The 126645-nt window shown below is 57.6% G+C and overlaps 4 protein-coding genes across 7 annotated transcripts; 2 read left to right on the top strand and 2 right to left on the bottom strand.

The window, feature by feature from the left end:
• Positions 1 to 12908: 12908 nt before the first annotated feature.
• On the bottom strand, positions 12909 to 56795 carry ILDR2 (immunoglobulin like domain containing receptor 2). The gene is made up of 11 exons (XM_036235174.1): positions 56619 to 56795; positions 48803 to 49135; positions 47911 to 48030; positions 30668 to 30814; positions 29245 to 29421; positions 21594 to 21707; positions 17680 to 17896; positions 16854 to 17166; positions 16560 to 16802; positions 13154 to 13625; positions 12909 to 13066 (listed from the first exon to the last, which is right to left on the bottom strand). Exons 1-11 carry the CDS (start codon positions 56731 to 56733, stop codon positions 12909 to 12911), a joined length of 2409 nt encoding a protein of 802 aa, XP_036091067.1. The 5' UTR covers positions 56734 to 56795.
• Positions 56796 to 57376: 581 nt separating this feature from the next.
• On the top strand, positions 57377 to 86818 carry MAEL (maelstrom spermatogenic transposon silencer). Of its 4 annotated transcripts, none has more exons than XM_016148561.2 (13): positions 60524 to 60878; positions 68800 to 68883; positions 69127 to 69219; positions 70421 to 70520; positions 71428 to 71583; positions 72788 to 72829; positions 76293 to 76417; positions 77169 to 77223; positions 77335 to 77476; positions 82018 to 82080; positions 82845 to 82977; positions 83628 to 83703; positions 84217 to 84404. In XM_016148561.2, exons 3-13 carry the CDS (start codon positions 69163 to 69165, stop codon positions 84402 to 84404), a joined length of 1137 nt encoding a protein of 378 aa, XP_016004047.1. In that variant the 5' UTR covers positions 60524 to 60878; positions 68800 to 68883; positions 69127 to 69162. The 4 variants fall into 4 exon arrangements, 3 of the variants coding, with proteins under 3 accessions (XP_016004047.1, XP_016004044.1, XP_016004048.1); XM_016148562.2 differs by lacking the exon at positions 60524 to 60878 and adding an exon at positions 68711 to 68721; XM_016148558.2 differs by lacking the exon at positions 60524 to 60878 and having other exon boundaries at positions 68680 to 68883; positions 84217 to 86818.
• Positions 86819 to 89658: 2840 nt separating this feature from the next.
• On the bottom strand, positions 89659 to 105201 carry GPA33 (glycoprotein A33). Its single transcript, XM_016148567.2, has 7 exons — positions 104933 to 105201; positions 99990 to 100144; positions 99335 to 99551; positions 95688 to 95840; positions 91950 to 92069; positions 91569 to 91698; positions 89659 to 91133 (listed from the first exon to the last, which is right to left on the bottom strand). Exons 1-7 carry the CDS (start codon positions 104961 to 104963, stop codon positions 91025 to 91027), a joined length of 915 nt encoding a protein of 304 aa, XP_016004053.2. The 5' UTR covers positions 104964 to 105201; the 3' UTR covers positions 89659 to 91024.
• Positions 105202 to 107629: 2428 nt separating this feature from the next.
• Positions 107630 to 119308, top strand: STYXL2 (serine/threonine/tyrosine interacting like 2). The gene is made up of 8 exons (XM_036234703.1): positions 107630 to 107794; positions 108001 to 108228; positions 108834 to 108959; positions 113985 to 114079; positions 114884 to 115115; positions 115410 to 115627; positions 116628 to 118629; positions 118678 to 119308. Exons 3-8 carry the CDS (start codon positions 108850 to 108852, stop codon positions 119306 to 119308), a joined length of 3288 nt encoding a protein of 1095 aa, XP_036090596.1. The 5' UTR covers positions 107630 to 107794; positions 108001 to 108228; positions 108834 to 108849.
• Positions 119309 to 126645: the final 7337 nt, after the last annotated feature.

Raw genomic sequence — 126645 nt, 5'->3', positions numbered from 1 at the left:
TCTCCTTCGGGCTAGGGCACAGCCACTTCGGTGCGCACGTGGCCTTCCCTCCGCGCCGGCGTGGCGGGGGGCGCCCCCTGGTGTCCTTGCCTGGGGGAACACTAACCCTGTCCGGTCAGGATTTAAGACGCATTTAATCTTCCTTACTGCGTCTCCAAATACACTCCGCAGGGAGAGGAGTAGGTATAAGTGTTGCTACAAGTAAGAGAAGGTTTAGGATTAGGGCGGTGCGCCGAGAACCAGTGCAGAGGGTTTACCGTTCCGCTAAGAGGGAAGGCTCTGGGGCGGAGCCGGACCACTGATGAGCATCTCCTGAGGCGAAGAGGCAGCCACCTGTGGGCGCGGCCCCTTAGGTCCCTCGGGGTGTTCCTGTGCCTTCAGGGGACTCTCAGAAGCAGCTCTTCTCATTCTGCCTCTTTCCACTCTAGGGGCCTGCGAGCGAAGACCACCCCCCTTGGTCCTATGACCGTGTACGGGCTTCTCCAAGGTGCTGAAAACATTTGGGGACCAAATGGTTTTTGGTGGGAATTCGAAACTGACCCGCTGTCACTGGAGTTGCTAATGGGAGAGAGAGACCATGCTGGATGGAGACGGGGCTACCCCCCCCCTGCCCCCCGCCCCAAGGAAGGAAGGAAGGCCGCAGGTGCTCATCCAGAAACAGCTGCTCTCACTGCCGTCCGGAAACGCCTGACTGCAGAGCAGGAACTTGACAAGAGAATTTTAGGAGATTTGACTGGGACTCACAGTTGGAAACCCAGGAGCTGATTCACTACCTGGGGGTCATTGCTGTGACTGTACCAAACAGAGCGCCTGCCGCCTGCTGGGCTCCCCATCCGCTGGGGTCCCCGTCCACTCCACCCCAGACAGCAGCAGCAGGCCCGCGGGGCGGCCACGGCTTCCCAAGGTAAGGAGCTCAGTCTGGCATATTTTCTGTTTGCTTTGGCCTGAAGGACACCTTTTCCTGTCTGTCCCCGTCCCCCCTGCCATGTTAATTTGTTTTGAGGGTGCCCCGGAATGCAGCGGAGGCCGAGCGCGGAGTGCTAAAATGCCAAGCTCTGCAGCTGGTCTGCCTGGCATTTGAATCCCAGCGCTCCCTGTTCTGGCTCATGGCTCTGGGTGGGTTCCTTCGCCCCTCGGCCTCAGTTTCCATGTCGGCAAGGTGGAGATACGAGTACCACCTGAGGGTCGTTGTGAGAGTGGTACCAGCGACAGCGCGTGGAGCCCTTGGCGCCGTGCCGGGCATGCGAAGGCCCGTGTGATCGCCGCTGTGACTGCGGCGGTCTCGCGTGCAGCGCTGCGCTCTGCTGCCCGTTTGCAGATTCTCTTCGGCAGTCTACGTGGATAATCCTATTGTCCAAGGGTGGGGAAGACGGTTTCTTTTCAGTCCTTAGGCCCCTGATTTCATTTTCTTATCGTTCTTTTCTGTTTTATGGAGGCTGGACTTGCACTATCTGATGGAACTTTCTAAAATGATGGAAATGTTCTGTGGCTGGGTTGTCGATTAGGGTAGACACGGATGGCTGTTTAGCGCTTGAAAAATACGGCTGGTGAGACTCAAAGTGAATTTGGAATTAAATTTAAATTTGAAAATATGCCCTGTGGCTAGTGGCAAACAGATGGAACAGCTCGAGGCCAGACTCTGCAGTACAGGGTGGGGCACCTTAGCCTTGCCCTTGACTTTCATGGCATTGCTCACGGGTCACCAGTAGGTACCATGATGGGTGTATACTTGGAAAGATATCCTTTACTCCTCGTTTGCTGCAACTTTTGCCACAAGTTGTCATCAGATGCTTCACTTTTTTGGTGTGGCAAATTACACTGGTAGATTATTTTTTCCTGACGTTAAACCACTCTTGTATTTCTGAGATAAATCCTCCTTGATTGCGATGCATTTTAAAAATATGCTGCTGCATTTGGTTTGATAATATTGCATTTAGGAATTTTGCATTTATGGTCATAAGTAATATTAATCTAAAACTTTTGAGTATTGTCCTTGTCTGAGTGTAGGCACTGCGTAAGGGGAGCTGTTTGTATTCTCTGAAACTGTTTAAAAGGGCGGGGGGAGCTTCTCTGTCCTGGCGGAGAAGAGGACATGTTTTTTAAAATTTCCAATTCAATTCCCTGGTTGTTTGAGTGTCTTATTTTTTTCTTGAGTTATTTTTTTTTGTGTGTGTGTGTGTGTGTGTGTGTGTGTGTGTGTGTGTGTGTTTGGGAGTATACTTTTCTATTTCCTGTAAATTTTCAAAGGAGCTCCGTGTTGATGCGTGCTTATTTTGCTGGGGTTGGGGTGGGCTCCTGTAGGTGGGTTGGTGTGCCCAGGATTTACGGTCACCACTCTTCATAGCCCATCTGTGGACACAAGACACACTGTTACTATTTTCCTGACACCTCAAAGGATGCCCCCCTCCACTGCTGGCCTGATCTGCAGCGACTTTATTCTGAAGAAGATTCTGGAGGGTCATGTGAAGGAAAGGCTGGATTGTGGAGTCTCCAGTTTGGGGTCCCAGCTTTCCACCTCTTATTTTCAAAGAGGCAGTTTAGATTGTTAAATATGCGAAGCAGCGTGGAGCCCTGGCCTCCTCTGCAGGGCAGCTGGGACTGTCCCCGGCCTGGGGAGATTAGGTCCACCCCCCTGTCCCACAAAAGGTGCCCGCGGAGATGCTCCAGAGCAGCCTCAAGTGAACTCTGCCCCGAGACAGCAGATCCCCCATCCCAGCCGGCCGGGGACGGGCGGCGACCTCGCGCAGGTGCTGGGGACCCTTCACCCAGGCCGCCCGCGCACTGGTTTTGGTCCCGTCGCCCTTGGCCCACGTGGCATCTCGTGCACGGGTCCCGGGCTCCCTCGAGTTTAGGAGCCCAGCGGCTCTGGTCCCGCGGGAAGGACCTTGGTGCGGGTGCCCGGCTACCGGGGCGACTCCGGGGAGATCCGGGTCCCCGAGCCGCGCGCCCCGGGATTGCAGATCGCGCCTCCTGCAGGAAACAGGGGCGCGTAGGCAGTTTGGGGGAGGAAGCTTTCTGTGGGTCCGGGCGGCACTGCGCACAGCACCAGAGCAGCGGGCTCTGAAACGCAAAGCAAAGATGCGGAGCAGATCCCCGCCGGCACCGAGACGTCCCCGCAGCACCTGGGCGAAGAGGCCCCAGGGCCGCGCAGCTCCGCCTCTCCGCTGCCGCCTGCAGATCGCCACCAGGGGGCGCTGCGCCCTCGTCCCGCGGGGACGCGCTGTGTCTCAGCGTGCCGCGCGGACCGGGATGCGCAGGTGGCCACTGACCCGTGCGCGTCCCCCCGGCGGGTTGGAAGGGGCCCCTGGGAAGTCCCAGCCTTCGCATGCACGCCGCTTGGCCTCCCGGGGGTGGGAGGGCTGAGACCCGCCGCAAATGTCGGCAGGCGGTGCCCACCGGAGTGTTCGCGCAGTGGTCACTGACCGTGGCGTTGGGCTCAAAGCATTGGCAGATACCAGACAAGGTTGTCATCCACAGGAAGGAATTGATGAGTTGCCACATTTGGGAACAGTCTGGGAGCTGGGGCGGCGGAGGCGAGGGCTGGAGGGGGGACGCGGGCGCCCACGGACGTGCCCGCCCTGGGGCCCCAGGAGACGGGGAGGGTGGGAAGCCCTCTGCGAGGTCTCTTTCTTGGCAGGCCCCATCAGTAGTGACGCCCGTCATGGGCGGCCTGCGTGCTGGGAGCCCCCGGAGCTCCCGCCCACCTGCCCCCCTCCCGGTGCCTCTAACCCAGGTCTGCGCGGGGTGGGAACCAGTTCAGCTGGTTGCAGTGGGGCACCCCGGGCCTGTGGAAGGCATGAGGGGTGTCTGCTCTCTGTTTCTGGAACCTGACCCGGCCACAAATGGCTGGATTTTGCTTGCACTAACAGGATAGTTTTGGTTTAATATGTCCTCGTAACTTTGACAAGAGCATTTTCCTAACTTTGGTGTTAGAATCAGAATCACCTGGGGTCATTTTAAGTCACTCCATGCCCTGGCCACACCCCAGACTGATTACAGCAGATTGTGGGGGCCAGGGCCCGGGTGTCAGTGTTGGGCGCTGCCAGGTGGTTCCAGGGTGCAGCCCGTGGCGGGGAGGGGCTGGGCCTGGGCCTTGTCCTCAGCGCGGTCTCCTGCTGAGCCTTCCCGTCCCGTCCCGCGACGGTCCCTGTGGTTCTCCTCGAGCTTTACGACACTTCACATCCAAAGTGTAAACCTGGCTCGAGCTGTGCTGTGGGGCTCAGGGGAGAGCCTCGGGGTGCACGGTAAGGGGGGGCAGTAGCTTGTTTAGGCGGACCTGGTGGCTGGGCACTGCACGAGCGAGTCACTGGTGGCCTGAGCAGTGACCACGGGCAGAGCCAGGGAGTGGCTGACATACAGTGGCGTCACAGACTGACTTGGAACCCCTGGGAACCCCTGGGAACCCCTGTGCCCCCAGGACTGTCCGAGGCCCTGGCACCCCCGAAAGTGGAGCTGGGGGTTCCGTGTGGAGGGGCCGCGGGGAGGGGCTCAGAGGCGTTAGCATTTGGACGTTGCGGTCACTGGGACCTCACGTGGCTGGTGAGCAGGCGAGCCCGCCACGGCCTGGCCAGTCGCCCACAGCCCCTCCTCACGGACCGCCGTCAGGAGGTTCTCGGAACTGCGGAGAGATGCTGTGTCCCGAAACCAGCCTTACTGGAGGCTGCATGCGGCGCACAAGAGCCAGGCCCGGGTGACACCTCCTCAAGGTGACACCTCCTCAAGGTGACAGCAGAACGGCGTCGGCCGAGACGTTCTCCATGCGCCCGCCGAGGCTCCCACTCTGGCGGAGTGTCCCAGGGACACCCCACTGCCAGCCGTGCGGAAGGCTCTCCTGGCCTGAAGTGTCACTCAGGGAAGGGGGTGTCCGGAGCATCTCCCCAACAGCCAGGCGGCCCGGGGCACCAGGACACTCTGTTGTGCGTGTCATGTTGGGCAATAGCTTCTCCGAGTAAAAGGCTCTTCCCTGCTGGTGCGTCTTAGTGGCAATGGCCTAGTCAGGCCGTGCTGGTCATCGCCTGGGTCATCCCCAGCCTGGGTTGCTCTGGCCTCCCTGAGAACTCTGGGGCGAAGCGAGGCCGTGGCCTCAGCTGGGCGAGAACCAGTCTTTCGGAAGCATCCGTAGCACACCTGTTTACCTTTCCCCAGATCCTCACCACCAGAGCCACCCTGTCCTTCCAGCCATAATTTCAAGCACTGCGTCTCCATAGCGATGAGTCAGGCTGCTGTTGCCGTGGTGATTGTTCTACGAGCGGAAACACTTCCATCAATCCTTCCCCTCCATCTGATGCAGAAATTGAATGAATGTGTAATATGTGATCATATATAGAGAAAGACCCATATTCATAAACTCCCATAGCACGTACAAATATTCTCTGATTAACGAATGTCCTGTCAAGCATTAGGGGTTCAAGGGGTACAGTCCTGTTCTGCCATGACTCATCCCGCACGCGTGATTGCAATTCACGTGAGGGCTCCGAGGACCAACTAACTCCCGCATGCGGGGTTTCTGGGAGCCGGGCGAGAGCGTGCAGTCGAGAGGCATGGAGACGGCACCGCCCGAGTGTGCCCGAGTGTGCCCTCCTGGGAGAGAAGGAAGCCCTGAGATCCGGCCCCCGCCGAGGACAGGAAGTGACAGGGGAGAGAGGCGTGCGGCGCGGGAGCGCCCACGCGTCCTCTGTGACGTGCGGCACGACGAGCTTGACTTGTGACTCTACCGAGTTCTCCCGCCTTGCGGTGCAGAAAGGAAGGAGGAGGCGGACAGGGAAGCAGGAAGTCCCCAGGTCCGCGCCACTCAGGGAAGGAGAAGACGCCGTGCCCAACCTCAAGTCTTTTTTCCTGTAACTGTCCAGAACTTTGGGCAGCAGAGTAGTCGGGGAATGGTTAGGGACCACACCGGAGGTGTGAGGACAAGGCAGGAAGGCGATCAGAGCCCTAGCTAAGGCGGCGGCAGAGACGGGTCCCTAAATGCAGGGCCAGGTGACTATAGCCCAGGAGATGCTCTGGTTCGTGGAAACCCCTGGTGGGTTTTTCGTGGGATCGCCGTGAAAACAGCCTCCCTGGTGCCCAGGGCTCTGTGACTGTAGGGAGCAGCTTTTGGGGTGCTGTAGTCGGTACCTGGTGCTGTTACTGTGTTTCGTCTGCCAGCACCCCTTTTTCCCACGTTAGTTGATAACACCGTCCTCTCTCCTTGGGAGATATGTGGGAATCCGCAACCCAGTCCACCACAGAATGTCATCCTCCTGGCCGTAAGTGGACTTGCCATCTCTCTGGCCATGATGATTAGCTCAGAGAAGGGCACGTGACCCAATGTGGGTCCACCACAGCCTTTCCCAGGGTCGTTCCCGTGAGGAAGGCCTTTCACGTGTCTGGTCACACAAGCTGGAATATTGTGACTCTTGGACTACTAGTGGCTATATTCCCGCTTTGCAGAGAAGGTCTGTCCTCTCTGGGGGGAAAGGTAGACATAAAAAGACAGGTGGATGTGGGCGGTGGACAGAGAGCGTCCGAGCGCATCAAGACCAAGGGCCTCCTGGGTTCCCGTGACTCTCCTTTCCTCCCCCGGCTCTCTCTAGCACACCACCTCCATCCCCACCTTTTTCTTCCCTTAAGCTAGTCCAAGCCGGCTTTCTGTCATTTGCAGTCAAAAGTTTTTTTTACTAACGCCACTGCAGGAGGAACGGAACGGCAGTGACTGTCCCCTGGCGCGAAGGCATGAGGAAAACCAGCTGCCTGGACCGCAGCGGCGACACCGAGCAGCTTTGGGGGCGGGCGGGGGGTCACGATGCTCGTTCTGCATAAATTCCATTCAGTCGCACAAAAGGCCTTCACGAGAACAGTGCTAGACAGAAGCTGGTGGACGTCGTCCGGCTTTTCTCTGCTGGACACTGAACATCACAGGAAGAGACAACATGAGCCAGGAAGAGTCTATTGGTGCTGAAAGGGAGAGGGATAGAAGGGAGAAAGAGAGAGACGGGGAGGGAGAGAGAAATCGGTTCATCTTTTTATAGGCAAAGGCCAGGGCCTGGACTATTTATGTCCCTTGGCTGCACCGTCTGTGACATAGGTTTCGCTTGCTGATGAGAAGCCGCTTCTGTGTAATTCTGTCCTGGCCTCAGAAGCTCTTTGTATCTCAGTGGTGTTAAAAATACACTTTAAAACAGCTTTAGATCAAAGGAGGCATGTCGCTTGTTCCCACCTGTCCCCAAGCAAGAAACCGGAGGTTTTCTCCACGTGGTACCCACAGAAAACTGCCCTGAAAACGCAACATAGCAAGGTCTAAAGCTTCAAAACATACAGAAAAAAATCGCCACTTCTAAATAAAGAACTAATGCACTTCGATTTGTCAAAAGTGAATTCATACAAGGCCTTTTAAGAAAAACCTCAAACAATTAAACTCAGCACCTTTCAGTCTTGGAAAGTTGCAGCAGGCGTGTGCCTGTCGATGCCCGCCACTAGGTGGCATGTCAGGCTAACTCTCTCCTGTCTCTGAGCCGCTGGCTGGCTACCCACCTACCTCCGCACCCCCAGCCGGCCGTGTTTGGTGAGTCATGGCAGGCCACCTAATGAACACTCAGGAGGCGCTTCAAACCAGTGCAGCAGAAAATGTAACTGCACATAAATGGAGTGATGAGTATTATTAGAGCGACTCTGCCAAGATTTTTCAGAACCTGAAATCAGCCTACGTCTTTATTTCTTGAATTGGACATATATAAAAATATTACTTTTACATTAAACAAATGGGAATTAGCAGGGTATAAACATAAAGTTATTTTTCTCCACCATTGCCTAATTCTACTCCATCTTATGGATCTGGTCCTTCCTCGCTTCCTGAATGAAATCTAGATCCCCAATTTCTTTGGTCACTCTTGAATAATAAATGGTCTTCTCCCTTTTAACGCCCCCCCCATTGTCTTATTTCTGTAATTAGAATAACGATCAAACCCTGAGCGATATGTACAGTCCAGGCTCCTTGCTCTCCCCTGTCTCGGGCTCACTCCAGTTCAGAGGCTTGCGTTAGAGAGACCTGCACGCACCGTCCAGATCTCTCCCTCGTAGCACCTCTGTTCTTCCTCCAATCACTCGTTCCTCTCGGACCCTCCAGGACTGACACGTACATGTGGAGTTATTATGGAGAGACAGAGGACAGCGGAGGAGCCGAAAGGTCTTTCTCGATTGGCGCCAATATAACATGGCATTCTACCCAACGAGTTCACAATCGAAAACTATAAAACATACAGGGAAGCAAGAAACCATGAGCGAGAGTTAACAGAAGTAACAAACTTCAAAATTAAGCCCACGAAGACCGCCGGTATTGGAACTCCTGGGATAAAATGAGCATACTTAATATTTTCAAAGAAATAAGAGAATTTTACACAAGAATAAGGAATAAGACACTATCAACAATATGCAGATTTGGAAAAGAACTAAATTAAACTTTAAAAGTGAAAAACATATTAGAATTAAAACTCAAAGGAAGGAGATTAGAACCAACTGAAGAGAAAAGTAGTGAACTGAAGATAAACTTGAAGAAATTACCCAGAATACAGCACAGATAGACCAAGAGATGAGCATAGAAAAGGTAGATTAAGCAGTATGTAGCATAGAATGAAAAGGTCTGACATACATTTAACTGGAATTCTCAAAAGAGAGTTTAAAGAGAACTATGTGATATAGTAGCTGAGCATTTTCTGTAATCGATGGAAAATACAATCCAAAGTATCAGGAAGCACCACTAATCCCAATCTGAGTAAGTTACAAAAAAAAAAATTCTACACCTGGTCACATGCTAAACCAAAGAACTAAAGAACACTGGAGACAAAAAGAAAATCTTTAACACGGCCCGAGAGACAAGACAGATGACTTACAAAGGAAGGATGATTGGAATGATAACTGACATTTCGAAAGCAACAAGAAAAGCCAGAAGGAAGTGGAATGGTATCTTCAGTGTGCTGACAGAATATAACTATTAACCTAAAATGGCATCACAGCGAAATTATCTTTTAAGAACAAGATTGACATAAAGAATTTGTTGACGCAAACAAGAACTAATAGAATATCCTATCAATAGAGCATCACGAAATAAAACTTTCTTCAGAAAGGAGGGAAAGGATTCAAAAAGAAGATCTGACATGCAGGGAGAAAAGATGTGTAGGAAAAACACATAGGTGATTCTAAACAAATATTTTGTAAATCAAACACAGTGTTTTATCAAGCTGAAATTCAAGGTAAGATGGAATTTTTTAAAGAGTGGACAGAATAGCAGAAAGTCCAGAGAAACCATCATAGTTAAACACTGTAGAGCCTACCTTTAAGTTAAAGCTACATGTGAACATTTTTAGGTGAACATTTTTAGGTTAACATTTTTAGGTGAATAGAGAGGAAGTGAATCCAGATGCTTCAAGCCAGGATAGGTTTTCCATTTACCCAAGACCCTAAAATCTAGAACTCCCATGAGAGGGCCTGGCCAGTAAGTAAATCAGTAATTCTCTGAGGTTCTAATCACTCCTTTGCTAACAAAGGTTTGAAGTTGCCTTCTCTTAATTATGATGCTGTGGAATTTTAAAAACCTCTTTGGAAGATAAGATGTCCTCCCACGAATAGCTTCCTTCCCCCCTCCCTCCCTCCCTTCCTCCCTTCTTTCCTTCCCCAAGAGCCATTTCTAGCAGCCGGCTTTCCTCCTCGGCTCCTGCATGCGAGGCGGTCTGTGCAGGGCAGCGAGCGTTAGCACGGAATTCATCCAGGCCATAGTTTATTAAAATCTGGAAAAACGTACGTCATACGCTGTCACCCCCACAGTGGTTATTTATTCCTCTATTACAGGACTTTAACCAATCTGAGGCAGTCATGTATTGTATGATTTTTTTTTTTTCCTGCTGGAGCCATTGAATGTCCGGTCGTGGTTAAACGTAGTTGTGTTATTTATGATTTCTTGACAACATACGTAGGTGGAAATGCTTTATTTAGTTTTAAACATCACAACAAAATTCACTTTGCATGTTTGACACTGAAAAAGACCGTGGGCAACAGCGACACAAACCTTTCGGCTTCGCTGCCGGAGACGCACAGAAACGGGGCGGCGGCTCCCACGGAGCAGCTTCCGAGCCCTCTGTGCCCCTGTTCCTTTCTCCTCTCGTGGCGAGTTCTCGCAGGGTAACGTCTAATGCTTTTGTTGACCAAGTGGCTTTTCCTTAAAGCTACGGCGAGAGAGACGCAGTATCTCTCTCAGCCCTCCCAGAAGGCGATCCAACGCCACCCACCAGCGCTGGCGAACTTCCGAGTAAACGGCGCCTTGTCTCTCTCTAGATCCGACCCCCCTGGTTCTGCCTAAAACCCAAACGCGGTGAGGGTGCCAGGTGCTGTGCTCCTAAGCGGGTCGCCCCAAGGCCTGGAATCCCGGGCCCAGATGAATCGTACTCAGCTCAGCAGTTCCTCTTCTAGGGGGCCTTGCACACCTGAAGCACGTGTTTACCGAAGCCGTTCTGCCTCAGAGCGCAGCCAAGGAAAGAGGAACGCTCCTCCGGCGAAGCTGACACCTGTCATGGGCAGGTGACGATGGCGCTGGGCTGGGTGGCCCGCGGCCCGTCACGGCGGCAGGTGACCTGGGCTTTGTCATCCTCTGTTTTACATTCTGTTTGACGGGACCACACAGGCACCGTGCCTCTGTCCCCCACCCATGGAGCCGATGCGCGTGAAAGCGGTGTGTACACAGTGATACGCCATGGAAATCCTACAAACAGCGTGGACCTCGGCAGCTTTGGGCAGTGCTGATGCTCAGGCCGCCGCCTGTAGCAGCTCAGCATTACCCTTGCTGCACGCTGATGCTAAAAGCCTCTGAATTCCAGCTTCATTGATCAGCTTCTCAGGTGACAAGGAGCCAGGGTCCTCCTGGCGGGGCCCTGAGCCTCCATATTGGTGAATTTGGATCTCTGCACCCTATAAATCAATTTCAAAGTCTTGTAAGATTCCGGCAGCATTTAAATCTGGTGTTGGAAGGCTATGTAATGTGGAATTTATTATTTTTGCCCGCCCTACTTTGGATCTTAAGGAGGAAGTGGGTGTGTTGACCAGACAGATTGATCATTTGAATGCTTGAAAAATGATTTATTTCTGCCATTTCCCCAATGGTGTCTTTCTATCCACCATCTAAGTTTTGCTCAGAATGATATCAAGGGAATGAGAAAATTACCTGTAATTCTTGTTGTCAGATCTGAGGTTGTCACAACAGACCACTGTTCTAGAATCGGAAACATCCGGCAGAGCCTCGTGGGGCTCCGAGCCTTCCCTTCTCTCTGCCTCAGACAGTTCTCCTGCCCTTGGACTCTGGTGAGCCAGTCACCACGGGCACAGCCAGACGGCCCGGGCGCTTTGCCACTGCCAGCCCCAAGGGGGTAAGAGGGACCTCACCAGGACGTTTGAGGAAAAAATTTCAAAGCCCAGGGATGCCTCAGAACCAGCCGTTTGGGCTGCAGCAGGGCGGCTCTGATCTGGTGTAGCGTTTCCCAGAGGCGTCTGATCCCAGGACTCCTGAGACACGCGTCAAGCCCCGGCTCCCGGCTCCAGACCCGTCGGCCAACCTCCGGGGCAGGGCCCAATGACGCACATTGGAGAGTGATTAATAATCGCACGTTTAGGCAACTTGAGGAAACACTGATCCAGCAGGAAAGACCTGAGGCTTGGCGTCTGAAGACCTAATTAGGTTTGCGACCTCAGTGACAGTGGCACTGCTTTGCTTGTCCATCTGTAAAGAAAGTGGGGGGCGGGGTGGATTACAGCGCTATTAGGGGTAGTCACAACGGCATCTGTGCCTTCAGCCTCTCTCAAAGGCCGCCTCAGGTCTGATCGGATCGCCGGCCTAAAAATGCCGCCAGGCGTGGCTGGGCGTTGGACCGTGGAGAGGCAGCCCCTCGCCCACCCACCCAGTGCCACGTGCAGAGTGAGGGCCCTGAGAAGCCAGACGGAGGGCCCGTCATCTCCGCAAGACTCTCTCCGCTTTGGGAGGGTGGCCGGCGACACCTGAGGCCGCAGCGCGGAGTCCTGGGGCCGCGGGCACGGAGTTCCCTGTTAAGCCTGCCGGCAGGGACAGCTCACATGCCACCAGGCCTGTGGCAGGTGTCCCGGCTTTCTAGTGAGCATGTGCATGGCCGAGAGAAGCGGCTCGTTGGCCAGGGGACAGCTCGCGCCGCCGGCCTCCGTGCCCCGCCCCCTTCCACGCGTCCCTGACTCGCCGCGGCTCCCGGTGCCCCCGGCAGCGGGCGCGCGGTCCCAGCGGGCCCCAGCTCCCGCACTCTGTCCTCGGTCACCTCTCTCAGTTCAGAGTTTCTAGTGCTGGCTCTTCAGGCCGCTGGGCACATCTTTAAATAAGATGGATGGACAAACGCACACGACACTAACATATCAAAATACACCCATTTAAATAAAAAAATGTGATCCTCTGGGTTTGTCATACTGTTGCCATAGCAACGTTTCATGTGCGTAACACCCCCCCAGGTCCGTCTTCGGCATGTCTCGTTTCCCCTCTGCACGTGCAGGTCCCAAGGACAGAGACCAGGTCTTACCCAGGACTTATTTTGCGCCCCCAAAGAAACCTGGGAAGGCAGCGATCGTGTCCAGGAAGCTCCTACGGGGACTTGGGGACTCGGGGACTCGCTGTTCATGGGACACATGGCGTGGCGCCGGGGGCGGGGCGGGGCCGGGCAGCCCTGCCTCCTCCTGCCTCGACAGCCCCACCTCCTGTCCGCAGACCCTGGAGCGACGCTTTCTCTCTCGACAAGGCCAGGAAGCCTGAGCGACCTGAGCAGAGGACCCAGTCCGCCCCCTGCCCCCGGTCACTGCGTCGTTCCTTGTCCGTACTCTCGTCGTCTCTGGAACTGCAGGGCTCCAGCTTTCACAGTACTTTCCCATGACGCCCCTCAACCTTCACCCACACCGCGCGCGCCCCCTGCTGATGACAGCTTGCTCCGTCTCTGCCGCTGGCGCTCGGGGCTCTTTGGTGGTGAGAAGCCTGACTCGGGCAGGGCTCGGTGTGGAGATCCTGGCGACCGCAACAACCCAGTATCGCCAGCATCGCCTGGGCAAGTTCAAAGCCAAAGCTGGTGACTAAGAAGCCATGTTGTAATCACCTTTTCCATCTGAACTGGGGCCCGAACAGACCGACCGACTAGACCTTGGCTTTCAGAGGCGCGGGTCACCAGCCGCCTGAAACTCAGCCCCAGGGTTATGGCTTGTGTGTTCCAGCCCTTGGAAGTGCCAGCACTGGGCCAGGCTGTCGTCCTGGCTCCTCCTGGGTAGGCCAGAGCCACCGTAAAGCCCTTTGGTAGTTCTCCAAGCAGTGCTACCAACTCGCCCAACCGGCCGTCCCCCGGCCCCTTCTTCGCGACGGCACGCTCGCAGGACTGCTCCTGGAATGCCGTGATGTGCATGGGCGCCAGGGAATGGCACTCTGAGAATGGGCCCAGCTCCCGCCGGGTGGCCCTGGGGAAGACCGAGGAGATGCTGAAGAGAAACTGTGAGAGGCTGTCCGTGGACCCCAGACGGACAGTGGACCAGCGCGTGGCGTCGGGGGTGGCGAGGCCAGACGTCATCGTTCTCCAGTGAGACGATGCGAGGTGACAGGCTTTGACGACAGTCTATCAAAGAAAGTGGAGACTCAGAGACACCTGAAATTGGATGGCGTGAGGGGTTCAGGGCCGAACAGTTGGACGAGGAGAACAAGTCCATTTTTCCTTGACGAGAACAGTGCACCAACTTCTCAGGCCTCGAGCAGGAGTCTGAGTCGCAGGCTGGGCTCAGCCAGGCCGTCCTCTGCCGGCCTGGGCCAGGATCCCTCGTGTGTTTGCAGTCAGCTGGGAGTTCAAGGCTGCCCGAGAGGGTGACCAAGGTAGCCGGTCCCTTCTCCCTCATCACGCAGCAGGACGGCCCAGGCTTGTTCACCCTGAAGGTGACTGCAGGGTTCCCAAGAGAAGCAAGAGCGGACAAACCCCATGCACAAGAACTTTCCAAGAGTCTGCGCTTGCCACATTTGTTACTGGGTCATTGGCCAAATCAAATTACGTGGCCAATCCCAGACGGAGAAACAGACTGGGCTTCTTGATGAGAAGGGAAAAGTGTGTGGCCCTCTTCTTCAATCTATATAAATTACAAAATCCAGAGAGATCTAGCTTCGGGAGTTAGGCAAAGCCTGTCAGCCGGGCAGCGGTGGGAACAGGACGCGCTCCTTCCTGAGAAGGCAGCGTCCCTCTCTCCCGGCAGCATCCAGCGAGGCCCAGACCCGTGCGTAGACCCGCGGCGCCCTGGAGCGGCGGGGCTCGGCGGCAGAAGCGACGCCGTCCGTAGTAAATGAGGCACAAAACCAGGGAAGATGCGGGGGGCGGAGCTTGTGGGGAGAACGGTCCACGTTCCAGATGTAGTGAGAACACACGTTCTTTTCAGTCCTCTCTCTCCTGTTCGGCTGCTGCTGCTGCTGCTGCTGCTGCTGCTGCTGTGTGCGCGCGTGTGTGTGCGTGTGTGTGTGCGCGCGCGTGCACTTCAAGTGTTTATCAGAAGGCACCAGATGACACGCTACTCAGAGTGCAGGGGGAGGCGGGGCTCCGAGTGTGGCACCGGCCTGTGGGACGTCCAGGACAGGGGAGGACGGGGCAGCCCTTAGTGTCTGACTCAGATGTCGCCGCACACAGCGGAAGACAAAAAGCAGTTTACGTCCTCAGAATGGAAAACGAAAAACCGCTTAGCGAGCTTCCCAAATAGGCACCCTCTCCCTCACTGCGGTCCAGCCTCTCGAGAACTGTCCTTCAGAACAGAAAATCGAAGTAAGTTCTGTGACAGTCCAGCAGGCCACTGTCACTGGGCTCACCAGAGGCCTTCTGATTTTAGTGATTTCATTGACGAGTGGCTGGGAGGTGATGGGGATAAAGGCATATTTGGCCGGAAACTATCTTCTGTCCTCAGGAGAAGGCTGTCTTCTGAGAGCAGTGACAAATTCTGTCTCGAAGCCCCGCACGGGAGGTATGGAGATGATGCTGTAGGCGGAGCATCGCCTGGAGATTTGCAGTTCAGGCTCACTCGCTTTCAGGATCGGAAAAAGAATCCTGGTTTGGCTAAGGAGGCGGAGGAGCAGTGTGAGTTCTGCAGGTGAGAAACTGCAGCGTGCAAATGTCCGCACACGCGGTCATGGTCGTGATGTTCCTCAAACAAGTTAGATGGCCACCGAGGTTTGGAATCAGCCTCCGTCACGCTGTCCCCTGTCCCTTGCCAAAGCAAAGATCAGCAAACCTTCCAAGGTGGTGGCCGGAGAAGGTCCCGGGCCTGCTGGCTCTTGGATTTGTGTCTTGTCCCCGTCGTCCGCTTCTGATTTCTAGTCATCCAGAGAGACATCTTGAAACGAACATCAGACCACAAGGGACATCCTGGTCGGGAAGTCACTCTGGGGACGAGCAGGGAGAACCCAACATTAAACCACACGCTAGTTAAAGAAGCCCAACCCAACACGACAGGGGGGTCTGTGAGCAGAGCCCACACCTGTCAGGACGTTTCCTCAGGCCTGTGACTACTGTCCCTAAGCCTCAGTTGGCGCCGAAGCCAGCGTACATCTGGGGAACTTAGTTCCGTGGCCACAGAGTAACTTCTTGCCCCTTCCGGGATAACTGTGGTGTTACAGCCCCACAGCAGCCCGTGAATGGGGTGCCACGAGCCCGACGCCACGTGAAAGTCCCGTCCCTACTACAGGACTCTGGTCATCGCATTGTTCTACTTAAAGAACAATAAAAACACTTAATTGTTGTGGAGAGATGGGTGATCGTGTCAGAGCCTTCTTCCAGTCATGTCCCCCCCCCCCCATACTGCTCACTGAAGAAAACGTGCAGCTTGGAATCATGAAAACAAAAACCGGGGGGGCCAGGCAGGGTGACGAGGGGACAGAGCGCTGGGCCGGGAGTGGCCCCCGGGGCACGGAGGCGCCCTGCAACCCACGGTGCACATCTGCGACTGTCCCCCGGTGTGTCCGAGGCCCGGGGCTCACGTGGGAAGGCGGAGGGGTGGAGTGGGCTGCCCTTGGCATTTAGAGAGAAAGCCGTAAAGCCTGCATAAGGCCACTTACGCAAGAGACAACTAACTGTGCGCGACCGAGAGACTTCCTTTATGTGTGCAGGGCACGGTCGGCAGCCGCCACGCAGTAAAATGTCAGAGGAGGGAAGTAGGGAGCTGTCCTTGTAACGGGGTGTGGATTCTTTGGGGACCGTGATGCGTGTGTCCCCCTGGGGCTATGCGCATATAGGGGCACGCGCGGAACGTTCTGCACCTGCACGCAGGCCTCTGCGCCCCGCCCCCCAAGGTCTGCGGTGGAGATGGCCTAGGACCCCGGATGCTACACGTTTCTTAAAGCTCGTCCGTGGCGCAACGCTCTCCACCTGCACACCTGCGACGTCTGCCTCGTCTGCCTTGTCTGGCTGTCGGGGCCCCTGCGTACTGACCCCGCTTGTCCGCGGATAGAGGGAGGAGGGAAGCCAGCCCGACACCCGCGGTCCCCGAAGTGCGCCGCCGGCCCCCTGCACGTGCCGCCGCCTCACCGGCTTCTTGGCGGGCTCCTTCTTTCTCCTCTTCTCCGAGGTGCCGTGGGCGGACAGGTCACGGCCGCGGTAGGACGGGCCGCGGCTCAGCTCGAGCTCGCTGTAGGGCGGCAGCGCGTCCTCGGGCTCGTCCGCGTCGTCGGCCCGCGGCGCGCGCGCCCGGTAGGTGGCCGGCGGTGACCAGGCGTAGTAGGAGGTGCCGCGCCGCGCCGGGGTATAAAGGAGGACGACGCCGGGGGGGAGCTAGCGGGGCGCGGGGGTGGGGGCTCAAGAAGAGAAGCACGGGAGCGGCGCGTCCTCGGCGGCCCAGGCGCGCTCGGCGTCGGCCGGGGACTCGCGGCTGCGGCTCCGCGCCCCGAAGTAGCGCTCGGGCGAGTAGCCCTCGGGCGGGTAGCCCTCGGGGGGCCCGTCGGCGAAGAGGCCCCCGCGCGCCCGCGGCTCCGCGCGCTCGAAGCGGCCCCCGGCCCGGGTGTCCAGGCTGCCGTCCGCCCGCCGGGCCCGCGGGCCGTACGAGTCCGCGAAGGCCGCCAGCTCGTCCATGGACACGGCCGGCACGCCCGTGGCGAAGCTCTTCCGCGCCAGCATCTCGGACTTGGAGCGCTGCTGGCTGCGGGACAGGGGACACGGGTCAGGCGGCGGCGGGGCTGCGAGGGCCGGAGACCTGGCCGGAGCGGGCTCTGCGCTTGGCGCTTGCCCCGGCAGCGTGGCCCACAGGGAAGGGAAGGCTACGGTGCCCTCCTGGGTGGAGTGCCACTCACCTTGGGCGGCGGGCCGTCGCCTTGGGCATCCTGCCTTTCACACACAACTGATCAGAAGTGACAGATGATGGGTGGGATATTTTAGAGGCTACGGGATGAAGTACGTGCAAAAGGCAGGGGAAGCTACGAGGCCCGTTCAGGGGTCCGGAGTCCCCGACCCGGGGCCTTGTTGATGACCGCTGCACATGGTGCCACGGTAACGTGGGAAGGGACGTCCAGTAGCCGTAGGAAGAGGGCCAGGGCGTGGCAGGAGAATGGCAGAGAGACGCGGCCTGAGAGCACAGCCTCGGGTCCGCCCTGCCTCCCACGCCCGGCCCCGCCCAGCGCCCCGCCCAGAGCTGCGCCAGCCCGGCCACCCTCACCTGAGCCTGAGGCTCTCCCGGTCCTCTCTGCTGTACTCCAGGGCCGAGGGCCCCCGGCTCGGCCCGCTGCTGCCTCCCATGGCGCCCGGCCAGTAGTCGGCGTGGCCCTCCAGGTCCCCGGACACGGGGAACTGACGGCTTCGCATCTGGTGGTGAGCCTGGCGGAAGCTGCCGCCCTCCTCATGCAGCGAGCTCAGTTCCGAGATGGTGGTGTTATCTGCGGGGACGAAACCAGGCACGACAGCGCTTTCTCCGTGTTCGACGGCGTGGGGACTCCGGCGATGGCGAGAGCCCAGGCCTGGCGCTTCTAGGAAGCCCCGCCCGAGGGCCGCGGTCCCGTGTGTGTGTGTGTGTGTGTGGGGGGGGGGGGCGCCTGAGCTGGTCATGCGTGTGTGTGCGCGCGCGCTTTGCTCAGCGGGGACTGGCCCTGGCCGGAAGTGCACTCGCCCACGGAAGGTGGCAGGCGTCCCGGACCTCGGCCTTTCTGTGGCTGTGTCCTCGTACATCAGCGTCCCTGTCCAAATGTCGCTCTTGTGTAATTCTGAGATGAGCCGTGGTGGTTCCAGGCACGTTAACCCAAAAGGGGGAAGGGGGAGAGAAGCGCAGGTACGGGCTCTCCCCACCGCCCGCAGGTCCCGGAGGGGGCCGTCGGTGCCACCCCACGCTGCAGAGGCGTGCCGGCCCGTTCCCAGAGCCCGGTGCCCCCGGGTCGGGGCTGTGTGCACACCCGGCGCCTGTCCCTCACCCCGCTTCTGGAAGCTCATCCAGGAACCTGGACCATCCTTCCCAAATGGCACCAAGTCCACTCTCAGGGCCCAGGTAGACCTCTTCCTCTCCCCAAAGAGCATCCGGGTGTATGTGGCCATGGTAACCAGGAAGCTGTTTGGAGGGGTGGGGAGAAAATGGGACTGGCTGCACTTGTGGCCTGTGGGCCTCCACTGCGGTAAAGGGGGGCCATAATGTAAAGGGGGGGGGCCTGGTCGCACCCAGCTCATTCCCTGAGGTGGGCTTGCTAGCTTTTAACAAAAACACTATGAACAGGGACCAGAATTACTATCTGGAAAGAGGAGGAAAAAACCTAAATATTTATAGAACTTTGAAACGGAATGGATTAAATTTCATTTTACTTTAAAAAATAAATCTAGCAAACCTATTTATAATGTAACTCAAGCCATTTGTTTTCTAAAATTCTTTGGTTCAAATTTTAAAATATTATCAGAATCAACATTTACAATGTGTAAGGTCTGGCCGTGGAGTGAGAGGTGAGCCAAACTGGGATGTGGGGGGGGGGGCGCGCATGTGGGCCTGGGGTCCCCTCCACTTCTCCCACCCCCCAGCAGCCCTCAGAGGGGCACAGCATTCTTACCGGGTGGGAGGTCCCCCTCGCGCCTGCCCCCCACGGCGTGAGCACAGCCTCCTGTCCCTTCTTACCAGGACACAGTGCTGACCAGAAATGCCGCTCGCTTTGGCCCTGCGATCACTCGGTTTTGAGTTATAACTTAATTTTAAAACCTTTCTTCCTCCTAAGGAGAACGGACTAGTTAGCACCTACGTTAGCTCAGCTCCTCTTGATTAATATAATCCAGAACCTTCTTGTTTTCGTGATCCCAGTGAATTCCAATCTCTTGGGGACCACACAGAAGAGAACTTTAAAGTGTGCCACGTGTGGCTGCTGTCACTAGCCCAGTGTGACCACCGAAAATCACGTCTTTGGCTCAGGACTTTCCTGAAACTTCAGAGGACAATGCAGATGTGTCATTTCCCCAGAGAGCGAGGGCCGTTTCTGCTCCCCCATTCACACGCTGGGTCGTCTGCGCTGTCTGCTGCTCCGAAATTTCTGCCGCATGTAACGTGAGCATCAACCTCCCCTGCTTCGAAGACGCTTAACACCGTAATTCCAGGACGGGGCAGGACGGGGCAGGACAGGGCAGGGCAGGCAAGCTCGGCCTGCAAGGGCCACGCAGGAAGCGCTTCAGGCTTGCAGGCCATGCTGTCATGCCCGTTCGCCCGTGAGCGCAGCGTGGGAGCAGTCACATGACGCACACTTGGCATGGCTGTGCGCTAGTGACATTTGCGTCCCCCCACGGGGAGTCCGGACTCCAAGCCCAGTCTCGAGGGGCAGGGCGAGGGAGGGCCACATGGGCCCGCCGGCTCACGGGCCTGGCTCAGTCCTTACAGGCTCTGCCACTCCCGTGCTGCGACCTGAAGCCGTGAGACCCACTCGCCTATGACAAGGTCTTCAAGACTGTCCCGCATCCCTGGTCCACCCCAGGGCTTGCTGTGCTCTTCAGCAGGAGACTGTCTCCAGGTCACGTGAACTACGTTCCCGCTTCAGCTCCGTGCCGTTGCCGTGACGTCCGCCAGCAGGCGCCAGGAGATCTGGGTTCCGGTTCTGGCGTCGGCACCGAGTCCGGGCTCTGGTGACTTCCCTGTCTGCCCCCCCCCCGCCCCCCAGTCCTCTGCGAAACGAGGGGTGGGGACTCAACGACCTCAGTGTCTCCAGCTCCAGCACCCGAGGTCCTGAGCGCTGGAGGCCGTGGTCTCGGAGCAGAAACCGCCCTGCGGCCACGGAGCCACCCACGGCTTGCTGGCTCGCTCAGAACTCTCCTGCGAAGAGCGCCGCACACGCAGCAGGAGCGGCGTCCTGGGCGGGGCCTGTCGCTTCGACCCTCTGGCCTCTGCACGCTCAGCCGGTCACTGCAGAGGTCGACACGCGCCGTCTCCACGCCCCCTGGGATGCTCAGGTTCCAGTGCCTCGTGACCAGCCAGCCCCCAGAGGCCACCCTGAGCCAGGTGGACAGGCGGCGTCACCTAACCCAGGACCATCCTCTGTGTTTAACCTCAGTTTTTACCTTTTTCTCTGAGCCGAGAGCTTCACAGATTCCCCCCAGAGGCCCCTTCTCCTCGGGCACCTACGGTCTCCGTCCCTGTCCCCTTCCAGAGATCCACGGCAACACTGTGACAAGAAGCCCGTCGAGTGCGCTGACATCTGCATTCCTCACACTCCCATCTGGAGCCCGTCTTTTTATAGTCGCCGCGGTGGGAGGACGATGTGGTGGATGCAGCCCAGACAGGATGGATTTAGAACTGCAGACCGGGGGGGCCGCGCTGGCCTTCGCCTGAGTCCCGGACGGCTTCCCCAACGATTCCGTCATGGGCAAGGAGGGGTCCAAGGGAGAAGCGTGGTGACCTCGCGACCACGCCCGCGGCACCCTCTGCTAGCGAGCCCGTCCACGTGGGACCTGCCCTGTGCTGCCTCTCCCAGGGGATGGCCATTTAGAATTCGCCCCAAAGAGCCAGCTGCAAAGTCTCCGAGGGCCGAGCAGCCCAGCCACCTGCAGACCCAGTAATTAAAAAGTTCTCTTGACGAGCAGGGCAGCCTCTCCGCTGGCAGTTTCTCTGCTGCTGGGCTTCTCAGAGGGATGGAGACCTCCCTTTTTTTTTTTTTTTAATGAGATTCCACTGGCAGACTTGTTCTTTCGCTTGCACGGAGGTCTCTGTGCAGCGGCACCAGCTGCACCGTCGTTCAATGCTAGGGACTTCCGTGTCTGAAAAGACTGATACCTAAACTTCCACGTGTTAAGTATGTTTTCAAGGGGGTAGCGAGGAAAGACTGTTCTAATAAAACATTCCCAAACCCGGGATCGCACGGCCCCAGCAACGCCGACGGCCCGTGGAGAGCCCCACCATCGACGAGGGCGGTCCGTGACTGCTCTGCTCCTCACGCCTCAAGCCCCTCTCCCGCCCTTCTGCACGCTGGAAACTACTTTCTTCAGGCGGTGCCACCAGGACCCCTGCTGGTTCTGACCCCGAACGCCAAGGGCTGCCCGAGTTTGGTCACCCTCAAGCTATGAACCGGAGCTATGAACTCCCGCGCGATGCACAGATCACATAAAAAGCCAACAGATGCTCACATCTGCCTCTCATTCTCCTGGCCGGGTCGAACTGAGCCAGCTCCTTCTCGACGTAGTACAGGACCTTCATGGAGTCTCTCTCTTTGTCAGCCTGGATCCGGTAACCTTTGCGAACTGTCAAAAGAAAGACAAAGTGATGAGCTAGGAGCGTGAGCAGAAGGAGGCCTCCATCCATTTTACCAGGGAGAAAACTGGTCCCCCCTTAAACAGCTCTTGTTGAGGTCGCCCGGAAACAGTCCTCCACGTTCACACGCGTGGAGCCACGCCTCTGTCAGGAGGAGGACTAGCGGGTCAGCCGCAGGGTCCTGTTTCAGTGCGTTTTCAGCCATTTTTAGCGTCTGCTTCCCATCCCCCCACCGTCCCCGGCCCCGCTTCAAGCTCATCCTCTCGAAGCTCAAGGCAGTGTATTCACACCGAAAAAAAAAGCCACCTGCAGCCTGAGGATCACACCTGCCCTTGGTGGGAGCACATGGGACTCTAAAACGCACACCTAAATGTCAGGGACCTTGACGAGGGCGGCCTGGAGGCCTCTGGTCGCCTGGGAGGTGGCGCGCAGACCCGCCTGAGGGCCAGCGGCAGATCGCAGGCTGGCTGTGCACCAGCGCGGAATCAGACGCGAAACACGTGGACTCCGCGCTACGGCCTCGTTTTCTTTAGCGTTTCAGCATTTTCCTTTTAGGAAAAGGAAAGGAAGTGCCGTGTTTTAGACACGAGTAATTCAACCCGCTGCCGTGCGGTCACGAGCAGGTGTTATTTTCAGGGCGTGATAAGAAAGGAAAGGGAAGCACGCGGGACGGGACCGTCTGCCACGTTCCCCTCCCCCGTATCGTCAGGGACAGCGGGTGTTGACGCCCCACGTCCCTTCAGCATCGGTGTGGGCCAGAGGCCGCTCCAAGGGTCGGTGCGATCGTCACGGACAAGACAAAGAGGAACGAGGAGAGAAGGGAGTGAGTGGGCGGGGGCAGCACGGTCATGGTGGCAGGCGACATTTATGGGGAGCTGAAAATGTGCGGGGTGCTGTGCGAGGTGCGCCACGCGGCCCTTTGTCCTCACGGCCACCAGCGGTGGTGCGATGGGCCGCATTTTCCAGTTGAGCAGACTTTGGCTCGGAGGGTGTCGGAACTTGCTCAGGGACACCCCAAGGGACCACGCAGCCTGACCCAAACCTAAGCATGCCGGGCGTCCTGCCGTCTAGGGGCACGGGCAGGACGCCAGACAGACGAGGGGGACTGGACGGACAGCCCGCAGGTGGCCGCGATGCTGCCGTCCCAGGCACGGTCCTTGCTTCAGGCCCGTCAGGACTGGGATGGGGCCGGACGGAAGCAAGCGGCCCAGGCGCAGCGCGCTCTGTCCCCGCAGTGGGGCCGAGACCACAGAGAAGCCACGCGGCTGCACCTGCCTCTCCTGCGTCACCCTGTGTCACCCTGTGTCACCCTGGCTGCGGACACAGCCCCCACGCAAACTACAGACGTGCAAGATTAAAATCCAGTATTCTGTAGGACCCTAATCAGCCCTGGCCCCGGAGGCTGGGGGTGCGCCCGCCGGCCACGTGCAGGCGCCCCGGTTTTCTGGATGGGAGCGCCCCAGGCAGTCCGCAGTCAGCTCACATTGCGGGGCACCTAAAAAAAGTCCGTGAGTCTCACAGCACGCTTTTCGGTGACGGCTCCTCCCAGGGGTTAGGTCCCTAACCCCCTGCGGAACCAGCTGGGAGCAGAAACAAGCGTATCCCGCTGCGCACTGTCCCGCCTCTGCGGCGGCGTTCAGAGTGGTACAGACGGTTCAGATAAAACGCAGCTACCCCGCGGAGCTGCCGGGTCTGCTCTGCGGCAGGTCTGCCCGCCCGACGGGTGAAGTGCAGGGCCGGGAAGTGGGGGACTGGGCCTCCCACAGGGGCGCCCCCAGGTTGTCGCGGGACCACAATTGGACGGCAGCCTCCCCAGGACTCTGTCTCCCGTCTGTGCAATGCCGCTGGTACCTCCCGCCCTTTAAACAATCTCTTAAAGATGCGCAGACGGCAGAGAGCAAACCAGGGGCGACCTCCGAGTCCTCTGTAGTTACCGGGGCAGCGTGAACGTCCCGTCATCTAAAAGGCCTCCTCGGATCCTCGCAGCTAGAGGAGTGTCATCTCTTTCTGTCTCGCTCCTAACTTACGCATCACTGAGTTTGAACTTCTGCTGCGGCCCTCAGCATCTTCCAGGCTGTTTACAGTTATCTCAAAGACTCTTGAGGGACGGGAATCCTTATCATTCTGGCGAAAAACCCAAGACCGTGCTTTCCTCATAGCAGGTGTCTAGTAAGTGTTGAGCCGAGTCGCTGCTGGCCCGGGGGGAGGGGGGCTAAGGATTTCTTTGGAAAGAGACGTTCAGTAGAGTCTCCCTCTCTAGACTATGCACTTCCTGAGGACGAAGACCAGTTCTCTCTGTTTATCTCTGTGCCCCAGCACCTAGCACAGAGCCCGGCACATTGCAGACGCTCAAAACATGCGTTTGTATGAGGGAGTAAATGAGTGAATGAATGAATGAATGAAAAGGAAATCAGGAATAGATATTAGATTATAAGGGATTACAGAGCAAGGCGGAAGAGGCCATGTGGGTGGCTTGCTGGAGAATCCTGACCGGCTTGAGTGCTCCCGTGAGGGAACCGTCAAACTCTACGCACGTTTTCCTATTACCATTGATGAGCACTTTTTAAGCAAAGAACATGAGCGCATTCTTAGGCTTTAGGGACGGGGCCCGCTCCACCTGCAGCCGAGACTTTATCTGGGCTTTCTGCACATGCGACGCGCCGTTGCGGGGGACGGTCATGAGGAAATACCGAGACGAGGGGGTGGGCGCTGCCGGACAGAGCAGCATCAGGGTGCCGGCTGCCCCTTGGTGGCAGGAGATGGCCGCCCCCACCAGCAGCAGCTGGGAACCTCTCGGTTAATTGCGACTGAAGCCGAGATTGCGTTCTACGTCATCATAACCAATTCTGCTCCTCATTATGAGACAGATTTCATCACGTACGCGTAGGCGATCGTGTCCTGAGAAGTTACAGTAACTACGGATCGTCTACGGTAACTACGGAAAGCCTCGGTGGGAGATGGTACTGTTGCCTTTCGACGCGGGCATCGTAAAGAGACTCCGCTGTGCCGGATGCGGTCGGCTTTGCCCTTCTCGTTCACACCAGCCCGTGACTTGAGTCCCTGTCATGAATCTAAGTCCCTGTCATGTGGCAGAGAGGACAGAGGGGGAGTACTGATCTCTAGACTTTAGCGGCATCGTCCATTTGGTTCTAGGAGCTAAAAAGCCAGGCCAGTCTCCCTTGAAAAGCCGTTGGGGCTTTCTTAATCACACGCTCTAAGTGTGACCGTGTGGCACCCTGCTAATCCTCCCGGCCTGGCAGGCTCCGGCCGGGGCCCCTACGTGCTCAGGGGCGTATGAAACACCAGAAAACCCTTGTCAGTCCCTCCAAGCAGACGAGACCATCCGTTCTCGAGCCTGCACCAGAGAACGGCCTTAGCAAATCCCGCCTTGCTGTCTTTACCCATTTCATCTCTGTTCACTACCCCCTAGCCAACCACTCTGCTAGACCATAGAGGCCTAGAGGGAAAATTAAGCAGCATTCATTAAATTTCTCTTGATTTGAAATTAAATAGAATGGCGTCTGGTTGATTTTTATCTGTGCTTAGTCTGAAGATCAGAAAGCTCTGATGTGCGGTGATATTTTAATAAGAAATGCCCTAGACCATCGGCCAAAGCCCAGCAATTTTTAGAAAATGACTTTTCCCCCCTCCATGACATTTTGATTTAGGGCAGATGGGTGGCTTATTTCTCTTTTCAAGTCCAGTCTAGTGCAGGTCCTTTGGTGGGCGTGGCTTTCCACACCTTCTCTTCTAATGTATGAGCCGGGCACGCTTCGGTTTTACTGGAGAGGGAATACTCGGATATTCATTTTGATGGCAGACGATGATCTAAAAAAACTCTTCTTGTTAAAAGATTTGAGCTCATACTTCTGACTCATTGAGGCTTGACTATTTTTTCAGTTAATTTCCCCTTTATAGCCAAATGCAACCTATAAAACTTGCAAAAGATGTGTCTACGGTAGATACCCATGAACATAGCCTCGTTCTCCATGTCCTCGCTTAATGAGCTAAGTCAGGCTGTTTATGGATGTGGGACATCTGCCAGAGTCCGCCCCCAGGGTGACAGCAGCTCAGCTGTGGGAGCAGTGACGCTCGAAATCTGCATATTCTCTGTGTGCATACAGTAGGCATATATATAGACACACATCCTTATTAGTTTTGAAAAGGATTTTTCAAAACACTGCTTGCCCACTCAATTCCTTTGCAAGGAGAATGAGCGGAGGCCAGGTAGACGTGACAGTGAAACGATGGGAGCAAGGGAGCCGCGGCTGCGCGAAGAGCAGGTCCAGGCGGGGGGCCGCGGCAGCGAGGACCGGGGTAGAGACGGAGGAGCGGGGCCTCATGCAAGGTTCTCTTGGGCTACAGCCCGCAGGGCTCGGGGAGCAATCGGACGAGGCCAGTGAGGGCGAGAGAGCGGAGGACGCAGCCCCGGCTTCTGGTCTGGCCGGCGGGCGCACGGTGGTGCCAGCCGCCGGACAGGAAGTGTGCGCGTGGGTTTGACGTCAACAGCAGATTGGGTCACCTTCCCAGAGGTGGGGTTCGCGGCGCCGGCAGGACGTCCCCGTGGAGATGTCCGGAGGCAGCTGGCCACGCGGGTGTGGGGAGCGGAGGGCGGGTCAGAGGCGCCGGCACAGGGGTGTGGCCGCGGCCTGGGAGCAGGTACGCGGCAGGAGCAGCCAGCGGGCCGCAAAAGGGGCAGGAAGACGACGGCGAGCAGGGCGGAGGCCGGCAAAGCAAGGCGAGCGTGGCGGGGGCGGCGCGGACCGCGAGGAGGCCTTCAGTACGGCCGTCTCGTCTCGGTGAGAGCGGCTTCTGCGCCGGGGACGGCAGCAGACGGAGCGGAGACGGGAAACGTTCACGGCGCTTTCCGGGAGTCTGGCTGGGAAGGGGCGAACGGGGAGACGGAATGTCACCAGGATGACGGGGGTTCTGCACGCCGTCGCCGCACCCCACGGGACAGGCCTGAGCAGGGTTTGAAAGCCGAGGGGGAGAGGCAGCAAGGGCACGGCCGGACACGCGGGTGCTCGGGGAAGGGCGGGCCTCAGCAGAGCTGCCGGGGCGCAGGGGGCCGTCTCGAGGTCTCAACCGGCTGCCGTGAAGAGGCGGGGAAGGCATCGGGGTGCCCCAGTCTCTCTCCCGTTTGTAACCAGCTGGCTGGATTCTGCGTGCACAGCTCATCGAAGGTGCCTTTCCGGCTGCCCGGGGTGTTCAGGGCGTTGTGTACAAACGCCGTCCGAGAACTTCCTGTCACTGGGGGACTGCCCCAGAGTGGAGTGGCACGTCGCGATGAGATAGCCTCGCCGAACGTCACGGCAAGGCGGCATTTCGTAACACTCCCACACGGCCAGACGTCGTCGCCGGTCCTGGCCCTTAGGATGACGGGTACCGAAAGGCGCCCGGAGGGGTCCCGAGGAGCCGTCTCCCGACGCGGGCCGGGCCGGCCATACCGGCTTCGGTTGTACTCCTTCCCCTTTTCCTTCTGACAGAACCCCGATTTCGCTCATTTCCAAGGTGACTGGGCGTTTGGGCCTACGAGATGGGTCTTGATTCGTCCAAGCCAGTGTGGCTTAGGGGCGGGCAGGGGACACCATTCCTGCCAATCAGCCTGTCAGGAGGAGTCTGCTGGACGGAGGCGGGGCTTGGGGACAAGCTCCCTCGCTCCGGGGAAAAGCGGGAACACCTGGAATGATGACGGTCGGCGTGGGATCCTGAGGAGAGCCAGCCCCGCACGCAGGCTTCGCTCGGGGGGACAGAGTAAGATGGAGAGGTCGCAGACCCTCGCGATGCCGCCTCCACTGTCCCGTCAGCCGGCCCCGGAGCCGCCCGACCTGGGGACTTCTCGCTCTGTGAGGAAACGCATTTTCCTGTTTGTCAAGCCGCTTCCGGCCACAGTCGGTCCCTGAGGCTGAACTGGAGCAGGCAGGGGCCGGACAGTGGTTGACAGGAGAGGACGCGTCTGCCACTCGAGGAATGTGAGTCATTTCGTCATGAGACTCGCTGAGTGTGAGGCGGAGGGCGAGGGCTCGACGGGGGGGGGGGGGGTGGGACGGGGAGGGAAGACTGGGCAACGGGGAGCTGCGCCCGGCGCGAGGCAGGTCCCGGGCCGTCCCTCCTGCCTGCTCCATCCCTCGGGGAGATGGACTGTGTCCTCTTCATCGCCCTAAGCCCCTGTGTCTCCTCGATCATGAATCCGTGCTTCTCGGCCTGTGACTCATCCCTGGTCTCAGACGGCAGAACTCTACTAAGAGTTCCAGAGGGAGAAAGGATGCAAAGCCCGGCCACCCACCGAGCAGGTCCGCGCCCGCGGATGAGCAGCCACGGGCAGGTGGCCCAGGTCCCCGTCCCCGCCACAGGCGGGCCAGAACCTCCAGGGGAGAGAGGTCTGTCTCGCCAGCACTGCCGGCTCGTCCCCATGCAGGGGTCCGACGTCACCTCCTGACACCACACTCATACACTTCTAACCTCACTATGTGACACTTGCCAATGCCTCCGGGAAAGCTAGATTTTAACACCCTCCTCCCCGGTTATAAACTCATCACACCCTAAATGGGGCTGATCTCATCCAGATAAGCTCTCCTTTCCAGGGGCTTCGCTCCTGTCTGTGCCACGCACCAAGGGACGACCTGGGGACACCCCGAGGCCCCCCGTCCCCGACGGTCTCATCGCTCCCTCTGTCAGAGCCTCTCCCTGGCTACCTGCTCACTTCGACGCCAGGGTCTCCACGCGGACACTCACCCGCCCGCCTGGACAACTGCGGTCCTGCCTCAGCTCAGGTGTCTGACTCCCCTCTCCCCAGCTTGCCGCCTCTCCACTCGGGACCCTGGCCGCGGTGGCTTTCACCGGCTGTGGCACCACGCCCCAGACCTTCTGGTGGGGGGCAGTTCGAGGCTCCACCACATTAGGGAGTCAGACAAGCTGACACCGTCAGACACACGTACCATGTGCTCTCGGCTCCGGCTCGCACCCTGCTGCCTTCCTGGGGGTGCTTGGCGCCCCCCACTCTGCCTTCCTGACCCTCTCATTCGTCAAGGCCCAGCTCAAATCTCGCCTCTTCCCTGAAGGTTCGGCGAGCGCCCCCGCAGCTTCAAGCCCCCGTGCCACACTCCGCAGCATCTGACTGTCCTCGTGCCGTCCGGCTCCTGTCCCTGGCCAGCCCACCCCACCCGTGACGCGAGCCGCGGCCCACGCTTCTCGGGGCTCCCGGAGTGCCGGCCGCAGCCCTAGCACCAGGCGGGGGTGAGAAAGCTGTTTGCTCGCTGCATGATCGACGTTCGAGGGGCACCTCGCCTCTCTTTCGAATCATTTTAGCTGTCGAGGAGCCTGGGAAGAGTGTGGGAGCAGCTCGTTCTGCACCCCGGGAAAGCCTGGCGTGCCTTGCAGGGGCGCCCCGCACGGCCACGGGGGTCCCCCCTTCCGGAGCAATTTTCCAAAGAAGCGTCACTGAGCTGATGGCCGTCACCGGCAAGGAGCCAGCGCAGGCGCCGGGGACGAGCGCGGGCGGGCGGGGCGGGGCGGGACCACATTTACCACTGTGGCTTCCTCCAGTGGAGTCACTTGGTGCCAGGGGAGGTGGATGCGGCTTGTCCATCAGCATGCTGGATGAGGGGGCTCCTCCCAGGGGGACAGAGGGGATGGAGTAGGGGCCGGGGACACCGGAGGCAGAGGGAGGGTACCCCGCCTTCGCTGCTTTCCCTGCTTCATACACTGTGGAGGGAGACGAAGAGCGAGAGATTACACGGTCCCGCCCTCCGCGCCCGCACGCCGCCGGCCGAAGGCTGCGCCTGACGGCGCGCCTGGAAGGGAGCCCGCACGCGTGTGTGCGTGTGTGCGTGTGCGTGTGTGTGCATGTGTGCACGCGTGCGCCTCTGTGTGCGTGTGCTTCTGCATATGTGCCTGTGTGTGCTTGTGCGTATGTGCATGTACGTACATGTGGGTGCCTGTGTGTGTGTGCATGCCTGTGTGTGTGCATGTGCCTGCGTACACCTGTGTACATGCATGCACCTGTGTCCATGTGTATTTATGTGTATGTACATGTACACCTGTATGCCTGTGTGCGTGTGTGTACCCGTGTGTACGCTTGTGCATGCATGTGTGCCCGCACACCTGTGCGTGTGCATGTGCGTGCGTGCGCGCGCAGTCCTAGGCCGGGACTGCTCCCCTGGACCCCTCTCCCCCACGCCCTCGGACTCCTCCAGCTCTGTCGCAAGGCGAGGACGTCAGGAATTACAGTGTTTAGTACCTGGCAACTGGGTAATTAGGCGGTACTGGGAGCTGTCACAGCAGTGTCTCCGGCGACAGCTGCAGCCCACGCCTAAGCACACTGTCTGGGGGCGGCCGCCGCCCTGGGGCCGCCTGGGGCTGCTTGCAGGGGGCCCCTGAGCCCCTGCGGGACAGGCGGCGTGAGCAGTGGGCTCAGAGCAGAGCCGATGACGGGGCTCCCCCCAGGAACGGCTTTATTCCCGAGGCCAGTGAAGATGCGTGTGGCGTCTCTCCTTCCCTGGTTTGTGGCGGGGGTGCCCGGCTTAAAGCCCAGGTTGCGCCGGCCAGTAAGGCGACATTGCGAATCCCCCTAGAGGGCCATTTTGCAGAGGAGCGAACAAGCCCCATGTGTGGCCGGACGGTACCACAGGCTGCGGTGCGCACACTCTGCTCACTCTGCTCGCTGCCGTGACCGGCAGGTCCCGAGGGGGTTCCCCCAGACTCAGCGCCTGGGGAGAGGGCAGGAGCCCCACCCCGCAGCCTCGCCACCCGAGCCTGCCCTTCCGTCAGTCCTGTCGACAAGAATCCCAAACGCACGGTGGCGGGTGTGGACAGAAGGCGGGGAGGGGTGCATGCGGGCGAGGACGCAGACACGAGGGGGCAGCGCCGAGGCCCGGGGCTCCCGGCGGATGGACGGGGTCTGGAATGAAGGGGTGGGGGCGGGCAGGCGCTCGGGGCGCACGTTACTCACAGGCCTGCGGGCAGCAGCAGGAGTCGGGGCAGCACGGGCAGCGGACGTAGCAGCAGCAGCTGTGCGGGCAGCACTGGCACCAGCAGACCCCCACCAGCACGAAGAGCAGCACGACTCCCAGGGCCACCAGGCCGACGAACACCCACTCTGGAAGGGCGCACAGAGGGGCCGAGCTCGAGGGGGCCGCCGTCGGACGCGCGCGCTCGCCGGGGCCGCCCTGCGAGGCGGCGTGAGTGGGAGGGACCTGGGGGTGCCCTGTCACAGGGCACAGAGCCCCCAGACGGGGGAGGAGCGCCGGGGGGAGTGCCAGGCGCGACCCTCACAGGGCTGGGGTGTGGAGAAGGGGGAAGGGGTCCCCCGGGTCGTCTTGGGCACGCCCTGTCCAGCACGAGGCGCTGGCGTGGGGTTCAGGCCCCCTCCCGGAAAGGGGTTTACCTGATCCATTCTAGTGTCAGGACAGGTTTGGGACAAGAGCAGGCAGCCTGGTGGCTGAGGGGAGGGGGCTCCGACTGCCGAGCTACAAAGCTGTAGGTTCCGTGACTGCATCTCTTTGGTAGTCAGGTTAATCTTGTTGCTGAAAGCCCAAGTCTCGAGAAAAAGTTCTGGGTCTCCTTATTTTAGAACGCATTAGGCGGTCCAGGTCCCGATGGACTCATCTGCTTCTCTGCGGACCACCCTGTGACAGCACCTTTTACCCAGCGTTGGGGCTGAGGTCAAAAGCTGGAGACACAGGCTCCGGCAGAGAAGATGCTGCCCGCGCCCCCAAGGGTGGCTCGGGTTGGTCACACTCGGCTGACCGTGCTCGATGCCGGCACAGCCACGGGCGAAAGCCCCTCAGAGCTTAGATGACTGGCCAGACCGACGTGTGTGCGCGCGTGCGTGTGTGTGTGTGGGGGGGCTGTGTTCCTTAACTTCTATTTCCACAGCTCTGCCCGAGGTCGAACATGAGGAAAGGAAACAAATTCCATTTGGCTTAGATAAAAATGACTGGACCTTGAAGGACTTGTCTTTATGTCATGCTTTTGGAGCTTGGCTGTAGGACCCCACTTCCCACTGGAGGCCTGGGGCAGAGTAGGGTGAGCAGTGACTTCTTTTAAAAGCCTAAAGATTAAAGCAATTCATTTGTATTGAAAACCGTCTCCCCAAAATCCCTTTACGATGAACTTAAGGACACCTTGTTTTTCCTAAGTTTTGGTTATTAAGTATTCCTTCAATTAAACGGGCCTTCAGTTAGAGCGTGAGAATATGACCTTTTGTTACATAAGAGGTTTTGTGATCATGGTAAAATGATTCGACCTTTGTTTAGGAGATAATTTCCTCAGAAAACAAACAACTTCTGTTTTGGAATGTCCCTCCTCCCCATCCACCTGAAATACACTCAAATGGACCAGCTCGCCCTCTCTCCAGCGACGAGCTGAGGAGGCCTTGTGCCTGGCAGGTGGTCTGTTGAGCATTCTTGCTGAGGACAACAGCTGAGGGCTGCGGCCTGGGCCTTAGAAGTAACATAGTAACATATAGCCTGAGAGAGATGTGAGCCCCAGCCCAGTGGAGTGGCTTGGTGGCTACGCTTGGGTCAGGCAGTCAAGGAGAAATGACTGGCGGGCTACCTAGCAGAAACAATGTTATCCTTGAAAGGATTCTTGCAATCAAGAGGGAGGGAAATTCAGGCATCCGGGACCAGATAGGAAAGATACAGTCAACTCTTTCTTGGGACTGGGGGATATAACGTCTAGTTTGGAGGGATGCGGTGTTCCCTTGTTTCTCTTTTGTGTGATCCACAAATGCCTGCAAATTGTTGCAACTCCGGATGAGGGGGATCACAAAGAGACGTCTATCTAGTGTCCTTGGCATCGACGGGAACAAGAATGCCTGTGTCTGGGTTGGCCAGTTAACGGGAAAGGCCCGGGAGAATTCGTGGGAGAATGATGAGCAAAGCTCAACTGTGAAGACTCTGGATGTTTCTTGAAACTCGAATCAAGCCCAAACCAATGGCCAGGAATATTTCGTATCTCTCTGTTGCTCTCGACCATCAGGCAGCTCTCAAACCTGAGGCAGGAACCCTCCAAAGCAAGACCAAGCCCTTTCTGCCCTTGGACTTTGCTCTCGCCTCCACTGGGTCATGCTTGCCTCTCTCTGAGCCTCCTTCTGTTATGAACTGCAGGGCTGCGCCAAAGTGACGGTGGCCTGTCAGGGCCGGTCCCTGCCATGTCAGCTGCATAAAAGGACAGAGGTGTGCATTTGGGGCGGGCGTCCTGGACCTATGGTCCGCACGCCTGACATGGAAGGACGGGGTCCCCATCTCAGCCTAATTTTAATGACCCCTATTCTTTTAGGGCCTAATAACAGAAATGCAATTTAAAGCCTCTGCTCTTGGGCTTAGTTCATCCTGGAAAAGACCACAGACATACACAGACAAATGTGCAAATAATTAAGGAAGCGATTAGTGACTCATGCAGAAGAGGACAGATGGGGTGACAGCAAATTAAGCAAACGAAGAGTTAAATGACTGAATACCTGGCATAATCTCCACAGCAAAACTGGGCAAGAGATCAGCAAGCAGCCCTGTCCTGCCTGGAAGAGGTGGAGAGGAAAGAAGAAGGAACGAGGTTACTGCCAAGGGCAAACGCAGCGTGAAGCCTGGCTCCGGCGGGCGCCGTGCCCCCCGGGGCCGCTGGCCCGAGCCCTCCGAGGTCCGAGAGGCAGGCACGGCACCGAGGCCCCACCCAGGGGACGACCTCCCTCGCCAGTCCTGGCAGCCGTCTGAGTGAACTCCGCGCTGAAACCAGATCGAAGCCAAAACAGAACTTTCTCTCCAACTATTTATAGGAGGAGGAAATCTGCTTCCGACGCGGGAAACCTGCCTGCGCAGACCGACACACACCGTCTGTCCGTGCGGACATCTTTCTGCCACGTTTTATTGGAAAGTCGAACCCTTCTGTATCCAAACGTTCAACCTACATTCTCATGCGTCCGCACACAGTCCTACGTCCACGTGAAAACACAAGTACGTATTTGGTTTTAACTCGGGATCGTCTCACTACACGGTTCTCTTTATAGCCTAAAGATATTTCAATGATTAAAACTTTCAAAGGCAAGGAAAAGAAGAGGCTGGATCCGTTTCACGCTCTTCCGCGCCCCTTCTGGCTTCGGAAATGCTCCGTACATATGCACGCGGTATGGCTTTTCCATATGGCACCCACAGCTGGCACTGTACAGACCCGAGTGCCTCCTGCGTGATATGGCACAAAGCTCAGGGGCTGGTGGCAGGACAGGTGCCCCCGAAGGCTCCGGCTGGCGGAGACGCCGCGCAGGAAGCGAGACGCTGGAGGATGCGGGGAAGGAGGTCGGTCCTTTGAAAAACCAGCCTGGTTTGCAGACAGAAGGGCGGATGCTTCCGTCACGTTCTCGTATCCGAGGACGTGTAAACGTCCCGATCGGGCTCCTGCCCCTGTGCCAGCTGCCTCTGCCACACCGACATCTTGCTGATAAACAAGTCACACCAAGACACGAATGGTAAACGGCCTCCTTTCACACATGTGACGGCAAACTGTCACTGTGGTCCCTAAGCAAGCAACCGAATTTTCATTTACACGCTGTGCCTCTAGAACAGCTCTGGCCAATAGAAATATAAGATGAGTAGTTTTAGTTTTTCTAGTAATCACATTAAAAGCATTAAAGAAATGAAATTAATTTAATGATGGTTTTAACTATACCGACGTAGCCAAAATATTAATACCCCAGAGGCTCAGTAGGTCACGTAGATCATACTGCAGGGGGCTGTTCGACGCATAGGGAATTGGCTCATTCGGAAAACAGCCCTTCCTGTTGAAGTGTGTGGAGGCGCAGTAGAGAAAACGTCACCCTTGCATGTAGTTTATCTTTTGAGTCTAAAGGTCACAGCTGGGCCCCGTCCTCTCCTTGATCAAGCTACCCCGCAGAAAGGCAGCTTTGACGGAGGTCAAAGGATAGCGGGCCCCGCAGGACACGGGGGCCGGAGCAGGGCCACAGCAGTCGCGTTAGGTCCAAGGGACCTTTGCTCTCCTCGGCTACACGAGGCCGGTGCGGTGAGGGCGTCCTGGTCACGTCTCCTGCACGGGCAGTGGTCCCGCATTTGAAAATCAGCTGGGACCATCCCGAGGGAAAGGAGGCATGGAGGGGGCGACTTAGGCCAGCTCGCGTTTCGTTTCTGGCAAGAAGAGCTTCCCTCTGTCTGTCTTCCATCTTGGCACCTCTTCAAGTCATAACAATTAGTAACCAGCCAATAACCAATGATCGGGAAATCAACATGCAGTGTTTTTGACAAGCCACTTATCGACCTACTCCCTAGTTCTCAAGCCTATCAATGTTTTCAACATCCCTAGATGTGCTACAGCCCAAATCATCAATTACATTCATGATAGAAATGTCATTGATCATATAAGCCAGCAGTTTGTATGTTCTTATAGGAGTTAGCTATGTGACACTTACTAACTGTAAAAAGACCACATGTTCAAGGAGGATATAGTGCTCACACGTGTTATATAGATCAGGGGTCCCCAACCCCCGGGCCACAGACTGGTACTGGTCCATGGCCTCTTAGGAACCGGGCCGCACAGCAGGAGGCGAGTGGCAGACCAGGGAGCGAAGCTTCATCTGTACCTGCAGCCGCTCCCCAGCGCCGGCATCACCGCCTCGGCTCCGCCTCAGACCCTCAGGCGTCAGATTCTCATAGGAGCCCTGGTCCCCGTGACAGAAAGGTTGGGGACCACCTAAAGAGTATGTTACTTTGGAGGAAGCGGCTGCCTGCGAGTCTGGCACTGGGGGCAGCTCCGCCTTCAGTGTACTTGGTCATTACTGCAGGCAAATCACCCCTCTCCCGAGGTCTCAGTTTTCTCGTTAGTCAGTGAGGGGGTTGGGCGAAGTGGCCTACGAACAGGGAGACCGTAAAGCCCGGCCTGTCTGGGACCGCCCTGGTTCATGCCTTCTGTCCTGGGCACCCCCTTTTCCTCTCACAGTGTCCCCGTTTGGACAGTTCATTAGCGGTCACCCCATCTGGAACATTTGTAGTTCTCAATTCTGATCCTCAGTGATGAGAGTTGCAAAAGCAACTTACGTCGGTAAGGACCAGCAGGTGACGCAAGTTTTGGCACCGCCGGCCCGACATGACAACCCGCACGGCCGGGGGGGTGGCGGGTGGAGGGATGTGTCTGTAGGGGCTGCCATGACTCTCATCTGGCCCGTTGTCACCCTTAAAAACGCGCCTTCGGGGTCACAGGTCTTCCTAGTTTTCAAGATTAGCCAGAGCCCAGATTTTTATGTGAAATATCCTGATTTTCAAATGTTGACAATTGATTCGTAGATTTTTTAAAAACACTGGACACGCCGTACAACATGTTCAGGGGCGGTCACAGGGCCCAGAGATCGTGCGCGTGCGAACCGCCGAGGGGCACATGCACGCAGGTGTGTTTATGGGCAGATGAGACGCAAAGGTGAATTTCTCCGCAGGCTCCTGGGCGACCTCGATGGTGTTTCGACCTCATTTGTACACACACACACACACACACACACACACACACACATATATATATTTTAATTACAAAGGTTAAATATATATATATATTTAACCTTTGTAATTAAAAAAATTAAAATAAGGATAGCTGTTATCAGAAAGAGGGACGGGAGAGTCGCAAAGCTTGTCACTCCTACAGAAAGACATGCATGAGGCTTCTCGTTCTCCCTGAAGCCACGGCCAATCGCTGACGCTTCTGAAACCGGTGACGGCTTCCCACGGTGCACCCGTGTAGTGAGCCCCAGGGAGGGCAGAGTCCGGCTTTCGTACCATGGCGTGCATTGCATCGGAGCATTTTGAAAAGCGGGTTTATCCTGGAATCCCGTATTTCTGAAAATCATTTTGCTTCCATCTTCTGGCCTAATGATTTCTGGAAAATGCTGCTGCCAGTCGCGCATCCCATCGCACCCACGGGCGGCCCGATCTGGAGAGTCGAGCAGCCGCAGTAAACACACCTCCAATTTCGGCAGCAGTCGTGAGTCACCGTCGTCCTTCCAGGATTCAGCTTGCGAGCGCCCACTGAGAGGCACCTGAGCGTGAGGCACGGACGGGAGACAGACCCCGCGGGCCCAAGGCCACGTTTTCTCTTCGCAGTTCAGACTATTAGTAGAAAATGCAGTTTTCGGGGAGCCTCTCGGTTTTCCCCAAACCTCGCGGAATCCTTTAAGAAAGTTCCACGTGAGGCAGCCAAGCCAGTCAGGCACACTGGTCGTTTGTGCGTGCACACACACGCACGCACGAGCGCCAGTTTCGTACCTGACCGTCACTAGCTCCGTAGCCTGACACGTTCCCGTGCTGTGGGTTGGACGCTCAGGGCAGAATCGCGCATCGTGGGCACCACGGCTTCCACGTCGTACCTACGTCATTCCTCACCGCAGCCGACACCTCAGACTTCTCCCCAGCCGAACTCTTCGTACGTGTCCCTCAGAACCAGCTCACTTCTGGAAAGTCTCCATTCATTCATTCACTCATCATTCATTCAATCAACAAAGAGATGTATACGGTGCCAGGCGGGGACACGGGGGAAGAAGGCTTGGGGGGCTGACAGTGTGGCCCGCACAGCTTGGGCGACAGTGTGAGTGTGAGCAGTGTCGTTACCCGCTTCTGGGTCTCCAGACCCAGCCAAGGTCAAGGACGGTCTCCCTGCCAGTTCCTCTGTTTTCCTCAGCCTCGTTGCATTTTGACACAGGCTCCACCCAGGTGTGGGGCCTTTCCCCCAGACGCGGTCCTCGCGGCTCCCCCACTTCTCTGCTGCCCGCGGCGTTGCCTTTGCACAGTTCGCAACACCGCGTCCTAGTGCCGTTTCTCCAAGGCTCTAATTCCCCTTTCTCGGGAGGCCGGGCCCGTCCCGGCGGGCCTGACAGGCCTTCTCCACCGAGGTGCCCAGCCGACCCACTTCTCCCCGTCCAGCTTCGCTCGCGTCCCTGCCACGCTCAGTCTGCGGGACTGAGGCGAGTCCCCAGCGGGGCCTGCGAGGCCGCAGCGCTGACCGGGCGTGTGCGCCGTGCCCCGGGGACCGCCAGACACGCCGTGAGCCCGAGGCGAGTCCCCAGCGGGGCCTGCGAGGCCGCAGCACCGACCGGGCGTGTGCGCCGTGCCCCGGGGACCGCCAGACACGCCGTCACTGCAGCTCTGGTCTCTCGGGTTCCTTCGCGCGCCTCTCCGCTGGCAGCACAAAGTCCTCCGGGCCAGGGGTTCGAGCTTGGCGTCCCCGGCGGCCCCGACGAGGACCTCGACGTGTTTCCAGTGGCAAGGCCCCACTGTGCGGCCGGCTGGGCTTCCGGCCGGGCTTCTGCGTCGCTGCTCAGGACGGCGCCTCCAGCGTTCTCCGGCCTGGACAGCAGTGGGCCGTTCGCAAGCACAGCAGGGGACCGGGCATTCAGCACCCCTCTCTGGGCTGGACAGTGGCTGGCGCCCCTGGACTCGGGGACCAGCGCCGGGAGCACCTTCTAGGTTTTGGCACATCCCAAAATGTCGTCTTGTCACCTACGGGGGTTGAAGTACCACCCCACCCACACCCCACGAGTTGCAAGCCACCAGGCTAGCGTAACACAGAGACGCAATGTGTGTGCCAACTTTCGCCAAAAAGACGGTTTTTGTCTCTGCTCTTAGAACTTGGATCTGAGTCCCCGATTATCAGTCCAGGCCTTCAGAGGGCGACAGATGACGATGTGTCCTTTGTCCTTGCGATGCCGCCACCACTGACAGCATGGTCGTCGCCCCTGCTTTCTTCACACTCACTGACTCGGGGCCCCCCTGGGGTTTGCTGGTGCGCCGCGCGAAGGTGCCCCTGGCTCAGAACAGTCTAGGGCGCTCCCCTCCCCAGCTCCTCGTGGGTCCCGCTGCTCCCTTCTACTTCACGCACGTGTGGGCTCCATCCTACCGCGGTGGTTTCCTGAGATGCCCCAGATCCATTTTTGGGGACGTACCTTATCTACCCCCAGTTTTCTCAGCTCCCAACCCTCCAAAACATCTCTAAATCTCTGAGGAGAGCAGATGCCTTTCTCTGGCCCTTGTAAGTGTAAAGTTATTCCCATAGCTATTTGGAATCCCAAATAGATTGGAAATTTCCCAAGGGCACACACATCCCCGTTTTTATTCTGTATTCCCATGGCAACCATGCATTCAATAAATGTAGTTTATGATTATCCGTCACGAATGTGGAGAGAGCGTCCCGTTCTCTCCTGCATAAGCATAAACCGTGTACGTAGGCCTTTCGCGCGTGTACTTTGTCTTTTCGTCTTTTACATTTCGGTTCACGTGAAATCATCTTGAATAATCCTGACATCGCGATCTCTCCACATAAAATGACCGGGAGTGGACCATCCTCGATTAACTTCGTAAAGGCTTCAGCCTTTTGGGCAATGACTGTAAGCGTGATCCAGATCGCTGACTCCTTGTAGTCACATAGAATTCTAGACTTTGTAGCTAGAAAAGATCTCAGGGGTCATGTCACCTGTATCCCACACGCGGGGCCTGAGGCTCAGAGAAGTTAAAATCTTAACCTAAAGTCGCGCGGCCGACTAGTGGTCCAACCAGGCGTAAAAACTGGGCCTGCCCCCCCCCCAACCCCCCGTTCCGGTGTTTCCTGCCAACATCTCACCCCCCTCAAGGTTTGCGTATCCTTAACTCGGACGCGCGCAGCAGCTGGTTTCCGGCCTCGCAGTGTCTGCAGGAGCGACCGAGGTCTGTCTGTGTTCGTAGCATCATCGCTCTACCGACGCAGTTAATGTGCGCGCCGTGGACGCAGGAGCTGGGAGAGACCGCTAAGAGTGCCGGCGCCTTTTAAAGTTGCAACTGGACAACGAATGCCGACTACATCACCACTCAGTACGATCCAGTTAAAAGGCAGTCGTCACGCTGCCACGAACTAATAAGCAATGATGAAAACAGGGCAAAGCACTCAGCCTTTGCGAGATGCCATCGTCTCCCAGCCTCTGCCCCCTGGAGAGCGAACAGATGTCAGACATCGTCAGTAACATAGCACGTTCGCACTGGCCTGGGACGGCAGGCAGGAGACGGCCAGCTTCCACTCCGGGGTGACGCGGAGGAGGGCGGGGTTAATGGGAGGAGGACGCGGGGTTTCTCGGCGTGATCGCGGTGTGGTTTCCTGAGCTTGCTGAGCCCCGTCGCCCGGACTGGCACAGGCGCCTTGGATGGAGACGTCCAGGAAGGCCACTGCCCTCCACAGCGGGGGCAGGCACGGGGGCGGCAGGGGGGGAGGGCGAGGGGGGGGAGATGGGGAGGGCGACAGCTCTGTCAGGGCCCCCCGCCCTCCCCCCGCCAGGGGTCTTCGCCCTGGGGCAGTTCCCAGGGCATGGCCCGTGTGAACGCAGACCTCCGCCCTTGAAGAGCGGAGGCCGGCTTGGGAGAAGAATGGGAGGACTGTCCCCTGACTGGCTCCCAAGGGCTGCCTTGGCAGGGCTGAGCCGCTTTCTCGGTGCCACCCCCTCCCCCGAGCACCGCGGGTCCGTGGACTAAGGACAATGGGGCTGGCGGCTGACCCAGCTGCCCGCGCCGCCCCGTCACCACGGCAACTGCGGCGGCAGGAATGCGCGCTAATTGAAGACCAGTTTCCTCCCACAGCGATGAGCAACAAGTGAAGCAAAAACAGGGGGGCCGGGCTGGAGGCTGCGGGCCGCGCGGGAGGGAGGCGGGAGGGGGGGCGCTCGGCGCGGGGCGCCCCGAGACCCCGCCCGCTCTCGGCGCAGCGCAGGGCTCCAGGATCCGGAATGCACGTCCCTCACCCCGGGGGGCCGGGCTGGAGGCTGCGGGCCGCGCGGGAGGGAGGCGGGAGGGGGGGCGCTCGGCGCGGGGCGCCCCGAGACCCCGCCCGCTCTCGGCGCAGCGCAGGGCTCCAGGATCCGGAATGCACGTCCCTCACCCTGCACAGGTCTTCGTGCCAGGCTGTCAGCGAACAGGCATTACTCAGAGCACCTTCTCGTTGCCAAGCCCCTGGCTAGGTTCGAGTAAATGAAGGGAGATGCATAAATCCCGGGTCCCCACGGGTAAAACGCCGGCTGCAGCCGCGTTCGGCGGGGGAAGGCGCCCCCAGCCCCCCTGGATCTCCAGTTCTCCTCGCTCAAGAGGAGAACCTCCGAGGCCGCATCATCTGTAAAGATGGGGAGACCGTCTGAGCACTTCGCCAGGACGTTTTCGGTTTATGCCTTTTATCTCGACATAAATTACCGAAAGTCGCCCCCCCCCCCACTCTCGAGGACCTCCTCGTCTGGACGATAAATTCTAAAGTCACCCTGTCTCGTCCTTCCAGGGCCACCCAGATCCTCAGGCAAGTCGTAGGTGCTCCCCAGAGCCCCCCGGACTAAGCGAATGGCCTGTGCGCCCTACCCCTTGTCTTTAGGTAGCAAACACCCACTGAGGGGCCATCCGCTGAGAACTGGGGGCTCCCAACAGCCGCCGAAACAGAGCGACCAGAAGACAGCATGCTGGGACAGAGTCCGAAAACCCACCTGCAGGAGGATTCCCGCAGGGCTGCGCAGGGTCAGCGCTGCCACCGCACAGATGTCACGGCGAAAACGTGACTGTGTTAGTGACGGGCCTGCCGATCCGCAGATGGCTCGCGAAGGCAGCTGCCTGCACGAGCCGAAGGCAAACCCGCTCTCTAGCAGGAGTCCCGGGATGTGGCGTTTCCTACCGGGGTTCCCTCGGACGAGGGGTGACTCCAGGCAACGCGGCCTGCAGACGCGGAGGGGGAGGGGCGGGAACTCACACTCGCTTACGGTGCACCCTCTGCGCCCTCGTCCTCACGGCAGGTCCGGCACGGAGCTTCTGTTACTCCTGCCCATTTTTACAGCGGAGGAATCCAGGCTCGTCAACACGGGCTCATCCGAGGTCACACTGGTGCACCCAGGCCGAGGGCGGCTGGCCCCAAAGCCAAGCTCTTCGCAGCGGGCCTTATCCAGGACCCGCACCGACCTCTGCCCAAGGTCAGGACTTTGGATGTTGACATCGGGGGCTGGGTGATCGTGTCCTGCGCACTGTCCTTGGCCCGTGCCCCTAACTACACAGCACCCCGCAAGATGCGACCAGCAAAAACGTTTCCAGACACTGCCAAACGTCTCCCTGGGGGGCGAAGTGGCCCTCTCTTCAGAACCGATAGCCCGGATATTTAATAACAAACACAGTTTTACCCTTTTCTTGTATTGTCCTCTAATTGTACGGTTTTTACCTTTACCAAAAAGCAGTGATTTGTATAGGGACAAGACAATGTCGTTTATTTCTTTTGAATCCTCACTGTGCTAAGGACTTCGTATGCAAAAAAATACTGGTTAGGTTTAAATCATAATTTAAATGTAACTCATACTCGAAGCAAATCCGGCTCCGCTCCGTGGCACCTCTCAAAGATCGAGGCCACGGCCAGGTGGCGCTAGGCCCACCCGCCGCGGCCTCTGCGAGGAGTCGGGTCCCGGCCCGGCCTGGAGGGACCACGGCCCACTCCGGGGCAGACGGCCGCTGCCTGTTCTTGACAGTCCTGTCCGGAATCGGGTTCTGGCTGATGCCTGGCCGGCTCTTCTGCCTCCCCCTTCTCCTCCATCCCTTTGACACAGCTTTCCGGCTCTCCTCAAAACCAGGACAAACAGAGCTGTCGTCTCCATAAGCTCAGGGCAGAGAAGGCCAGGATGAGTTCGGAGGGCTGGCTCATCAGGGACAAGAAGCTCGCTCTGATGAGTCTCTGTCCCTCCTCCGTGGCAGCCACTGGCCTAGGCAGTGGATGCTCTGCTCCTCGGTGAGATGCGGGAGGGACGGGAGGGCACGGCGAAGCCAAGGTGTCAGCTCTTCTGGGACTCTGAGGGCACAGGTGTCCGGCGGAGGCAGGAAGGACGGTTCTGCTCCCCGTGGAGAGGCAGCTCCGCCCTCAGCGTCTCCTGTGGGGCCAGGACATCTGAGGCATGCGCTACAAACGCGGCTGTGGGCGCGGCGCAGTCGGAAGGTGCTCGCTCCCCGGGAGACACCCCCGGGTTACGGCTAGAGCGTGGCGCTGTAATTAATTCCTTCTCTCCCTCTGCCAGGAGTAAACTTCTTCTTTCTTCTCCTCCAATTCTTTCCCCATCTTCCTCTGTTTGTAAATGGTCCAGTGAGACAGCAACAGCCACTCTCAGAGATCAAAGTTTTACCAGGCAACAAAGACCTCCGAAGAGGCTGTTGCCATGGGAACTGCTGGGCTGAAGCCCTTTTAATCAGCAAATCCCCTCGGTTAGCACAAGGCTGGGGCTGGCAAAGGGTGGGAGGGGGAGGGGAGCCTTGGCAACAAGTAGCCCTTCTAAATAGCCAGAACTAATGTCTGGTGGAGGGGGGTGCAGTGGGGTTCAGAAAGACACGGGGTGGGGGCAGGGAGGGGAGCCAGAGCGTTTCTGCACAGCCTGAGAAACACATCCGCCTAAAACCCCCCGAAGCTGTTTCTGAGACAGCCCCTCCAAGAATTCCCTGACTTCTGATTATGTCTTAATGGCTTTTTGATACCAACAGGCAGAAAGGTTTATTTTAGACCAGAATGACAATTCTAGGCTCAGCACCGTGAAACGCTTGACTTGGAAAAAAAACCACGCGCCCCTGTTCCTTCACCCCCTGCCCAGGCGGGACGTGCTCTGCTCCTGGGTAAGCCCCAGAGGAGGTGGGAGGAGGCCAAAGGTATTCATGTCCTTTGTGGGGGAGAACGAACCCCGACTTGGCGCCTCGCACGGGGACCTGGGGGAGCGAGCCTGCTTCCGGTTTCCTGGAATCGGCATCGATTTCGACCTACGAAGAAGCAGACGCTGGCGAAGCGCAGACCACGTCAGCGGCGTTCGCGTTTGCTGCCTGGCCTTCTCTTCTCGCGTCGAGACAATCGCCGCGTTTCCCGTCAGGAAGCTGCTCCTTTCCCCTTCCGTGCCACCCGCGTGGTGCCCTGGGGCTGCTGGCAGGCCGGCGCCTCTCCAGCGCCGCCTCCCCAGGACACCTGCTGAAACTGGAGAGAGGCGCCCTGTCCACCGGAGACGGCAGGTGTCAAGGCCGCGGACGCCCGAGGCCGCTCTGCCCCGCAGAGGCGCTGCCTGAGAGCCCGGCCGAGCGAGCGAGGGAGACGAGGTCTGAGCACCGGGAGTCCCCGGGCCGGAAGCCGGGCGTGCCCTTGGACTTCCCAGGTACCTGAGCCAGAAGGTCCCCCTCTGCCTGTTCGGGTGTCTGCCCCGTGCGATGGAAAGAGGTCGGAAGAACACGGCAGTCGGCTCTGGACGGCGAGGTTTGGAAGAGGTGTTTCCGTCCCTTCGCACTTCTCTGTTTTGTTTGAAATTTTACAATAAACGTGCATCATTTTTTTTTTCTAAAATAGCAACAATGGTAGAGCAGAACAAGACAGCAGTATTCGAGGCATCGCCCTATGTGGAGAATTAATTCTGCAAACTTTTAAAGTCAGAATCGTGGGAGGGACTCGAGGCCCCCTTGGTTACCCCACTATCCTGGACGAGGGGACGTGTCCCACGGCCAGAGCCAGCGACGGAGCTTCCACCATTGCCCTCGACCGGCCGCAATTTCCAGAACGTGTTATTTACCGTTAGAAAAGTCCTTAGCGCTACTCTAAACGCACCCCGGGCCATGTCTTCCGGCCTCAGTCCAGGACACAGGGGTGTGCGTCCAGCCGTGTCTCCTCCAGGACCCTGTCCCTCCTTTTTCTATTCAGAGGCCCGTCAAAAACAAGCTCGCGCATGGGACATCGGGAAGGAGAGGTCGGGCCCCCCGTATCGCTCAGAGGAGGACGTAAGAACGAGGCGAGCTGCGTGTGGCTTTTAAAATAACAGCGTCTCCGCTCGAGCCTTCCTGGACGGCGAGGCCCTTTTCCTGCCAGCTGGAGCCGCCGGGGAATTTTATCCCCATCCAAACAGTGGCATGGGTCCAGGTTATAAACAGCCCGTCCTCGCCGCCACGCCCAGCCCGCGTCCGCTCGGGGCCCCAGATTTCTGGACACTCCCACCTTCTGCGACTGTGCTGGTTCGGCCCTCGATCACAGTCCCTGACGGACCCATCACTGGTAACAATTCAAATACCTAGATAAAGAATTACGACCAGCGAGATGAAACCATGGTATCTCACTTGAGACTGTAGATTTTTACCGTATTGACACTTTGTAAGTCGACAAATACATATATGTACACGCACACGCACACGCACACGCACACACACACGCAGCGTTGACTAACATTTAAGAGGCCGCGGAGTAAGTATGTTACGGATCACCGAAGACACCGATGCACTCGGGCGTCTTTATTGTAGACACTGTGCTGGGCGTGGCGGCTAGAAGGAGGGGTGCGAGCGGGTCCGGGCCCCCGCGGAGCTCGCGGCCTGCTGCGTCGAGCCGCTTCTGGCGCCGCGCCGAGCCAGGCACAGGTGCGGGGGCGATGTGACCGCTCAGGCGGAGTGCAGCTAGACCGACCGCCTCCCGACCCGTGTCTCTGAGTTGACGGGGCAGCTGGCTGCCCAGCCAGGAGCCACGGCGTCCTTGTGAGTCCTCCCCATCTCTCGGTCCCTTTTCTACATTAGTCACCAAGGTCCCTCGCGTCCATCCCAGGATGTTTCTGCGTCGTCTCTTCTCAGCTCGCCCTCTGGTCCAGACTCCCGTCCCCTTCCATCCACGCTGCCGCGGCGGCCCTGTAACCGGTCCCCCCTGCCAGGACTTTCCCTCCAACGCATCGTCCGCCCCGCTGCTAATCATCGTTCGGGCCTTGAGATCCAATTCCATTCCTCTGTCACGGCTCCTTCACCGGCCCCCAGAGTCCTCAGATGAAATCCGGGGTCTTCGTCTCACAGACAGCACCCTCCGCTGCCCCCCGCTTAGCTCTGCCGTCCATGTCGCCGTGACTGTGGCGAGAAGACCGAGTTCGCCTTACCGCTGCCTCTAACTCATCATCTTTCTTCACTGACTGGTCACCTGAGATCCCAGCCGGTTCTCCGCTCCCCATTTCGCGACCTTCTTTCCCTAGACCAGCCTTCCGACCATTCCTCATAGAAAATTCAGCGGCCAAATCAGTGGCTCGCGGCGGTTGAAAGTAGCGAACTGTGGACCCAGTTCTCTGCCCTCTGAGGTCTTTGCCTCCTGGGCAGAACTCCCAGAAATCAGGTTGCTCTCCCGGCCTCACACATAAAGGACGCCTCCCAAACAGGCCTGCACGACACAACGACCACATCATCAAAGCTTTCAAAACCGCAGCAGCATTTCAGAAAATTCTATCGAGGGTGTCAAGGCAGAGATGACCCAGAATTTTGGAAAGTACATACAGTTCCGTACGCACCCAGAACGTTCTCGCGGACCTCAGACCAACCCCTTCAAATAACTAGCACAGCTGGGGCTGCCCCGAGTGGTTCGCGCGGCGCTCAGGCTTTGGACGCTCCAGAAGGGTGGGGAACGCAGCGGGGCCGGTCCTCCTCCCGGAGGCCCCCGCGTGCGGCTGCTCGTCCCGCAGACCAGCGCTTCCCTGCGTGGAGCCGATCCGCGGCCTCCCCACGTCCCCTTCGCGACGTGTCCGTCCTTCATCTCCCCCCCCCCGCCCCCCCCCCGCCCCCGTCGCTGGCGACCCATTTTCATCCGAGCCTCCCTTTCACCGCCTCTTTTTGTCCTGAGGATGCAGCGCCTCTGCCCAAGTCGCCTTGTAGGTTTCGATCCTGGGGAACGCGCCCCGCACCCTCAGATGACAAGCCTTCCGCTCTCCGCGCTCCCCCACGTCTGCGGCACTGGGACCGGATGATTCGAAGTGGCCTCCCCTGGCCTCCTTTCCTGCACGGTCGATCGCTTCCTCTACAAATGCCTGCACCGGCCAAATAACTGTGTCCACCTTAGCTGACTGCAGTCTCGGTGACCTGCTCGTCCCTTCTGACCTGGCCATAATGCTGCACGATTAGAGACGTTTATGTCTTCGCCACCTTCTGAGTTCCCGAGTCACAGCAGGGCCCAAACCTGATTTCCCGGTCTTCTTTCGCGACGTCCATGTGAGCCTTTTACTTTTTCATTTCCTTCTTCACATCTGCCACGGTTTCCGTTCCTTTACAAATCACAGCAGTCGTGGCTTTACTTATTGGGCCCAGGGTGTGTGTATTTGAATTAAGTCAACCCTCTAATGAGGGTTAATTGTTATTAGGTAAAGGGTTAACTATTAATAAATAATTATTAGCTGAACCTATTTTGTAAACTATGACATCAGGGCAGTGGAACAGGTGATTTGCCGAAGCCACACAGTCACGACAGACAAAAACTAAAAATCCTAAGGTGCAAATTCCACTTTCTCCCTGGGCGCCGAGTTTACCATGTAGGGTAAAAATTAACTTTCAACCTCGTTTGGCTTTAGGAGAAAATACCTTTACATATTCCCCCCCGATCGTGATCGTCTGGTTTCTTGAAAGCTCCAAAAAAATGTAATTTCTTTTGAAAAACGGCTTCGAGTGTTTGCCTTTTCTCCTACGGTTAAGGTGGTTTCTCTTCTTCATTTCTATGTTTTATTCTAATTTCCTTGTTCAGCCAACATTTACAGAGTACAAAACGTGTGCTCAGTTTTCAGTTCAGACAGGGAGGCCATCTCTCGCCGACATGCCTCCAGTGAACGAGAGAGGAAAAAGAGCCAGAAGTAATGAGTTTTCATTTATGAAGAAATTAGTAAGGATCGGATACATGCGCTTGGAGAATAACTCAGACGCTTCCAAGTTTCGAGAAAGCTGCCTCCCAGGGGGACACCAGCGCGTGCCCGCCTCTCTCCAGCGACACCTTTTCTTCTTCGGCGCCCCCCCCCCCCCGCCAGCACATGGCGGAGGTGATGGATGGAAGGTTCTGGGCTCTCGGGAGATCCCAACTCACCAGGGAAGTCCTTTCTCTCAGTGGTCTCTACGCTGCTTCAAGAACTAACTATGGCATTTTCTTCGACAATGAGCATATACAAAGATAAGTAAAGCTTAGAGCAGATAGAAATCAGGGTTAAAGGTGCCAAGGCAAAGAGGGAAAGAAAGAAAGGATACAAACCGCGGAAAGCAGAAGGAACGCTGGGGCCATGCTGGAAAGGGGGCCCCGGCCTCCAGGAAACGAGGTAGCAGAAACTCAGCCCTGTCCTTACAGGCGCCCTCGAACGCCGGTTTGCCTGGGCGGGAAGGACCCAGCCGGCTGACGGCCGGCCGAGGAGCCCTCCCGGCGTGGGCGCGCGCACCGAGGGCTGTCGCTTACCCAGCACCAGCAGCTCCACCGAGTCCTCGTTCTTGCCCTCCAGGTCGTCAGGCGTCGTGATGACGCAGTAGTAGAGCCCGCTGTCTCCCCACGCGAGTTTTCCAATCTGAAGGTCTGCATCTGACATCGCGGAAAGAAGGGCTCAGTCCTCGCGCCGGCCTCTGAGGGGGGCCCTGGCCGCGGGGACTGGGGGGAGAGGGGCTGCTTCTTTACCTGGCTGGCGGCTGACAGGTGTTTGCCTTATCTAAACCAAACCTGCCCAGTGACAAAAGCAAGCACCCCTGAGGCTAGAGACGGAGAGCAGCACCGGGGTCTGGTCTCGCTCCAGGGACGGAGCGGACGGCTTTGAGCCCCACGGGCAGAGGCCCCGGACAGCCAGGTAAATCCCAGAATGACTCTGGACTCCTGGACGAGCACTGGCTTCACAGGAGTTCTTCCAAGTTCGGATAATAAAACAGGTCACATACGACTTTTCGGACCTTTCCTTGGCCAAAGCTTTAGGGAGCAGGGGAAAGGGGGGAGTTTGGGCTGGACCAGTGGGGGCCTGGTGCGCGCCCGCCTCTGCTGGCAAAGGGGCTCTGCTTCCCGCGTCTGGGCGAGGGCCAGGCAAGCCAAGGTCAAGGGTCTGACCGAGGAGCCTCCTCCACCAGAACCTGCTTCCATTCTGCTCAGCCTCGGAACCCTGTTCCCAAGCTCACCTCTGCGTCTTCTTAAGTTATCACCGTGCCCCCTTTTCTCCCCTCGCCATCTCGTTAAAGCAGCTTCCTAGGCCTCGCGATGCTACCATCTCCCCTCAGATCAAGGCCTCGCGGGCCCGACGTCCCCTCGTGTCGGGGAGGGACGTAACCCGCGTCCCGCCCAGGCCCAGGGTTCAAAGCAGAGGTGGCGTTACCGTGGACGATCGTGATCTCTCTGCCCCTGTAGAAGTCCCCCAGGGTGACAGTCGAGCCCTGTTTCGAAGCGACCACGCGGACGGTCCTCCTGCTGTCCAGGCAGTCCAGGTAGGGGTCCCACTCCAGGTTCCTCTTGCTGAGAGCCTGGGCCCGGGGAGACGACATGCCCAGGGACTCCCCCATGCGATCCTGGCAGTAGGACTTGAACTTCCACTGCACGACCGCAGGCTGGTGCGAGGACGTGGAGAAGTGGCAGCGAAGCAGGGTGGGCTGGAAGAGCATGGCCACCTTCTTCTTGTCGGGCGCCGTGACCTGCAGGCCGTCCGCCGCGGCTGCAAAACAGAACGCACGGGCCCGGTGGCATCCACGCCCCGGACCCGCCGCGCGGCGCACGGTCACACCGCCCGCGTCCTGAACCGTACCACGCCGCCTGCATCTCAGACTCCACCACGCCGCCCACGGCCCGGACCCGCCGCCCACGCCCCGGACCCCACTGCACACCGCGCGGTCACGCCGCCCGCATCCCAGACTCCGCCATGCCGCCCGCGTCCCGGACCCCGCCGCCTGCATCCTGCATCCTGGACTGCACCGTGCACAGCGTGGTCAGGCCGCCCGCATCCCGGACCCCGCCACCTGCATCCTGCATCCTGGACCCCGCCGTGCACAGCGTGGTCAGGCCGCCCGCATCCCGGACCCCGCCGTCTCCCGTTTCCTCCATCACGGCTCACGGCATCGGCGTCCACCTCGGCCGCCTGGCCGGGAAACCCGCCGTCACTCCCAGTGCCCAGGCGGTCACCGCGCCACGTCAACGTGCCCTCTTCACGTCGTTAACAGTCCCTCCCTCTTCTTCGAGCCCACGTTTTAAAGCCCCCCCCCCGTTTCTCACTTGTAACATCGCAGCAACCCGTCGCCTGGGCTCCGGCCTGCGCTCGCCCACAGGTGGTCCCTTCTTGCTGCAGTTCAGGCCACGTCCCTAAATCTGACCACATGGCTCTGCGTCTTAACGCCCTCCGCCCATTGCCTGTGGCCTTGAGGACAAAACCCAACATTCTGAGCGAGGCCTTTAAGACGCTCTGTCATCCAGCGCCCCTCGGCTCCTTGGCCTCACCTGCTGCCTCTACGGGAGCCCCGACCTCCAAGGACACCAGCTTCCCCAAGCGGGGCGCGCTGGCTCACAGCGGCGGCTCTCGGCACCTGCCGTTTCTTGTTTCCGGAATGCTTTTTCTTGCTTCTTTCCCTGGGAAGCCCCCGCCTTTGAAAGCCCGGTTGAAAGGCTTTCTGCAAAGCCTCCCTGACCAGTCGGCGCGGCGGTCACTTCTCCCGCTCTGCCACCGGCGTCCCCGGCGACCTCCTCTAGACATTGATTACGATAACTCCGCAGGTGTCCGTTTTCATGCCCGTCACCCCCATCGGACCTGTCGGGTCAGGAATGAGCTTCATCTTGCCGTCCTGGCTTGCGAAGCCCACAGGCCCTCAACCAATATCTGATGAGTGAGGACGGTGGAGCCAGGAAGTACGACTCCGGGAGGAAGCGACTTCCCTTCCAGCTGGTGAAGAAGCAAAGGGGACGCGAGATGAAGGGGAAGTGACGGCTTTGAGAGGAATGGAGAATTTCAGATCAAAGGCCGCGGACTCCGTTCCAAGGCTCAGAAGGGAAACCAGAAAAAGGCGGGGGGAAGGCTAGAAAGCGGACGAGACATGTGAGTGGTGAAAAAGTCCAGTCCGAGGTTTGGTGGCCAAGAAAGAGAGGGAAACTCCAGTGAACGAAAGGCCAGCGCTGTGTCTGAGAGGCACAGGACCTCTGCGAACTCGATGGAAAGATCTAGGAATTCCGAGCAAAGAGAACATGTCTTCCTCAGGCGAATGGGAAAGTCGGGGGCTCCCAGCGTGATCGGAGGTTAGAAGCCAACGCGGAATTGTGATGGGAGGCAGAGAAAGGGAAGGTGAACAGAAAGGCGTCGGAAGGGGGTTCGGACCTGACCCCGGTAGCCGGCCGAGGCGGCTTCTGGAGTTCCACCTGGGATTACAGGTGGGCTCGAGGCGTGCGAAAAAACTGGTGCCCATGGGTGCCCTGCCCGTCGTCACTGCCGCCGTCCACCGTGACATCCTGCAAAGCACACTCACACCCCGTCACACATGTATCTGGAGGAGCGCCCTTGATAAGACGCGATTCTGCATCTGTGCTCGGGTCTGCCGGTTCGCAGGCCAGGGCCTCTGCGGAAGCACCTGGAGAAACCCGGCTCTACTTCCCGCGGGGAGACAAGGGTTTCTGCTCCCTGCAGAACTGAGACGTGGATGCAACGGGGTGCTTGAGATTTAGCAGCTCTTAAGGTGCTTTGGGCCGACCAAGCGTTCCGCAGCTACCTGCAGAGTGCCCGAAGGAAGGAGCAACGGCATGAACTTCCAGGACTCTGCAGGGGAAGCTGGTCGAGTGAGCCGTACACGGCCTCAAAGCGATGGGGCTTTGGCTGTCATCCGGCCGGTAGTGGCCGTGAGGCCTTAACGAGGCTTCTGGAGCCACCCCGCCAGCAAAACGAACCTCGTAATCCTCATGGGGTTGTTAACCAACGTTATGGGGGGGGGGGTTGTTCATTAGATGATTACAGAGAATCATCCCCTTCCCAGCTCTGCTCTCTCTTAATGAGGCCGCTGCTCGACCAAGCCCTTGGACCCCTCGAATTATTCATAGAGGTGACTCGGTGCTCAGCCTCTGCCGTGGCAGACACATGAACTCATGCCGCAAAGCGTAAGGATCACGTTCTCAGAGTCACCTGCCCAGTTACGGCGAGGGCTCCCGCGGGAGTGTCGGTGTGCCGGATCTCAGGGAGACGAGCGACGGGTCCGAGAGGAAGCCGAGCACGCCAAGCCCCGCTTTGGCTCCGGGGGCTTCCGACGGCAGGGCGAATGCCGCCCGTCCCACCCCTGCCTGGCCAGGTCTGCGGGGAGCCCGCCTCCCGCTGCGGGCAGGGGTCTGCAGCTGCGCTCTGGCCCCGACCCCGGCTCTGGGGTGAGGGCTCGGGCCCCCTGTGCCCTCCCAGCGGCACCCCTTCCCCTCAGCCTGCCGCCCCGCTGCTGTGTCCCCGCCCGCATGCCCCGCGGGGCCGGAGCCTCGCGCTGAGCTCCAGCCTGCGCCCTGCGCCCTGGCGCCAGCCCCTCTCCCGAGGCTTCCGGATGGTTCCCTGTACCCCTCACCATGAGGGACCCAAATCTGGACCCCCGATGCTGCCACCACTTCAAGCTTCAAAAAGTGCCTCTCATGGGACCCCACGCCCACCCCCGATCGGGCCCCTGAGAGACAGGAGCTCACGCGGGGAGGGAGAAGGCTGGCGGCCCCCGGGCGCACGGGGGGCTGGGCTGGGGCCGGGTTAGTCCTCAGCTCGGGTCCTTACGGGCCCTTCGTTCAGTTTCGCCTCTCGTCAGGTGCCCAAAACCTGGTGCTTCCGATGCTGGAGTCTGTACAGGCTGAGAAGGTCCTCTCTGAATGCCAGGCAAACGAATGAGGGGCTCTCAGCCTCCTCGGGGTGCTCGTCAGCGCCCCCCGGCTGGGGAACCTTACTTCCGTGGCCCCGAGCGCCGGCAGCAGCTCCCTCAGGCCTCGTCTGCGTGTTTAGCTTCAGATCGGTTACGAGCGGTCGGATTCGGCCCGTCTAAAACTCACTCGGCTTCTCCTCTCTTCCCGCCTCGACCACCGCTGGTGAGCTGGCGCCTGCCTCTCTGCCCGCTCCCTGCCGGTCTAGCCGCGTCCTCCTGCCTCAGAGCGGTCACAGCTGTGACCACTGCCTCTGTCCCTGGCCACATCGGTCGGTCAGCGAGTCTGCTCTTCTCTCGGATTTGACTCTTCCCTGTGGCCCTGCCATGCCCGGACCTCAGCTTTCTCTTCCTGCTACCAGATAATAGCTACGAGGGGCTGCTCGGGTGTCGGAAGTTGGGTTAAGCGCTATTCATGTACACCTTAGTGAATTCTCTCCAAAAAACCAGGAAAGTAGGTATTATTCCTATACCCATCTTTTAGATGAAGAAACCGGTTCTCAGAGAATGTATGTATCTTGCCAACGTCTCAGAGTTCGCAGGTGGCGGTAGCTGTGAGCCCGGGCTGCCTGGCTCCGAGGCTCCGGCACATGACAGCAACGGCCCGGTTGCCACCTCGGTTTCACAGCAGCCTCCCCGGTGGGCCCCTTACGTCCTCGGGCTCACGCGCACGAGCGAGCACGTGCTGGCGGGGCAAGGCCGGGACTCCGCGAGTCCGGGCGCCGGTGGCACCGTCAGGGCCTGCCCGTCAGAGCTCTCGTAGAGGAATTTACAGCGGTGCAGAGAGAATGCGTGTCTTCCCGCAAACGAAAACAAGAATTCCAGGAAACAAGAGAGAGAGAGAGAGACCGCTTCGGGAAGACGAAAAAGAAGCGAAGTGAGGTAAGGGGTCATACTCTCTAGACCGCGTGGAAAAATTAGGATGTGTGACCAAAGCAGCACAAGGAACAAATGACAGAGTGGGTCCGAAGGGCCCTTCAGCAAGTGGCCCTCGATGCAGAGAAAGGACCCCGGCCGGTATCGAGGAAAGCTGCCTAAAGGTAGCGGGATGCGTGACAGCTCGGAGCAGCGGCCCCTGTCTGTATCGCCGGGGGTCCTCAGTCGCCAGGCCAGGGCAGATCAGCTCCAGGTGCGGATGACACCCCCCCCCCCCTGCCCCGGATGTGGCTAAACAAGGTCCTGCCCCAGTTCTCGAGTAAAAAAAGGATTCCAGACGCGGAGAGCGGGCCGTGTTCCGCGGAGAACAACAGAGGCGGTATCCGAAGCCACGCTGTTCTTATTTTAGCACCTGAGTTTTTTTTCAAAGCAAGTTCCTCTTCCCCGCGAGTTGTAAGCTGTTCCTGCCGGCATCTCCGCGTCTCCGCGAGGCCGAGGCGGATCTATAAGCGCAGCCCCACTTTAGAGGAGCAAAGGCTGCTGCGAAAGGTCACAGGAAATCGTCGCTGTGCGAGACGGGCGTCTTTAGAAATTGTGTCTGCAGCTCGCCCACCCCTTAACTCTCGAAGTCCCACAGCGGGATCCGACCTCGGAATTGCCCGTTGCCCAGCGCAGCCCGGCCCGCGGACGCCTGAGGCTCCTCTCCACCCCCGTGACAGCACAGAGGCTCCTCTCCCTGCCGTCAGGTGCTCTTTAAGAAAGTCTTCTTTGGTCTTCACACTTTTAACATGTCCCAGTTTCTGAAGACATCGTTCTAGGGACAGCCGATGGGCAGGTTCTCTAAGTGTGAGACGTGAGTAAGGAACTGTCTCATGGAGCTAGCCAGGTGCTGCATCCCCTAACCTCTCCTGCAGGTGACTGTGGCCACGTGGCGAGGTCAGGACCGGGTACGTAAGGAAGCCAGGTGTGCGATGTGGGGGCCCCCTCTAAAGACAAGCTGCTCGCCCTGGTCCTCTGCACGAGGAGGGCCAGTGAGGGACCCAGCTGGACACCAGGGTTCTGGTTCCGAGCAGGCCTCCAGACGCCGCAGGAGGACAGGGAGGCAGCATCTTCTGAACCTGTCCAAAGAACGCTAGCCGTGCAAAATGCCTCCTTTCACTTTCAGGGAGCCGAGGACCTATCCTGAAGACTGAGATCTTCAGCATCCACACGCCGGAGCTCCATCCTGGGTGGCCCCCGGGTCCGCAGCGCCAGCCCCTCGTCCCCGATGGGCCCCGGCGCGTTAGCGGTACCTGCCGCCACCGGGTCTCACCCTCTGCTCTAGAAATACTAAATGCTTCGTTCTCACTTTCCCTGTGCCATTTCCCTGAGTTCCACGAACTCTGGGCCTCGCTACCCGCCGCCCAGAACGGACACACGCCCTGTGCGCTCGCTCACATCGGGAGTCCCCGCCGGGCAACCCTGCTCAGAAAAAGAACGTTTCCCTTGGATTCGGGCCCTCGAGATAAGAATTCGGTGACACTATTTCTTATTCTCTCGATCGATAAGCTACCATGGTCTTAGACAAGTCACCGCTGAGCCTTGGTCTTGTCAAGCCGAAGGACGTAATATCAGCCGTACTTAGAAGGATCGAAGGGATGCGGCAAATGGAGGCCATTTAACACACAGAAACGCGTTATAGCGTGTACACAAGCAAGAACAACAGTCTCGTGGTGCCTTTCTTTCCATTCCTGATGGGGGCGTAAACGCTAAAATAGTTGGGAGGAGTGGAGAGGTGAGAGGCTCCTGGAACAGGACGCTGAGGCCGGAGGGGACGCTCGGGGCCAGCTGGCCGGAGCGGGCATCATCCCGCCGGGTCCGGAGTGCTTGGCTTGCGCCACCCGTCCCCACCTGGCCACACGTCACCGTAGGTCACCGCTCCGTGTGGACCCCGTCCTGACCACGGAGCGCCGGCCGCCCCCCCTTCCTCTGAGAGGCCGGGCCAGAGCCCCCTCCCCGCTGGCGTTCCCATGCCAACCACCCGCCGCCACTGCGGAAACGGCTCCGGGTGGCTCTGGGCTGGGAGGATGGATCACAAAGGAAAAACGGACCTGTCACTCTTTCCTTCTGATTTCCAACTCGTTCGACTGGGAAAAAGTTCAGAACCGTGGAGTCTCAGAGCTGACACCGACCTCAGAGGTCCTGTCATCTGGCGGGTCATGAGACCCGGGTCCCCTGGCAGCAGCCGGGTCCCCGTCCACGAAGCCATCCCGGCACCCACGCTGCCAGCACGGAACGGGGCGCAGGCCCCCGCGCTGCGCACGGCCACAGAGCTGCCCGGGCTGCTCGCGCCCATGCCCAGGCCCGTGGGAGCGCGCAGCGGGCAGGATCCTGGCCATCGAAAGTCTACCGGCCTTGGGGGTACGGACACAGCCCTGCGCCCTGGTCCAGCGGGAAGCATCCGGGCTGGGGGCGGGGGGCAGTGGCGGGAGCTGTGGAAAAGCGTGGGAAGATGTGCGGGTGTGAACAAGGTCTCCGCCATGGGGGGGGGGGGTAGGACAAGGGGGAGGCGAGGCGAGAGGCACACCCGACCGGAGAGGGGGTCGCGGAAGCTGGGCGCCGACGGTCTCGAAAAGCGACTCTTCCTTATCCAGGGCTCATGACGTTTGAACTCTCTGTCCCCAAGCCTGTCCTCACACAGTCATCAGGCGCCCACCTGGATGCAAACCAGACCAGGCGACACCTGTCCTGGACACCCCCGTTCCCGCAGCTGGCTGGGTCTGGAGTCCGCCGGGGGGTCCCCACAACACGCAGCGCCCTGCTCCATGCCTGTGTGTGCACAGCTCCGCTGCAGGGGTCCCCGCCACCAGGCACCGAGTGCGCGCCCCGAGGGCAGGGGCTGCGCCTCCTTCATCTGCTGACCCTACACGGTGCCCGGCCCGGCCGTGGTGGACGCGCCGCAGCCGCCCGTGCGTGAGCGAGTGTCTAGCGGGCGTCTCCCCCCGGAGCCCGTCTCAGCCACTGCACCGGCCCCCCGTTTGGGCTGCATGCATCTCTCATGCACCTGAGCAGCTCTCCGTCCCTCATCCCTGACCTTTATCTCTGTGTCAGAATGACCCAAAACTCGTTTGAGTCCCTGACTCAAGGGCTGTGTCTTCTCTCTTGGTTCGCAGCACCAATCACAACACTTAGCCACACGGGAGGGCGAACACGCGCTGTGGACCGCGTGTGTGAGCGAAGCCGAAGGGGTCCCGAAAGGAAGCCTGCCGCAGCCAGACCCAGGAGTCCCCAGGAACGCACAGCGCCTGCCCTCAGAGCGGGTCCCTTCCCGGCGTCCCGCGGCCCTGAGGCCAGGAGAGGATGACACGCCGTCCATGTTCGGGGACAAAGACGGCGCAAACCCCCTCTTCTCGTCTTACTGCTTGGTGGCACCTGTTGCTAAAATAGCAGCTGGTGAGCATTTTGTTTCATTCAAAACAACAACAGCAGCAATAACAGAAAACCGCGTGTTACAGGAAGCAGCGTCGCGACGACAATGAGAAATCATCGGGCTACACCCAGAGAAAGAAATCCGGAATTTTAGCAGCGAAAGACCAGGAAGGAGGCGCTGGAGCCTGCGAGGGGGGAGCCCAAGTGCTGATTAGAAATTGCTCAGCCTGCAGTTGGGAGAGACGAGGGAGGGGGAGGGAGGGGAGGACGAGGGAGGGGGGAGGGGAGGGGGGAGGGAGGGAGCATGAACGTTTCTCCCCTGGCTCTCTGACTCATTTTTTAATCTGTCCTTTTCTTTCTCCCTCCCTTCCTACCGCCCCCTCAAGGGAGAATTCATTGATTGGGCCGGACTAAAATTTCTCACCCTTCTCTCCCGGTTTCTCCGTTAAAGGTGAGTCTGAAGCCGGGGCATCCTTGACCGCTTCCCTCTCCTCCCTCCTCCCTTCCAGCCGCCATTGTTAGCGCATCTACTTTGTTCAGGCTGAGAGCGGCTTGTCGGCTTGTCCAGAGCCCCGTGACAGCTGACAGTTGGGATGGGCGAGGGGTGAAGCACAGGCTGGGGGCGGGGCCGCCAGCCGCAGGTCAGCGGGACCGGGAACCAGCCTCACATGCAGAGCACAGAAGCCCAGCCACCTGCCAGCTGATGGCCCTGATCACTAACCTGTTGCCCGCTCCCAGCAGGGGCGGCCTCGCCAGGAAGAAGGCGCAGACAAAGCAGCGCCACCCCTCAAAACAACCAAACAAACCCCCCTAAACAGAAAACCCCCAGAGGCCGCTGAGGAGAGCGGAGAGCGCCGCTGGGCTGGCCTGGGCTTCAGAGGACCGAGCCTCGTCCCTGCTCCATCCCACGTCCCGGCCGTGTGCCTATCGCCCCGGTCGGCCTCCATTCCTGCAACGTGAGGGACGCGCTAGGTGGCCTGTGGTCCCTGCCAGCGATGTGACTCCGGCTCACAGAAGCGGCTAGCCGTCTACCCCGTGCTCCCACTCCCCGCAAACCCCCAGAGGCCTGGCTCAGGGACCCTCCCCCAGAGGCCTGGCTGACTTCAGGGAGGCGGGGACGCAGGCTCGAGGCCAAAGTTCCCCTGGAGTATGAAACCCGATCAGAGGCAAGCGAAGGGCATTCAGAGCGCGCGAGGGTGGACGTCGGGCGGGCACCGTGGGGCCAGCGGAGCGGGGCGGGCGGCCTGGATCTGCCAAACCCTGAAATTAGAGATGATTCATATTTGAATAACGTGGGAGGGATGAACTCAGAGCAGCCGAGAGAAGAGGCTAACTCTGCTGGGGGGCCCCCAACCTAAACCCGCTGAGGGGGCCCCCCAACCTAAACCCGCTGAGGGGGCCCCCCAACCTAACCCCGGCGGGGGCAAGAGCCAATCAGGGCCCTCCCTCTGGGAAGAGGAAAAAAGCCCGAGGCATCAAAACCCTATTCCGAAGCTGAAGGAAAAGGCCTTCTGCCTTCTTCAATGCATTGTACCTTCTTTCGGTGACACCTTTGCTGGTTCAACCTTCCTCCGGTTTTCCCGCTGGCTTGATTTTCCCAGACCTTCTGGTCGGCACCCCCGGAGGGGACAGAACTTTGTTTGGGGTGCTAGTTCCCGTTTTCTCTCCTGCCCTTCACTGCGCCATCCTGTGCTCACAACCTGTGTGATCCCCCGTGCCTTTCCTCCCTCACTCGATCCCCTCAATCACTGTCTCGGGGGGCATCCAAACTACCCAGACCTTCCCTAGCACCCTCGCCCCAAACCCGCAACTCTGTGGACCCCTCGGTGCTGGCCGCCTGCCCCTTGACTCTGCGAACCGTTGCGTGGGGATACTGTCTTAGGAACAAGGACCTTCCCAGGCCCCGGGGTGAGGAGAAAGTTCAGAGAAAAGGCCGGCGAACACGGAGGACCCAGCTACAGGAAGTGGCTCTCAGGCCGGGAGAGGCCCTCCCTTCTGAACATCTGCAAACCGCCTTTATTGGAGGGAGGGCAACCTGTTTATGAGGGGGAGGAGGAAGGGTCTTCTCTAACTATGGGACCACTCCCCAAATGGCACCAAGGGACAGCAGGGTCCTAAACTCCACAGCCAGTTCAGCCTCCACCCACCTCCTTCCTCTCCGCGGCTCTCCTGCTCCCCGAGAATGTCCCTGGGTCCCCAGGCTTCTCCAGGGAAGGAATTTAGGAGACACTCCTCCACCGCCACCTCCAGAAACCCAGTTCCCTTAATTAATCAGCCTCCCGCGAGCTTCCGTTTGGTCCAGCCGGGCTTCTCCCAGCGTTACAAACTCAGGTTAAAACGAGAGAGAACCGTTCGCCGCCGGGGTAACGCGGAGCCAAGGAGCAGTCTGACGTCCCCGGTGGCTCAGACACCTGCATCTGCCGGTCTCACCTGTAACCGGGCTTCTGCCCCGTCCCCCACGCGTCGTCCTGACACACTCACACTCACACGCGGCCCCTGCCCCGCTTCCCACCAGCCTGCTGAGCAGCCCTGGGCACAGCCGGGCCCTGGGGGTGGGCGCGGGGTGGGGGCGGCAGGGGGGTGGCGACCAGACCACCGCTGCGCGAATATCCGTGAAGTGGCGGGTCTCAGGTGGGAAATGCGCCTTACCTGTCAGCCAGAAGAGCGCGATCCAGGCCCAGGCGACCCCGTCCATCTTCCCCAACTTCCCATCCAGATGGAGGAGCGCGCCAAGTGGGAAGCGGCGCGGGCGAGGGGGCCGCGCGCGCCCAGGTGCCCGGGCGGCGGCGGGCGCGAGCGGCTGTCCGCGTCCCTGGGCGCCGCCCCGGGCGGACCGTGGCCGGGCCCGCGCGCGCGGCCGCTCCGGACCCAGCACCGGCTCGGGACCCAGCACCGGCTCGGGATCCAGCGCCCGCTCCGGACGCAGCACGCCAGGCGCTGGGCGCGAGTCCCCGCCGCAGACCCGCCGCACGGGGGAGCCCGGCCGCCGCCTCCCCGCCCCGCAGCGCCGCCCGCCGCCCGCCCCGCGGCCTCCGAAGTTTCTGGGTCACGTGCCGGCCCCGCGGCCAGCGCCGAGTCACCAGGTGCGCGGGGGAGAACGGGGTCGGGGGGCGGGGGCTGCGAGGAGCGGAGTCTCGCGCGCCCGTGGGAGAGAGGGACAGCGCGGCTAGGTCGGGGACCTGCGGGGCCTGGGGGTGGCCCGTCAGCACGTCCCCTAGACAAGGGGGTTTGCTCGGGCTTGACTCCCACCCCCGCCCCCTCCGTCAGGGGCTCTTTCTGACCTGCAAGGAACCAAGATGCCCCGCAGAACTGGGGAATGTGGACAGGAATCCCGCGTCCCAACTTCTGTTAGAAGGAAGGCCAACCGAGAGATAAAAGCATGCAGCTCTTTGACAGAAAACATGTAAAACCAGAATGAAAACCAAAGAAAGCATCCCCTGACATTTGTCCCGCATCTGGCTTCTTGGCCTTTGGCTGAGTTCAGGTGCATCTGTCCGTCCACCACTTTACAGTTTGCAGGGCACGTTCACAGGGCTCTGCCCACGTTTTAAACAAATCCGCGTCGTGCGTGCAGGAAAGCAGTCTCAGCGTGCGCTGAGAGACATGGAACTGTATACATTCACAAGCACACTTAAGCACCTACTAGGTGCTAAGCGCCAAGGCTTCAGAGGGTAAGACAGACCTCCTGCCCACGAGGAGGTTGCCTCAGGTCCAGGAGAGGGAGGAAGGGCGGACCATCGAGAAATACAGAGACACAGAGAAGGTGCCCTTAGAGCACAAGGGAAGGAGCAGTTTATTGGGGTTACCGCCAACTAGAAGGGGTGACATCTTTGCCATTTGCAGAATGCTCAACTTTGGGCTGTTCTGGGATGGGCGGTGGAAGGGGGCCGGGCGGGGGGAATTCTGGGCAGAGGAAAGAAAGGAGGCGAAGCAGAAAGGGACAGAGTCGCCTCCGAAGCGTTGCTTCCCGGCCGGAGAGTTCCTGGAGAGAGAGACGCCGCACACGCAGGGGACCGACTGACCGACTGCGTGTGTGGCGTGGGCGAGCCGCCCGCCGCAGAAACGGAGGGGGCTGGCTGCGGACGGCGGCGTCTTATGGCCGCCTGACCTAAATGCCCTTATTTTTGCAGAATTCAACTGTAGAAGCCAAACAGCCTCGAGCCCACTCCCGACACCGTGTCGGGGTACAAACCGAGCCCCGTATGGCCAGGCAAAGAAGCGGAGACGGCAGAGAATCCAATCGGTTTTGCCGCTGGGGGGAAGGTGCGCTCTTGGCCGTGGTCGTGCGGCCTCCCTGGATCCTCGCCCGCTTTCTGCACCTGGCTCTTCAGCCTCCCGGCACCTCAGTGAGCCGCCCAACATCTTCTCATAGATCCCCTCTTTGCTTATTTTGGCCAGAGATGATTTCTGATGCTTGCAGTTAAGAACGCTGGTTAATATGCTGTGTGAGGGATTTCTGGAGGACTTATTTCCTTTCATATATGAAAAAATAAAAATAGAAAACAGAGATGAAGAAGGTACCTAAAATCTGTGGGTTTCCTATTAGACTCTAGGCAGAGTCCTAGATGTTTTACAAGCATTCTCATTTCATCCTGTTGAGGAAATTCCCGCTGGAGAATTTAAGTTCTCTAAGATCAGGTAGCTAGCCGGGGGCAGAGGCAGGATTAGAACATGAGGTCTTTGAACTCCAAAGCACATGCCCTTTGCACCATAGAAGGCGCATCTAGACCCAGGGGTTTACGTGATGTTGTACTGGTATTGTGCTCTGAGCGCGTGTGCGACACGCAGCCCACAAGAGTTCGAATGGTCGTTAGTATCTCAGCAAACACAACAATGGTATTTTGTGCAAAACTTGGACGTAAGAGCTGAGAAATGGGAAATGCACCGAGCAGAGGGGACCCGGCTGTGCCTGGGAAGCGGACAGTGCCCGCCCACAGAAGTGGACGTCAGCGAGTGCTCGAAGCACGTGTCTGTGCGTGCGTGGGTGAGGAGTCAGGGGACTGGGCAAGAGCTCGTCACAGGACGCCTTGCCCACCAGCTGGGAGTTTGTTTTCTGTGTGTGTCTCCGAGGTGCAGAGGAACGGCGGTCTGGCCTGCCTCTTCCTACGTGGGCGGGGCCGCGGGCCACCCCAAAGGCCAGGCCAGGCTAACCTGGACTAGGTCACAGTGCGTGCCCTTCCCCCGCACACCTGCATCTGCCGAGGTGGCGGAGGGTCAAGGGGAACTTGGAGGCTGCAGCTAATGACTCTGAACTGACGCCTCAGGGACAGAGACAGAAGGACAACGGGGCGCTGGTTATTATTGCGCTGTGTTGGCGGTGACGACACCAGAATCCGGGTGCTCTTCCAGGTGTGGCTTTTGAACTTCTAGAATAGAATCACATAGAGTGCTCCCCTGAAACGCAGCCCCTCCCTGCAGGCTCTCCTGAAAACCGAGATGGAAACGTGGCGGGGCCCTGGAAAGCTGCATTCTAACGCCCTCCTGGAGTGTCTCAGAAGCACTGTCTGGTCACGTCTTTGTTTTCCTGAAAAGCCGCTGAGTTAATGTTTGCGAATGAGCCTCAGATTCAGATCCGGGGAAGCTGTCCGTGATCCTGGCCAGATGGGGCCGGCCCCCCAAGTAGAGGTTTATCTTCCTGGCCAAGAGAGAGTCTGGATCCCCAAGGCTTCACACGTAGTGCTGCAAGCAGAGACGGGCATGTCAGAACACAGGCCTGTCTGGGATCCGGGCGGGATCCAGGGAGCCACGGCGTGGTGGGCTGGGGCAGTGGACGGACGGGATTCTTCGTCAAAGCTGCACATTTTCGAACAGAATTAGGATGTGGAGGAAAGAGAAGTGAACCACCACAAGCAGACGTGCCGGTAACTGGTAGCAACCACACGGTTATAAATATAGTGCAGCTGAATCCTCTCTAGAACATTGCAGGCAGGCAGGCCTGCACGCACACGAATCCTGCTTGCTGTAGCTCTTTGTAAAGCACACAGAAAACATCACGTCTCTGCTCTCCGCTCTGATCTTGACTTCCAGGAGAGATCTATGAGGTGCGACTTTAAAATAGCGCGTTTCTTTTTCCTTCTTTCTGTACCGTTAAAAAAAAAAAAAAGCTTTATTGAGATATAATTCATATATCATACGACTCGCCCATTTAAACTGTACAATTCAGTGCTTTTAAATATATTTAGTTTCTGTACCGTTTTATTTCATTTCTATTTATTCATTTTTTTACAGTTCTTATCTAGGTTTTGTTCATTTTTTTTCCTTGTGCTACCTTTTATGTTTATCTTCCCCATCTCTCATGTTTTCAAAACCACCTTCAATGAATTGTAAGTTTTTTAAAACCTAAATTAAAGTAAGGAACTAAAAAAACAAACAAACAAAAAAAAACAAAAACAAAACAAAACGGTACTGGAGACTCCAGGCACCTAAACTTGAAACTGAAAACGTTTCATTCCTATTGAGGAATAAATGGTTTCATTAAGAAAATGCCTTAGGGAAAGGAAAGGCAAATGTGAAGTATATGATTCCAAAAAAAATTAAAAAGCTGTTCTGCCAAGAATACTGGTAAGTGTATAATAAGTAAAAGATTGGGAAAATGTGCTGAAAATTTCACGTCCTGAAGCAGATTCTTTTTTAACTCAAGAGCCTGCTGTCTCAGGCTTCAGATCAAACTGCGGTGGCCCTGGGTGCTGAATCAGGTGACATCTGCTGGCCCCGCCCTGAGGCCAGCCCTGGCGGTGGGCAGCCTCTGCCTGCCTTAGCGCTCCACTGATGCTTTCCCCCACAGAGGTCCAGCCAAGGAGGGGTACAGAAAAAAAAGGAGCATACGATTGTAGAACATCATAAGGTTATATTTTGAGCTAGGTCTCAAGTGTGGGAAACGGATTCCAAAGAAACAATGGAAAGCAGAGGAACAATGGTTGTCGCCAGGGAGGAGTGTCGTTCGTTTCTATTTTCTGCTTTATAATTGTCCACGTGCTCTAACATTTCTGCAGCGTGGAAAAGGTTGCTGGGTGAGAGCTACAGCTGTGCTGCCATCTACTCCGCCTCTGGGACACCCCTGGAGGAAAGGGAGAGGGGGACAGGTGTTTTTTCAGGCCTGTATCTTTAGCCAGATACAGAGCCCCCCAACGGGACACCTGCTGTCATTGCATCTCAGCCGTGAGCAGTGGGTCAAGTTAATTCGGAGCAGTCGAAGCCCTGGGATCCTTACTGACTCAGAGTTCAGCCGATCATTTCTACGGGCGGTGGATGATGCAGGCAGCTATCTAAGCAGAAGAACAAGACCAGACCTGTGTGTCAGCCACAGCGCTCTGGCCACGGGGTGGGGGATGGACGGGTGGGCGGGGAGAGAGACAACACGCAGAGGCCTCTTCCTCGCGGGCGCTCATGACAAGAGCACAGGAAGGAGCGAGCACCGGAACTAGGCTGCGGGGCAGCAGGAAGGGGAAGCAACGAGCAAGCGAGAGACACGTTGCAGGTAGAATCCACGCAACCGATGAGAGGCTGCAGGTACAGAGCCCGAGCACGCAGGACGCTCGATCAGACTCCAGGCTGCGTGATTCAGGGACGCGGTTGTGCCCTAGGCGATATCTAGACAAGCTGGGGAACTTGGAAATTGGGCAAAGCACCATGTAATGAACATCTGTGAGCATCTACAATGAACAGCTTGGACTGACAGTGTTAAGGAAACGTGCATCTCATAGGTTTAGGTGAGAGCCGCTCCCGGGCTGTGGCCTGCGGAAGTCGCTTGACCACTCTAAGCCTCAGCTCCCCGTTCTGCAAGACAGGGAGCACCGTCGATCTATTTCGTGGGGTCGCTGTGAGGAGGAGAGCGGGACGACCTCCGCGCGTGGCGAGCAGGGAGTAACGCAGTCGTTTTCGGTGAGCGTTCACCGCTATCGCTATTGTTAGCACAGGTTGGAAGCGGCGCCCTGAACGGCAGGCCCTGCGCCTAGACTGGCATCAGGAAGCGACCAGCACGAGGAGAAACATTTCCCTAAAACGCCGTATCTTCTCGGGTGGTTTTCATAACACTCGCTCAACTGAAAATCACACCATTTAAACCTCCAATGGCCTGTCCCTCGTTTAGATTCAAACCCGCAGTCTCTTCGGCGGCCTCGCGAGCCCTGTGAGATTCGGCCCTCGCCCCCTCTCCGGGGTCCTCTCTGCTTCCTGCCTCACTCGCTTCACTCCCGCCATGGACGTGCTTGGCTGTCCCTGAAGCAAACATGACACGTGCCCGCCACGGAGACTTCGCATCTGGTAGTCCCTCCGCCTGGAATGTTCTCTGCCCGACATCTTCCTGGGGTGCTTCTTCGCCTCCTTTCAGTGTTTGCTTAAATTTCATTCCCCCAAACAGGGCCTTTCTGACAGTCCTAAAATTGCACCCCCCCCCATCCGTTCCTAGTTCCTTATCCTGCAATTTGTTTTTGTCGTTGGACTTACTATCCAATAGATGTTCAGACATCTTCTTAGACACATGATTGTTGATCTCCTTGTTGCCGTCCTTCCTCACTATGTCATAGCTTTGTCCTATTCAACTTACTACTGTCCCTAAAACAGAGCCTGGTACTTGGTAGACTCTTAATAAATGTTCACAGAATGAAACAGTCTCTTCTCTTGTTTCCCTGGTTTTCTCCCCGCTCCTTCAGACTTTTTTCATAGTCACTTTTACTGGGTTTCTCTTTTCTGACTTCTAAATGCAGGTGTGTTGCTTGGGGCTCCATCCTGGATCCTTTCTTTTTCTCTGCTCACCCTCACCCAACATGAGCTCATCCATTTCTATAAATTTAAATACCTTCTTTAGGTGGCTTTCTTCCAAATTCTAGCTCTAGCCCAGAAATCCAAACTTAGATAGCCAACTGCCTCCCTGACATCTCCACTTGAATGCATAATAGGTATTTCAAACTCAACAAGTCCATGGCTGAATTCTTAACCTCTGCCACCGCCCCTGCCATGCGACACTCCAGTCGAAGCCTGCCACCCTCTAGAATTTCTAAACAGGAAGGTCACTGTGATCGGAAAGAGGGAAAAACTATTCTGTTTATGTTGGACTTAAGTAAGATTGAAAAAAAAAAAAATCGGCTGCATTGAAGGAAGAGCCGGTGGTGGAGGTTCTGGGGGTGCTGGGCCCTCCTTGGCACAAGCACTGTCCTCCCTCCCCCAGGTCTTGCTGTTTTAGGAAAAGGGCACCACTTGCCACTGGGTTACTCAAGCCAAAACCCTAGGATTCCTCTCTTCCTGTCACCTTCACATCTAATCCATCAACTAGTTCTACTTGTCCAGAAAGTACGATTTGAAGCCACCCTCCTCTCTCCACGTCTGCAGCGTCTCTGTTCGAGGTAGCCACCGTCTCACACATGGACTCCGACCTCGTCTCCCCAGGCCCATTCCTGCTGCTTTGAATCTAGTCTCCAAATAGCATCAAGACTGACCTTTGTAAACTGTGGACCATGTCGTTGTTTTTCTAAATCCTTAAGTGACCACTGGCATACTTGGAGTGATACTTAAACTCCTGACACTGGCCATGCCCAAATCCTTGCTGATCACTCCATCCTCAGAATGCACCATTCTCCACCCGACTGGATACACACAGCAACACTGACCAGTCTTAAGCCTGTGCTTGCAATGTGCCAAGCTCTGGATCGCCTGAGGCCTTTCCACATGCCGTCCCCTCTGTCTGGAATGCTCTTCTTCAACTCTTCACATGACTAGCTCCGTTTCAGGTGAATTTATTCAGCAGCATGAAATAACTAACAAACTGGTCAAAACATATGAAACAATGATTTCAGACACTGGACATCGGGCAGCACAGGTGAGGGATCCCTGAAAGAACAGAAACAAACAAGGTGAGCCCCACGATTGCCCCAGGTTGCTGCCTGGAGAGAGCATCCAGGAGGCAGCATCGAGACGGGGAGCCCAGGCGGAGTCCGGGAGTCCGGAGGTGGAGCTGAGTGTCTGGGGAGGCCACGGCAGCCAGAGCTCACAGGACAGAATACCGGGAGAGAGAGCGGTACAAAGAACTCTCATCTCCCCGGAAGCTCCAGCCGAATGCTGATCAGTGTCTGTGTGGGAGGAAACCACACGGTGCCAGGGAAAGAACAATACGAAAGGATTAGAAGGAACAATCCTTGAAATTCACACAGGGCTAGAAATAGTTTGTGTTTCCAGAAGCCAAAGTGGAAAAAACTCCAAATTCATGGTTGTCAGGCTGAATAATCAGAAGGGTGTTATATCAGCAGGGGAGAAAATTAGTCCTAAAGGTTGCTCTGATTCCAGATAACAAAGCATAAGAGCGAGCCTCAAAAGGAAAAGAAAGAAAGAAAAAAAAAAAAAACAGACTCAAACTGTTTCCAAATAACATAACTGTCCCAGAAGAAAGCACAAGACTCTGTACAAGAATACAAAAATGTGCAGCATTCCACAGGGTAAAATTTATGATGGCTATACAATCAAATACGACCAGGATTGCAAAGAATCATGACAGTATAATCCAAAATAAGGAGAAAAATCAATCAGTAGAAACAGACCCAGAAATGACACAGATGGCGAAAGACAAGGACATTAACTAATTATAACTATAGTCTGTATTATAACTGTATTGTAACATTCTAACCATGTTAAAGAAGGTAGAGAGCACATAGACCATGTTAAGTGGAAATATGGAAGATATGAAAAAGACAATGAAATTGTAGAGATGAAAACTAAATGATATGAAACAAATAATAAACTGGATGAAATTAATAGCAGATAAGACATTGAAGAAAAAAGGTTAGTAAACATAAAGAAATAGCAACAGAAATCGCAAAATGAAACAGAAGAGACTTAAGTTAAAAATGAACAGACCATCAGTGAACTGGGGGCAACCTCAAGCAGCCTAAGCCGGTGGTGAGGAAACTTTTGGGGGTGGATGTGTTCCTTATCTTGATGGTGGTGATGGTTTCACAGTTGGACACGTATGTTAAAGCTCACCAAATTATATGCTGTAGATATATTCAATTTATTATATGTCAGTAATGTCAACGTTGGTATAAAAAATAAATCTGGAACTAAAATTCCAGATAAAGTCCACTTGGAGATGTAAGTGGGGTGGCGGCAGAGTGCGTTGGGAGACCAAGTGAGAAGCGATAATTTTCTAAACATCTTATCTATATGGGAAGAGTGGGTATGGATGCCTAGTAACTGTATAACTTGTTACAAAAATATGTTTTAAAACAAGTATGTTAAAACTTTACGGATAGTCACCGAAGGAAGCAGAATAGAATGTATAACTTTAAACCAGCAAAAGAGAAAGCAGAGAATTCAGCGTGGTGACTAAATGCACAAGACTAACACAAAAATCATTAACTTCTCCACACACCAACACTAACCAATCAGAAAATACAGTGGAAAAAATAAAGTTTCCATAGTAGTTCCAAATACGCTCTAGAAATAAAATTAAAAAATAAACCAGACCTTTATGAGGAAACCTATAAAACTTTACTGAAGGACATTGTTTAAAATCTCAGCCTCTTGCTGTGTTTCCTCCCTAACACTTATTAAAAACTGAATTTTAAAAAAACAAAATTTTCAACAATAGCGTTACTTAAGAAAAACGTATCGATCGAATTACTTGTTTTCGTCATCTTACCCCCCGCACCTCCCCCTTTCCGCCATTAGACTGCAAACTTCTCAAGGGAAAAGATGTTGGTCACGCTCCCCTCTCTGCCCCCGCCCGGTGGCTTTCACGGCGCCGGGCACGCAGCTGGCCCTCCACAGCCGCAAAACGTGCGAGAACCCCGACGCTCGCTCAGCCTTCCTTTCTCCACCTGCTTTGACCCATATTACGCAACAATGTACAGACATTACTCCACGCCTTCCACGTGACAACGCCCCGGCCCACGCCTCCTCCCAGCCAATCAGAAGGCTTCTCTTCTGCGGCCATGCCCCGCCCCCACGGCCGCACGCGGAGGGATCTTTCGGTCGCACACCGCTTTTCCCCCAGCGAGGCCAGTGCGGCTGCGCGCCGCGTCCTGATTGGCTGAGAGCTGCGCGCAGCGCGCGGAGGCACCGCCTCGGTTACTAAGGGCGGGAGCCCGGCGAGGGCGCCGGCGGCTGGTTGTCTCAGGTCAGTCGAAGCCTAGCCGTCGCGCTCGCCATGCCGAACCGCAGGGCCAGCAGGAATGCCTACTATTTCTTCGTGCAGGAGAAGATCCCCGATCTGCGTCGGCGAGGCCTGCCCGTGGCTCGCGTGGCGGACGCCATCCCCTACTGCTCTGCCGACTGGGCGGTAAGGCTGGAGGGCACCGCGGGCCGGGCAGTTGGGCGGGAGGGCGGGCGGGAGGAAGGAGGCCTCGAGGAGACCAGTGACCCCGCGGCCCCTGCCGCGGGGAGAGGGCGCCCCCCCGTGCCCCAGCGGGCAAACCGACGCCGGAACCGCCGCCCTGGTATGTCCAAGCACCTGCCCACGGGACCAGGGCCGTCGGGCCTCACGGCCGCCTCTCTCTCGTCTCCCCCCTTCGATGTCCCCAAGCTCCTGAGGGAGGAAGAGAAGGAGAAGTACGCAGACATGGCTCGAGAGTGGAGGGCCGCCCAAGGGAAGGACGCGGGGCTTTCGGAGAAGCAGGTAAAGGCCGCCCGGCTTCTGGGCTCGTTCGGCAAATGCTGGACCCGGGGACGGGGATGCCGAGCGCGGCCGGCCGGCGCTTTGGGTTGGCACAGAGGCGGGGTTCGCGTTTCTCCCGGTGTCAGCCAGCAGGCCCCGTACCTGGTAACTGGGGCACAGAGCGGTGTCCTGTGGCTGCGAAGCCCAGGAAGACCCCACTGGAAGCCTGCAGCCACGGGAGCGGTGGCGTTTGGGTTTGTACTAGCTAGGGGACCTCCGAGGGTCTCTTTCAATTTTTTTTGTTTTTAATGATAAAAGATCCTTTTTTCAGATGTCTAAAAGTAGTATGGACTAGTCTCTCTCTTTAAATGACATCCAGAACCATGCCAGCTGCTGTGTTTAAATTACGACATAACAGAACTTGCAGATATTGGTGAATATTTGTGCGCTTCATAGGCAAGAGTTGAATAAAGTATATTTGGGTAAATTTTTGTGTAGTAGAAGGTTAAAAATGCTAACTAAAGATGTCTTTTGTTGATTTGTATCAAGGAAATGCAGGGTAATCGTGGCGTTTTTTCCCCTTGGCTTTTTTTCCATTTTTACACAGTGAAATTTCATTCTTTTCTTAAACTGTCAAGTTTGGATTGAAATTCAAGAGAGCTTTGCTTGTTTTAAGTTTGAGCGATTTTTGTTTGGAGGATTTCTTTTTGAGTAGAAGCTCTCTCTAATCAGTTGAATTTGTACTTCATTATATTTGTGAGCCTTGATTTTTTTTTTTTTTTTTTTTTTGCTTTACTTACCGCAGTTTCTTAAGACAGTTTCCTTCAAAATGTAAGCCATGTTGTTAATATGCCTCATGGAGACTTGGAGTTAAGGTGATCTGGTTTTTACTTCAAGTAAAAAATGTCAGAGTACTTTGGTGAATGATGTTCCTTTGGACTGGCGCATAGTATGTGAGTCAGGATTACTTTAGGTTATCAGTAGTGGGCAAATGGCTTTCAGCAGTAGTTAAATTTGTTATTTACCACTCACTTTTGATTCAGAATATTTATAGATTTTGCCATTGTCTTCTGTTGTCGGTGTCATTGACACATTTGTATGTATTTACTCATTGGGTTCATTGGCCTGGAGAGGTTACTGAAGCAATCTATGGGCTGTTTTGCAGCTATTTTGCTAAATTTGAGAGTTTAAGTATGTGGTCAATTATTCTCTTCCTCTTTAGAAACCTGTTTCCACCCCACTGAGGAAGCCACACATGCTGGTACCAAAGCAGAATGTTTCACCCCCGGATATGACAAGCTTGTCTCTGAAAAATGATCAAGGTAGAGTAATCCTAAAAGGTTTGGCTTGGATAAATTTGGGTCCTGCAGATACTACAATACATCGATCAGTAAACACGTGTTGTTAATTTTGATCCTACATTGCAAAATAATTGACTACAGATGTTCAAGTGTGATGGCGCTAAAGTTGTAAGAGATCAGGGAATTGGCATTTGTTGAATTAACACTGGAGAGTTTTTTAACAAAAATCTGGTCCTTTGGTTTCTACTACTTCATATGTTATTAAACATGTGGATTTAAGTTTTTATAGCTAGACATTTAAATACGTTTTAAGTTATAAAGGTAAAGATGAGTTATTGAGCTAGCCGGTAAAAACATCACTAATGAGTCTTTGATATTCCATTCTGGCTGTTTTTATTAATTGTGTTCTGAAAACTTTTAACAGTTTTAAATGTGACTGGTCCTGGTAAAGAAGACCCTTCCCACACTCTCACATCCCTTCCTTCCTTTAGAGAATCTGTAGGTGGCCTTGTGTATGTCGTTAAAAAGTAAAGGGTGAACTAAATTGTCTGTGGCTTATGTCACAGAGTTTTTCCACAGTGATTCTACTTGCCTGTATTTCTCAAATGCTCATATTTGTTGAATGTGGGTCACGACTTTCCTTAAGTCATTCCAGGGATTCAGGACTTGTATATAGCTAAATTTTATAGAGTGGGCTGCCAGTTTGAATAATTTTGTTGCTTCATGCAAAGAGTGCTTAACTACTTTAATCCTTGATAAGTGTTTTGTAAAAAGTTTGATTAATTTATCCATTACAGCTGATTAATTTTCTCTTTTCAGCTCATGAATATAGGAACACGTGGAAAATGGTTCTAAAACTTTTGCTTTTGTAGAAGGGGTCAGTTTAAGACGCTCATCTTGTTCATGTTGTCTTATGATTTTTTCCCAGCTCTCCTTGGAGGCATTTTTTATTTTTTGAACATTTTTAGCCATGGCGAGATGCCTCCTCATTGTGAACAGCGCTTCCTCCCTTGTGAAATAGGCTGTGTTAAATATTCTCTCCAAGAAGGTATTATGGCAGATTTCCACAGTTTTATAAATCCTGGTAAGTAACTGGATAAAGTGGCTGCTATATCTTAAAAAGTATGTTTTTTATCTCAGCCGTATTTGATAACAGTAGTTATTTTCTTAAAAGCTGATGCACACCTCATTTCTTAAAATGTAACAAGACTTCATAATAATCGGTTGAAAAACTGTTAAGAATTAGGTGCTGACGCAGGGTTTTGGGTTAGACTTTCAACCTCAAGCAGGCATTAGAGTTGGGCGGCTAGACTGCCCGGGACCTGCAGGCTGCTATTTGCTTGCCTGCGGCTTTACATGTTGGAATTTTCTAAAAGCTTTTCTTGTGCTTTGGCCTTTCAAGAATTTCTTCACCTCAGCAGTCACTGTTTTTTAACCTGCTGTTGCTTTGAAACCTTGAGCAAAGTACTTAACCTTCCTGAACCTGTTAGCTCATCTGTAAAGTGGGCTTACACCTGTTGGGGAGCTGCCCTAAGGCGTGGACGCAGCCCCGTCCTCAGTAGGCTCCCGGTTGTTCTTGGTTATCTGTTTCCTGTGAAAAGCAATTGGTTACAAAGACGCGGGATTCCATTCAGCTCCCGAGAAGGTAGACAGTAGTTAAGGGAACACTGTACCGTTAAAGGTAAGTAGGAGATACACGTCGGGAGAAGAGTAAAGGAGAAGAGGTTGGGGAAAGAACTTCATCTTTAGTTTTGTCCAATGCTTTAAAACTCATTAAGACACCCAGCACTTGTCCTTGTTTTTAGATGGCAGAAAAGCTGATCACCCCGCTCACACTTGTAGCAGTTGCTGCTTAGAACAAGTCAAATGCCTCTGTTTTTTCATATGGTCGTAAATCATTGGAAAGATAGAATTTGGAGACTTTTTCCTCTGAGCAATGCACACACCGTGTACCTTGCTCTGTCAAAGGCTCCACGAACTCAAGAAGCCCATCATGGACCCCACCTAAGAGTCCCTTAGCTGGGTTTTCTTTTTCTTTACCTAGTATTTCTTTCCTTGTCAGGAATAACTTGCTTTTTAAAGTAGCTTAGACAACATACCAAATTCCTCTTGACAGTCATTATACCTTTGGTTAAAGAAACGCTGAGAGTTTAATGTTTTGTGCTTTCACATGGCAATAGCAGTTCCCTGCCTATGTTATGACTTGGTTGTCCTGTGGGATCTTAATATGGAATGACCAGAGATCTTCCATGTTTCTCCTCCTCTCAACAAAATGTTTTGTGTTATAGGTGAAATTCCACGAGGATTTCGGTTTCATTGTCAGGCTGCAAGTAAGTGTAAAGGAATGGGGTAGATGACAGGTGTTGAATGTGTGCGTTCCTCATTAAGACTTACTGCTTTAAACGCATAAAGTGTAAGTTGGAGGGAGAATAACCTTAATTGTTGGAGAATTTTGGTAGATGTGGTAGACGATGCATATGACCCTTAAAAACTTTAAGATTATGTAGACTTACAGGATAATATCCCTTCTGCTTTATGGGGATTATGGTTTTATTTTCTGCATACATCCTTTGGCCTCAAGATCAGCTGCTTTTACTGGCCAGGTACTTAAGTCTTTTAAGAGATATCAGATTATCTAGATTTAGGGCCATTTATAGGAATACGCATTCAAAATTAAGAAAAAAATGATGCTTCAAAAAAGACAGAATGATAGCGCCAAACAAAGGAGCTCTGAATTTTTTAGATAAGATTAGGTTTTCATTTTATATATTTTGCAATGACAAGACACTACTGTGTGTACATAAGTTCTTCAACTGAACTTTTCTAGAAACTAGCTTTGACTAAAATGAAAATTATGATAATAGGTTTATTTTAAAATTTACATTAAAAATATTATTTGAAAAATGTTTTTTACTTAAAAAAGACAAGTAGACTATAGAAATGTTTGAAATTGGAAATAAGTTTTTCAAATCTGCCACAATCAGCTATTTTGTAATACTTATAATGCTGTTCTTTATAAGTAAATGTTTTAGATTTATTTTTGGTTGTGTCCTTTGAGTTTTTCTGTAAACAGTATGATATGGACACCCCAAAAATGAGCAGATCACTAGAGCGATTAAAATACCAAAAAGACCCGTGTATTATGATGATACAGGTGGTACTACATATTGGAGAATAAATTGATTATTCAATAAGTGAGGCTGAGACAAGTGATTATCCACGGGGAAAAATCCGGGGGTAGGGGAGTTAAACTGAATCTCTACCTCATACGGCATACGAGTGAGGTCAAGGCGGAATAAGGACTTGGATATAAACAAACTGTAGAAGAAATGAAGACTCTCTTCATGACCTTTGTGCATTCATGTCGAAGGCAGAGTTATTTTGTTCTTAAGGTTACTCTGTTGTCCTAAGGAATGTGTTTTCAGTCTTTGGGTGGGTGGGGGTGTGGGTGTGTGTGTGTGGGCGGTTCTGTTGAAAGTATCAATATTTTTTATTGCCCTCCACATAACAAGCCTTGTTATTTTAACATCTTATGTCTGATAACTGATACAAGGATTTTCTTCCTGGGTTTATTTTTATTGCTTGTAGGTTATCTTGAGTCCAGTTAAATTATCAGATCTCTCCGTGTGTCTATTTATATGAGTGCAGAGCAGCTCATGTGAACACTTTTATATTTCTCCAAAGAAGACTTTGCTCTTTGCAGAAAGCTGGAGTTGCTATCTCAGATCTCCTTAATCCAGTTTGTCTGTTTCTAGTTGATCTTTACCGAAAATGGGAAAGTGGACAGATTACCATCGAAAGATCATCAGTAAAATTTATAATTGACTGCACAGCATAAACAGTGGAAGCCAGAAGACAATTGAATATTTTTTATTACAAATTTTGTACACATACAGTGTTCCTGGAGTAATATTTTCAGTTCCTACTAGCTCTGAGTCTTTTGAAACCTGCTCTGTTTCTTAGCCTCTCTCTCTCCTCCTATAGAATTGGGAGATGCCCAAGTTATCAATGAACCCAATGTTAGATTCAGCTCTCTAAGATTTCTTCCTTGTCAAGATTTTGGACCCATGTTTCCTCACTGCATTTTTATCTCTTCAGTGATTTCAAGCAGGTGTTTGTTGGTTCAGCTTTTCCCTAGTCTGTCATCAGAAGCTGAACTCTTCCTGCATCCTTTTATGTAGTTTCCAATTTTATGCTGAAATTTATAACTTGATTTCTTCAAATATGAGCATGATGGTTTGAAATCTGTGTCCAGTAACTTTAGCATCTGGAGTATTTTGGGATCTTTCTACCAGCTTTGTTTTGCTTCTCATTCTTTTTCCTTTATGCACCTGGCTATTCATAGAGTGTTTGGGAAAAAATGATTTAAAATAATTTGCAGCTTATAATAATGATCCCTTTCTCCAGAGAGGATTTCTGTTTGCTTTTTTAGACACCTGGGGCCTAGCACACCAGGTCCCAAAAGCTGGCAAAAGCACAGTTCCCAGCCAGCCAGCTTCCTCCCCCAATCTGCACTGGACTCCAGGGCAGGAAGACCGCCCGCCCCCACCCCCCACCCCCAAAGCTAGGCTCGCCTCTCTGAGCCTCTGTGCACCTGCATCCTGATCTATTAAGTCCTTGCTACGTGCTCTTGAAAACCTCAAGCTTTGACAATTTTGGGGGACAGCTTGGTCCATTTTTTTTTGCTGGAAGTAGATGGCCTCATCATACAACCTTTTTAAAAGCAGTTATTACGATTGAGTTCTCCAGCCTTATTAATAAAACATTCATGACAGGCAGCACGGGGGTGGTGTAAACACTACAGGCTCGGCCGCTTAACAAACCCAGGTTTGAGTCCTGACTCCACCTTTCACCAACTGTTAACTTAGGACACTAGTCCCTCACCCGAGGGGATACATCCCAAGACCCCCAGTGGAGGCCTGAAGCCACAGATAGTACCGAACCCTATTTGTACTTTTTTCTGTGCATATAGACCTATGATAAAGTTTAATTTATAAATTAGGTACAGTGAGAGATTAATAAAATAGGACAGTTATACTATAATAAAAGTTATGCGACTGTGGTCTCGAAATATCGTTCTGTGCTCAGGCCCTTTGTGGTTTTTTCCTTCTTTACAATTTCATGGGGAGAAGCATCGTCCCTACAGCAGATCTTACCGACCACAACATGAGAATTTCTTTTTCCTTAAGTCGAGGGCTTTTACCTTTTCACTTGAAGGAAGCACTTTATGGCTTCTCTTCGGCATATCCACATCGCCAGCATCACTGCTCTTGGATTTTGGGGCCATTGTTAAGTAAAACAAGGGTGACTTGAACACAAGTACTGTGATACTGCGACAGTCTGATAACCTAGCCTATTACGTGACAGTGGGGCGAGTAATGTATACAGCATGGGCACGTTGGACAAAGGGATTGTCATGGCCCGGGCGGGATAGAGCGGAACGTTGTGAGATTTCACCAAGCTATTCAGAATGGTGTGCAATTTAAATCTTACGAATTGTTTGAGAACTTTCCATTTACCACAGTTGACATGGGTAAGAACCTGCGGAAAGCAGACCGCAGATAAGGTAACGAGGAGAGACTTCTTCTGTGATTCTCGGTTGTCTCTTCCTTAACATGCGCACGCCACCTGCCTCATAAGATTATGGGGTAAGATGTGTCAAGTGACCACAGCCGGGCTTGGCACGCGTGTGCGTTCACGTACGCGTTTCCCTCCACCCTCGTCCTGTGTTCCCGCTTCCGCGTCTGCTCCATGACGTTTGTCTTACTCCCACCTCCTTTTTATTTCCTTCAGGTGATTCTAGTCACAAGATTCCTATTTCGAACTTTGAATCTGGATGTGACCAAGCAACTGTGTTACAAAACCTTTATAGGTTTATTCATCCAAACCCAGGGAACTGGCCACCCATCTACTGCAAGGTAATTTCTCTGAAGGTAGTCACGTAGATGTCAAAAGAGTCACAAAAGGCACCAGAGAAAGAACTTTTGCCTTCATGTTAACTGTGTGTATTAAAATGTCCCCATTGTGAATTGTTTTGAACGTAATCAGATGTAATGCCTTCTCAATTTCTCTGATAGTGGAGGGATTTCGACGACTGCAAAAGACAAACATTTTTCTGCTTCGGTAGATGTCATGTTTTTATTTTCTCCTAAAATATCTTTAGTATTTTTTCACCCCGAAGGATGTGTGTTCTAGTCTGTATACCTAGCCTAAGCAGGATTATCATTTACTCAGAAATGTTTCTACAGCAGTCCCTTAACCCTCCCTTTTTATAGTCTTCAGAGAGACTTTGTTATTTTGTCTAAATCCTTCTAGGCTAGGAGTTGAAGAATTGGATTTTAACCTCACTGCTCATTAGCATAACCATGAATAGATTATCTTTTTCTGAACATTGGTTTATTCATTTGCCCACCTAAGTCTCACTTGGTTTTCATAAAGTGTAGCATTGTTTATAAACGTAACTGGTTATCAATAGCAGTAGTCTGTCCTTAATATATGTGGCTCCTTTATAGTTGTCATTCAGCTGTCACAACTCTTCAGTCTCTCCCTTCACACCACCCCCATCTCTTACCTTCCCCCCTACCCACCCCCCCAGTGTGAAAAGACAGCGTCGATTAAAAGTAACTCCAGGTAGGAGAAAACACAAGTCAGTTTTTGTCTCTTCTCCAGTCTGATGACAGGGCCAGAGTTAACTGGTGTCTGAAGCACATGGCAAAGGCGTCGGGTGAGTAGAACTCGGTCCCGCTCGCGGGCGCCTGCGCCTGTCCGCGCCTCGAGGGGCGTGGCCTGCACGCCTGCATTCACACGCGCCGTGTTCTCTGTTCTCCAATGACAGAGATCAGGCACGATCTAGAGCTGCTCACTGTCGAGGACCTTGTCGTGGGGATCTACCAGCAGAGATTCCTCAAGGAGCCCTCGAAGACCTGGGTCCGGAGCCTCCTCGACGTGGCCATGTGGGATTATTCTAGCAACACCAGGTATTCGGAGCGGTTTTCGGTGGAGTGATTTCTACTTCTTTCCTGAATTGAGAAAATAAGGTAGCCTTAGTTTTTGCCTTTCTAGGCAACATTTTCTTACAAAACCCTAGAATCATTGTATTTCGGTAAATGTAAGAGTCCATCGATTGTAAAATATGTCGTTGCTTTACCACTAAAGACAGAACAAACTACAAATTTAAGTGACACAGTGCTTTATCACTTAGAATTTCTGAGTGATGAATTACTGAGGAAAGAATATTTTATACTTATTTAAGATAGATGTTTTATTACATAGAATTCTCATTAGAAATGTGTAAGTGAAAAAAAAAACTGGGAGAAGTACTTTTGGAAATAATTTCAGGCTTAGAGAAAAGTTGCAAGAAGAGACAAAAAAAGTCTTGCCATTCTCTCGCACTTCCTCATTGTTAGCATTTTGATACTTTTTATCACTCTGTCTCTTAAGTTTATACACCACTTGAGAGTAAGTTGCTGTTAGTGATGCCTTTTTACCCCTAAACATTGATGGTTTCCTAAGAACATTTTTGTATCACCACAGCACGATCATTGAAACAGGATGTTGCCGCTGACACAGCGCCGCCATCTAACCTGAAGGTCACGTTCATTCTGCTCGTTGTCCCAGCAATGTCTCAGGGCAAAGGGTGACGCGCCGCATCCGGGCTCTGCCCCCTCGGGCCGGCGCCTCAGCCCCACTTGGGTCTCCGTGGCTTCGCTGTTTGCGAAGAGCACGGCCAGCCGCTGTGTAGAACCTTCTCAGTTTTCGAGTGTCTCTGTCTCCTCATGACCGGCTTGAGGTCATGTCTTTTCAGCAGGAGTGACGTCGCTGCGATGTCCCCTAGTCGGGTCGTACCTGCAGGCAGGCGCACGCCGGTCTGTCCAGACGCTGGAGGTCAGTCAGGCCTCTTGCTTAAGGCCGCGTCTGCCAGAATTCTCCATTGACAAGCTAACGGTTTTCACTGCATAGTTGATGTTTTGTGGGGAGATACTTTGAGATTTGGTAATATTCCTCACATTATAATCTGCTAGTTTTAGATGATTTTTGCCCAAATCTATTATTACTACATTTGTGACGTGAGGATTTCCTAACCTGATCGTTCCTTCTGCGTTTGTTGGTTGGCCACAGGAAAGCTGTTCCTTTCTCCCGTCTTTTTCATTTGTTTACGTGAGTAAGGGTTCACGGACTGCTCTGTGATTCGGCGGGTCTCTGTCCTTTGGACGCGGCCTCCTCACCTGTCACGTGCCGCGTTGTCCCCAGGCTCCGTGTGCCCCAGGCTCACTCGCACTGCCCGCTCCAGCTCTGCACTGCCCGCTTCTGCAGGGAGCCCCGGCTCCGTCAGGCAGAGGGGCACGTGTGTGTAGGAGACAGGCCCTGGGCACCGGCATGCTCATCCCCGCCAGGGCAGCGTGGGTGCCAGGCCCCTGGGTGGGGAGAGCTCGGAGATCGTGGGCGCACAGCCCGCGCGCACGTCTTCGGTCAGCAGGTGGGGCCGCCGCCGTGGGTTTATGCCAAGCCTGCATGCCGCGCGGCCCACCCCCTCGGGTCTCCGTTTCCACTCCTCTGCTTCCGAACGCCCCTTCTCCGAGTGAAGCACTTGGCACTCAGTATTTTTATAGGTTTTCTCAGTCCCGGGACACATTAAAAGTCATTTTGGAGTATTAAGTGACACCCCTGAAATAGATGTGTTAACTGCAGCTCAGAATTCACTTTCAGTTGTATTTTGGGCCGAGGGTAAATCAAATAGCTTGTTTAACAGGCATTTGCACTGGGCTGTTTTTTCCTTCCCCTTCAGTGTGGTTAAAGTTCATCTGAAATACAGGTAAGTCCACTTGCTAGTTTTATTATGTGTTTGGTTTTCCATCCTCGTTGACTTATCATTTGAAAGCATAATGCGTTAACACAGTTCAGACAAAAAAAAAAGTTCACAAGAATCACTGACTTCAGTGTGTACTTACCGGGGACTAGTGATTTTTTCCGGGGTAGTCGTGTAGGAAAGCTCCTTGGGGCGCATTAGATGTATCATGAACTTGGAGAGAACTGAAATCTCTTTAATGTCGAATTCCAGCCAAAGGCAAGAGGTGTCGTTTCATTGTTCTGATCTACTTTTGGGTCTTTCAAGTCTGCTTTGAAATTTTTCTCATGCAGATTGTACTTCTCAGGGACTAGTGATTTTTTGTGGGGTAGTTCTGTGATAACTGTTTCTTCTGGGGAAATTGATTTTCTTGGGCTTTCTCATCCTAAAATTGGTCCCTGTTATTGGGACCAATTTCGGCCATCTATACTTCTCTAGGAAATTATACATATTATGTAGCTTTCCACATTGATTTGTTGGAGAGTCTGCAAAATAGTCTCATCATTTAAAATTTTTTTCTTCTAATTGTTCTGTCGTTGTTTCCTGCATATTGGTGCTGCTGCTTTTTCCTAAGTCGCCATGGCTTAGTGCGTTGCCTTTGTTGTTATTTTGTTTCCAAAACAGGATTTTAATTTATTACATCTGCTTTTTTTTAATTGTTTTCCTCATTAATTTTTGCCGTTACTTTATTTTCTTGGTACTTTGTGGTTCTTTTCCTAGTTTTTTTTGGCTCAATTTAATTCATCATTTTTTATTGATAAGTATTCAGTAGAGTGAATTTTCTTCTGAACATTGCCCTTCCAGTGCATCCTGTGGATCGACATACAGTGTCTTGTCACTTAAAAAGCGTCCTGTAGTCTCAGTACTCTCTAACCCAGGAGGTAGCAGATGCTCCGATGGAAAGGCCTTGGTGGCTTTGGTCAGTAAACTCAGGGTTTTTGCACTGTGACTGCAGTGCTGCCTTCCCGGGTCTTACGGTGACAGATGAGGTGGCGCAGGCAGAGGACAGACGAGGACCCGGCACCGGAGTCCTGACCCGCTGGGCGCTGCACGGCCAGGCAGAGGCTGACGGTGTTCGGCCTCGGCACCTCTCAGCCTGCGGCCGCTGTCGCGTTGCACAGATGGGCCCTGCGTCGGCGGGGCTGGCGGGGTGGAAGCGGGAGGAGACCGGCCGCGCGTGCCGCGCGCACAGCCCGGGTGGGGCACGGGCGCCGTTCGCTTCTGTTCCCGGACTCATTCTTTCGGCCGGGAGGACGGGCTCCCTGGCTTGACCGTTTTTGTGTCGCGGGCTTTCCCTGACTGACTGACCATCCTCGGTGACGGTCATTCAGGTGTAGAAACGAGGCCGCAGAGCCCAGTAAGGGCTGTATCGTTCAGTGGGGATAATCCACTCCTGAGGCTTTGCCGTAGGGACGGCGGACGAGGGGGCTAGACGTGACCCTGAAGCAGAACCCTGGGTGTGGGGCGCCGCGGGCTTCGCCCCCGGGCCCTGGCAGCCCCTCGTGCTGCCCCCTTGTGCAAGAGCGGCTCGCTCGTGTGCATGGGGTTTGTACTGAAGCAGCTCAGCCTCGAGCCTTACCTCCTGCCAGGGACGTGCCATGGGCAGCGCCGGCGTCCCCACGGGCAGCTGGCGTTCTCCTCCCGTGCGGCCTCTCCCCGAGCGCTGAAGCCTGTGACTTCTTTTGCGAAGCGTCACCAGTTCCCACTCCAGCTGCTTCCTGTGCCCGCAGAGTCGTCAGACTCCTTCCTGGAGGCCTCGTCCCTGTTCTCGTCCCTTCTCGTTCCGATGGGTTTGGGGAGCAGGAGGAGGTAAGTTACGCCCCGGCAGCGGTAGGTTTAAGGGATGCAGTTTTGTATTTTGATATCACTTTAGAATGGCTTTTTTTTATTATTCAGTTGAGTTTTTGAATTATATTCATTGAATCCTTTTTTGGAAAAGCGGGGGGAATAAGTGTTATCTTGTTTTAGACAGGCTTCTGTTCGGTTCAGTCACTTCCGTTCGGTGCGGGCGACTGGCGTTTCCACGGCACAGTTCGGCGTGTTTGGGAGCGGGCAGGCGCCGCCGTTCTGAGTGTCTCGGACCGCGCGCGCTGGGGACAGACTCGGTGGCAGTGGCTCCGGCAGACACGCACGTCACACGCTTCCGAGCGCGGCCTCTCCTGCCGCCTCGCCCAGACCGTCACCCCCCGCCGCGTATCGTACCGTTCGGTCGGCGCCTCGTCCTCAGACCGCGTCGTCATCTCGCTGTGTCCTGCGCAGCTTTCGAACTTCTTCCCCCCTGGAGAGTCAGTCTCCTGCGGATAAGGGCGTGTCGTCCGTGCTGGGTCCCTCCTGCCGAGAGCAGAGCAGGCGATCGCTGGCTGGGTCATTTGGCCGTCGCTAATGTCGCTAGTGTGTCTGAGACACTCCTCGTACTTTAAGGCGACACTTACCTGCTACGGTTGTATGTGGTTTGCATAGCACTGTGAACTCTCAGCAAAGGAGGTGACGTAAAAATCCATTTTTTAAAAAACCCTTTTTTCGTGTGTGAAAATAGAAGCCTTCATCTCTGAGTCACAGTGTCAGTTTTTCCTGAACGATTTCAACTGGGTAAGTCAGAAATGCGGCAGATAAAAACTTTTAAACTGTGCTACTTTGCTTAGACCTAGATGTTAAAAGTTCTTTTTCATACAGGTGCAAGTGGCATGAAGAAAACGACATTCTCTTCTGCGCCCTGGCCGTCTGCAAGAAGATCGCGTAAGTGAGAGGATGGCCCCGCAGGCCCGCTGGTCCTCGGCCCCGCTGCCACTTCGCTGGCCGTTGCTCTGGCGATGGGGGCGCCTCACTGTCCACCTCTCTTTCCACAGTTCTCTTTGAAAACACAGCGGGGTTTTTATTTCCCGTGTTACTTCTGTTACTCTTCCCGTGTGGCTACCCGTCTGGCATAGTCACCAGCTGCGTGACTTGGGTGAACCTTCAGGAACACTTAGTGACATTTCCCTGCCAGCTGCCCCGGAGAGCGAAACGCGCTGCTGTCGTTAAGGATGGCGCTTCTTGTGGAGACGCTCAAAGCGCCTTCACCCTTTTCTGCCCCTTGTCGTGAAAGCACCTGGACCCTCGGACCTGTGGGTGCCCTGGCAGCCCCTTGGGGCTGGTGATAGTTGGTTCTGAGGGGAGAGAAGCTCAGTCTGGTGCTGCCCTCTCCCTGCCTTAAACTTTGGAGAATGCTGGTAATCTTTACTCTCGTGTATAGACCCTTACAGTGAACTTGAAATTGTATCTGGTAATCAGAGTATTAAGAGTTAAAAGTATGTAAAACTACTGGAGTGGAAATAGCAGGAGTGACCAGTTTGATACACGTTGCTGCCATTACTGCTGCTTCTCAGAAGCTCTAACTTTCTTTTCCCCAGTTTTAAGCAGTAGCTCTCACATGGTTTTTATGTGAAGCCTTTAGAGGACAAAGCTCTTAGAATGAGCTGGCCGGGCTTCCGGTAAGGAGCCTCTCCGCCTTCCTTTCGAAGGTACTGCATCAGTAACTCCCTGGCCACTCACTTTGGAATCCAGCTCACCGAGGCCCACGTGCCACTCCAGGACTATGAAGCCAGCAGCAGCGTGACACCCAAGATGGTCGTGCTGGATGCCGGGCGTTACCAGGTATGGAGCTGACGCCAGGAGCTCCCGGTCTCTTCTCATGTCCCAGGCCGTGGTCCCAGCCCACGGCAGCCGGGTCTCCCTCCCCTGCTTAAACAGCTTTTTAAAAATCCTTCATGGAATGTCAAACAGTTGTTCGTCCAGGTGCATCTTGCATAAAACCCTTTCCTTCTTGCTATATTTTCTCACTCTATTTAACAGTTTTAAGAAAATTAAAGTTGGCAATTAGTCTTTATACAAAAAAAATGCACAGACATTTTTTCCAAAACTAAAATATCTGAATGTAGATGATATAATTAAAACATCTTCTCCCAAAACGTATAAGGTGCAGTTTGGGGTTTGATTAAAAGCCGTCCAACCTCCCCGCCAGCCCCGCTCCCCGTCGCTGCTCCCTCGGGGGCCCCTTGCACCGGGCACAGCGGCCAGGAGCGCGCCCCGGCTGGCGTCGTGTGCTTCCGCCACATCCTCTGCGGTAGCCAGGCTGTGTCCCCTCAGAGACACCCCTCCGCAACATGCCCATCGGAAGTCGATCAGACGCTGGAAAATGGGCGTTTGTGTTTTTCAAAGAGTAACTTGAAATTGTAGTAGGTGACCCAGTCATTGGTAGGAGCTGAGCATTTCCCCATTTGTTTTCTTTATTTCTTTCATTGTAGAAGCTAAGATTTGAAAGCCCAGGATTCTCTCATTTCAACTCTTCTAATCAGGAACAAAGATCAAACACACCCACTGGTGAGCATCTTGTGTTACATAATGCACGGCCAAGTGTATGGGGACCCCAGGGCGTGGCGCTTAACTCGCCCCTGCGCACTAGCTTTAGGGTGTGTGGGCGTCGTTGCTTGGGTACTTTTATTTGGCATTAGCGCCTTAAACAATTTGTATGTGTACATTTTGTGTCACTTTGATACAGTTTAACTGATTTTTCAGACTTGTTCAGGGCATTTAAAATAAAACCTGCTTTTCTTGTAGCAGCTGCGGTTTTATAGCTTTGATGTGCTGATGTCTTTGGGGAGGTGGGAAAGTTTAAAAGCTGGCGACCGCGATTCGGGTGGCGCCAGGGCTGAGAGCAGAACTCGGCTCCTGCTCAGCCGGGGTCGGAGCGTGACCCGGAGGCGCTGTCCCGTTCTGCTCCCTTTCCTCACGGCTTGGTGGCACCCGCAGCAGGACACACGTCCACCAAGAGGACGCCTCATGGTAAAACAATCAAGGGGCGACGTTTCTGTTCTCGTATTCTCCATCTCTCAGGTGACTACCCGTCCAGGGTGAAGGGCCCCGGCGCCAGCCGCGGGGTTCGGGGAAGAGGCATCACCCGGCTGCTGGAGGGCGTCTCCCGCCCGCCCCGCGGGCCCCACGGCTTCTCCGGCTGCGAGGCCGCGCTGCCGCCGTACGCGTCGCAAAAAGATGAGTGCAAATCTTTCTCTTCCTTATCGTGATGATGGTGCTTTTTCCAGTTTCTGGAAAAATAACAGGCCACCTTCCCTTCTGACTACGCTCTCGTTAAACAGATCACATCAATGATAAACGCCACTACTGTCAAAGCTGCTTAATTTGTTCATAGATTAAAAATAATTGTGGTTGGAGAACATTTTGGCTTTTTTTTTTCTTTTCGCTTATTTCTCGAGGGCTCGTTCTACTTCCTGACTGTGTAATGAGAATGCCTTTAAAGTTTTGAGTTGTTTAAGAACAAAACTGGCATCGTCAGAGTTTGCCTTTGGGACTGTAATATTTTGATGATCTTTTCCTCCATAATGAAGGTATGCAATATCTGTTACGAAAGGTTTTAAAACAGCGTTAATCTTTTTCTTCTCGTTATGCCACGTAGAACCTTTCTTTTGAAACCCGTGAGCTATTTTCATTACAAATATCTAAGAAAATTCGGCTTTAACAAAAATAAAGTCTTGTTACTTCAAGTCTCCGAAATATGCTGATTTTGGCAAAAGAGTCATTTGAAGGATGAGAAGCCAAACTGAGATTATGTAATTTCCTCCCAGTCACATGGCTAGATAGTGACTGGATTCCAGGTCCACTGGACCATGAGGCTCTTCACATACACGTAGCAGATGTCACGTTGAGTCAGGTACTTGTCCTGTTCGTCACTGGTGTACACTAGCTCGTGGTCTCTGGGCTCTTGCGTAACCCTGCAGGGGGCAGAGGGAGATAGTGACCCTTTTAACTCGGACTGCAGCTAAGACCGCACGCGTCAGTGCAGAGACGGCATTCTAGTTCAGGTCCGTTTGACCCCAAGTCCTGGTCCCTCTTATTGTAGAGATTCACTCAGCATTTGTCATTGACTCCGGTTTTTCTCAATACAACATCCTCCGTCACTCACTGCGGAGAACCTGTGTTATGTATCTCGCGGAATCTCATACCCACTCTGAGGAAGGAGATGCCTCCACTCTGCACACGTGCACGCTCGCGCGCCCGGGACTCGTGTCGCACAGCTCCTGATGGATGGATGGATGGGGACCAGGTCTGTCTGAGCCGAGAGGCACGTTCCTCCTCTACTCCGCTGCCTCCCCAGCTATTTCTGGCATCAGATCTGTGAACAAGAAACAGTTCATAGAATGTAACTTTATATATTGCATTTTTAATAGTAGATTTTTAAAAAAATCCTATTCAAGTTTCGAAACCACTTTTATCTCCAAAATCATCACGACAGTAATCAGGTTCAAGAGAGAAAAATATTCCTTTAAATACTTATATTAACAGGAAAGAGGGTCCAAAAGCAGTAACTAAATATACATTTTAAGAACAAAGACTGGAAACTAACATAATGTGTGCTAACTATACCTTAATATAAAAAATTTAAATTAGAAAAAGACCAATAAATCATGAAAAGTAGAAGGAAGGAGGAGAAGAGGAGTTAATATCAATGAAATAGAAAAAGAATGAAAGGGGGTTTAACAAAGCCCAAGCGGACTCTTTGGAAGACTATAGAATAGATAAAAACGCCAAAGAAATGACTCACGTAAACAAGAAAGAAGGCACAAACCGTATTAGCGATTAAAAGGGGGCGTCGATCCCGCAGTAATACTCTGACCCTTCATACCAACAAGTTTGAAAACTCAGATGAACTGGAAACAAATTCCTAGGAAAATATAATTTACTAGAAGTGCCTCAAGGAGGAATAGAAAGCCCATGTCTCCTGTAGTAGAGAGATTGAAGCATTAATTTTCAAATGCCCAGGCCACATGGTTTAACAGGTAAATTCTTCTAAACTTTCAAGGAATATCTCACTTTAATATATAAAAATATAGGCTATATCCAAACTGTTTATTCAGGAGAGCAGGAATGATACAGCATTAGAAAATCTATAAATGTCATTTGTCACATTAATTCAAGGGAGAAAAGCATGTTATCATTAGAACGGATGGAGGAAGAAGCATTTGGCAAAATTCAACACCCATTTGTGATTAAAAAAAAAAAAACAAGCAAACTAGAAATAGAATTGGAACTTCCTAAGCCTAATGGGAAGCATCTACAAAAATTCTATAGCAAATATTATTCTTAATGGGGAAACTTGAAAAGCATTTTCTTTAAAATCGGGAACAAGACAAAAAAATGCCCTGTTAACTGCTTTTAGTCAACATTGCACTGGAATTTTTAGCAAGTACAATATAAGAAAGTATAAAAGCACACGGTTAGGAAAAGAATAAAATAGTCATTATTCACAGATACAGTTTTCTGCATTAAAAGTCAAAAGAATCTGGATAATAGGTAGAAATAAGAGCTTGACTGGCTTTAAGATTATAATATCAAATGCATTTCTATACATTGACAGATCATTTATAAAACATTTTTAAAAGGAAAAAAAACAGGAAAAAATTAGAGGTACTTAGGAATAAATCTGACAAAAAAGTTAAGATCTATATGTAGAAAATTATAAAACTTTAGTGAAAAACATTAATAAAGATCTAAATAGAGATTCCTATATTGTTTTGAAGATTTATTATAAAGATTTCAATTCTCCCTAGACTGATCTGTAGTTTGAATTCCATTTCAAATAAAATTCCCAGTTTTTGTTGGACTTAAGCTAATTCCAGGAAAAATAAAGGCAAAAGCCAGGACATGCCTGTGGAGAGAGGGTGTGTTGTAAGAGTGGTGGGACCGATTTTGGTATGAACCCTGTGACGATAAAGAAGATCATGAGGTTCTGGAGTAAGGGGGACAAATTAACACATGGACCAGAATCAGAATTGCCATGCACTTACGGAATGTGATACAGAATGCGACAGGTGACATTTTAGACCAGGGTGATGATTTGGAAAATTGTCCAGGAACAATTTATAAATGCACAAAGGGGAAAGAAAAATTGAAATTAGACCCTTTCTCCACCTTATTCACAAAAAGCAATTCCACTTGGTTTAAGGATTTAAATATGAAAAAAAAAAGCTTTTCAAAATTTTTAGAAGAGAACGTATCTCTCTAACTTCGAAGTCAGGAGGATTTTTTTGAACACTTGATACAGAAAGAGTTCAGTGTGAACGAAACCCCTGATGCATGTAACTACATTAACTTCAGAATTTGTGGTCAGTGAAAAAAAACAAAACAAAACAGAATGTGAAAGACGAGCCATAAACGAAGCTGGAAGCACAGACTCAGCTGGCGATTGCCTCTGGGGAGTGGGAGTGAGGAACAGGGCTGTCCGTGTCAAACGCTCTATGTAGGGAGCCGCTGAAGAGTGAACTTTAATAGACTGTTCTGGCGCAGCAGGCAATACGCAGTGAAATCACGTCTCTCAGGTTCTACCTTACTCTTTAAGGCGGTTCCTCCTGATAGACGTGGAAAGCACCGGAGCTGAGCCATCCAGGAAACAGAGACGGGCTCTGTCGGTAAATTATCTCTCTGAGCTGCTGAGCTGAAACTTTACATCCTTATTTAGCTTTAAGGGGGGAAAAACCGAACTTTCAGTCCAGCCGCAGTTGGATGCCGCCTTGGGAATGCATTCAGCCATCACGTCACAGTTTGAGGAATCTAGAAAGTCCATTTCTCCGTTTGAGATGACAGACCAGGGTGGCAATTTAAATGAATTTGGCTTCCCAGGAGCTGAGAGGCGAGTCTGCCCGCGGAGCCCACAGCGCATCTACCATTTGTATTAGAATTGGCTAAAAATAACGTACATTTTCTGTCTCCCGCCGGCGCACAGCGGTGGTGGTGGTGGCGGTAAGCACAGCTATTTGAACGGGAACGGGGCCCAAAGGGGGGTGGCCAGCGCCTGAGAAGCCTTTAACGAGCAGTGTCAGACCCTCGGCTTCCACCGGCCTCCGTCCGTGCTCTTCAGGTGACGAGGCACCTGCCTCTGCGCAGAGCAGAGCCTCGTCGGAGGCCGCAGGGGCTGAGCGGGCGGAAGGGTCTGCGCTGTAAGTCGGGTGATTTCCAGGGAAGCGCCGGAAGCGCGGACGCCCGGGGGGGCCTGCCGCGGCGCGACGCCCCTTCCCGCGAGCGGGACCAGCCGTCTGAGGGCCCGACCCCCGTTTTCTGCGGCTGGGGACACAGCGCGTGGTACTTGTTTTGGGGCCTTCGACGTGGCGTGTGGGCGTTTCTGACATTGCTTTTCTGGAGCTCTGCTGGGTCTCCCCTTGGTCGGCGGCGCCCCACCCCCCACGCCGCCATCTTTGAGCTATTCGCTGGGAGGGACTGGCTGGCCATCCAGGAGCAGCAGATGAGCATCACCAGGTGAGTTCTAACTGTGAGGGAACCTACGAGAATCTAATTGTTGTTGCATTTCTGGGTTAAAGAAATTCAGCGGAAGACGGCGGTCCTCCCCACTGACGAGCGGTTTGAGGCCCAAGTAGCAGGCCTGCCCCAGGGGACGGGGGCGCCAGCACGGCCCCGTCCTGCTTGGGAAACTTCCTGTTTCTTCTTCAAATGCAGCCCCAGCGTGGCCTCCTCTGGGAGCTTCCCCAGACTCCCCCAGGCCGAGCCACTCGGGCCCCCGGTGCGAGCCCTGGCATCTTCTCCTCCTCGCCCCCCTCCCGTAGTTGCCTTCCTGCCTGTGACCTTCATTAGCTTGCAGCGCCTCCCAGGTTCGAGCATCTTAGTGACCGTCGTACACTCTGCAGCCAGAACAGTGCTTGGCACCTAGCAGGTGCTCATAAAATGACTGTCATTGAATTAAAACAGCTCGTCCGAGCTTCCCTCTCTCCCAAGCCTGGAGCTAAGGCAGGCGACGAGCCAGGCCGGGACTGGAGGGGGGCTCTCCCTGTCCTCAGCCGCCTCAAACACATGCGTTAGAGCCTTGTTCCAGGAGGGCTCGGAGGTACCTAGGAGGTGGCCTTGGGCAAGACATGGTGACACCAGATGTCCTTCAACAAACGGCAAGGGTCAACATGTTCCTGTCCTACGCAGAGACATACCATGGTAATGCCGGCACGGGTGGCCGGTGCTGGGACGGGGCACGGGCACCGCTGGAAAGGGGCGTGGAGGAGGCCCTGAACGTCGGCAGGAGAGCCGCCGTCGGGGCTGCGAGCTGGCCGGCCCGGCGCGTTGGGGGGAGCGAGCCTCCAGCTCTCCCCGATGGCTACGACGGGGGGGCAGCGTCCTCCGCTCCCTCAGGGGGCCCAGTGGGGGTGGCGCTGGCCAGAGCACGTCCACACCCCCCTTGAAGCGCAGGAGCTGACGCCCAGGCCCGCGTGGTGTCCTGGCCCCACAGCCACCTGGAATGACCTCCACCACCAGGCAGGCCTCTGTCCTGTGCCAGCAACCACGGGGACATCGTCTGGCCCCACGGTGGCCACAAGCAAGGGGGCCCACAGGATCTGGCCCTCTGTCCCCTCAGCCTCATCACCTCACCTCGCCAAGGAAGCAGAAGTGGCCTGTAGGGAGCAGACACAGACCCACGAGACACGAGTTCCACCTGCTGTGAAAAAACCCCCTGCATCCAAAAAAACAAATTTCCACCGGCAACTTCGTCATTATTGACAGCATTTTGAACGAAGCAAAGAATTTAATGAAATGTGTCACAAAGAGACAACAGATTTGCAGAATTGCTTTTTCGATCATCCAGAAAAGACAACATTCGTTTAATAGTAAACAGCGTTTGGGAGGCGTGACTCCTGGGCTCCCAGGGCCGACCACAGGGAGCACGGCCCCCAACCGGCAGAGCAGAGCCGGCGGCTGGCGGAGACACTGGGCCGGGCGGCTTAGGGACCAGGGAGCAGGTAGGTCAGTCACTCTGGCCTCGACGTGCGAGTCCTGGGCCACCTGCACACAAGCTCCTGCGTGTGCTCACCTTAACCACCTCACACTTACTCCACTAAACGAGCAAGTGGGTTTGGGGGGCCGTCGCTGTGCCCACAGGCATGTCAGGGACCAGAGAGGGCAAGGCCAACCTGTCAGATCAGAGCGGTTCCCTGCATTGAGCCGGGTGAGGCCGCGGGCTCCGAGAACGCGGGGTGAGGCCCGGCCCGGCCCGGGGGCTCAGACGTGAACGCAGAGAGAGGTGTGCTCAGGCAGCTGTGCCGCGCGGCTGGGGATGGGTGTGGGTGGGACGAGACTGCCCCACGCGTGGGAGCGCAGGACGGCGTCATAGGGTTCGCAGGGGTCCGAGACAGACGCACGTGGGCAGCCAGAGAGCAGAGCCCTCGCGGGGAGTGTCTCACAGGACGGGAGCGTGGGAGGCCAGGCCAGCGTGGGCCGCGGAGCCAGGGGTCCACCCGGAAGCCGGAGACAGTAGGGGGGCCTGCGTGTACTCATTGTTCCGTCATTCAACAAGTGTGCTGTGTGCAAACCCTTCGCCAGCTGCTCCCCTGGGTGCTGGGCACACGGCAAGGGGTGGCTCCTGCTCCCCTGAGGCTCCGAGGCGCCACCCACTGCAGGGGAGGTGGAGGCTGCGGCCCGGTCCAGGGGGAGGTGGGGAGCGGGCAGGGGTCACTGGGCAGTTGAGTCACCAGTGAGACCACTGAAGCCACGCCCTCTGTGGCTGACCCAGGGGAGGAAGCTCCGTCAGGGCTGGGACGGAGGGGCGGAGTCCTGGCCGAGGGGTGCAGGGTGGGCGCGGGAGGCCAGGACGGACCCCGCGCCCACCCCCGTCCGGAGGCAGGCCCGGCCACCCTCACTCTGCGTAGTCCGAGGACTGGCTCCTGTCGCTCCTCTGGTCCTCCTCCCGGCCTCGGGGGATCTTGTCCAGCTGCTCCGGAGGCTCCCGGTAGATGGACCGGTCCCTGCACCAGGAGAGAGAGGACGAGGTTCTCCCCGGGAGCAGGGCCCACGCTCCTGTGGCCCGCCAGCCCACCCGTCCAGCTGCGGGGGGACACTGGGCTGCCGGGCAGGGCTCGGGGGCAGGGAGGCGGCACGGGCCTGTTCCGCTGGTGAGCGGAGGGTGCTGTGGGAACAGGCTGCTCCACCAGACCGGGAAGCGCCCTCTGGGGACACACAGGTGGCCCGACGCCCCAGGACGCCCTGTCGCAAGATCCACGGGCCTCGGGGCGGTCGGGGGCTGCAGAGCCCCCTTAGGGCTTGAGTGAATCACAGGCTCGCTTTGGGGCTATGAAACCTGGCTGATAAAGTGACAGCTGTCCCCGGACTGTGCATGGCAGAGCTGTGAGGGGCTGGGGGAGCCCTCCCTGGACCCGGGCCGCCCAGCCGCCCCGACTCACGGCCTGGCGTCCTCGGCCTCGCCCTTCCCCCGGCGGCGGCAGCAGCAGCAGTAGGCGAGGACGCCGATGAGGATGAGGGCCACCAGCGCGCCGCCCGCGATGCCCGCGTACAGGGCCACGTTCATGGAGGCTGTGGGGACACAGCGGCTGCACCTCCCGGCCGACCCCACCGAGCCCAGGCGCCAGGGCGCGCGGCGGGCAGGGCACCCACGCCGGCCGTCCCGCGGCCCCGGGGGCATCTGGCCGAGGTCACCCAGCCACCCTGCCAGCGGGGCACCCAGCAGAGGCGACCGATCCCCCTCCACGGCTGCCTCTCCGCTCGTCACCTTCCGGCCATCGTCCCTCCGCCCCCTGCACCCCCCACCCCCCGTCCGCGCTTACGGGGTCTGACGGCCACTGTGATGTTGCAGGACTCCGCCCCCACCTCGTTGCTGGACGTGCAGATGTAGAAGCCCGACGTGTCCGCGGAGATGTTCTTCAGCGTCCAGCTCTGCCCCGTGACTGGGAGGAAACACAGCCGGGGTGACGCGGGCGCCCCGCGGGAGGCAACGGCGGGCGCCGGGGCTGCGTCCTGCGGGGCACAGGGACGGCGAAGCCCGCAGCGCGCAGCCCGAGCGCGGCCGCCTCCCCGCGTGCGAAGCCCGGCTCTGCCGCCTACTGTTTTTGTGACTTTTGGGCAAGAAACTTAGCTTCGTCGAGCCTCCGTTTCTTTATCTGAAAGTGGGAACACCAGTCGCCCCGCGTCTCGGGACTCGCGTGCGCATCGGCGAGGGCCCCGCCGCGCAGCGCCCGCGTGTGGCGACAGCACGGAAGCGCGAGCCGCAGGAGACGCCCCGCGGCGGGACGGCGACCCTGCACCTCCGGTACGAGCTTCCGAAACGGGCCCTTCGCTCAGACGCGCACGAGCGAAGGTCTTAGCGGTCAACAGCTCCGACGCCCGGATTCTCCTGCCGTGAGCGCGGGCGCGGGGCTGCGGTGGGGGCGGCAGCTGTCGGTCTGGACTCTCCACCTCCCACTGAACGTCCCCGAGCCGCGGCTCGCGCGGCCGAAGTGGGACTGGTGACTCCTGACCCTCCCGAGTTCAGGGACAATGGCCCGAGCGTCCCCGTGAGCGAGCTTCCTGCTGAATCGGTGAACCTAGGACTTCTTCGCCTTGAAAGGGTCAGCTTTGTGCAGAGACGCGTTTAAATGTGCCTGCCGTCCTCGGAGATGCTTTGTCGTAGCTGCGGTTTCGAGAGAAGAGTTAGGGACCTTTGTCCTCCTGTTTGCTGCACGAAAGGGCTCCTAGGATCCCTGCTGCCACCAGGTGGTGGCATGGCACCCTGAGGAGCTGTTCCAAACCACGAAGAGGATCCAGGCGCCACCCGGTCCGACATTTCAGAAGTGGCCTGAAATCTTCAGTAACGATCAGGGTCTTAACGCGGTCACGGGCACAGATCCAGCCTGGCTTCGTCCAGCTCCATCTCCGGTGGGTTCCCTGGTGCCCAGACCTCCCCCGCCCCCCCAGCCCCACCCCACCGTCTCGCAAGGCTGCATTTCCCTGTCGGGACATGCTACTCAGCAACATCCTCGAGTGTGGCGGCCCCGATTCTTCCAGCAATATTGTATGGTGGATGCAGCAAACATTTCCGCCTCCAACTTCGCAGAGGCAACTGGAGGCCTAGAGAAGTCAAGTGACTTGCCCAAGGTCACAAAATTAAGAGATGACAAACTGTCGCAAAAATCCTGTTTTAGGTCTAGAACTCTCTGGAGCGTTTGACAACGTTCTTTTTTAAAAATGATCAGATCAATGTGTGCCCATCACAAGAATGTACACATGACGTAAAACGACTTCGATTCGATCCGATCCAGAAAATCCACACCGACCACAGCAGCTCTCAACAGACGGAGGGCCCCCCGTCCCCTGGGCGGTCCCGGTCCACGAGGGAAGGCGGACACCCCGCTGTGGCAGGGCGGCTGGGCTTCCGACGCAACACACTGCTCGAGTTTCCAGGGAGGGAATTCAGCCTCAGCCACCGGGGCAGGGGAAGCCTCTGCGCAGAGCAGAGGGCAAAGCGAGAGCCGACCTCTCCCACCGGCAGCTGGTGGCGGGGACGGCTTCCTTCCCGTCTTCTCACGTGTGGCCTCCGCCTCTTCCAGACGCCCCGGGCCCTGCTCCCTGGGAGCCCGTTCCCCCCGGGATGCTGCCTTCTCCCCCGCGGTCCCACGCCGTGCCGTGCTTTCTGGACTGTCGTTCGTGCGTATATTGTACTGAGGATGGACAGTATACTGTGCTGAGAAGCGTCCATGACCAGGACAGGTTTAGAAATCACCGAGTTGAGGGTGAAATGCGCCTTTGTCCTGCTCCGACCTTCTGCTGTGCGAACGAGCCCGGGTGGTTATGGTCTCACTTTCTAATTGTTTGTATCATTGTGAGGCGTCTGGAGGGAGCACGCTTTGGGGATCGCTCTGGGACCCTGGACATTCGCAGGGGTGGACGGCCCCTCTCAGATCCCCACTGCTCCCGACGCTGGAGCGGGGTCTGTGCGTGAGGTGTGCGCAGCCTGAGGACCTTGGGCAGCCTCCGGGGCCACCCCACGGGCAGAGGAGCAATCCGGGCCTAGTCAGAGCAATCCATCCTCCCCGTCTTCACGTCAACAGGCTCGGGGTGGCTCTGGGCTGGGACCCCGGAACCCCATCTTTGGGGAAGACCTGACAGTTCCTACTATCTGGCTGAGTTGAACGTCTGCAGAAGGGCGACACCTTGTGGTCGAGAAGGTAAATGCAGGCGATGGTCGCCTCCCCGCCGCTATCCCGCAGTCTGCTCTTGCTGGAGATTTCGCAGCGAGAAGCCCCCATCCCTGGAGGCACCGGACGCATCGCCACTGCAGAGATTTACCTTGCCTGTCCGCCCCCGCCCCCATGGCTGGTCAGCAAGCTCAGGCTGCACCTCTTCCCTCAAGACCCTGCCTGTCCAGGACCTCCTCCCTGACTCTCCACAGTCACCCCTCCTTCCTCCCTCCTCCCTCGATGCCCAGATTCCCACTCCTTCAGTGCACGAAGCTCCAGTCTGCCCAGGACGGGCGCACAGCGGATGTTCAGAGCTGTGGTTCATGGGGTCTCATCTTCTCCTCTTCACAGCCTTCAGGGAAGGCAGTACGATGGTCTTCCCAGGTTTTTGGAAGAAGATACTGAGGGTCAGAGGGGCTGAGTGACTTGCAGCTGCAAAGTGGAGGCTTTGGGCCCCAGGTCCCTGTGTGTTGATTCCAGTGTCCAGTGCCCTGTTCTGGTCACTGCTGGTTTGCCCCCCCCCCCGACCCCCGGGCTTATAAGCAAAGGACGCAGCCTCTAATGTGGGGAATTGTCTTTGGCGGAGGAGGGCGGGGGAACCCTGACCTCCAGATCGTCCTCTGTGGACAGAAATGTTTTAACAGTCAGAGATGGGTTTAGCCTCAGCCCCGGAGGGAGAAGCCGGGACAGACTGCTGGGCTCTGGGAGGCAGAGTGAGAGCCACGCCGCCCAGCACACCCAGGGGGTCTGACGGGGTGCTCCCGCGCCAGTGCGCTCCAGGACATTTATACCAGCTTTTTCTTTTCCTTCTAGTTTGTTACCTGACCCAGGACAACGTCAGTCTCCTGGCCACGGTAAGTGAACCTTCCACCCCAGTCCCCGAGAGGACGGGGCCCTCACGGCAGGCAGCCCGGGTCTGTGGTGGGGGGAGGCCTTTGGGGAGGTGGGGTTCAGGGGAGTCTGAGATGGATTGGCCTGAAGCGGGAATGGGAACAGGAAATCCCTCCCTGGAGCGGCGCCACCAAGTTAGGCTTGGGGTCTCAAATGGGTGCTCTGGGTCACAGTGGTAATCACAGCTAATGCCCGCCCAGGGCGCTCGCACGGTGACTGCTGGTGCTCCTGTCGGGGAGCCGAGTCGGGGGGATGAGGGAGGCAGCTGACGTTTCCCGTGGGTCCCACTAATGCGTTAGGTTGAATCCCGTTTCTCTCGCACGGCCTGTGAGGGAGGTGGGTGTTATCATGGGGCGATGGTTCGAGGTGCGGCTCTGCGGACAGCGGGCTGGGGGAGGGACCGCCTTCGGGGGACCTGGCTGGCCGGCCGCGCCCTCCCTGCCCTGCAGACCCTGTTACCTGGGGAGCCCGCCCGCTCCTGGTTCTGGAGGCTGTAGCTCTTCCAGCTGTACTGAGGGGCCGGGGAGCCCTCCTTTGATTGGCAGGTCAGCTGGATGTTATTTCCGATCACGGTCTCTCCCTCGATGCCGCAGTCTGGTTTGGCGGGTGGCACTGTGCAGGGGAGGGGCGGAAGAGAAGGCACGACTCAGGCAGGGCTGGCGACGGCCGCCCCCCACCCCAGAGCCACACACACGCAGCCTTGTGTGCGCGCAGGCAGGGAGCTTCACAGCCAAGCGGTGAGCAGCAGCCCTCCAAGAGCGATCCATCCAACATGTCTTCCCGGGGGTGCCACCGCCACAGAGGCAGGGGGCCCCCGCAGCTCCCAGGCGCCCCCTCTGCCTGCGACTCGGCGCCATTGGTCAGCGACTCGGCCGCGCCATTGGTCAGCGACTCGGCCGCGCCATTGGTCAGCGACTCGGCCGCGCCATTGGTCAGCGGCTCGGCCGCGCCATTGGTCAGCCCCGGACCCTCAGCGCGCGGCCGAGTGGCCGTGTGGACTTCCCCACGTCACAGCCTCCGTCAACAACCCTTTAGAAACGCGGACACCGATCCGAGCCTGCAGGTCGCATGAAAATGGGCTGCGGGATGGATCGGGCCAGTTTGCCAACCCCCAGGCTAAACAGAAGCCCCTCTCTCTAAAGCCCTTCGCCACTGACTTTTCTGGAAGGTTCCCTGTGGGTTAAGCATTACCCTCTTCCCGCCCTTTGCTGACAAACTGCAGTTGCCCTGAGGTTGGCTGATGGGGGGCGTGGGGGGGAGGCAGCAGCAGCTGAGGAGTATGCTGGGTGGGGAGCAGGGGCCAAAGGGACAGGAGGGGACAGAGGGGCAAAGATAAGTGCAGGGGAGCCACGGACGGGAGGGCACCAAAGCCCACGGACGCCAGCAGGGCATCCTAACGGATCCCAGAGCTCCCGAAGGCCTGGGGCGGTCTGCTCAGCCCGGGAACGTGGCTGTAGGGCGGTTCATCCTACGCTGGGCACTTACTGTATGCCTGACATGCTGGGGACCAGAACGCCACCGCGAGTGAGTCCCTGTGTCCAGGGACTCCATTGGGGGCGAAAGACAAGTAGCCGGAGGATGACCAGGCAGGAGGCAAGGCATGGACAAGGGACACTGACCCCGTCACAGCCCATGCTGTGGGTAAAGGGGACCGTGTGTGTGTGGGGGGGGGGTGGTCAGAGAGGGGTGACGGCCCTCCGGGCAGAGGGGACGGCGCGTGCATGGCTCTGAGGCCAGAAGCAGCATAAAGCATGCCTGAGACTGCAGGCAGTGCCCTTGGGGGTGGGAGGTGGAGGTCACTCAGTGGGGAGGGTCATACTGGAGCCCGTCGGCTCTTGTTCACGTGCCCCTGCGGACGGCTCGCCTGCCCCCGGTAAGAGCGCTGCCCACTCTGCATTCTCGACTGCAGAGTCGCAGGGTCACGGAGCATGCGCTGAACTCGGCTCCGCTCGGCCCCCATCCCACCCCCCAAAGTTCTGGGAGAGCCTGCGAAGGATGCACCTCTCCCCTCCAGCCCAGCACCCCCTCCACCCGACCTCAGGTGGCTGGTCCTCGTCCCAGACAGAAGGTGGATGCCACCTGAACAGGTATTGCAGGCGCAGCGATGGGGAGGGAGAGGGGGACCCCACGGGCTCGAGGCGGAGCCTGCAACTCCTGCCGCGGGCGCCAGAGGGCGCCAGAGGCCGCGAGACCGCGGTCCCTCCAGCGCGCCCGGGGCGCGGGGCCAGGCGCCTCCCCGCGGCCAGGTCCCCTGCTCGCCTCAGTTTATGGTGAGGTCGCCCAGCCCAAGTTAAAGCCTTTCCGCCTAAACCTAGCCCCGCAGGAGAGCCATTTGCAAAAAAATTTTTCATTTTTTTAAAGAATTTTGCTGGATTTCTTAATATATGGTCCACAGCGCGCTCTCTCTCTTTTAAAGCAAAACACGGGTTCACGGAGTTCCATAACCTCAGGTTAAACTTGTTGCTCCCCCAAAATGCAGCCGCCTGGGAGGGGCGGGAACGGGGCATTCGTGGGGTCCTGCCGCCTGCCCCGACCCCTGGGAGCCAGGCGCGGGAATCCGACAAAGGGGAAGCGGGCGGGTCGGGCGGACCCGGCGGGAGGAGAGAAGCTACATGGAAATGCGCGTTCTCAGGCTGGCGAGCGCCAGGGAGCCGTGCGGACGGCCACCAAGCGCTGAGCGCACGGAGCAGCGTGACGGCTGTGCCGGGAACGGGGTGCGCCGCGCCGGGGCCCGCGCGCTCTGCGCCCCCTGCCGCCGAGGCGCCGAGCGGGGAGCGCGCAGCCGGCGGGCGGCGGCGCCTGGCGCGGGCCGCAGACACCGAGGTGCCGCCCTGGGCTGCGGCTGCCGCCGAGCACGGTGGCAGCGGAGGGAGCACGGAGCACCTGCGGCCTCGTGTCACAAAGGGGCAGGGATGACCCGCACAGCTGTTGGTTTCCTTGTTTGGACCGAGCTTGCCGTAGGGAAGAATGGGGCGGCAGAGCAGAGGTGACTCCGTCCTAACAGCCTTCCCCGAGGCAGAGGTCATGCCCTCAGGGGCGCCCCGCCTGGCAGGCCCTCCGCCCCCATTCCGCGGAGTCGGGTGGAAAAACGGGGCGCGCACCGCCCTGGAGTGGGGCCCACCGAGACGGCAGTAAAAACGCCGAAGAGGACGATGTGCCGTGGGGGTCCTGAGCCCCCCACGGAGACTCGGACACGGCCGTCCACGCGGTCCCCAGGGGGCCTCAGGGTCCCGACCCCAGCCATGGCCTCGGGAACAGAGGAGCAATTACGGCGTCGCAGTTCTGAGCGAGCAAGGCGCCCCAGGGCGGTGTTCTGCGGCCACGGGAGGCCGGCGGGCGCGCAGGGCTGGCCCTGCCCTGTCCCTGGCCGCGGTGGGCGGGGTGCCGGGAGGGCAGTCGCCGGGGGCCAGACAGAACCGGCAGCTGTCAGCCCGGCGGGTCGGGGTCCCCCTTCACCCTCCTCCCTCGCCGTGACCCACTCACTGCAGCAGGTGATGTCCGGACCCTTCCGACGCGACGCGCTTTAACAGGAAGTTAGATGTGCCGGACAGTGGCGCCCTGGGCCGCATGGCCGAGGCGGCAGAGCCTGACCGGCGGCGTGCCGTTGGGGTCTACGGCTGGGGGGGTAGGTTTGCGGGGTTCCTGCCCGTGAGCAGAGCTCAGGACAGGGAAGGACCCCCTACTGCGAGAGTCGCCGCTGGCCCCGGGCACCAAAGTCGGGGGCAGGTGAGCATCCCTACAATAGGGCGAGGACGTCCCCTTCCTTCTCGGTAAGTCTGGCGTGAGAGGAGGACGGCCGTCCAGGAAGAACCCTGGACAGAGCATGAGCTGACCCTGCCAGGCTGACCCCCAGGGGCCACGCCAGCGGGCCTCCCCTCTGCCCCGGGGAGCCGTCTGCCCCTCGCGGGAATGCAGAGTAGCCTTCTGCCCTGAAGGGACACATGGTGCCCTCCCCAGCCCGAGACAGGACCAACGGCGGGGGGCGTCTGAGCCCCGGGGTGGCACCGCTGCCTCTGGCTTTGTCCTGCCACTGGGGTGCTCCTCCTGGCACCCCCCCCCCGCCCCACCTGCTTCCTGCCACCCAGGAAGGAGACGGGGACACTCACCGAGGACCAAGAGGCGCACGCGTGACTTGGAGGTGCCGTCCAGGTCCGCCATCAGCGAGACCGAGCACTCGTAGGTGCCGTTGTCAGCCATGGTCAGCTGGCCGATGGTGATGGAGGCATCCGACTGCCCCGAGCCGCTCGATATGTTGACACGGTTCTTGTACAGGTTGCCGTAGATGTAGCTTCGGGTCGAGAATGTCCAGATGAGCACCTTCTCCTGGCAGGAAGGAGGGGTGCCACGCGGTCTTCAGCCCAGGGCCCGGCACGGGGCTCCCGGCCCGCCCTGGCCACCGCACGCCATCCCCGCCCGGGCGTGCGGGCACGTAGCGCCGACCCACAGCGCTCACTCGTGCTCGGGAAGAATCGCGAGGGCCGGGGCCGGGCGGGCGGGCCGCTCCGCAGGGGCGCGCCCGCCGTCTCTACCGCGCCCGCCCCGACCTCCGACCTCCGGCGTCTCGCTCACGGACTCACCTGCTACGCGCCAGGCGTGCGCGGTGGCCACCCGTGGCCTCCTGCCCCTTGCTTTGCTCGGACCCTGCCTTTGGGTTATTTATTCATCGATACGCCCGTCACTCGTCAAAGAGAACGCGGCGCCCCCCGGAGACCAGTGCCGCCCCTCGCGAGCGCCCATTCCCGACTTCCCGGGGCTCCTCACCGTGTGAGTCATGAGCAGCTTGTCCCACTCGATGAATCCGTCTCGGCTCGGGGAGGAAGTGCTGTAGGCACACGGCAGGGTGACGCTCTTCCCCCGGGCGGCCCGGAGGACTTCCTTCGGGGTTTCCACAGAGATGGCGTCGACGGCCGCCCAGACTGGGAAGAGGTGGGGGGTGGGAGGGAGGAGTAAGCGCCATCGTTGCCCGCAGGACCTCTGCGGGGACACCCAGGGACATCTTTCCTCCTCCAGTCGGAGCAAGACACACCACAGCCGGCCTCGGGGCCGTGGCACGCGGGCCGTCCTCCTCCGAGGCCGCGTGAAGACCCACGCGCGGGCCTCGGTACGGCCGACCCACCCGCACGCCACAGGGAAGGCGGGCGCCCGTGTGGGGACGCACACCTGGCTTCGGCCTCCGTCCCGAGCCTCTTCTAGCTCAGAAACATCCCCTGGACGCTCACCGTCCCATATCTGTGGACTCCGCCCCGCCACGGCCGAGCCGCGAAGTAGCCTCGCACCGATGGGGATGTGCAGGCCCCAGGCCGGACGCCCCGGGCCAGACGCCCCAGGCCAGACGCCCAGGGCCAGTTCCTTCATCGGCGGAACGCGTGGCCCCGAGCAGCGAGCTCCCCGAAGCTCCCCGCGCCTGTGTTCCCACTCGAAAGCTGGGTCGCTTTCGAGGAAACGTGCACTTCGCTTAGAATGGCTGCCGGCCCACCCTCGGCGCTCCGTGGCCGTCCCCTACGTCATCGGTAACTAACTGCCTGTGACGTCATCAGTGACCATCCGTGACGTCATCAGTGACTAACTGCCTGTGACGTCATCAGTGACCATCCGTGACGTCATCAGTGACCATCCGTGACGTCCTCGTAACTGTCCGTTACTGTCGCGCTGGGTCACTCCTGCTTTCTCATCCCGCAGTGTGCGCTCGAGGCCCGCGTCCTTGGTTAGAAGTTAATCACGAGGGAGAACCGCCCACCGTCACCCTGGGCAAACTGTCAGAGAGGAACGGTCGTGGCTAATGGCCGCACCCGAAGAGCAGGCCGGTTTCAGAGGTCATTATGACGGCGCGTGAGAATCGTTTGGTGTTAGCAGATTCGTGAGGGGGAAGGTCGAGACGAGCGGGTGAGAAAGGGCCCACGAAGAACAGGACGCACGAAGCGCCCCGAGCAAACGGGGGGCTCCCTCTGCTGGCTTCCGCGAACCGTTCCCGGCAGCGTCTGATGGATGCACACGTGCCTCTCGTGGGGATGCGGGTTGGGGGGTGGCGCGCGCGGGCCGCCTTCCCTCACCGGGGGGCACGCTGCTGCCCGCGGGGTCCGCGCCTCAAGCTTCTCCCGCCCCGGGATGTCTGCTCAGAGCTGGGTGCTAATAGGACCATGTTGACTGACTGGCTCATGGCGCAGAGCCTGCCCGGGAAGCAGGCAGAGGTCACTGTCAGCCATGAAGTCGGGGTGGGGAGAGAGGGCAGGGGCCGCGTGGGGACCAGAGGGCCGTAGGGGGGCAGCTGTCAGAGGGGGCGGGGCTTCAGAGAGCCCCCGGGGGACTCCGTGTGCAAGGCTGTGTTTACCAGGGCGCCGCCGCCACACTGCACGGGGAGGGCGCAGTCCATAAAGGCGCAGACCAGGGCCGACGCGCGGCCCGGCTTCCTCTCCGCACCTGTCCGGCGGCCAGAGGCTCCGCCACGGGCCCCTGGCGCTCGGCAGCCACAGAGCCGTGCCGCAGGGTCATGGTCAAGCGGTGGCAGGGATAGTGCGCGGGCCCCCTCCTCAAGGAGCTCGCCTCGCCCGGGAGCCGGGGGGCCACCGAAGATCCGGGGAGGGTCCTCTGGTCCCCCCCAGGACAGGAGACCAAGCACCTTGGGAGGCGTGTCTGTGAGAGGGAGGGAGCTTCTGGAAGGGCAGACTGAAGACGAGTCAGACGGAGCCAGACCCAGCCTGGGTGGGGCGCGGGGCGCAGGGGCCAGGCCTGGCTGCGGGACCAGCCTGCCCACCCGCCGCTGTGGGGCCGCGAGCTCTGGCTGAGGCCCTGCCCTCCCCGTTTCGTGCTTCTCTCCGGGTGAACTTTGTGACAGTCCCGGGCGGGAACCCCCGCCCATCTCTGTCCTGCTGCCCGTTTATAGCAGCCCTGACTCACCGGGCAGATAACGAGAAAGCAGCCCAAAGGTCACTGTCACTGGGTGGCCCAGGAGAGGGAGGCGGCCCAGGAAGGAGGCGGGGTCCCAGTGTGGCAGTTGGTGCCCTGGGCAGGTGACCTGGGGACAGAGACAGCTCAGCAGGCACAGGGGAGACGGGGCTGAACCCCGAGTGCTGCCAGCGTGGGGGGCCTTGAGGGACAAGTAAACTTTACCTCCGAGTCCGCTGTGTCAGGGCGCCGGCACCCCCCCCCCCCAGGTGCGGGCGTCCCCGGCAGGGAGGGGAGACGCCCCTTCCCTTAATCGCATTTTTCTAGTCCACTTTTCTAATCAGTCCCTGGTCCCATCAAACCCTGGGACGGGACTCAGGACGGGAGCGTTTTGATGGAAGCAGGTGCGGTTAGGACCCAGGCTGGGAGAGGAGCAGGGACCCCCGGGCCCCCGGGGGGGGCAGCACCGCAAGACGGGGCCCATGAACACGGCGCGGTGGCCGGCGGGGCCGGGAGGGCGGGCCGCGCTCGGGCCCCCGCCAGGCGCCCGCGTTCCAGGCGGGGGCAAGGGGGGGCGACCCATGGCATTTGGTCTCCTGAGTGAGTCAAATGGTAGTAAATAAGTAATCACAGATGAGTGTAAACAAAACCTCCGTGGCAACAAGTGTCAGAGACTGGACGTCAGGCCGTGACGGGAGGGGGAGGGGCGGTGGTAGCTCTGGCTGTGCGGGGGGGGGGGCTTGTGAGCTGCCCCTGGGGGGATTGGGAGCAGGGGCCAGGGCCTGTCCCTGGGGTCCCGAGCCCCCTGTGAAGTGGGGGCGACAGGGGGCGGTTCGGGGGTGTGGTCCCCTCCACACGGCACCCTTGAGCCTCCCCCGTGACCCCGAATACGTCTCAGCGCACTGCAGTTCAGGGCGAGTCCCGCCGCCTGCCTCCTCCCGCCCCTCAAGACTCCTGCAGAGCAATTCTAGAGTCGCGTCACTGCCACGGCGGCCAGGAATGGGGACCCTTGCCCTACACCCCTCACGCCTTCTGCGCTCGTCCCAGGGGTGTTCCTCACGGCCCCCCTTCTCAGCCAGGTCAACCCCCCCCCCCCCGGTTCCAGTGACTCAGGACAGCAGGAAGGCGGACAGACAAACGGAGCTGAGCTGCCAGTCCCCCACCGAGCGGTGACAGTGGCAGTGACGGGCGACGGTCCCTTAAGCCTGCTTTTCCTCCTGTAACTCTATGCTGAGACTGCTGGCCGGAATCCCCCGGAGAGTCTCCAGGCCCAGAGAGGCGCCCAGAGCCTGCCTCGGGGCTCCGACGGCTCCGACGGCGAGGTCCGGGGCAGCCTGGGCGCCCGCACTGTCCTCCTCTGGGTGGCCCGGGGCAGCAGGGTTGCCAGCCATGGCCCCTGTCCCCTCTCGGGCTCACACTGGCCGCCACGCCCCTCTGAGGCTGGGCGCCACCGGGGCGGCTCAGCCCCATGGCGCTGCTCCAGGCCACCCGTCCCCGGCGCAGGAGCCTCCGGTGACCACCGGGACTGCAGTCAGACTCCAGTGGGCACAGGGACATCAGTAGCCCAACCCCGGATGGCTGCGACCTCTGGGCCTCCCTCCCCACGCCCACCGGGATCTGACAGCCGAGACAGGCCCCTCATCGCTGGGGTCATGCCAGACCCTCATGCCTGAGGCACCTGCATGAGCTCTGTGCTCAGCAAGGAGCTGCTCGGGGGAAGGGATGGAGGCCTCTCGCCGGGTCATGGGGGCCCCTTGGCCTCCACTCAGGGGGGCGACCTGGCCGGTTGGAGCTGGTCACCCTTCTCGAGCTCTGTTTCCAAGCCTCTACCCAGCCCCTCCCCAGAACCTGCCTCCCAAGGGTCCCACGGCCCGGCCTTGAGAGACGGGCAGTGAGGGAGTCGGGGAGCCGGGGGTCCCAGGAGAGCCGCCGCGGGCGAGTGGGCCGGCGGCCAGTGGTCTTGGGGTTCGCCAGGACAAGTCGGAAGGTGAGCTCTAACCAGAGCCCCGTCGGTCCCCATCCCAAAGCCAGAGTCACACTTCCTGGTATGACCTTCGCCCTGCCCTCTCTCCCCAGGCCCGTGGAGCCCGCGGTAGCTTCTAGATTACAAGCCGATGGCATTTCTCAGAGTCACCAAACACACCGAAGTAAATGTACTCCTGACGTCCCTCCCGCCACGCCCAGGAGCCTAGGCTGAACCTTTCGTCCCAGCCGGGGAGCCTCCCAGGGCCCCGCACCACGGTGTGGCTGTGGGGTGTGGGCTTAGGGTCTGGTTGTTTGCCGCTCGCGTCCTTATTTCTGTTTGGGGGTCCCCGCCTTCCAGGTCGTCAGAAGGCCAAGGAGCTTGGGCCCTCGGAAGTGCCGTTCTGCCATGATACAGGTGTTGACACCTTTACCGTTGCCTCTCTCTCTGGTTTTAAGGAGACACTTAAAACCCTAAGTGGTGCCTGCGTCTACACACCTACCTCTGGATTTTCCAGGACAAACTCAGCTTCGGACACTTCGTCCCACCTGTCAGGGCCTGTGTCTGATCTTATGCTCTGATCTGGGATCTGAAAATATGGCCTTGAGAATTTATGAACTTTTCATTCCAAAAGTGGGCTGGGATTTTTTTTTTTTTTTTTACTAATATGCAAATAAAAACCGTTCCGATTCCCTGGTGTCGGGCTAGAACCTGCTCCCTGAGGACAGAATGTGTCGTCTGCCCAGCAGGAGCACAGCTGTGTCCCAGGCGCCGCTCCGCGGGGAGGCTCGGGGAGGCTCAGAGGCCGGGGCCCTGTGTCGCCCACCTGCGGGCAGCGGACAGGGAGGGCGTCACGTACCTGCACAGAGCGTCCACAGCGCGAGCTGCATCTTCCCGTCACGGTCTGGCTTCCTCTCCGCCTCACGCCCAGCCGGGGCGCTGGAACCCAGGCAGGTCCGGGCCGACAGCCACTGCGGCCTCTGGCCTGGCCCGCGCGGCCGCCCCTCCGCTGGACTGGCAGGTGAGCACACCTGTGCTCCCCCTGCTGCCCCGAAGGCCCCCACAGGAACCCCCTCCGCCTTCTCCTGAGCCCGTAGCCCTCCTGCCTTGTCTCCCCTTGGCAGGCGTACGAAGTCCTGGGCTTCTCGGCAAGGTGCGGGCTCCTGCTGTACGGGACAGGAAATTGCCGCCCCAGTGATGAAAAGGGAAGTGATCGCAGAGGAAGAGTCCGGAGGCAATAAAAGGAGGGCGTTCCGACCTAGCGCACCTTACAGAGCTGCTCCCCTCCTTCCCCCCACCCCACTCCCACAAGCCCCGCCCACCCTGCGGCAGAGACACAGGACGTCTCTCCCTGCGGGGCGCTGACCGCCGCCTGCTCGGGAGATGACAACACAGGCAGCCAAGGAAGCCGGCCTTCGAAACCCACGAGCACCTGGGCTCAGTTTGCTTGGAAATGTCCCGGTTTTAAAACAAAGTCGCCTGGCCCTGGACCCTGGGATGGCTGGTCATCGACTTGACGAGCGAACGTGCCGCAGGGAACATGCCCAGGGGCGTGGCACAGGCCAGGGGAAGGGGCCCCGCGGTAGACCGGGGGGTCAGACGGAACGGGGGGGGGGGCGGGGTGGGACGCGGGTGGTCGGCTTCTGCCTCACGCAGACGGACCCGCGTCTCAGGGAAGCCGAGCGGGTCCTCCAGGGCCTCGGCGAGGCAGCGGGTTCTCATTCTGGTCCGCCACTCGCCCTCTGCAAGCCACGGGCAGCGAGACCAAGGAGAAGACGAAGCCCTCAGGGCCCTCTCGTCCCTCGCCCCGCTTCGCGCACGGGGTCCCCGTCCCCGTCCCCCAGCTCCCCGGCCCTCTCCTGCCCCACGCTGGGGGCTGTCCTCGGAGCCCGGCCCGCCTGGCGCCTCCCTCGGGGCTGCTCCACCTCTTCCTGCCCCGTTCCGCTGCCAACGCGGATGACACGGACGCTGCCGGCCGGCGGGGTGAGGCGCCTCGCGCCACTTATGCCTCGGCTACCTGAGGTGTAACGACAGGGCAAAGTCGGCTTTAGACCGGGCCGAGGGCAACATTGTGTCTCAAAGGACGGCTGGCGAAGGCAACAAGATAACGGGACTGAAGATCAACGGCGCTGTTCAGCACTAGCGTCACTGGGGCACGTCATCGGCACCGGCGGCAACGCCTTCCTCCCAAGCATGTGACCGTCCCCCGACCTTCTCGCCAACGCCCCTCGCCTTCGTCTCCTGAGCAACGCGGGTCGGCTTCGCCTGGACCCGTGCCTCGCAGGCGGCTGCCCTAGGTGACCGCGAATGAACGCCTGCCGCCTCTCGCCTTGATCGGCCTTTTGATTTTTAAGTTGACACATCCAGGCTTCACCTAATACTTTTTCTTGGAAGGATTCCCCAGGGGATTTGTTCATTAAAAAAACAATTATTGGAACGTACCGCGTGCCAGGCGTGGTGAGGAACGCGAATCGTCCTCGAGGGCAAATGACGGCGGGCTCTCCCTTCCGCCCAGCGCTACCGCCGGAGACACTGTATTTCACGTTGGTTCATTTGGACACACAAAATTCAAAATAACTCAAAAGGGGACACGGCGTAGAAGTCGCCCCCCCCCCCCGGCTGTGTCCTGGTCACCCGGCTCCAGTCTCCTGGGTCGGCTGCCGTCACCGTTTCCTCCCGCAGCTCTTTAGTGCGTGCGTGTGTGCGTGCGTGTGTGCCCGTGTGTGCATGTGTGTGTGCGTGTGCGCCTATGTGTAGGTGTGTGTGCACGTGTGCGTGTGTGTGCATATGCTCTAGTACTTGTTCTCAAACACAGTCTGTCGCCCAGAAGGTCTCTCCTACATGTGGCTTATCCTCTGACTGAGTCAGGCATCGCTTCGCACTCGGAAGTCAGAGTTTCCCGCCCGGGGACTCTGTCCGGCTGTCCCCTCTGGACTCCCCTCTCACTACCACGTCCGTGTCATAATCCGACGCGTCCGCCGACAGCCAGCTCGGGTGGGCTCTCTCCTCCCGTGAGGCCTTCCCCGGCACGCTCTCTCCCGCCCTCAGACCCACACGGCCCGCGGGATCCCGTCGGGCTGCGCCCCGCCTCGCGCCTGAGTTATTTCCGACCTGTGTCTCATTCTTCTTAATAACTGGTGAGCTCACTCATTTCTTCTGCCAGTTTTTAATTATGCGACATGCCCGGCATTGTTCCATCATTCCACCTCGTCAGGGAGAAGGACCATTTTAAGCACATAATTATGTAATTCCTAATTTTGGTCAAGTACAGTGCCTGATGCATAGTAGGTGATGAGTAGATAGTTGTGAATGAGTGGATGGGTGGGCGGGCAGGTGGGTGGATGTGCGGGTGGATGGATGGGTGGGCGGGCAGGTGGGTGGGTGGGGGTAATCACAGAAGGCGCAGGCGGGGCTACACTATTGGGTCACTGGGCTTTGCTGTGTCCGCAGTGATGGTGGTGCAGAGTGTGCGATGAGCTCATCTGGAGTTTACGAAGCTCGTGGAATTTCTGTGTCGCCCAGGGTTGCCAGCCGACTGTCGCCGAGGGCCGTGAGTGTGGGGATTTTGGAGGGAGGGCACGACCGCCCCATCTGCTCTCCAGACTCTGACCTGGTCACAGCACCGCCCACCCTTCAGCCCCATCGGGGGCTCTCCCGACGTCTGTCCGGCGTTTCTCCCCAGCCCCTCTGAGCTGAGGGACGGTGTGTCTCATCCTTGCAGGTTTTTGGCTCCAGACAACCTTCTGGAGGGACTTTGGGTGGGCAGCCCCGGGAGGGGGTATGGAGAGAGAGCCACTGACCTTCTGGCCGCTGCCTCTGGGGTGCGTGAACTTGGCTGCCAGAGCCGGCGTCCGGGGACTCAGCTGGAGGGAAAGAGTTAAGTGGCCCTGCCTTCTGCCCGGGTCCTGAGCCTCCATTCCTTCCCAGAGAGCTGCAGGCTCAGCCAGAGGCTAAATTTAGAAGGCGGCTAAGGTTTCCCGTTCACAGCTGTCCTGCCCCTCAGAGAAGACACACTGAGGAGAGGAGAAGGCTGGTGCCTGTTTCTGGTCAAGGCTCCGGCCACTTCATCCGGTCCCCGGTCCTTGGGCGGCTGCGCCTGGCCGTGGAGGCACAGGCGGACACAGGCGGATACAGGCGGATACAGGCGGATACGCGGTGAGTGTGCTGCTCCTGTCACCGCGTCCCGCGGGCTGGGACTTACAGCCGGGGGAGGCCGGGCGGGCTGTCCCGAGACGAGAGTCAGGGCCCTGCCGCGTCTGGGCCCGGCTCCCGGGGACTTCGCGTCCTGAATGGACGGACACGCGGCGCCTGGGCCACAGGCGGTCACTCTGGTGGCCTTGGCCGGAGACCCTGACGAGGGCCAGCCGCCCCTCCCCCGCAGAGGCGAAGGGCGTGCGTGTGTGCGAACGGAACCGCCTGTGTGGTGCGGGGAATTCACGTTTTTCGACCGCTTTAGCTTTTGTTCGGGCAAACGCCTGCGTGCCCGCCCCACACTCGCCGGCGGCTGCCGGAGGAGACGGCTGTCGCTTCTTAAATCTCGTGACTCCAAGGCGGGGGCTTTACAGAGCGGGGTGTGCGTCTCGGGGTCCCGGGGACAGTGGCTGGGCCAAGGCTGGCTCGGCCTCCCCCAGTAGGGGATTAGCATGTGGTGACCTTCCCTCTCCTGGTTCCAACGAGGGGCCATGGCGGACACAGCCCTGCCCCCCACCGAGCCTCCGGGACCAGATTCCATAACTGCCCTTCTCATGCCAAACTTACAGAGGCTGCTGGGCTGTCATGGCGACCGGCGGGGACCCCGAGGAGGAGCAGGTGGTCCCGAGCGAAGAGGACGACGTGGACGTGAGGGCCGTGCAGGCCCGGTACCTCCGCAGCCCCTCCCCCAGCCAGTGAGTGCGCCGAGCCCCGCACCGCCCCGCGCGGGGTGGGACGCAGGGCGGGCCCCAGGGAGCCTACGTGTCCCCATGCCACACGCGTTGTCGAGCGCCTTTCGCACGTCCCGCCGTCCCGAGGAGGCAGGCGTGACAGCAGAGCGAGCGTGAGGGCGCGTCGGCGTGCCCGGGGTCGAGCGCGCGGTGGGCCCGAGACAGGAACGACCGGACTCGGAGGGGGCGCGGGAGGCTTCCCGGAGGCGGCGACACTGGGCCCCGGCCTGGAGCGGTGGCTGGCGTCTGACGGGGGTACCGGAGGGGCCGCCCGATTCACCGGCGCCGAGGCTGGGTCTGGGGGCGGCGGAGCCCAGACTGCGAGAGGCGGCGGGACCAGAACAGGCCGCGGGCCCGGCGCCGGCCCTGAGGGGATTTCAAGCCGTGTCTTCCACACGGGGAGGTGTGCTCAGGGCACGTCGACATGACGCCGCGTCCCGGACGGTCTCCTTCGTTACGTGACACCTTACGACTCTCTTTTACATAAAATCATTGAGAACGCGCTTTGAGGTAGAACGAAAAATTTTCATGAAATTTTGAGAGGAACCGTGAGGCATCGAAGAAATGCTTAGTTGCCGCTAACGCAGCGGTTTGTCTGCCTGTCTACTTTCTTCTGGCAGAAAAGACAGTGAGGGACCGACTTCTAATCTTAGCTCTGCTGCCGAATTGACGTGACAAAACACTTAACCCCTTGAGCCTGTGTCCACTGGTCTGTACGAAGGGAAGGAAAGACTCAACTGGGATGTGTCGGGGGCGCTTCACCCCGAAGTTCCAATGGATCTGCTTCGCTTTTTCTCCGTTTTCCTGGGGTCTCGCTGGCTCCTGCTTTTGGGGGCTGGAAGGGGTTCCCCACTGGAGTGAGATGGGGATGAGGGCGCGAGCTCGTCACCCACGGGCCTGGACACTTTGTCCAAATGGAGCTCCGGGACTTGTCTTTTAAAGTCCAGTGCTATTTTCCCACTTAGAAAATCCGTCAGAATTGAGACTTGACATGTCCCCCTGCCCCCGCGCCCTCCGGACGAGGCGGAGGCGGCTTCGGGTGCGGCTGGGCGGGCGGCGGTTCGTGCAGCAGGTACAGGCACGGTCACGCTCACCACCGTCGCGGACACGTCTGTCCCACTCCAGCGAAGTCCAGGACGGGAATTGCCGGCCCTCGGTGTTCAGGCTTCCGCCTGCCAGTGCTCGGCGGCACCAAGAGGACACGGGGCCCCTCGGGACACGGGGGCCCCTCGGGACACGGGGCCCCTCGGGAGGTTGTTACGGGCCGGGCCGAATGTGGCCCTTTTGCTGCCACGTGGCTGCCACCGTGAGCGGTCAGCGTGGTCTGCTGTGGGCGGACGGGAAAGGGGGTCCGTGCGCCCAGGAAAACGAGCGGCCGGCCGGGTTCGCTGGTGCGGCGCGGTCTGAGGCACCGCGCACCCCGTCAGGCAGGTAACGTCTGTGTGCCCTCGCCGTCCACCCATGGGACACATTTACGGGCTCCCAGGGGAGACGGCGTTGCCCCGCTCACCTTCAGAGAGGTTTGGCTGGCTGTGTCCTGCTCGCCTTTGCTGCCCTGGGGTCTGAGTGCCTGGCGCGACTATTTCCGAGGGACCCCTGGACAGGAAGCAATCGGCAGTCGGGGGGCCTGGGCCGAAGGACCCCAGTTCCGCCTCACCCCGCGTCTGGACAGCCTGTCCAGTCCCAGCATTGGCTTTCCAGCTTTGCTGGCGGGGGGACAGACGTAGCACTTGCATCTCAGCTCAGAGCACGTACGCAGCTTTGCAGACACCTTTAACAAGATTTCACAAAACTGTCCTTCCAGTGGGTGGCGCTGTTCCATGATGCCTTCCTTTGCTTCTGTCCAGCTGCTGGGCAGGGCCCGATGAATCGCTTTTACGGTGCGCTGATGGGTCACAGTCTGCGATTGTGGGTCACAGTCTGCGATTCTGAAGAGCTCAGGCTGAAAGGAAGCCGCGCCTTCCCCTCTGCTCAGGAAGTCCGTCACACTCGGCTTTACATGTCCCTTTCAGTTCACCCTCAAGGCTTTGTAGCCGCTTCCTCCTGACCCTCTGGTGAGGGCATCGATCCCAGAGCCTCGCTCCCCGCCTGCCTCCCTGGGCAGCCAGGCCCCGCTGACGCCGATCAGGGCGCACGTTGGCTCCATCGCGTGGTGCAGGTGGCGGCTCGGTCAGGTCATAAATCACCGTGCGGGGCCGCAGTCTCGCTGACCTTGTAGTAGGAGCAAGGCCAGCGTCTGAGTCTCCCTCCTGCCCCCTTCCTTCCTGCAGCCCTGACCCTCTGCAGCCACCAGGGACCGGCTCCTCGGCCCCCGGACGCTGGTCCTGTCGGGGCCCGCCCTGTGCCCCCGGGCATCTCGGGGGTGCCAGCCGCGTGCTCGCCCCGCAGGCCCCCATCCCCTCCTCTCCTGGCAGCTGGCTCATGAACACGCTGACCCACAGCCTGCAGGTGACACCGGGCGACCTCGGGCTTTGTTTCTTGGCCTCACGCTCCGCCTCGCAGCTGGGGGCCGGCGAGGGGCTCCTCAGCAGCGTCCTGGGCTGAGTCCTCGCGTGGGATCCCTCGGACTCACTGGCTTTCCCTGTACGTCTGTCTTCACCACGGAGACCGCCCAGAGTCAAGGCCAGTGGCCGTGGCCCTACCTCTCGTGGACCCTTTAATCTGCCGTAAGAGGGAAGGGCCCGCTGCCCACACGGGCCTCCGGGATGCAGTACATCTTGGCCCCGGCAGGGCAGAGTGGGCGTGGACAGAGCAGAGCCAGGCCCCACGGTTTTGCCACTGGCGCCCCGGGAACACGATGCCCAAGGGGCTGACACTCGACAAACACTCGTCTCTAATTGTCGCAGCTGCCACGTCCCCTTACATGGCACACTCTTCAGGACGACGTCAGCCAGGGAACCGTGAAATACCTCTTAAGCTGCTACTCTGAGCCGGACTTTGTGCAGGTGCTGGGAAGCCAACAGTCGTCACGACACCCAGCCGCCGTCCTGCCTCAGCGGGGGTCGGAGGGGGCGTGGTCCGGCGAGGGGGCGGGCGTCTCTCGGGGTGCCACAGGGAGCGGCAGGGGGTGGGGAGCGGGGTCGACTTGCCTGTGGACGCGATGACTGGCCTAAGAGCTGAGAGGCGGGCGACGAGGGCAGGACTGGGCAGCGGAAACGGCCTCCTGCAGAGTCCCCGGCAGAGGGCGACGTGAGGAGGGTGCGAAGCCAGACGGCCGGGTCCCGTCGAGGCGCGAGGCGGAGGGAACCTGGTGCAGGCCGAGGCCGGACAGGAGACGGGGCCAGAGGCCGCAGGGCCTGGACCCCCAGGCGGTGTGTGGGCACCTGGCCTCCTGCCTAGCATACTCCATCCTGGATCCAGCCGCCCACCTGTCCACCCTCCGTCCACCTGCTTAGTCGTCAAGCCTGCCGGGCCACCTTCCCCGTGCCGGAGATCCAGGGGGAAGTGAGACCAGCCTTCTCTACCTTTACAGGGCTCGCGTCCACCCCCGGCCGTTCTGGTCTGCGCCGCCCGACACACTGGCCGGCAGCAGACCAAGGCACGCCCTGGGAACCAGACGAGACCCTGTGGGTTCCCGTGACGATAACGTAGGTCGGTCGCGAGGCTCAGGAAACACGTCACCTTCAGACTTTTAGGAGCAACAGGACGACGGACAGAGGTTCCAGTTCTGGGCGAGAGGGTGCACGCCCCCTGCGCCTGGCCCGTCCCGTGCATTGCCCTCCCGACACCGGCACAGGACGAAGAGGCAGCCGCGCGAGGACCCCGGGCGGGGAGCAGCACCCGGCCGGCTGGGGACGAAGGCCGGAGCCCACGGTGCCGCCAGGCCGCCAGGGGTGGCGTCATTTTTCTCTCGAATACTCGGCCGCGACTCAGGGCAGCGTGACCGATGGCGGCAGTAGCCTGAGGCGGCTAAGGAATGGAATATTATTCAGCAATAAAAAGAAACGCGTTATCGATTCATGCGGGAGAATGGATGACTCTGAGAGGCATTTTGCCGCGTGAAATCAGCCGGATCCAAAAGGTTCCATTTACACCACATTCTGGAAAAGGCCACACGTGGGGACGGAAAGCAGCAGATCAGAGATGGCCGGGGACGAGGTACAGGGAGGGGCTGATTATAAAGGGGCAGGCGGCATGAGGGAGTTTTTGTGATGGGGAAAAAAAAAAGGTATGCATTAAAGCTTCTCATTTTTCTTTTAACCTCGCCGGACCTACAGGAAAAACTAAGTGGAAGGAGACCCAAGTCTTACTCGACGTTGGAAAAGGGGGGACCCCACGGGGGGGCACCGACCGCTGTAGTGCGGGCCCAGCCCTGTTTCTGCCCTGGGCTGGCCATGTCCTTCCAAGGGCCCCAGGCCACCCCTGCTGGTCTCTTTCTGGGAAATTGCCCTGAAATTTACCTCGGTCGCTTTTGCATCCCTGGAATCAGGCAGACGCTTGTGTGTGGTCAGGGCCAGGGCGGGGCGCTTGCACACGCCCGCACGCTGTCCCCGCGCTGGGCCCCCCCCCCCCCCCCCCCACCCGCAGCCGCTCCCTCCCAAGCAGGAAGACGCCTCGGCACGGAGGGCTTGGTGGTGGCCGTGCAGCCCGCCAGCCCCACGAAACCCGGGCCGAGGCCCTGCGGCCCTGATACTCGAGGGACAGGGGACGAGAGAATGGAAATGGGCAGCAGGCCGCGCGAGGGCGGGGACACGGGGGGGCAGTGTCCGCGCGAGGGCGGGTTCCTCCCAGCCGCAGCCGGCCCCCCGCCCCGCCCCCGCCCAGACCCCCGCCCAGACCCCCGCCCCATCAGGCTCCAGCTCAGGGGGCTCCAACTCTGGTGTGGAAACGGGCGGCCGCCGAGCCACCGGCACCCGCAGCCCCAGGCCCCCTCCCACCCCGTCGTGTCCCTCGGTGGCTGACATTAGACCCCGGTTTCCTGTGCAGAAGGGACCCCTCCCCGGCAGACGCCGCCCAGAGTCCTCTCACCCGAGTCCCCGGCTCTCGCAGGTGCTCCGTGGTCTCGGAGGCGGAAACGGAAAGCATCTTCATGGAGCCCATTCACCTCTCCTCCGCGGTGGCGGCTAAGCAGATCATCAGTCAAGGTAGCGATGGCAGCAGAGGCCGGGCAGGGGCAGTCGGGGAGCCTCGGGTCACCTGGAGACCCTTGGCAGGGGCCCCGGAAGGTGTCGGGGAGCCTCTTCTTCCCACCGCACTATGAGGCACCGATCCAAAGACGGCAGCTCTGCCGAGCCCTCCTCACCCGCCTTGGGCCAGAGGCGTGAATGCCACACGACAGTGTGACCCCGGATGGGCAGCTCTGCTCTGCCCTGGCACCTCCCACTGGGCTTTCGGGTAACCTCGGGGGTCCTAGGGTGGCTGGTGCTAGAGAGGAGACGCGAGAGCCAGGCAACGGCCAGGAGCCTCCGGAGAGTTCCAGGGCTTAAAATAAAGGCAACCTGGGCAAGGGCTGCGGAGAGCCTGGCTGCTCCCGGGTCACGCGCACCCCGCACGCGGAGGAGTCAGACCAGTGACAGAGAGAGGCGGGTGACAGAGAGGGCCGTTTGTCCGGTCTCGTGAACGTGCTGCTTTGTGTGGCACTGGGTTGGACACATACCAGGTGCTCAGGGCCCAGGTCTAGGGAACCGCCAGCCAGCCGTGGAGAGACACAGGGGAGCGAGGGGACCGGTGTCCCCCCGCCACACCCGTGTGCCCACGCTGCCCGACCACACGCGCCTGGGCCAGGCGGGGCCCTCCGCTGCCCACTCGGGCCCTCCCGGGAGGCCCGCCGGCATTCCGGCCCAGGCGCAGGGTCCTGGCAGCAAACCGGGCCACCGCGGGCGCCGCCCAGGAGCCGGGAGGTGTGGGGCCCCTGAGCCTCGGCTCAGCTCGCTGCCTGTCCCTCGCAGAGCTCCGGCGGCAGGGAGGCCGGGCCGAGGCCGAGCGTCTGGGCATGCTGGAGTCCGCCGAGCAGCTGATGATGGAGGACTTGTACAACCGCGTCCGCGAGAAGATGGACGACAGCGGCCTGTACAACACCCCCTGCGTGCTGGACCTCCAGAGGGCCTTGGTGCGGGACCGCCAGGAGGCGCCCTGGAACGAGGTGGACGAGGTCTGGCCCAACGTGTTCATAGCGGAGAAGTGAGTCTGGCCGCGGTTTCCTCCCCAGGCGCGGGGCTCTAAGCGGGAGGTGGGCGGCCGCCCGAAGGGCCTGACACACCAGTCCTGTTCTCTCCACCCTGCCCAGGGCCCGCGCCTTCTCGCTCTTGCTGGGGCGAGTCCCCGGCCCCTTTTGAACACTGCATTTGCAGTGAGCCTCAGACACCCCGGGGAGTAGGGAAGGTGGCACCCCCCAGCCGTGGCCCTCCTGACCGGCCCGGGCCGGCTGCATCTCGGTGGGAGGGCGGCTTGCTAGCTCTGACTCCGTCTCCCCAGGAGTGTGGCCGTGAACAAGTCGAGGCTGAAGCGGCTGGGAATCACCCACATCCTGAACGCGGCTCACGGCACAGGCGTCTACACCGGGCCCGAATTCTACACTGGCCTGGAGATCCAGTACCTGGGTGTGGAGGTGGATGACTTTCCCGACGTAGACATCTCCCAGCACTTCCGGAAGGCCGCCGAGTTCCTGGACGAGGCCCTGCTGACCCACAGAGGTGAGGGGGCCCGCCCGCCCTGGGCACTGGGCGGTCTCGGGGGGCACGTGGGGAGCGCTGCGGAAACCTGGCCGTGGCCGTGAGCCTGACCCACCCCGTGGAGGGGGCGGGGAGGAAAGGCGGGTCACTCACCCGGGGCGTGGGGCTGGGGGCTGGCACGTGAGGGTGAGGGGCCCAGCAGGGCTTCTGGCCTTCGACTCTTCCACGGCAGCGAAGGCAGAGAATTAAAGAGAGGAAGGAAAATGTGAGGTGCCGAGTGCGAGGCAGAGGTCGTGGCCGGGGCGGCGTGTGGGGGTGACGGCCAGCGCCGCGGCGAGGGCATCGAGAAAGGGACGTTTAAGCCGAGTGACGGGAAGGAAAGGCTGGGAGAGGAGCGCCGGTGGCCCGGGCGAGGGCCACGGCCCGGAGGAGCGCGAGCCGGGCGCGTGCGGGACGGGTGCGCTCGGCCCCGACTCCAGGAGCTGCCGCGAAATCGGAGCGAGGGGCGTGTGTGCGCGCGTGCGCGCGTGCGTGTGAGCGGGAGGGCCGGCTGGCGGCGGCCCGCGGAGGCCGGGGCGGAGGACGGCGTGACGGGGCTCCGAAGCCCCAGCTGTGACTTTCCGGCGTCCGGGGTCCGCGTCTCCGACTCGTCCGCCGCGGCCTCGTTCTCTCCTTCCCCCCACCCCCCCCATCCCCCTTTTCATTTCTCCTCCCTCGGATGCCCGGTGCGGCAGGGAGGATGGAGAAACGTCCTCCAGCGGTCGGTCCAGAGGCGGGGACGGTGGTCGGTTGCTCCCCCCGACTCTGCGCCCAGGTTCGGCCCAAGCGGGGGGTGTTCCCAGTGCTCAGGGCGGCCTCGCCGCCCTGTCCGATGTCCGTACTGCGGGCGCCATGGTGCTTGGCCGGACTGGACTTGGACTGGGATGAAGGCCAGAGGCCAAGGAAACACGTGAAGTCCAGCACGTGGAAACGGCGTGCGCTGCGGTTACATCGTTATTTCTTACGCTTTCTTTTCCTCCAGGGAAAGTGCTGGTCAGCAGCGAAATGGGCGTCAGCCGGTCGGCGGTGCTGGTGGCCGCCTACCTGATGATCTTCCACGACATGGCGGTCCTGGAGGCCCTGATGACCGTGCGCAGGAAGCGGGCTGTCCGCCCCAACGACGGCTTCCTGAAGCAGCTCCGCGAGCTCAGCGAGGAGCTGATGGAGCAGAGGGACAGGGACCGCGGTGGCCGGGAGGGCGAGGCCGCGGGGGGCGCCCGGGGGGCCCGGGTGCAGGCCCTCACCGTGGAGGAGGAGGAGGACGACATCGCCAGCCGCCTCAGTGGCTCCTCCCTGGGGGGGCCCAGCCAGGCCTCCAAGCCCCTCCTCGGCGACGAAGACCAGGAGGAGAGGCCGTATGCAGAGTGGAAAGGGGGGCAGGGCTCGCCCCCAGACGCGGTCCCCCAGGGTGGGCATGGCAGGGGCTGGGCCCAGGGTGGGGAAGAGCCCGAGGAGGAGGAGGACGTGGAGAGCATCATCCGGGAGTGGCAGAGCCGCAACGAGAGGTACCAGGCAGCGGCGCGCCGGGCGTGGGCGCGGGAGGAGCAGGAGGAGCAGGAGGAGGAGGGCGGCGCGGGCTCGGCGCGCAGGCGCGTGCGCACCGTGAGCGAGCACAGCACCTCGGACAGCGTCAGCAGCCGCGACGTGCGCGAGCTGAAGCTGCAGCTGAGCAGCCGGCGCGAGCGACGCGGCTCCGCGTCCACCGAGAGCAGCTGGGACGCGTGGACCCAGAGGCTGCTGGAGATCGAGGAGGAGGCGTCCCGGAGCGGCCGGCGCCGCAGCGGGCGCGAGGACGACCGCGCCAGCGTGAGCTCGGAGGCCAGCTCCTTCTACGACTTCTGCAGCAGGAACAGGGACAAGCTCACTGCCCTGGAAAGGTGGAAGATCAAGAGGATCCAGTACGGGTTTCACAAGAGAGACGCGGAGGCCGACGACGGCGGCAGCGAGCAGGGCGCCGAGGAGGCCGGGCCGGGGCCCGGCGCCCCCGCCGCCCACCTGCCGGCCTACCAGGCCTGGAAGCTGAGGCACCAGAGGAAGGTGGGCAGCGAGAACCGGGAGGACGTGGCGGCGCTCGGCAGGGCGGAGGACGCCGCCCTGGCCAAGAAGCGGCAGCGGCGGCTGGAGCTGCTGGAGAGGAGCCGGCGGACGCTGGCGGAGAGCCGGGCGGCGGGCGGCGGGGACGCGGGCGGCGCGGACGCCCCCCCGGCCGCGTTCCCGTCTGCGGCCGCCTCGCCCAGCGCCGACGCGGACACGGCGTCCGTGCTCAGCGCCCTCTCTGGGGCGGGCTGGGCCTCCGGCCCCTCCACGCCGCTGCCGGGCCTCCCCGTGGGGCCGGGGGACACCGTTTCCATCGCCAGTATCCAGAGCTGGATCGCCAGCGTGGTCAGCGAGACCCTCGCCCAGAAGCAGAACGAGATGCTGCTGCTGTCGCGCCCGCCGTCTGCGGCCAGCTCGAAGGGGGCCCCCGCCGCCGGCTGGCCGGGGGACGACCAGGGCTCCGTGCTGAGCGGGCAGAGCGCCTCCTCCCTGGGCCTCCCGCCCCCGAACCAGGCACGACGCGGGTCCGACGCGCGGTCCACACTGTCCTGCCACAGCGCGCCGGCCCCCGGGGCGGAGGGCGCGGGGCGCAGGGCGCCGGGGCGCGGCGAGCCCATGTACGGCCTCTTCGCCGAGCACGTGGACCTGCAGGAGCTGGGCCGCCGGGAGAGGGAGGCGCAGCTGGAGCTCAGGGAGAAGATGTCCGCGTACCAGGCGGAGAAGCTGGCCTCCGACCACGCGCGCAGCAGCCTCTTCAAGAAGAAGAAGGCCCAGGGGGGCGCGGGCGGCGGGGCCGAGGACGCGGACAGCGCCATCGGGAGCGGCGGGCGCTCCTCGCGCGGCGGCCCCCAGCGGCCGGACGCGGACGCCGGCTCCGCCCGGGCCGCAGGCGCCGAGGGGGACAGCGGCATTCACGAGTGGCTCAGCGGCCTGGGCGCGGGGGACAGGTCGCCCCCGCGCAGCGACTGGTCCGGCGGCCTGGGCGCGGGGGACAGGTCGCCCCCGCGCAGCGACTGGTCCGGCGGCTCCCGCGCGAGGCGCAGCAGGGCGTCGCTGCTGCACACGGAGTCCCGCGCCTCCAGCTACCGGTTCTCCAGGTCGTGGCTGGAGGAGCAGGACACCTGCGCCCGGCGCGGCGACGGCGGCTCGGCGCGGAGCAGCTCGCGGGTGTCCTGCGCCTCCACCACGGAGGGCAGCGAGACGCGCGCCTTCTCCAGGGCCACGTTCAGCGAGGCCTCTGGCTCCCGGGAGCCCAGCCCGGAGCCCCACTTCTTCCGCCGGAGCCCCGAGCCCCCCGCAGGCCCGGAGTCCCCGGAGCCGCGGCGTCGGGACTGGGCCGGGCCCGAGGACTGGGAGGACGAGGAGGAGTCCTGCAGGTCCGACTTCTCCGAGTTCGGAGCCAAGAGGAAGTTCACCCAGAGCTTCGCGAGGTCCGAAGAGGAGGGCGAGACGGCGAGGACGGCGAGCAGAGAGGAAGGGCGCTTCGCGGCGGGGCGGCGGGCGCAGCGCCGGGCGCGCGCCGCGGGCGCGGAGCAGGAGGCCGCGGACGACGAGGCGGTCATCGCCGCCTGGCGACGCCGGCAGGAGGAGACGAGGACGAAGCTGCAGCGGCGGAGGGAGGACTAGGCGGTCCGGGCCGGCCCGCGAGAGGCCGAGGCCGCAGGCGAAGCCCTGCAGCTCAGCACGCGGCTCGGGGCGCGCTCGCCACTGGCCGGCAAGGGACGGGATGTGGACGGGGTTCCGGGGGGGTGGGGTGGGTGGGGCAGTGAGGGGTGCCGGGGGGTGGGGCAGATCGCAGTGAGGGGTACGGCGGCGGGGGGGCGGGCAGGGGAGGAAGCCGTCCCGGGAGGGGCTGGACCAGCGGACGCCACTTCCGATTGTCCATCATCCTCTGAGCAGTGCCGCTTCCTCACGTGCCTGACGGGGTTCGCCGCAGACTAGGGGTAAGCTTGCGAAGGCGGAGAGCTCTGGGGCCGCCAGCTCGCCAGGAAGGCGGGGGACTCAGGACAGGTTCTGCACGGAGCGGTTCTGTCAGGAGACCCAGGGAACCTACCCCGCGGAAAGGCTCTCCCCGGCCAGCATGCGGAGTTCTGGTCGCTGCTTCTCAGTGTTTTTGGGTCTGCATTAAAATTGGCATGTTGTCCGATATTTCTTTTTTATTCTGGTCTCTTTTCCTTAAAAAAAAAAAAAATTTTTTTATTTGCTTCCTTTCTTGAAGCATATGCTAGACACTGGGCAGAAATCAAGGCAGACCAGAACTTGCCCTGAAGGAGCTAATAATAGTGTTAAGGAAGGAGCCAGGCAGTAGACAAAGAACTTAGACTGTTTCGAATACCGCTGATTTATGTCCTCTGCCCGCGCGGCTGCTGGTCTCTCCTTGCTGGAATGCGGGCTCCGTGGGGCAGGCATGTTTCACGGCTGTGTTCCCGGTACCTAGGAGCCAAGTCTGGCATCGAGGCACCTCCAACGAACAGTCGTTGTGGCCGAAGACAATAGCGCCCCGAAAGAAATACAGGGTGACGCGACGGAAAAGGTGGGAGGCCGAGTACTTCAGGCGGGAAGCACTTCTCTGCCGAGCTAATAATTAAGTTGAACCCGAAGGATGAGAAGGGGCTAGCTAGACAAGGACCCGAAGGAAACGCGGCCCACGAAGAAACTAACGGGGATGCTGAGGCGTAGGAGGGGAAATCGTGAATTCCCCAGGGCCGCACGGCTGCCGCCTCAAAGCCAGGATTCAAGCTGGGACGGTGCACATTCAGAGCCCAGGGACGTGAGGTCCGGGACGTGCTCGGGGCAATGCCGGGTGCGTAATAATCGCCCAGCAAGCATCTTTGGCATCCCCTGCTGGACTATGTTTGTAAACCGATCCTGTGTCAAAAGCAAGAGATTCTAGATGACCCCGTGAGTCAATGATTCAGCACAGATCATTTTTAGGGTCCAAAGGAGTCAGTTCGTTTCCGTGTCGTTTCGGAGTGATCTGTGCCTCTTTTCCTTCGCCGATGAGTGGGTGAGATGTTCAGGGCGCGATGGGGGAGAGGGCATCACAGGATTCTCACAATGGGGGGGATTCTGAGCATCTGTAGGGGGCGCCGCAGTCCAGCCAGCACTCGGGAGAGCAGCCCTCACCTACCCTGACGGCGGCAGAGCTGCCGAAAGCATTTCTCCCCGAGCCACAACGACACCGTGAGAGCTTCCATTGGTCCAGTCTCAACAAATGTCGCCCGCTCCAAGGCTGAAGTGGCGGGGATGGTAGGGGACGGGAAGGGACGGGAGGGGACGAGAGGGGACGGGAGGGGACGGGAGGGGATGGGAGGGGACGGGAGGGGACGGGAGGGGACGGGAGAGCCGTCGCGAGGCCCTCGTGGCCTTGCTCTGAGCCAGCTCCAGCCGGCGGGCTCAGCCCTCATTCACGGGGCAGCCGAGAGCTGTTCGCGGGAGCAGCGTTCCTCAGGGAGGCCGAAGGGCAGGCGGCGGGCGTGACGCAGGCCCTTCGCAGGACATTGAGAAAATGCGGCTTAAGTGGGTCATTGTCCTGTTAACGCTTCTGGAACAGGAAGACAATGCACCTGCTTCCTGGTCCCAGCCCAGGAGGCCGCAGCGATCTGCCCTTCTTCTTTCTGGAATTCCCTTTGGAGAGGCGGCTGCCCACCACTCTGCCATGCTCTGTGTAGTCCCGACACATGCAAGCTCGCGAAGCCAGCGGCGATGTCCCCATTTTACAGATGGGGAGTCGGACTTGGACACCGTGCCCAGAATCACGACATAATCGGAAAAACAAGGGTCTGAACCTAGGTGTATCTGATTTTAAAGCCATTTTTTCTACCACACCATCTTGCCTTTAAGAAAGACCCTCCAGGAAGGATTGAAACCACAATGGCAGAGAAATCTGGAATCTGACTGCAGGACTGCCGACACACTGGCCGTCCCGAAGATACAGTCCCCGAACAAAGCCCGTGCGCGAGCCGGCCGGGCACCGTCCCCCGTGCTAACCGCTCACTAATAAACACTCCAGTGCGAGAGACTGTGGGGAGGATGACAAGCACGGGGCCCCCCGGGACCGCCGGGAATAGGAGCTCTGCTTAAAGGACGGGATGTTCAAAGAGGCTAAGGTTTCCGCGCGCTCTCTCTTCCCGACTCCTGGGGGACAAGCCTTCATTCTGGGGAGTCGCAATATTGGTGTCTTTCAGACAGCTTTCTCCTTGTAAAGCTGCATGGCACAGGTGGGTATGTAGCTTTGGATTTATTACAAAGGCTGCCGAGGGAGGTGGCACAGAGCTGGAGGGTGTGTGTGTGTGTGTGAGAGAGAGAGAGAGAGAGAGAGAGGGAGAGACGGGGTGGGGAGAGAGAGATTAGGCAAATCTCTCATCCTCCGGCTCTCCAGTGGGCCCCTCGTGGCTAGCAACGAGGCCTTGATGAATGGGGACCTCGGATGCAGCCAAAATACGGACGAGCGGGTCTCGCGCGAGCCCTCCTCGGGAGCCGTGTATTATGCTGTGCTTACAATGGACGGTGGTCGGGGCCTGCCGATAAAGGTCCCCCTCGTCGCCGTCCCCCATTCTTTCCCTCTCTCATTCAGCGAGCGTTCATGGAGCACTTACTGGGGGACGAGGGTTGTCGCCGGCGCTGGAAATGCAAAGACGGATGAAACGCAGCGTCTCTCTCTGAAGAGTCTGAACCCCGTCCGGCGAGTCCTCGAACAAAGAAAGGCTCTCCAGAGCCCCGAGCTCACTTCGGCTTCAAATCCCAGCCGCAGACGCATTCCTTTGAGTTAAGGCACCGGCTACAGTGAAAATGTCTGTGAATTAGAGATAACTCAGGGGCACGGATTAGCCAGTGTCCCTTTGAAATGAGACGGACGCGGAGAGAGTAAGTTTTGATGAGAAATATCAAAAGGTCCAGGAGCCCGTGTGCTGTGTCAGAAATAGTAAGGGCGACGGGGGGAGCGGACCCCCTTCCCACCTTCCTCCTCCGCTGTTCTCAGCCTCTCAAGGTATCTGCGTCTGAGCGAGCCGCGGGGCGGCGTCACAGGGCAGGATGCAGCTCCCTGCCGCGCCCGGGGCCCTCCGCTGCCCAAAACACGTGTGTTTTTAAAGGCTGCGCGTCAGCAGTCCACCCGAGCCGATCGAGGCTTTTGATTTGATCATGAAAATTGCGAAATTTTAGGTGACAATATTTACTGGACACAGAAACAGTGCGTTTGCTGTGATGGTACACCGGGTGACTTTTTTTTGGTCGCATTTACTATAATAAAATATTTTCGTCACCTCGCAATGATAGCGATGTGAACGAGGCACTCTCGACTCGGGCATTGCAGGCCTGACTGTCGGGGAAATCTCAGCGTGAGGCTGAGTCTGTCCGGGTGAGCGCCACGCGATGGCGAAGGACTGGGTCGGCCATCGGGGCCCCAGGGTGCCCCGCCTGCCCCCCCCCCACGCCTGGCAAAGCCAGCAGTGCCCGCTGTGAAAGGTGGACGAGCAGGACGAGCCCATCCCATGCAGAGCATTCCAACTCTCCTTCCCTTTGGCCCACAAAATGTCATTTCATTACCGTGTCAGCTAGTCACGTAAGATGACGATCATACTGTTTACGTCGTTGTGTTAAAGTTAGGAAATGATCTAGAAAATCCGAGAGTAAAGCGGCATCGGATATTATACTTTCATCTTGTTGTTATGGAAACTTGTGTTTCTTCGAGCCTGAAGCTTTAGGTTAATTTTGAGAACTCCGCCCCTTGACTTCCCCCAAAGACAGCTGCATTGGCCGAACCCCCGAGCTATCCCCCCATCTCTCCACAAAACCGCTGGCTGGTCTGAGTGCCTGCACCCCAGCGGGGTTCCTGGACTCCCCCAACGCGCTCCTGCAGAGAGGCCAGCGCATGCGTATCTCAGCTCAGACACCGTGCAATCTTAGTGTTCCAAGGCCGGAGGGAGACATTTCAATCGCCACTTTACAGGTGGAAAAACAGGTTCCGGAGTTGAATGCATCACTCACAGTCAACCAGCCAGGAAAGACGGAGGGAGCCCGGAGGGAGCCTGCCGCGGCCTCGGACCCTCCGCCCCACGCTTTCTCCACCGGGCGGTCCGAAGGATTTGAGTTCCAGATCCAAAGCAAGATGCGAAGGCTTTTCAATTTTTTAATTAAAAAAAAATAACTAATCGATAATTAAAACGTGCCTCTTACAACATCAAAGGCATTTTTTTTTTTTTTTTTTTTTTTTACCATTATGGGTCAGCAACACGATCGGGCACTTTCTACAAACTTACCAGTTTTCTCAGGGTGAGTTTTAAAATTTCCTCCTGAAATGGGATTCCCGTTCTCAAGAACACCTTCGCAATTCCCAGACAACACCGTTCTCCCCCTAAGCGTTTCTGGGTGGCGATACCTTCGTGCCACCTCTCGAGTCTGGCCGAGAGCTGCACTTGAGGTTCCCGTGAGCGTGTGGGTGCTGCTTTGACTGGATGTGACTACACGCCACAGTCACCTGTGGGCCTGACCCCCACGACTAGTCTCACGAGTGTTCTGTTCTCTTCCCTAGCGAGAACCTGCAGGCCTCTGGAAAGCACCCAGTCGTTCGTGTTTGTTTGAGATCATTTCGTACAGACTGTTTTTAAACCTAATTTTTATTTAATATTTTTTCATGGAAGACATTTCCCCGCAACATGATGGTTAATGACTTCACGGTAGTCTGTCTCTGGGCTGACTGATTTATTTTGCCAATCCCCATTATTAAATAATTATGTTTCTAGTTCTTCCTGTTACAAGCAATGAGATGAACCTCCTTATACACACGTGGTTGTATGTGCGCTCAGTTATTTCTTCAGGATAAGATCCTGTGAAGTTATTACCTGGGTGCACACGTACTTAACAATGAAACCTTCTCTGTAACGCTTAGCCGACTGCCTGCCAGGAAGTGTGCGTGAGCCCGATGTCAGTGATGGTACCCAGCTCCCCTCCGACCCATCTGTGCCCGGCATTGCCCGATCCCTTCCTCCTCGACAGCTAATGCTGCGAGGCCCACGATGGCTGAGGTCACCCGACGCCGGCTGTGTGCCGGGTCCGGCCTAGTGCTTTACTAGACCTAGTGCCGTTTTTAGGTCCTCCGGCGGCCCGAGCAAGTGAGACCAAGCTTCTCGCCCCAGCCTGCCGTCCACCGCTCTCACGGAGACTGGAAACCGAAAGCTCGGTGCCGAGGGCCCCCTCCCTGATGCTGCTCCCCTCCCACCGCGGAGGGACCCGCTCTTCCTACAGAAGGCGGCTTCGGTCGCCGCCCGCTCCGGAAGTGGCTATTCCCACGCCGGCCCCCACCTCAGGGCCACCTGCCGTTTTTGCTGGAGAAATAGTCGCAGGTGGCTGTCCGCAGGAGGCAGAACCCGGCGGTGAGGAGAGCGGAGGCGAGGAAGGGGCTGCCGATTTTTGTTCCTATCTCTGTGGTTTGGTGGATCTTTTAAAATGATGTATGTGTAAAACAGACATTACTTTGATAAAAACAGAAAATTAATTTTAAAAAGAAGAAAAAATAGGTGTAGAAAGTATCCACAACCTGTCCCAATCACGTAGTCAGATGTCATCTCGTTGTCTTGCATTTTTTTTGCATTACTGCGGAATCCGACGTTTCCCCTCGTGTGTTTAAAGGCGGGCGGCACCGCGTAATTCGTAAATTGTGTCGTTTTCAGCGGCTGTGCCCTTGTCGCTTTGGGTTTCTCATCTTTCGACTCATCGGTGTACATTCTTTAGTTATAATGCTCTTTGAGTCCATCACGTATCTTGTGGACGGTTTCTTCCATTTATTTTCTTATCGTTTTGTTCATGCTATTTTTCAGATATACAAAAATATTATGTTTTTATGTACTCAGAAATTTCAGTCATTTTTCTTGATGGCTTCCGCTTTGAAAATATTTTCCTATTCAGTAATTCCCATTTGTGTTTATATACACAGTGATACATGTGTTCATTTATGCAATCGTTCATATGATGCTTTGTATTTTTGTGAGGTTGTTAATGTTACCCCTTTTCCACGCTCAACTTTAGTGATTTCTGTCTCCTCTCTTTTCCCCCTGCCCAGCCAGCTAAAGATTTGTTACTCAAGTTTGCCTTTTCAAAAAAAAAAAAAACAACTTTTTAAAATCGAATTTTTGTTTTTCTGTTCTATTTTATTTATTTCTGTCTAATATTTACCATTTCCTTCCTCGTTCTTGCTTTGTGTTTACTTTGCTTTTCTTTTTTCTAGTTTCTTAAAGTGGAAGGTAAGGCTATTGACCCGAAGGCACTCTTTCCTGATACAGGTGTTTGCGGTTGTGAATTTCCCGCTCAGGACCACTTTACCCGCATCCCGTGTGCTGCGGCGACTCGCGCCTGCCTTTGCCTTTTCATTCGTCTCAAAGTGTTTCCTCATTTCTCTTGTGACGCCTGCGACCCATGGGTTGCTTACTTGGGAGTATGTTGCTTAATTCCTTCCCATTCCATCTGTTATTGATTTCTAGTTTAAGTCCACTCTGGTCAGAGAGCGTACTTTATATAATATGTTTTTAACTTACTGGGTCTGGTTTTATGGCCTAGCACACAGTCTACGCAGAAGACGTGCTCTAGAGAAGGACGTGCACCCCGCTTTTGTTGGGCATGGGGTCCCGGGATGGCCAGTAGGTCTAGCGAGCTCACACTTCGTTTAACTTTTCTATTTCCTTGGAGACCTTCTGTCCGTTATTCTATGTGGTATTGCAAATGGATCTGCCATGGGTTTTTGGCTTATTATTTTTTATGCCTTTTCAAGATAATTTTAGCTTTTTGTTTTCCTAGAAAATTATTTACTTAATGAAAAATTTCAAATGTATTGTATAAAGCATACTCATGAATCTTAAACATTTCTTCTGTGTTTATGGCTATATTCTTTCTCAGGCTTAACGTTTTATATTTATTCATTTTGTTTTAGATTATGTAGTAGATTATTTACTTCCTTGTATTTTGTCAAA

Source organism: Rousettus aegyptiacus, unplaced genomic scaffold (assembly GCF_014176215.1).
Source record: "Rousettus aegyptiacus isolate mRouAeg1 unplaced genomic scaffold, mRouAeg1.p scaffold_m13_p_17, whole genome shotgun sequence".
In the NCBI taxonomy this organism is placed as follows: Eukaryota; Metazoa; Chordata; class Mammalia; order Chiroptera; family Pteropodidae; genus Rousettus; species Rousettus aegyptiacus.
The sequence above is the reverse complement of the archived record's forward strand: the minus strand, read 5'-3'. Positions and strand labels throughout refer to the sequence as shown.

Bases quoted from the DNA above. Each gene is read 5' to 3' on its own strand.
- ILDR2 (XM_036235174.1), bottom strand. From the start codon at position 56,733: ATGATTTCTCATTGTCGTCGCGACGCTGCTTCCTGTAACACGCGGTTT. The intron at 21,708-29,244 runs GTAAATGTGGTC...TTCTTTTGACAG, and splicing joins CACTGGAGGAAGCCACAGTG to TTCGCAAAGGTTACCGGATC. The intron at 13,067-13,153 runs GTCGGTCTGTTC...GAACTTGCCCAG, and splicing joins TGAAAGCCAAGGTCTAGTCG to GCGATGCTGGCGATACTGGG.
- GPA33 (XM_016148567.2), bottom strand. From the start codon at position 104,963: ATGCAGCTCGCGCTGTGGACGCTCTGTGCAG. The intron at 92,070-95,687 runs GTAACAGGGTCT...GTTTCCTCCCAG, and splicing joins GGAGCGGGCGGGCTCCCCAG to TCACGGGGCAGAGCTGGACG. The intron at 91,699-91,949 runs GTAAGCGCGGAC...GTGTCCCCACAG, and splicing joins CACAGTGGCCGTCAGACCCC to CCTCCATGAACGTGGCCCTG.
- MAEL (XM_016148558.2), top strand. From the start codon at position 68,752: ATGCCGAACCGCAGGGCCAGCAGGAATGCCTACTATTTCTTCGTGCAG. The intron at 72,830-76,292 runs GTAAGTGTAAAG...TATTTCCTTCAG, and splicing joins GTTTCATTGTCAGGCTGCAA to GTGATTCTAGTCACAAGATT. The intron at 76,418-77,168 runs GTAATTTCTCTG...TCTCTTCTCCAG, and splicing joins GGCCACCCATCTACTGCAAG to TCTGATGACAGGGCCAGAGT.
- STYXL2 (XM_036234703.1), top strand. From the start codon at position 108,850: ATGGCGACCGGCGGGGACCCCGAGGAGGAGCAGGTGGTCCCGAGCGAA. The intron at 114,080-114,883 runs GTAGCGATGGCA...TGTCCCTCGCAG, and splicing joins TAAGCAGATCATCAGTCAAG to AGCTCCGGCGGCAGGGAGGC. The intron at 115,116-115,409 runs GTGAGTCTGGCC...CCGTCTCCCCAG, and splicing joins AACGTGTTCATAGCGGAGAA to GAGTGTGGCCGTGAACAAGT.